Source organism: Mobula hypostoma, chromosome 6, assembly GCF_963921235.1.
Source record: "Mobula hypostoma chromosome 6, sMobHyp1.1, whole genome shotgun sequence".
Lineage (NCBI taxonomy): Eukaryota > Metazoa > Chordata > Chondrichthyes > Myliobatiformes > Myliobatidae > Mobula > Mobula hypostoma.
The window spans coordinates 177,003,903-177,148,081 of record NC_086102.1 but is presented as its reverse complement, the minus strand read 5'-3'; the positions used below and the strand labels follow the sequence as shown (position 1 = coordinate 177,148,081).

The 144,179-nt window shown below is 41.2% G+C and overlaps 1 protein-coding gene across 2 annotated transcripts; it reads right to left on the bottom strand.

The window, feature by feature from the left end:
- Nucleotides 1-30,637: 30,637 nt before the first annotated feature.
- LOC134348632 (TRAF family member-associated NF-kappa-B activator-like) lies at nucleotides 30,638-133,656 on the bottom strand. 2 transcript variants are annotated; one of them, XM_063052323.1, is made up of 9 exons: nucleotides 132,783-133,431; nucleotides 116,842-116,974; nucleotides 115,917-116,001; nucleotides 105,513-105,667; nucleotides 89,587-89,757; nucleotides 79,084-79,160; nucleotides 75,612-75,727; nucleotides 72,167-72,705; nucleotides 30,638-34,059 (listed from the first exon to the last, which is right to left on the bottom strand). In XM_063052323.1, exons 2-9 carry the CDS (start codon nucleotides 116,938-116,940, stop codon nucleotides 33,868-33,870), a joined length of 1,434 nt encoding a protein of 477 aa, XP_062908393.1. In that variant the 5' UTR covers nucleotides 116,941-116,974; nucleotides 132,783-133,431; the 3' UTR covers nucleotides 30,638-33,867. The 2 variants fall into 2 exon arrangements, with proteins under 2 accessions (XP_062908393.1, XP_062908392.1); XM_063052322.1 differs by lacking the exon at nucleotides 132,783-133,431 and adding an exon at nucleotides 133,456-133,656 and having other exon boundaries at nucleotides 30,639-34,059.
- Between the last annotated feature and the right edge of the window lie 10,523 nt (nucleotides 133,657-144,179).

The following is a 144,179-nucleotide window of genomic DNA, read 5'->3' as shown; positions in this document are numbered from 1 at the left end:
TCTCACATGTCTAGCATACTGCTTCCACAGGGAAGGATGATGCAAAGTACTGTACTTAGAGTCTGTCCTCTGTTTCTTTGCTCCCCATTACTACCGCTCAAACATCATTTTCCAGCCGTCCAATATGCACTCTCTCCACTCTTTTATACACTCAGTGGCTACTTTATTAATTACAGGAATGGAACTCAGTGTGGGCTTCTGTTGCTAAAGCCCATCCACTTCAAGGCTCGATGTGTTGTGTGTTTAGAGATGCTCTTCTGCACACCACTGTTGCAACACATGGTTATTTGAGTTACTGTTACCTTCCTGTCAGCTTGAACCAGTCTGTCCATTCTCCTCTGACCTCTCTCATTAACAAGACGTTTTCCCCACAGAATGTCACTTTGCTGGATCTTTTTGTACCATTCACTGTAAACCCTAGAGATTATTGGGCGTGAAAATCCCATCCTGCTTGGCATGAACAATCACTCCATGGTCAAAATCACTTAGACCACATTTCTTCTCCATTCTGATGTTAAGTCTGAACAACAACTGAACTCTTAACTATGGCTGATTAGACATTTGTATTAATGAGCAGGTGTACCTAATAAAATGGCCACTGAGTGGTATATATCTGAAAAACTTTTAGTAATTTTTTTATATTATTGGCTAGCTTACCTTCATATTTCATCTTTTCTCTCCTTATTACTTTTGAGTTGCTTTCTATTGGTTTTTAACATATCCTCTAGCTTTTCACTAATTTTTGCTATATTATATGCCCTCTCTTTTGCTTTTATGCTGTCTTTGACTTCCCTTTTCAGTCACAGTTGCCTCATCTTCCCTTTAAAATGCTTCTTCTTTTTTTGGAATGTATCTATCCTATGCCTTCCAAGTAGCTGCCAGAAACTCCAGCCATTTCTGTTATGCCATCATCCCTGCTACTATCCCTTCCAATCAACTTTGGCCAATTCTTCTCTCATGCCTCTTCAGTTCCCTTTACTCCACTGTAATACTGGTGCATCTGATTTTAGTTTTTCCCTCTCAAACCAGAGGGTGAATTTCATCATATTATGATCACTGTCTCCTAACAGTTCCTTTCTCTTAAGCTCCCTAATTAAATCTGTTTCATTACACAACACCCAATCCAGAATTGCCTTTTCACTTGTGCACTCAATCACATGCTGCTCTAAAGAGCCATCTAATAGGCATTCTACAAATTCCTTCTCTTGAGATCCAGCACCAACCTTATTTTTCCAATTTTCCCACATATTGAAATCCTCCCTGGCTATCATAACATTGTCTTTTTTTACATGCATTTTCTACCTCCCATTGTAATATGTACCTCTCATCCAGGCTTCTGTTTGGACACCTGTATATGATGCCCATCAGGGACTTTTTACCTTTCAGTTTCTTAACTCTACTTCTTACTTCCTTATGAACCACAGAAGTTATAGTTTTGGAATGAAATACATTGAGGTTTCCAGTATGACTCAAATCTATGAACACAATGTATGATTTAAATCTGTATTTTGTTTTTGATATAATAATATTAAAAGTGATCAATAGCCAATTTAGTCATTCCTGATACTATATTTATTCCTGGGTGACATTACAGAATAACAAGGTGCTGGTACTGTATGTGCAGATCCTGAAAACATTGAAAGATAGGAGCCTCTATGGTTGGTTGAGTTCAGAGTCAAGACTTGGCTGAGAGAAGTTCAGAATTAGTAGGTCATTGTTCCAGGATTCAGATACTTCAGATACAACAGAAAGGGGAATTGCTTTACTGATCTGGGAGAATGTCATAGTGGCAGTTGTCCAAAGCCTAGAAGGCTCATTGAATAAGGCTATATGGTTGTTGATCAGGAATAAGAGAGAGGCAGGAACTATGTTGGCATTACACTGTAGGTCTTCCAAAAACCAGCAAGGCATGGATGAACAGCTTATGGAAAGATGTAAAAACAACAGTATAGATGCAGTAGGTGATCTTAATTTCCCCAGAATTGACTAGGACACCCTTAGTGCAAGAGGTTTAGATGGGGCAGAATTTGTTAGCCGCATCCAGGAGGGTTTCTTGCCACAGCATGCAGATAATCCGACCAGGAATGGGCCTTTCTAGATAAGACCTTAAGACCATAAGACATTGGAGCAGAATTAGGCCATTTGGCCATCAACTCTGCTCCACTATTAAATCATAGCTGATTCATTCTCCCTTTTAACCCCATTGTCCTATCTTCTCCCTATAACGTTTGATGCCCTAACTAATAACGAACCAATCAACCTCTGCTTTAAATATACCCAATGACTTAGCTTCCACAGCTATCTGTGACAATGAATCCCGTAGATCACTACATCCTGGTGAAAGAAATTCCTCCCCATCTCAGTTCTAAAGGGATATCTTTCTCTTCTGAGGCTGTGCCCTCTGGTCCTAGACTCTCCCAATAATGAAAACATCCTCTCCACATCCACTTTATTTAGACCTTTCAATATTCAGTAGATTTCAATGAGCTCCCTCCTCATTCCTCTGAAATCCAGTGAGTACAGGTCAAGAACCATTAAACATTCCTCATATGTTAACCTATTTCATTCCCAGAATCATTCTTGTAATCTTCCTCTGGATCCATCTCCAATGCCAACATGTCCCTTCTTACATATGGGGCTCAAAACTGATCACTGTACTCCAGATGTGGTGTGACCAACACCTTATAGAGCCTCAATGTTACACCATTGTTTTTACATTCTAGTCCTTTCGAAATGCATGCACACATTGCATTTGCCTTCCTTACTATCAACTCAACCTGCAAGTTAATCTTTAGGGAATCCTGTACTAGGACTTCCGGGTCCTTTTGTACCTCTGACTTCTGCATTCAAAAATAATCCATGCCTTTATTCCTTCTACCAAAGTGCATGACCATACACCTCTGTACACTGCCTTCCATCTACATTTGCCCATTCTCGTAATTTGTCCAAGTGCTTCTGCAGACTCTCTGTTTCCCCAACACTACCTGGCTCTCCTCCTATCTTTGTATCATTCCCAAACTTGGCCACAAAGCCATTAATTCCATCATCCAGATCTTTAACATATAACGTGAAAAGTAGTCGACTCAACACTGACCTTTGGGGCATACACTGGTCACTGACAGCCAACCAGAAATGATTCCCTTTATTCCCATTCTTTGCCTTCTTCTAGTTAGCCAATCTTCTGTCGATGCTGGTATTTTTCTTGTAATACTGTAGGCTTTTTCTAAGCAGCCACATGTACAGCACCTAGTCAAAGGTCTTTTGAAAATCCACTGATTCTTAAACCTTACATCTGCTTCTTTTTTCTTTTTGACTTCTATTTGCAACATCTCTGACTTCTGACATTTCCACTCTAGGAAACAGACTCTGAGATTCAACCGTCTTGCTACCCCACAAAATGTTATATACTTAAATTACTTCAGCTCTTCAAGGTAGTGGTGGTTGTCCATCATGTTCAGCGATGATAGGAAACCTGTCCAAGAGTGGAAAAACCATTGTACTGGGCCAGTCCTACACTCTCTTAACCTCAGGAGTCTGGGCCCAGAGGTATGAGCAAGCATCACAGACTGGGGTCTTCCTTATTGCAATGAATGACCGTGACGTTTTCTCTGCCCTTCACTCTCCACGGAGTGTTGCAGAACCACCTTTCCGGCCACTAGATCTCACTATAGATCTCATCCATCCAGTCCGCCGGAGCTGACTTCATATGCTAGGACAGGCATGTCCCTATCTCACCAGTTATGAGGCCCGCCAGCTACCCTCACCTGGTTTAGCCCACCTGTCAAAGTGATGTACCAGGGTGTAGCCAATGTCACATGCAAACAGCTACTTGGAGTCACAGGTGAGAGCTGAGCGTCCGGTGGGAGCCAAAGGTGAGTGAACTGCCCTGGAGTGGACATGACAAGCCCCTTCACCAGAGGTGCTACCCTTCCCCAAGAGAGCAAAGGAGAACAAAGAAATAGCAGATGAACTGATAAGTATTTTGCATCAGTCTCCATGGCAGAAGACACCAACAGTCATGCCAGAAATTCAAGGATGTCAGGGGACAGAAGTGAGTGAGTCACTTAGTAAGGAGAAGGTGCTTGGGAAGCTGAAAGAGCTGAAGAGTGATAAATTACCTGGACCAGGTGCACTACTCCCCAGGGTTCTGACAGTGGTGTCTAAAGAGAGATTGAGGTGTAGGACTGATGTCCTGATGAGGTGTCCCAACCCAAACTGTGTCCATTTCCCTCCATAGATGCTGCCTGACCTACTGAGTTCCTCCAGCTTTGTGTGTTGCTTTCTACCACCTCAGCTGATTTGCTCTTGAAAAGGAAGCAGGGCTTCCACCATTTTTGCTCTGTGTAATGAAAATCATCCAGTACAAAAGTCCACAGTATCACTGTCTTCTTCTCCTCAGGTGAAAGCAAATTCCACTGTCTGACATAACATTATTACCCATATTTTCTTTTTCTAATTCGTCACATTTGATAAACATGCTCCTAAAATTTAAAGACTTGAATATTTGGGTTGTACAGATTATTTGATCAGATTTGTTCACAAAGTTATCATCAAAATCTTCAGTTTTATTCTTAACTATGAATTTCTCCAACTCCTTCTGACAGTATTTAATCATTGCTTCCTTGCAGGAATTGATTCTACATCCCATGCCTATGCTGCATGAAGAAGAGGTAGATTTGTTGTTCTGTTGCTAATCCACTTTGGTTATTTGTTTAAATTCTGAGCTGAGGACTCCATTGGTAAGAGTTGACCATGTTTGTCACATCCTAGCAGGCGATATGGAGAGCAAGCATTTGCCCATGTAGCAAGCCTCCCCACACATCTGATGAATCCAAAGGAACTGCAGAGACCGATACATTTTGGTACCAGCCGCAGGACAATGGAGGTTTGAGATCCGAGTTTTCCTTCTTCTAGATGAGCTGCCAACCATAGCTGTCGAGCCCCATCTGCCCGAAGCAACTGGTTTTAAAGCACTAGCAACAGCCTTTGTCCCTTCTGTCAGTAGAAATGGTTCCGTCGGGCTGTAGCTAAGTCACACATGAAGTTCGAGAGCTGGACTTGTTGTCAGAAGTTATTTGAGACACACGCCACTGGGAGCATTTAATAGGAAGTGGGAGCCTGTCCCCATTACCAGCCCTCCCCAGCTATAAACCTTATAGAACCAAAGCAAAATAATCTGATCACTATATGTGCTTATCAAAATGCTGAACTGAGCAATAAAACTTAAGTGTAGCAATCACGTGAACATCACATTAGAAAGAAATGGATCATCATTATTGTTCTTTAAACTTAATGAAAGTCAAGTGGAATATTTATAATTGTAGTATTATTAAGCTAAACGTGATCAAATCATTTGTTTCAATCACAGTATCTTCAGTGTGTATTGAACAAGGTTATCCAAGTTATACACAGTTCATTAACTGGATACTTTCAGTAAATAATGAAAGAAGCATGACTAATTTTGCTTCCTTTATTAGTGTGAACCTTTAACATTAGTCCGTATGAATCTGATGTGGAAATTACAGTGACCCAGGAGTTGTCTGACTGCTAGATGTATAAAGGAAACATGGTAGACTTTCCCCACATAGAGTGAATAGCTAACGTGTGCATACCTTGGTGGCAAGTGAAATGCTGCCACTCAGAAATCATTCTTAAAGGACTCAAAAGACAATCAAAAAACTGCAGCTGCTGGAAATCTGAAATATAAACAAACAAAATGCTGGAAGTACACAGCAGGTGAGCCTATCCCAGCATTTTCTGTTTTTATCCCGATAAGAAAAGTTCTTCTCATTCAGCACCTCAAAGACAACCCGATTACCCCAAACAACAGGAATCATAGATTGTCTGAACTATCCCTTCGAAGGGACTCTAGGCATGACATCTAAGACAGATCTGATGATCTAGTAACTGTGTTATCCATCGAAATATCCATCACCTTCAAGGAGATTCCAGCTCCAAATTCATCTTCCATTCCTCTTTCAGGATTCCATTGGGATCATTCCCTTCATGATTGTCTGACGATATTCCTCTTGTCAAGCCACATTACCATTGAACTGAAGGCAAGGCATCATCTACTCTTTTGCTTCATCCTTTCCAAACGTACAAGGACCAAAACAGTCCTTTAAAGTGCAGCAATGATTCATTTGCTCTCCTTCTGATCCTGTGGTTTTGCATTCAGTACTCATAATACCATCCCTTCTACATTGGGGAAAGCAAATGGATGATTGCCTTGCAGAGCATCTTCGTTCAGCATGCAATTGCTTGAGCTTCCACTTGCCTATCATGTCACTTCGCCACCTATCTCCAATTCTGACCTATCTATTTGTGGGCTCCTACATTATTCCAATGAGACCCAACAGAAGCTTGAGAAACAACACCACATTCGCACCGCTACCTGTAAGGAGCTTGTGCGTTCTCCCTGTGACTGTGTGGGTTTCATCTGGGTGCTCTAGTTTCTTCCCACCATGCAAAAGATGTACCAGTTGGTAGGTTAATTGATTATCGTAAATTGCCCTGTGCTTAGGTTAGGATTAAATTGGGGGATTGCGGGATGGGTGGGGCTTGAAGGACTGGAAGGGCCTATTCTGCACTGCACCTCTAAATAAATAAAAAATCATCTGCCTGGGCACTTTGCATCCTTTGGAACCCTCAACTGTGACTCTATCCTTGACAGGAAAATTACTTAAGTTAACTTCGCAGGCACCATAGATTGATAAAAAGTGGGACAGAGCATATGTTGACCAAGAATAAAATGTCTTTGTAGCAGATTATATTGATCAAGTTCTAAATTAGAAAAAAAAAGATATCAAACACACGTTCATGATCTCATTCCCAACTTCTTCAAAGGGAAGAAAATGTTAGATCACCTCAGAATGCTGCAATTACAGCCATCTTCCAGACAAACTGGATTCTAATTATTGCAGTGCTCCTCCTGCTGTATGTCAGAGAGAAAGTCATTCCAGCAGGAGCCTTCTCAATCATCTCCTCCAACACCCTAAAGAAAAATAAATGGATTGGCATTCATCATCAAACACAGCCATTTTTGGTCCTCAAAATGGCCTTTGTCAAAATAGAGGCACTGTGAATTATCACTGTTTTTAGGCTGCCCTGAGATCTGTCTTACACCTGCTACACAATTAGATTATAAAAACAGAAAAAGAATGAGTAAGTCCAGGCCATTTGGCCCTTTGCATTTGCTCCGCCATAGCTTGTCTTCTATCAGAGCATGACCTTCCTGCACCGCTGCCTAATCCCTTGATTCCCTTAAGATGTGGGACTCTACTGATGTCTATTTTGAACAATCTTATTCGCTGAGCATCCGAAGCCCTTGGGGGTACAGAATTTACTATGGGTGAAGAACTTTATCCTTGTCTCTGTTTTAAATAGCCTATCCCTTATGCTCAGATTGTGACCCTGGTTCTCGACTCCTCATCTAAGGGAAACATTTCCCCTACATACAGCATATTAAGCTGTCAGAACTTTTGCACATTTCATTGTACAGTATATCTATTTTTAGATAAGGACACTACCAATGACCTGCAGAATTGCAGTAAGACAGCTTTATTGTTCTGCTCAAATCAACTCATAGTAAAGACCAATACTACATTTTCCTTTTGAAGTGCCTGCTGCACAGCCAGTTACTTAGTACAAAGATACCTATGTCCCTTTGAACATTAATATTACAATGACTTTTACTTCTTTAGAAGGTGATTTTGAGCATCAAAGTGGACAATTTCACATTTTCCTAACATACCCCATCTGCCATATTTTTGCCACTCATTCAGCTCAACTGTATCTCCTTGAAACCTCTTTTCTTTATCTGCAGGGAAATTCATTGAAAGAAACCCCTTGCATTTCCCACCTAGTTTTGTATCGTCAGCAAATGTCAAAAATAATATTCGATTGCTGCAGTCAAATTGTTGATATGGATCATGAAATACTGGGACCCAAGCACCAATACCCGTAGTAGTCCACTAGTCACACCTTGTCAAACTGAGAAGAACCTGTTTTCTGTCACTTTTCTTTGATTGGCTAGCCTATTCTCAACCCATGTTGGAAAACTACCCCCAAATTTGTATGCCTTAGTCTTTTTCACCAACCAATTGTACGAGAAAGTATGAGGGGTCTCCTGGACTTCAAATACACTCCAGTTACTATTTCTCTCTTTTCTGTTAGACACATCCTCAAGGAATTAATCAAACGTAATTTTTCCTTTCAAAATCTATTCAGACTGCAGAATTCTATTACTCTTTGCAAGATTATTTTATTACATTCTTTAATGCAGTCATTATTACTACTACAAGATCAGTAGTTTAGTTTTCTCTTTCCATTCTTTTTAAAAAATGATTCAATCACATTTGCTGCTCTCCAATCCAAAAGCACAATTTCAGATTCTACAGATGAGCATTCAATATCTCTATGGCTACCTCTTTCAAGAAGCAAGATTCAATAGACGGTTGAATCCCTGGAATTTGTCAGCTTTTGATCTCACCAGTATCTCCATTAGTAATTCTTTATTTCCTTTATGTCCTCATTCTTGCTTGACCTTAGGATCTCTGGTATGTGTGACAGGCATTTTTGTCTCTTCTGTGAAGACAGACACAAAGTAATTTTTTATTGTTTAATTCCTCTTCTATCTCCTTACGTCCCACCACAATTTTTTTCAATCTCTGTCTGTAAAGGAGCCACAGTTGCCCTCACAAATCCTTTAACATATCTATAACAGCTCTTACACTGCATCTCTATGATTCCTGCCAAGTTACTCTCAAATCCTCTCTTGCTTTTCTTTGTCAATTTCTTTGTTCTCAGTGTTGAATTCTAAAATTCTTCAATTTTCAGACTGACTACAATTTCTAGTAACCTCTTCCTTGATTTAATACTATATTTAATTTTTTTTTGTCAGCTATAAATGAATTTATTTTGCCTTTTGGGTGTTTATAACAAAGGGATACCTATTGTTCTGCAGATTTTCCATTACTTGTTTAAATGCTAGCCATGGACCAACCACTTACAAATTATTCACAGCGTACTCACCCCTTTAAGTTTATGTTGGTGTAATGGATGCAAGTTATGATTTTAATGAATGGGTCCTGAACAGTAGTCATCTTCGTGCAACATGGTGTAAAGCTAGGTTGTGTCACCTCAGCTCGAGCAAGCTTGCTGCTGGAGTGGCGCTCATGTCCAAGACAGGTGAGAAGCTTTCCAACCTACATTGCCTCCATTCCAGAACCAATGTCTGAGATTAGAATGACCGAGATCAGCAATGTGCAGACAATGCTTGCTGGTGTACATGTTTGGAGAACAAGCTCCAAGATGCTTTTGACTGCTTCACTGATGACCATTACACAAAATATCCACAAAACAAAGTCACTTGCCAAGCAGTCACTATATCACAAGTCACTATCCAGCTCTGAAAATAAATGCCCACAACTTGATTCCAGATGGACTGTTTCATCTTAGAAGTAATCTCTCAGAGAATGCAGAGAGCAATAATGAGATTCACTGTACCCTCAGGTACACCAGCACAGACTACAGATGTCTGAGGAATATAGTGTTGAAGATCTGGATTTTAACCACAGCACAAAGCCCACTGGTCACAATGATGCCCACCCTCCCGTACATTTCTGAGACTACCAGCACAAGGTATATCAAACCACAGGAAAAGATATCACTTTTGTTGTTCCTGCAAAATCCGCCTAATCCACTGGCAAATCCATGGTTATCCTCATATCCCAAGCCAATACCACTTAACACAGTTGGCCTATAATGGCCACCCGCCAACATTCTCATAACAACATCAAAATCTTGAAAGAGGCATTCTCTAAACTTCTTCAAAGCAAGATAATAGCAGGTGGACAGAAGAACCAACAAGGATATTATCAAATCACCATCTTGTGTGAATGCCTGAACTTTGACTGTTTAAAATGGATACAACCTATTTGGTATTGAAAACATTTGAGTCCCTGTGTTGGGCACACACTGAAGCATAAATGACGGGGGCACGCGACTCTCTCATCACCTGCTCTGTGGTTCCCTCCTTGGGCTCATCAAGCACCTCAGAACCCACAAAATTCTAGTGGAAGCAAGTGATCCTCTGTCCTTAGTTACTGCTGAAGAAATAGAAACCTTGTTTACCAATATGCCAATAAACCTAAGCATTCTATAAGATACTAACTGAGTCATAATACTGTTTCACCAAATATTTTAAGTGATTTCCTAAAACTTGAACAAAATCTTAGAACGATTCACTGCAGTATGACTATAGCCTGTGTACACGCGAATTACCAAATACCTCTGTAGAAATAAAGTTTGATAGCGTAAAAGCTATTGGTTGTCCTGTAGTTCAGACAAATACAACAAATTTTTACTTTTGTCTTTTGAGTTAAAATTTCAATAACATATAATTCTGAGAATGAAAAGGTACCTTAAAAGCTTTTGCACAACAATGTGATATAGTATCCGTTGAAAGCTGGGGATTATTTATATCAAGACTTCCTCTGTTGTTTAAATTAACTGGTGTCCTGTTATTAAAAGAAAATCAATCTGGCCTTTATTTTGGGCATTATTACATACACTTAGATTGTATTTCATCCTTGTAAACTATTTGTGCTGTTTTGCACAAATAAATCCTCACTGTCTAGTGCTGGAGTCTTGCAATTGTTGAATGAATTTTTTTAAAAAAGAAGAATAAATGTGAAAAGCTTATACTGCAATAAAAATCTAAAATATATAAGGAAATATTTTCTAGGGATCCACTGCACAGTTCCTCAATAAGGAACACTCATTTTGTTTATTTTGTTTAAGAAGCATCTTCACAATTGTTACATACTGAACATACAGATAATTGGAACAACACAAATACATCAAAATAGTAACATCCATCAATATAAAAATAAATAATAGACTTTAATGTCCAAATACTAATGGTTAAAGTTCAGTTTCAGCACTTTTTGTACAACCTTTCATGGAATAATACCAGCTTTATATTTGTAAATTGGGCAATATCTTAAGAAAGCCATTTTCCTTCTGCATTTTTTCCCCTACAACGGTTTTAATTAACCTCCCCAAGAATTATAGCAGCAGCTATTGATTACACATGTGAAAATGAATTTGAAAGTGAGGATATAATGTGTTCAATGATGAATTTCAGTCTGAGATTAAAGTATATTATGATCACCAAACATAAAATAAATATAAAGATTTCGAAACAAAATTTGCGCCATGTTAACAAAATTTATTCAGAACCAATAACGGGAAATTACTCCAATGAAACAAATATTTATGATTAAATCCGAACAGAAAGATATTTCAATTTCCCTGCTGAAACAATTGATGATTTGAAAATAGCACGACAATGAAACCGCATGTGGAAGTTCTGTGAGATGTTCCGATTAGGAAAACATGTCCTCGTTCCCATAGCGAAAACGTAAAATGTTCTGGGCGACTTTAAAACAAAATCTTAATACGATTGCAGAGGTAATTTATCTTCGGAGGATTATCATTTTTTAAATGTTCACAATGGCCTGAAAAATAAAACAAATTAACAATATCACCGTGTAAACTGTAGCTGCTTCTTAGAATTGGGAAACATATTTTCTTTTTATATTTATTAGTTCATATGTCTACTTCGTCCCATATGATAGCGCTGCTCAAGCACGGTATGCACTATAATGCACGGTGCTTGGAAAGCAAAGAAAGTTTTTTTTTATCATGTGAAGCACATTAATCCTCAATTTTTCCGAAGTTTTATGAAGTTATAATGTATGGTATTGTTTCATTGCTCTAATGTATTAACGCGTACAAATTCCCAAATAAACTATTGTTATGATAGCATTTTTTTACTAAAAAGAATGAAGCCACGAAGTTCCTGATAGAAAGTATTTTTTGATACTCATAAAGGTATATATTTTTGCAAACAATGTTCGCTGAACCCATGTTATGTTCAAAGATCCCCAGAGTGTAATTAGTGCTCGTCTGTTTAGGCAAGATGCACATTATGTTGGTAAGGTTGCTACTAGGGATCTCAGATTTTTCTATTTTTTTTAAATTTTGGGAGATGCTAATGTATTAATTGGCAATTTACATGCGTTTGCAGATGCTACCTTAGCTCAAACCTGACTCTGGAATGCTTGATGGAGATATCACAGTGCATTTGGCAGTTTTCCCATTTTAAAGAAAGCTTCAGCAACTCGAGAACATCTGACAGACCCGACAGCGTGAATTACAATTACATTACTTTTCACACTAAATGTGGGTGATAGCTACTTGGAAAGAAGTTTTGTCGTTTCGTTCCAAAAAACTGGAAAAAGAATTACATGGTCATGCTGTGCTTTTAAAGGCAGTTTGGCTCACTTAGGTCTATTTAACACCTAATTCAAAATAGTCCATAGGCGTCTGAATATGCTAATGTGATGTAATTAGTTTACTGCAAGCTAGAAAATTTGACAAACGTAAATCAAATTGCATTTAATAACGGGGCGACAACGAAGTGCGATTTTTGTCAGACAATATTTTATTGAATGATCTATGGGTACTTTACGTTTTTTATATTTCTATGGGTATCCCTTGTCAGATAGAAGTCTTAATGCTTTCCGAGCTGTGGTCATGAACTGTAAACGTAAGATGTGATAATCGACTTTAGTAACGACTAAAGTAAGACCACCGATCGTGATTTACACACTTCCACTTACTGGCCTTAAAAGGTTTTACTTTTAAAACTAAAAACAGTGAAATTACACGATTCTGTCTGTATTTCCAGTGTTAGGACGTATTGTATCTATGAACCAAATACGATCAGACTGTCATCAGGCACCTGTCAGCTGATTTCAACACAGTATTTCTCTTTAAATAAATTAATATTTTAATTACGATCTGCCAATAACGACTGGGCTGATTTTTAATCTGTAGTCATATATTGGTGGTACGGAATTTGTTATAGAATGAATGTGTGTCCATTATATTCAGTAATTTGGAATCTAATTTTGAATAGCAATAAATAATTGATACTGTGTGATGACGCTACTGTCAAAGTGATGAAGGTGGACAGTTTTATCCAAATAAACCACAAGATTACGGGAAGGGTTGTTAATAGTGATGAAATGGATTTGCTCCTTAGAGAAAAAAAAATCAAAACGTGATAGCGAATCCATGACGCAGTTATCGTATATGCATCATGTAATCCTTTTGTTAGATAATTTAAACGTTCAATTATTAATTTTATCCTCTATAGTGTCTACACGATGAAATGCCGCTTTCTCTAAGCCATTTTCACTAGGTGATAGTTTCAGTAAACTGTTTTAAATGGACAGTGATAATGCCTCCAAATGTATAGATATATGATGCAGGTTTTATTTCTCATTTAACCAACGCACTATATAAACATTAAACATAACAGATTGTGCGAGAATTACATTATTTACTACATACAGGAAATAAAAATAGATGAAATCAGGCTTCAGTGTTCAGACGTATGAATACATTTCTAGACTGAATTTTGGAAAACGAAACAATTGTAAGAAAACTGAACAATGAAAAATAAGTAAATGTCTTTATCCATCGACATGTTTTATAAATGCATAAGTATGCTAACACAGATTTTGAGCAATTATTGTCAATATTTCATTGTTGTTTGTAACCTGTAATTGCCATTCCTGATCTTGATTTTAAACATTCGCTTTATTTAGTTCTGTCTGAGATTACCATGAAATTATGTTGCCCGCATCACTGAAATGAAATTATATTGAGAGCGAAAAATTAGTTTCAGCTCTTCTTTGGGCTAAAGAGGAGTGTGGTATTTTACATGTTAAATAACTAGACGCCCCTAGAGTTTAATGATGGATCAAAGATGTTTTGCTGTAACAAATAATCAGATCTCAGGTAGGATATATTTTATTTTAGTTTCCACTGATCGTGATAAAAGTTCTCCTGCAATATTTGGCGCCCAGCTGATTGCGCGGGAAGCGCCTGTTGGCGATGCGCCACCTGAGGAACAGGCAATTCTGAATTGCACAGATCCATCTCTTTCTCTCTATCTTGATACATATATCTAGGCTCTCTTACAGACACAGCCCGCACTGATTAGCATGCCGTAATGAAGCCGAGCCGGCCCCATTGTTTTAACACCTCCCGATCCTGCCTCACCAATCTGTCACTATTCCCCAGCTCTGCTGATCGAGTCGATAAATGAGATGTATAATTAGTTGCCCGCACGAATGCCGCAGTCTTCTCACCCCGCTGCAGCTCCTGATTGCTATCACCTTCTTGCTCCTGGCAATTTTGACACCTCGTAATCAGCCTGCTGCTTCTCCCGATTCCATTTTTTGTCTCTACTTCCATCTCTCATTGTACCGCCTCAAAAAAAAGAAAAACCTTGCAAACAAGCTTTGCTTCTATGGTTACCACCAACCGTACCGAGAGGACGCGGGAAAATGAGACTCCTGAGGAAACTTATATTCACCACAACAGATCTCCATCCCTCCATTTCCTGCCACCATGAGATTTAGGAAAACTAGCTTCTGATTGTGTTAAAATTCGCCCCAGTAAATAATAAGGTGTAGAATAATACACAATAGTCGCAATTAAGTTTTCCATTGTACAGCGATACACATGTGACAATAATAAACCAATTTACCAATTTACATATATAACCAGTTTATCTCGAATCACCCGAAGGAAACTGCGAAACTTGTGTAGCATTCTGTCCGAAATGGTAACAGAATAACAAAACTCCAGCCCATTGTTAAAAGATTTGTTTCAAAAATATTTTCAGTCAGAATCAATGCAACTCACACAACATGCACTGGTTATCGGAATATAGATCATATTGCCGTATATTAATCAGCTAACTTCCTAAATACAATATCACCTTCAGCATCAAATGCTGTCACAATTGGAAACGAGCAAGGTAAGTAATTTTAAAAGATGCACATGAAGCAATTGCGTTTTCTTTCACGGCAGATCATTTCTCTGCTGTTCTCATTTATTTGCTTTTGAAATCTTTCATTGAATCAATGTATTTTGTACAAGTCTGTCTGAGAAATCTCAGAAACGGAACCTCAATTCAGCTGATAATTAAACAACTGGATTACTTTAATTATAAAATATTTCACACGATAAAAGACTCAAACGATCTCGATGCACATCAATGCGAATATTAAAACGATTCTGTAACAATAACTGAATTCAGCTTTTACCAGCCGAAGCTATTTGAAAGAGACAAATTTCATCGTTATATATATATATATATTTTTTACCATTGTTTAAAGAAAATCAGTGCTGATGCAACAAATATACGAACGTCCTAGCCATAAATTTAAAGTATAGAGCAGAATTGAACAGATCCATCGTGTTCGGATCAAAGTTTCTGGTCCAGGGATGAAGGAGGAATGAACCCGATCCAATATGTCATGTTTTGCTTTCTGTTGCCGCGATTTAAGTTGGATGTTCATCCCAAGCAAAATAGCTGTCCGTCGTTAAATTAATATTAATAAAATACTGCTATAATAAAAGTAATGCAGAAATAGGATTGGTTACCTGAAGATTAACGCCGGAACAAGCCATACATTTCATTCGGGTCCAGTGATTTTAGTCACCGTCTATACTTTGCAACATTTTTGAAGGATTAACACACAGCATTATTTTGAATAAGCTTTATCCTGAAGTGCGGACCTGTGTTACCATTTATTCGTTAGAGAAAACGAATGATTTAAATTTACAAGATCTCACTGTGCCTTTTACACAAGGCTAAGAATGAATTCCAAATACGATGATCGGTTTTCGATAGGAATCATTTATTGATACAACTAAACAGGGGCAAACAGGTTATAAAATAAGTAAAAAGCTCCACTTTAATGAGCACAATCGCTATCGTCTTTCAAAATTAACTCCGCCACTGCGCCGAGCGGATTCCTTATGACCATTTCATGGTCTTTATGTTAATACAGTTCATGCCTCAAACGATTTAAAGACATCTTAAGAATTTAAAGTTCCGTTTAATGAAAAGCCAACAGCAAAGACTGTTCACGGCTTGTACAACTAAGTCCACTCATTCGCCGAAATGTGCTGGTACTTGTCTCTCTCTCTCTGACATTAATGTTAAGAAATTCCCATTATTGGGGTAATAAATCCTACAATTTCCAAACCTGCAAATTGTGTTACTACAGTGATAGTTCTGCCAACAGTTTTGAGTTCGAAAAGCCAGCAGTTGCCGGCACTCGCTCAGTTTCCACGTGTTACATTAAGGCTGAGCTACAACATCCCTATTGTGACACCATCACACATTGCGTTAGTACTCCATATATTATTGCTAAATTCAGGTTACAAACCAATGCATAATTTTAAGGAAAAAGATTTTCTTGAAGAGGAACCCCAACTAACAAATAAGCACGTCATGATTGCAAAGCGGGCGCAAATTTTTTAAATAATACATATAGAATGTATTATCAGTGGAGCGCAGTAACATAAGTAGGCGATTCAGCCCTTCGAACCTGTTAGTAAATAATTTTTAAAAGGAACAGATTTCCAGGCGAGTTTCGATTACTTTTTCCACATGAAGTGCGACTAATAAATACAGAAATTGCAGCCAACCCTTCCTTAATAAAAAAAATATTTTTTACGAAATATTCAGCCCCATTTTAGACTTTGCATTGGAGATTCATTGTCACCTTTAAAATGCTTGTCTTTGGGCATGTTTTCTCAATCGCAGAGGTGCAACGTGTTGTATATTTTTCGTATTATATTTACTTTTGGCATTTAAAGTATATTTTCCATCCTGCAATTCTATACACATTGGGTACAGCCCGCGAGTTTAGTTCTTTATATTATACAATTCTGTTAATTTCACCTATTTCCTTTTTTAACTTAACTCGCACAGAATTTATTTGTTTCTAATATTTTTACTATTGTACAGTGAAGATAACCCACAATTTAAATTTGCCATAAATAGCGACGTTAAGATTTTTTATAATATATCGAATTACCGGTTGTTATCCAACTTTAACTTTTTAATCGTCACTGTAATTATAATATTACCACAGTTGGTGTCTACTTTCTATTGTGATTCTCAATATCAGAATGCTAATAGAATGTTTATATATTTTTGAGAAATCTCTTCAATTCAACGCATTTTAATATACAAGCTGTTTTATGCAGAACGGTTACACATTTATCTATGTGTTTTTCCTATAATCCTTTGTTTTTTTTAGTAAAAAAGGATTTTAAACTTTAATTTTTTATATTCGTTGCGTCACCACAGTGGCTTGCTTAATTGATGCTGTCTGTCGGAAATAACTGATTTTCTGATTTTATTTTTGTTGTTTTCTAACCAATTTCATTAAAAAATTGAGATAGTATTGTGCCGTTTTGTAAGCAAATATAGCAGGCAAGCTACACCCCTCAAGATCTAACAAACAGACAAAAAAGGTATTGATGCTATTATAAACGGAGAGCTGTCTCTGAATTTTGCAATAGGATCTGAAACATCAATCACAATAAATAAATCTTTATATAAAACTGCGATTACGGGAAAGGAGAGATTACTGGAAATACCCAACGAGTCAGGGGGCTTTTTGCGGGTAGAGAAACAAAGTTAAATCTTCAGGTCAATGACCTTTCATCATAACTGAAGAAGTGAGAAAACAACCCTGGCAAATTTAAATCAAAATATATTTCTTTGATACTACCTCCAAAATATAGCACTTTCCACAAAAGAAAGTACTTCCCCCATAGCTAGAATACACAACAGTGAAGAAGTACAAATTTGTGAGCAGTTATGGGAAGAGGAAATTCTCGCTGGGAATTTTGCAGACACTATAATTGTGATCATTGGCAAGTAAGCAGCCAAACCCAGTTTAGTGAGAATCTGCTTGCCATCTTCCACAAAGAAAATCATTGCAAGATTTGTCCTCAGTCACCTCTGTTCAATACCCAATGTGGTCCTTCCCAACCTGTGAACTAGATTCCATCCTCCAAGAGCACAGATATTGTATACTCATAACACTACAGGAAGAAGGCATTTGGCCACATGGTCCATGTCAGCTCTCCATTGTCCCATTTCCCCCACTATTTAATTCCCTGTAAACCACAATTTATTCTGTCTCACACATATGTCCCTCAAGTCTCCTTTGATTCCATTAATCTGAATGAAGGGATAACTTACAGTGGCCAATAACATTAGCAGCACATCTCTGAGAAGTAAAGGAAATTGAAACATCCAGTGAAAGAATGTGCAATTTCCCCACACACAGCAGCCACGGGTCAGGTTTCCGGAGTTGTGAGGCAGCAGCATTAACTTCTGCATCACCATGTCAACCTTCACCATGTGATAAATTCAGAAATGAAAATCAGGAATCAAGACCAGCCACTAAATTGTCATTGAAAAAGGATTAAGGAAGATATTTCTCACATTTGGCTGACCTCAAATATTTGTAACCATCATGTATTTTCTCCACCAGCATATGCGTGCCATAATCCCCGCTAATGGATCCACCACAAACCCAATCAATGTGCAGATTGGAAGGAAAATGCACTGTACATTTCAGGAAACAAAACTTTTTCTCAGCATTTTAGGTTGATATTGAAGTTGCATAATACACTTATGAGACTTAATTTGGTGTATTGTGTGCAGTTTTGGTCATCTAGCTATTCTTGGTTGGTGCAACTGTAACGAAACCCAATTTCCCTCGGGATCAATAAAGTATGACTATGACTATGACTGTGAAAGATGTAAACAAGGTTGAAAGAGTACAGAGTGAAGAGTCCAGGTCTGGAGTACCTGAGTTATAAGGAAAGATTGAATAGGTTAGGACTGTTTTCCTTAAATTGTAGAAGTCAGAAAGGAGATTTGAAATAGATATACAAAATTATGAGGGGTATAGATAGGATTAATGTAAGCAGGCTTTTTCCGTTGAGGTTGGGTGGGACTACAACCAGAGGTCAGGGTTTAAGGGTGAAAGGTGAAACATTTAAGCGGAACATAAGGAGAAACTTTTTCACTCAGAAGGTTGTGAGATTGTAGAATGAACTGCCAATACAAGTGGTGAATGCAAGCTCGATTTCAACATTTAAAAAAGCTTGAATAGGTAAGGGTATGGAGCGCTATGGTCCCAGTGCAGGTCGATGGGAGCAGTCAGTTTAAATGTTTTCAGCATGGACTAGGTGAGCCAAAGACCCTATTTCTGTACTGTACTTCTCTATAACTCTCAGACTTACTACGTGCTCCCTGCTGGAGTACAGTTAATCAATGAAAAGGGCCAATTCCAATGACAAAATCTATCACTATATCTAATGCATGAATAACGGCATTGGTGCGAAAATAACCATGACATCAAATCTGCCAGAAAACACGTGGTCTATCAAGTGGCAGTGATCACCAACTTACTGTCCTTCATATACTTGAAAATGATAGAACAAGGGAAAATTGGCGAATTGTTTTATTATCATCACATGTACCGAGGTACAAGCGAAAAACTTGATCCACACGGATCAATCTACTGCAACGGTGCACTGAGGTAAAACAATAACAGAGTGCAGAATAAAGTGTAACAGTACAGCGTAAGTGCAGTGCAGGTAGACGGTAAGGTGTAAACTCACAATTTGGTAGATTGTAAAGAAAAGAGTCCATATTATTGTGCTAGGGAACCATACTACAGTCGTAAACAACAGCAGGATAGAGTAGTCTAGACTGGTGGTACGTGCTTTCAGACTTTTACACCTTCTGCCAAGTTGGAATGGGAGAAAAGACAGTGTCTGGGATGGGTGGAATCTTTAATTATGCTGGCTGCCTTACTGAGGCAGCAAGAAGTCTAGACAGAATCCATAGAAGGAAAGTTGTTTTCTGTGAAATGCTGCAGTTTCTTGAAGTAATGGGGAGAACAGCTGCAATACCAAACTACAAAGCACCTGAATGAGATGGTTTCTGTACTGCATTAATAAAAATTGTTGAAGGCCAAAGAGGGGAGAAATGTCAAATTTATTTAGCCTCCTGAGGAAACGGGGGCATTGGTGAGTTTTCTTGTTCATGGCATCGATGTGGTTGGACCATGACAGGCTTCTTGGAAGCCACGGGTCTGACGAACCTTCAGCCTAGGACGGAGAACTCTGGCAAGCTGTTATTGGCTGCCTATTCTTCAGTAGTGGAAATGGGCTCAAGAAGAAGACAAGAGGCTACTGGTGATGTTCACTTCTAGGAACTTGAAGTTCTCAACCTTAGAATTGTTGATGTAAGCAGGAATATGTGCATTATCCCCTTCCTGAAGTCAATGACCTGGTTTTGTTGATGTTGATATGCTATAATGGGCATCAAACCATTAGGCTCTCTATCTCCTTCCAATACGCCATCAGAGTTATCATTATTTGATATATGACCCTTTACAGTGGTATCATTTGCAAACTTGTAGGTGGGATTAGAGCAGAATCTGGCTACACAATCAAGAAATGTATAGGGAGTAGAGCAGGAGGCCGATCACACAGCCTCGTGGTGTGCCATTGCTGAGAATAATCGAGGCTGACGTGCTGCTGTTTATCTTTACTGAATTGCAGTCTGTTGGTCAAGAAGTCCAGGAAGGAGTTTCAACGGGAGGTGTTGAGTCGAAATTTGGTAGTCTTGGAATTCTAGAACTGAAAGCAGAGCTGTAATCAATAAACAATTGTCTAACATTGTTTTCTTTACTGTCCAGATGCTCCAGATACAAGTCCAGGACCAAGGAGATGACATCTGTTGTAGACATGTACCAGCAGTAGGCAAATTGCAGAAGGTTGATGTTATCTGGGAGGTTGGAGTTAATGTGTGCCATGACCAGTCCCTTGTCATGATGGTAAATGTCACAGTCACTGGTTGGAAGTCATTAAGGCATTTTATCTTGTTTTTCTAAAGATGTGGGGATGATATTGGTAATCTTAAAGCAAATGGGAACCTCATACTGAGGTTCAGTTTGGGAGAGGTTGAAAATATCTGCAAATACCCCAAACAGGACCTAAGAAGAGATCCAGGGACACCATCTGGACCAGTTTTCTGCAGGTTCACTCTCCAGAAGACTGATTTTTCATCTGCAACAGTGACTGTGGGTTCAATTGCATTGGAAGCTGTCAAGGCAGACTGTGACATTCCAATCCTCTTATGTTCAAAATATACATAGAATGCACTAAGCTCATCAGAAGAGATGCATCATTGACAGCAATGCTGCCTGGCTTCATTAATAGCCCATTACAGCTTGTAAGCCCTGCCTCGATTTTCAGTTGGCCAGGGACTTGATTTTGAATAGGTATTGTTTCTCAGCATCCCCAAGAGCTTTATGGAGGTTGTAACTTCATTTCTTGTGAAGGTCAGCATCATTTGATTTTAACTATCGAACTAAAACTTCTATATTTGCACCATGGAGAGCATTCTGACAGGCTGCATCGCTGTCTGGTATGGAGGAGCTACTGCACAGGACGGAAAGAAGCTGAAGAGGTTGTAAATCTAGTCAGCTCCATCTTGGCTACTAGCCTACAAAGTATCCAGGACATCTTTAGGAAGCGGTGTCTCAGAAAGGCAGCGTCCATTATTAAAGACCTCTAGCATCCAGGGCATGCACTTTTCTCACTGTTAACATCAGGTAGGAGATACTGAAGCCTGAAGGCACACACTCAGCGATTCAGGAACAGCTTCTTCCCCTCTGCCATCCAATTCCTAAATGGACTTTGAAGCTTTGGACATTACCTCACTTTTTTTTTTACTATACAGTATTTTTGTTTTTGCACATTTAAAAAATAATCTATTCAATATATGCAATTGATTTGCTTATTTATCATCTTTTTTTATGTATTGTTTTTTCTATTTCTCTGCTAGATTACGTATTATATTGAACTGCTGCTGCTAAGTTAGCAAGTTTCACATCACATGCCGGTGATAATAAACCTGATTCTGACTTCAGTAGGGAGTAGATCTCCCAGTTCATCCATTGCTTGCACTTTGGGAACATCCAGATTGTCCTCTTTGGTATACAGTCAACATACTTGCTGATAAAGTCCATGACAGTGATAAGCTACTCATCCATCATGAAGCAGTGTACTGATTCACAGCAGTCACTTAGGAGCTCATCTGTTTCCTTAGACCAGCATGGTACAGCTTTCTGTACTGGATTCTCATGTTTCGGCTTCTGTTTGTATGCAGGATGAAGGATCACAGAGCGGTGGTCCGCTTTACCAAAAGTGGGCAGGGGTCAGCATCTTACGTAGTTGTGTAGAGTTTTTCAGCATATGGTGGGACAGGAGACTGGCTGGTAATAACCCAGTAATGGCTAGGTTGAAGTTGCTGGCAATGATGAAGAGGACCTCAAGGTATCCGTTTTCCAAGGCTGTTGATCAAAGAGTATAGTTAGTTAGCTGTCTACCTGGGATAGGCATGTCAAAGTACCACCATCAATAATATCTCTGCACAATCCCTTAACTCCACTGGTGGGCTGAATTAACTCATGCTAATATTCTCTACTAGGCTAACATTCCCAGCCTCAATGCTCTGCAGATTCCAGACAGAACTCATTAATGATCTCAGAATCCACAGGACTTCAAAGTTAGCAAATCATCCAGCCACTGCATGACAGAAAAGGTTCCTTTATTCAAGTGTTAAGCAGATCTGACAAGAGGCAGTCGTAATATCAGGTGATCTCAGCTCACATTGAAACTTCTCGAATTAAAAGGACTGTCTTCTTATAAAGTATTGATGTATGTGGCATCTTCTGTGAACCCAGAACTTGACAGGAACTAACTACTCAATGGTTATTTCTTAAAAATGGTAGTGTGATCACTTGACTCGAGTATGATGTTCTCCCAAAGGGTTATTCCCTTGATGAAGAATGCCATGTGCATGACTTTGTTTAACATGAGGAGGCTGACTTTACTGCTGAGCCATCCTCTGCCCTCAATGCCTTTGTGATGTTATCATCTTCCAACAGGCCCACCATTGTGGTCTTAGTTGGATTGCTTTTTTTTAAATCTCTCTCTTGATCATGGGTGACCCTACCAGGAGTGAAGCTCCAGACGGCATCACTCTCAGGATCTCAGGAACATATAAAGCCTCTCCAAAGTTCAAAGAAAATTTAATATTAAAGTATATATATATCACCATATACAACCCTGAGATTCATTTTCCTGTGAGTATACCCAATAAACCCATAATCGAATGAATGACAAACCATGACAAAGTGACAATCCTCAGAGATGCTTAAATATAGTAGAACTATAAACATTCGTACAGAACATCATGCATGAATTAAAAGTAGAAACATTACAAGAATAATGTTTGCACTATTCTCACTTCTCTCCAAGAATGTTGCTTAGACATTCTGAAAAGAGTACATTGTCATTAAAATTTTTAACTGTAGTTAAAAGTGCAAGGAAGGAATTTGTATTCGTAATAAAGAACAGAAACTTGTTTTTCCCCAATTATCATAAAAACAGTTGAAATATATTACTATACTTGCTCAATATTTTCAGTACAGGTCGATGAGCACTGAGAAAAGGAAATCAATGAGGCAATTAATCAACATAAGATTGTAAATTTTAATGTTCAGTGCTTATCTGGACATCATTGTATTTACTGTATGTTAACTGTGAACATACTTATACCAGCATTGGCATTGAGAGGTTGGATAAACAGGAACTTGAACAGTTTACCCATCTTTGAACATCATGTTGATAGTGTCTTTAGATATATATCACTGAACAGATGCCTCATTATTTAACCATTCTTATCATTTGTGGAAATAAATTACTCCAACAAGTAGATAAAGCAAATCTACTTTTGTTATTCATTGTTTTCATAATGTAAACACAATAAAACCAGAGCCCACATATCAGAACTCATTCTACAAGAGAGATTGGTTTCACCACTGCATTGAAATATACAAAATATGTGATCTGTGCATTAAAATATAGTGAAACTATTCCATTGACATTTTTATTCTTATGAATAATTAAAATATCTAATAAAATATAGATAATATAAAATTGATGAATTACATCTTAAGATTTCTAGTTTTCAAAAAAATATAGCATTAGAAACCATCCTGTTTAAGACTGTGTGATGCAGCTCATTTGCAAAATGCTGTGCATATTTTACCATATTAGTAAAAATATAATCCTTGTTACCATTGGTTGAAATATTTATATGCTTCAGGATGGAATGAAAAATGTCTTCATCATTGAACAGAAATTTTATCCCCCTTACTCATTAGAGTAAAAAAATACATATTTAATTTTATCACCTAATTCACACTTAATTTTATACTGGCCAAGATTCTGAAGTTGTAATCACCGTGAATGAACACTATCACTCTCTGCCATAAATAGAAAATGAAAGACAAAACTACACAAATAAACTGTATAGTTTAGTGCAGAAATTCAAAGTTTCTCTAATTTAGGTCTGCTTTCCAGGTTTTGCCCTTTGTCTCAAACAAGGGAAATTCGTTGAACTGATAAAAATTTAAGGCATAAATCAATTACCTTTCCTACAAAAGACCCTGAATATGCTGTGATTTATTGTTGTATCTGATTTTGATGCCATAATCACTTCATTGTAAAATATTCTGCATATAAATTGTAACTCCCTTGTAAAGGTTTGATCTTAAAATAGTTTATATTTCATGAAAAATAATTCTCATATATATTCCAATCTTTATTCAGCACACTATAAAATATCAAGAAATTAGTTAAATATTAAACTTTTCCCTCCCTATTTTGTCATGAGGATTATTTATGATCACTTGCTTAGCCTCTTTGAAGCTATCATGGGATCATTTTGATGATACCTAGCTGAAAATGACATCAGAAAAAAATCAAGTTCATGTGATAGAGGTTACTTGGTCTTTGTGGGAACTGTTCTTAGTTGGCGATGACAAAATCCATCCAGCCCTTTATCATTCTGAAGTTCAAGCTGCCAGTGCAAACTCGATTTCAATGAATAAGAAAAGTTCAAATAGGTACAGTTCATGGATGGTAGGGGTATGGAGGGCTATGGTCTGAGTACAGGGAGTAAGCAGTTTAAATGGTTTAGCATGGTCTAGATGGGCTGAAGGGCCTGTTTCTGTGTTGCACTTTTCTATGATTCTTCTAATAATATTTGGGAGAACTCATGACTCAACTGGTTTGCACCAGTACCTTCAACAGAAGAATACAGCAGAGCAACGACGTACATCTCTATTACTTAGGGATTGATAATAAATACTTGCCTTGTCAGCAATGTCCACATCCCAAGTAATAAATATAAAACTGGTATAAGACAGACTGGTATCTACTTGAGGCAATTTAAAAAAAACTTTCTTTATTGAGATAAAGTTTAATAATTGGTACCTAGCTGTCTGCTAATGGCAAGGTGATTATTGAAATTTCTACCAGACATGGCAGGAAACAGCCATATCTCCATCACATGGTTTTGCCTACTTACTGTAGGAAACGCTTAGCCAAGGTATCTTGTGCAGCAAAGTCTATTTTTGCAATGCTGCTTTGTGCAATGATAACTGAGAATGCTGAGCAGGTGAGATGCTACTGACTTACTCAACAGATCCTTGCTAACTGGGATTGGGAGTCATTTAGTCTCATTTGTAATTCTAGAATTCAGAATGAAACCCTGCAAAGCTTTCAAATGATCCAAACACTGCTTCATGCACTCCACATGGGAAATACAGAGCTCCAAGGACTGAGAACAGAAAGGATTTTCGTGCGAAAGGATGTTTATGGGAAGAAGTCACAGAATTACATATGAAATACATGTTTGAGGGGAGTTATTTATGAAATCAACTAAGGAGATGTAGAGTTGTATCTGAATAAAGCTACTTATGAGGCACACTATCCTTGGTTGCAGTTATTCAGTTAGGAAGCTTAGCAAAGATGAGCAGCTGCAGCCCAGTAGACAAGGAACAGATTGTCAGAAGAACCATGTGTGGTACACTGATTGGTCTGAGTAAATGTCAGGGGCATACACATCATGTGGTCTAAGTGTCAAGAACAAGGTTGGAGGGGTACTCGTGGAGATGACATGATGTCCTGGGTAAAGCTGTAAACTATCTTGCATTAAAGCTCTGTTGGCTTCTGCCCAAGCCATGACATGTTATTTGGCTTGGATAAAAATACATTTGCTTTCACCAATCTGGTTCAAAGTTGAATCATTTGCATCGGTTATTTAAGGTTAATTGGTGAAAAAAAAATCCAACAGGATGCTTACCCTTCCAGTGTCATTTCCTGTGGTTCAGTGCCCAAATGGGAATTCAGTAGTTCATCTGAGTCTACAAGGTTCAGTTAACAATCCTTCTACCCCACCTTGATTTTCTTATCACCTATCACTCAATCACCTTATGAAACAAGACACGTCCAATTTCATGTATTCCCATTTTTGAGCATATTTTGTGAAAAATCTTTATCAAATTCCTCTTGGAAATCCATATATACCATTCTAATATATTCATTAATATCACTTAGTCTGAGGTGACCAATATTCACATTTATTCCGGTGTTTATCTGAGTTCTGGTACACTATGACTATGAGTAATCATTATTTTATTTGACTACAATTGATTAATTAATTGGCTGCTGAAAAGGCAAAGAGAATCAAAAGACATTTGATGGATGTGTGAGAGAGAATGTGTTGCTTACAGGAGAATAAAAAAGGGAGAGGGAAACAAACGGGGTTGTTCTTCTGGAAGCTGGCATAGACACAATGGGCTGAATAGTCTTATTTATAATAAATAAAATACTTAACTGTTAGGGCTGAAGTGATCATCTTCCCTTACTTAAATAACACAATGACGTTAAGCCTTTTCCCGTATTCAAAGGCTTCATTCCTGTATTAGGAGCAATTTGAAAAAAAATGTTTTTCCAATTTCAGCACTTTTTTTAAATAAAGGGGGAAGAAGTCTTTAGCAACATTTAATGTGAATTAAATCATTATGTTGAAATTTTTATGTTCTATATGTTTCTTGCTGTTTTTAACTTTCAGAGATTCAACTTTGAACTAACCAGTGCAGAGGGTACAGTGATCTTAAAAATATGCATTAAAACATATCAATTTAAAAGTAACAACTGCATTGCATATGTTTTATAAAATTAATTACTTTTCTTAAGATAGAGGTTGGAGCTTGGATTTGAGTACAATAATGGATCAAATTACTTTGAGGCCTTGAAATTTGCTGATGGATCCAATAAACCATCAACACCACTCTTGGGAGCAGAGATCCATTAACTGTTGGTGCATTCTGAATGAAATTAATCACAAGAAGTTCTCAGAAGCAGATACAGACCACTGCTTTAAACTGTTTGCGAGTAGATCCTGCAGCCTCCATATCCTGTTGTGATGCCTGGTGCCATAGTCTGTTAATAAATACATTTAACAGCATAAAATTTTGCTGGCTGCACATCAAGGGTAGACACTGGCAAACATAATAACAATGGAGTTTTGATAAATTAACTGCTTTAAGTCTCAATATCAACTCCATAATTAGTTAACAATTACATAAATAATAATTATACCATTCATTGATAAATGCTCCAACAGCTGACTGAGTACAAGGGAAGCAACACACACAAAATGCTGGAGGAACTTAGCAGGCCAGGCAGCATCTATGGAAAAGAATAAATAGTTGACATTTCAGGCTGAGACACTTCATTAGGACTGGAAAGAAAGAGTCAGAGTAAGAAGATTCTCTGACTTCTTTTCTTTCTTTCCAGTCCTGATGAAGGGTCTTGGCCTGAAATATTGACTGTTTACTCTTTTCCATGGATGCTGCCTGCCCTGATGATTTTCTCCAGCATTTGTGTGTGTTGCAAACATGAGGAAATCTGCAGATGCTGGAAGTTCAAGCAACACACATCAAAGTTGCTGGTGGAACGCAGCAGGCCAGGCAGCATCTCTAGGAAGAGGTACAGTCGACGTTTCAGGCTGAGACCCTTCGTCAGGACTAGGGTCTCGGCCCAACACATCGACTGTACCTCTTCCTAGAGATACTGCCTGGCCTGCTGCGTTCACCAGCAACTTCGATGTGTGTTATTTGTGTGTGTTGCATTGGATTTCCAGCACTTGCAGATTTTCTTGTGTTTGAGTACAAGGGAAGCATTTTTTTTGTCTGGAGATGCCGATCAAATCCTTCTGAAACAGGTATTTTCTATCTAAGCATTCATACAGCAAACAGCATCCTCAACATGGCAGCCCAATGCTTGATAATCTTATTCCAAAATATTTAAGTCTCATCATGGATAGAAGGCTAAACAGCAACATTAAACAGACCCGTGAAAAGAATCAAATCAGGAGTTCACCTGAATCAGAAACTTGTAGGAATGAATCTGAACATCACTGTGAACTTCAGCCCCCTTCCTGGTCTATCCAGTGAAAAATACAGCATTCCAAGCCTGACTGGGAGCTCATACATAAAAGTTTAAGGTGCAGAATTAAATTGAACAAAGTGCACTGTAACTATGACACTGAAACTAACATCAAATGCCTCTTTTCTTGATCTGGTAAATATTCTGCTACAAAAACACCTTACAGACATGAAAACTATAGTTTACACATTATTTGACAATGACAACCTCCCTATCAGAATCTCAGCTGTGCTTTTGCTTTATTTAATTGAAGATACATCACAGGCCAATTACACCTGTGTAACAAATTAACCTACTAATCCATGTTTTTGGACTGTGGGAGGAAACCGGAGCACATGGAGGAAACCCATGGGGAGAACGTACAAACTCTGTAAAGACAGTGGTGGGAATTGAACACAGGTTGCTGGCTATAGTAGTGTTAAACTGTTGTGCTACTGTGCTGCACCAACAGTCAAACTGAGTCCCGATCCCTATTCTGGTGGAAATGTACGAAAATCTAGAGTGGTGAAAACATGTCTATTTATTCATTTTTTTTTTAGGGATACAGCGTGGAGTTGCCTCCTCTGGCCCTTCAAGCCGCACCACCCCAGAAAACCCCAATTCAACCCTAGCCTAATCATGGGACATTTTACAATGACCAATTAACCTACCGACTGGTACATCTTTGAACTGTGGGAGCTCCCAGAAAAAAAAAACATACATTCCAGGGGAAGGACATATAGATGACATCAGGAATGAATTCTGAACTCCATTGCTAAGAGCTGTAATACCACTGCGCTAACTGCTACGCTGCAGTGGTGCCATCTGGAGTTGTATGGATGAACTGAATGGAATAAACTAAGCATTTCAAATAAACACTTGATTCAAGTCTCCATCACTGAGGAATGTCAAAGCCAGGATGTTAAAAACACATTGGTGCATCATTAAACATATCCGGTAACCATCAGATAAAACGAGAATATGGATTTGCTTCCTTGGGTAAGGGAGGCCAGACCTGCACACAATATTCCAGATAAAATCTTTGTTGAATCCTTTAAAATTTCAGAATAGTTTTTGAATGATATTTACCCAACACCTCATCATGAAACATTATTTGCATTTCAATAATTTTTAACATAAATCCTTCATAAATCTGCACGAGCCAACCAAAAGCAGTCCTGCAACACAGAAAAACGTGGCTGTGGCCAGAGCTTTGCTCACTTTTTCCAATGTGCATTACAGCAAAGACAAAGAACTAAATACATTATTTGTAATTAAAATGCACCACGAGAAGCATGATAGATAGGAAAAAAAAACATACTAGAGATCAGTAATTACAGTGAGCATCGATACATTAACTGTAAAATTCACTAAACAAGCTTTTCCTATTTTGAGTGTCACTGCTGAAATCAAGTTGATTTGCCCATAAAGAGAACCTAATTTGACCAGAACCTAATTACATTTGAGACAGAGTACACAAAGTTCAACAAGATTGGACATAGTACATTAATGTTAGGTCAATTTCATAATAATGATTTAAAAGTGGTCACTTAAAAAAAATAGACTTAACCGGAGCAGTGGGGGGGGGGGGGGTTGGTTTGATGCTTCTGCTGCTGCTTGTGCAGAGGGTGGGGGGAGGGAGGCTTCGATGTTTCTATCATTCATTCTATGGGGTCTCTTTTCTCGTGGGTGTCTGTGAAGAGTACGGATTTCAGCTTGTATACTGCATACATTCTCTGATATTAAATGAACCTTTGAACTCATTGCATAATTATTGCTTTCTGCACACTCTTAAGTTCATATTTGAGCACTAAAATAATGCAAAAGAGATCAGATAGGTCTCTTTCGATTTGGCAAGACATACTTAATGGGCCGAACAGCCTAATTCTGCTTCTATGTTTTTTGATAGGATGAGTGTCACACAATCATTGCTGGAATATTAACTTCTTTTACTATTTAGTATCTAAATAACTTGATGAAAACACCAAATGAAATGGTTGAAGTTGCTGATGACACAAAGGTAAAACTGGGGAAAAAGCCGACAGAACTATCTAATGTTAAGTGAGTGGGCAAAGATGTGGAAATGTGGGGAAAATATGAGATGGTTCATATTTGTGGGAAAATAAAATTTTAAAATATGATTGAAATGGCACAAGATTGAACAGCTAAGATGCAGTGGGATTTGGTGAGTGTCTGCATGATCTGCAAAAAGCTAATAGATAAATAATCAAGAAGGTAAAATGTTATTACAAACGTTTGTATTTACTGGCAGGTTATTGAATACAAATATAGAGAGACGAATCTTTAGTTACACAAGGTATCAGTGAGACCACATCTGGTATATTATGGACAGTACTCATCACTTTACTAAGGGAAGGATATTAATGCATTGGAAAGCTGTTAACTCACAAGGAACAGTTCGGAGAAGTTTTCCAAGACCAATACCTGGAATGGGCAAGGGCATGTTGGACAGGTCAGGCTTGTATCATGTGAAATTTGGAACAGAGAGGTTTCCACTGAAACAAAGGATCTTGAGGGTTCTTGGCATTAGATGTGGAGATGTTTCCTCTCTAGCTGCAGAATCTACATTTGGATGTTACTTTTTAAAAATAAGGGGCATCCATTTAAAACAGAGAGGTGGCAACAATTCTTCAGTGTGGAGGTTAAAAGTCTTCAGAATTCTCTTCCTCGAAAGAGCAGTGGAAGTAAATTCATGGAATATTTTAAGACAGAGGAAGACAGCTCTCTAATGAACAAGTTGTAAATGCTAGGCAGAAATGCACGGTTGACGATACTATCATGTCAGTCATGATTTTAATAAAAGTCAGTGCAGGCCTGAGGGACTGTATTTTTGCTCTGAATTCATACATTTATATAGAACCATATAAACAGACAAGACATAATTTAGACACTGAGAAACTAGAACTGTATACCTGTTTTGACTTGCATCATTTATGAAACAAGAAAATGGTTTCTTTACCAGAATAACATACTGATGAGGGGTTCATCCGTATTGATCATTGTGATTCAATAATACATCCCTGAATTGTGATAAACTTAAATATTTAATTTCATACTTTGTCTGTACACTTGATAATTGAAATAAAAATTTTCAAAGCCCGCTTGTAGAAAAATATCCTTAGAATTCTACTCCCCAACAGTGAATGTTAGCCTCAGCTACTGTGTTTCTGGATTCTATTTCATCTTTGATGACAAAAGGTGATAAACAATTCCACTTTGATCAACTCTGTTCTGAGAGCATTAGTATTTTAAGTGACTACGGTAACTACTGAGACAACTTAAGCTGGGTCAGATGGGCTCATCTAAAAAGGCAAGTGAACCCTAAAAAAAAAGGCTAAATTATCACTATTTTGCCATTGGATGGTAGAAATGAGAAACATTTTCATATAATATGGAGTACATTTTGTAATTTCAGACAATTTTGGGCAACTCATGATTCATCTTAACCGACAGCCTTGAACAATACAAAAAAAAGCATTTTTAATAGTTTATTTTAAAGACTCTCAATGATATAAAATGTCAGCAAGCATACACATTCACAACTGTTCACAAATTCGTAACTTCAAATGCTGGAATTTAAATTGGCATTTAAATGAACTGGCATTAAAGTGGCAACTTCAAGCAAATGCTGGAATTGTCATGATTGAAAAACAACACAGATTCATTTTTGGAGGTTATAGTAAGGCGTTTTGTTGAAGAATGGTAAATGTTTGATGTTGACATGAGGTGAAAAATTATGAAATTGGTCAAATTTGAACAGCAAGTTTCATTCTTGAAGCTTTCCTAAAGCTCTTCACAGAATTTTTCAAAAACACTTCACAGAAGCAATATTAAACATTATTGATGTTGAGCTACAGAGAGATATTATAGGGGCTAACCAGAACTTGTATAAGGAGACCGGTTTTAAGGAGTACAGTATACAAAAAGGGGAGAGATGGAAGATGTAGGCAATTGACAGCTAGTTTGAGGAAATTCCAGAACCAATATTGAAGATGGGGTACTTGGGGTGTGATTAAAAGGTTAGATATCCGGTGCTTTCAATATCCCTGAGAGTGGATGAAGTTACAGAGATGGACAAATTAAGGCCTAAATCAAAGAGGGTAATATTGAAATTAAGGCATGGCATAACTGCACTCCAATCTATCTCAACAAGCATCGGCTTAAGAGGAACACAAAGTTTTAGATCAATTAAAACCTACTATATATTGAAACAGTTCAGTCTTGAGGTAACAGAGGATACACGCCTCAATGCCTCAGAAGTACTCAAGTAGCAGAGGTCAGGAAATTATATTTTTGAAACTACACAGTCTCAGCGATACCACAGACATTAGTAGATAGCTCAAAAACGTGGGGCAAAGGTGTAAGACTTTGGACAAAAGGTGCAAGGAATATTTTTTGTAAAACTGAGTAGTTAGAATAAAGTACTGTTTGTAAGGATGGTGGAAACAAAATTAATGAGTGTTTTAAAAAGGGAATTGGAGAGACAACAAGAAAATAATATAAAGGGGAAAGAGGGAACTGGAACTTGCAGAATTGCTGCTCAGACCAAGCAAAGAATCAATGCTCTGAATGATCTCCTCTGTACAATAATTCAAAGTTCAAAGTACATACATTATCAAAGTATGTACACATTATACAACCGTGAGATTTGTCTCCTTGCAGGCAGCCACAAAACAAAGAAACCCAAAAGAATACATTTAACAAAAAAGAAAACTGTCTAAAGGTTTAGACAGGATCAAGGATGGTGTCACCATCCGGTTGTGGTAGGATGAGCATGGATCTGGAAGGTTGCAAAACATTGAAGGAATTGAGCGGAGGTGGACTTTTTAGGAGAAGTATATAAACATCAGTTTTGAATGAAATGAATCAGTAGCCAAGGAGGAAGAGCTATGAGCAATATAAGTTAATATGGAGTCCAAGAAGGTAGGCTGGTTGGTAACACTTTGGTGGGAATATATTCAAGGGATATGATGATAAACAGGATGAGTCAAGAGAGACTGGAGAAATAAAAAGATGAAGACTTATGTCGAGGGCTGGACAAATTTTGAAGTTTATTTTGGTCAGCTGGTCACACTGAAAGTAAAAATAAAATGAGAGAAAGACAATCCAATAGCTTTTATTTTTAAAAGATAAAGATCTACAAAACTAGTAATTAATTTTATTTATGCCACCAGCTTTTTTCTCCCTCATTTTGTACGAGTCATTTTTTAAAATGCTGATTTGGATAATTTACAACTAGTGTACTCCAATTACGTGACACTTGTCAAAACAGCAACGGCCCTGAAGGACAATTGAATTCAGATGAACTTGTCAGAATGTTCTGTTATAAATAATCAGACATTGTTCCAAAGTAAAAAGTTCCTTCAAGGACAAAAATTCCAAAATATGTTACTGTACCAACCTTAAAAGATGTTCTTTGGAAATTTATAATTCTACACTAGCAAGAGTTATTTTATACATCATGTAAACATGTTAGGTTCACAGGACGGTTTCTTCATCTCAAACTGTAGAAATGTATAAGCATTAAAATCCATTTTTAGCGGCAAGATCAAAGTGTGAATTAAGATGCCTGAGGAAGTTTTCCCTCGATCTGGTGCCTGCTGGGAAGACTGCCTGACAGAATTCACAGATTTTGGAGTGTAGGTCCAGGTCAGAGTCATTGGATGCTTGATGTAGCAACTCACCCTCTTTATTGTGGTAAGGGCTCCACACAGGCTGCAGGAGAGAGGAAACATTTTTCATTACTAAGCATGCTGTGTAAATGAAAAACACACCATATGTCTATAAAAGTCAGATTATAATGCAACAGCTTTAGTGGAATAATCAGCCCTTATGGCAGTCTAGAAAAATACATTCTGATCAACCCTTTATCTACTTCAATGCTGCATAAAGACATCAGCTCAAAATGCCCATTTCACAAAATAGATTTTTCCACAATCACTCAACAACAATAAATGCACATGTGCCAATGATTGCTTTAAATTGATGAAAATTAATCACTTGTTAAGTTACACTGGAAAATATATTCAATAAAAGGATCAATATGCACAGTCATACTCAATCATGACCCCAGTTCCACCTTCCCCACCCCCAAGTCCAAAGATCTCTACAGTAAGTCTTTCAAACCTCTTTCACAGACGTACAGTTTCAATGGACACAATGATATATTGGAAATATAGAACTAGAAGGTTGCTAACAATTTTGTACGTGGCATGATTCACTTGCCATCTCATACCATAGATGTTCTGGGGCGAAGCAGTAATGTTTATTAACCATATGATAACTAGAGCGTTCTGATCGGAACTACGGATTTTCCATGTAGCCAAGTGCATTAATTCTAACTGCAGAGCTGGGTCAGCATCAATGCATATTAATATCCTAATTTTAAGTGTAATAGCACCACTTCCTGTTGTTAATAAACATTTTGCTTGATGTATGTAACTAGCAGTTGGTGCAAATTACACATTAAGTCTGCTTAGGTGTAGACAGAACATTTATCTAGAGCTACTGAAACATATGTATTTGCTAAATACTGTAAATTACGGAATATAAAACGCAGATCGTAACAAGTCCCAGGAGGGTACAATTTATAAGGGGATCTTACATTGTAAACTAATAAATGATAACTGATTTAAGCAGTTTCCCTACTTTATTTTGGCACTGGTACTACACCATTATCTCTACACAGAGACTACAAAAGTGGTTGAGCTACTGAACAAAAAGCCTGCACTTTAGTTTTGTACAAGACATAGATAATAATGCAGTGTTATGCCTGTGTTTTATTTTAAAGAATATGCTTACTTTGAAACAATTTTTTTGCTGATAGATCATACAATAACTTTTACATATTCATAACAACTGAATGTCAGGAACAAGCTATTCTAAAATGGACCTCCAGCCCTCCAAATCAAATGGCCATTATTAGTTTCCTATTCATGTCAGTTTCTAGTCACTGAAAGGAGTCTTCATAGACACAAACTGATTAAAGACAATCCGCAGCAAGAACAAGTATTTTCCATGATGACCACTTGTCAACAATCCAAGGAAAACAATGCAGAAACTAGATCTATAGTTAAATCAAGAACAGTCCTCCTAATGATGCAATAAACTTGCCCAAGGAGGCCAAAATTGGCCAAGGCTCCTCTAATCCAGTGCCTCCTGCTGGAAATGCACATGTGTGGATGTAAGGCAGGGACTTAATTGGGCTCAGCTGCAACAGCCCCGGTAGCTGAACAGCATCCTGACACACATTGTAAAGCTTAACACATATATAATAGCCACTTGGTGATGCACCAGAGGCCACCTGGGACATGTGTAACTGTGTCCCAGCAAGGATTCAAATATCTCCAGGAAAGCAGAGAGAAAATTGGCAAAATAATGTTTCATTTTCATGGTAAAACAGGAAAACTTCATTTTTCTATTTTGCAATGAAAACTGGATGCGCAGAAAAAATTTTGAACACTATAATTAAAATGGTACAAAGAATGTATACCAATATACTTTAGTTAAATTTATTATTTTTTTTGGTAATTCCAGTTAACAAATGTTGACTAACAATTAACTTGAGCAGCCCAAACTCCATTGCTATGATTAAATTAGTGCAATATGATAATCATTTTCCTCTATACTGCATAATATATAGTAGAAAAATAACACAAATTACTTGTCTTTTCCATTATATGGATGGAAGGAACTTAAAGAATAGAGAAAATATATGTTTTAATTCCAAAGTGAAGATAAATCATTAGTTGAAAGTAAATTTGGTCTTCCTTACAATCGCCTTGAAACAAAGTTCCCTAAATTAACAAAGTTCTCTAAATTGACTAAGTATGGAAAACTGCTATGACTCTATATTTATTGTCTTTGATTTCAGAAATATTGACACAACTCTTATGCTCTGCAAAACATTAATCCAAGAGTATATAGCTCCATTCAACTCAACCCAGTAGTAATTTTTATTCGGAATCTTTAAAATTATATATTATGAAGATCCATGTCATTATATACCAGCTGCTTCATTTGCTTCTGTACAGTTCTGCTCTGTACAAAGCAGGGTGCCATCTACTGAAAATAGATACTCAGATAACTAGTAAAAGAACAATCCAATGAGATAATAGAAAAAGGCATTAGTAACAAGTAATGTGATAGAGTGTGTGTGTTTCACAGCTCCACAGGGCTTCTAAGCAATAGAGGAAATAGTGTAATTTGTTTTTGCTAAATCTCTTACAACAGCATTGGTGATAAACATGATGCAAAAGAATTAATAAACTGTACTGTTTATACAGCAGGCAACGAACCTTGGGCCTAGAGCATCAAGGAATTCTACGGACAACACATTTTCCCTTCAACAATAAAATTGCATGAATTTGTTTAAAGTTCTAGCAGTTCCGATGTTGAATTTTTAAATCCACTTCTATGATAATTTAGCATTAATGTCCTAAATTGAAATGTCAAATTTATTGATCTCCTCCCCCAAACACAATTAGCTTAAAAAATTAAAATAACTGCAGCGGCAAAATGGCAGATTGGCACTTGAACATCCATGTATAATAAGTAATATTCTTAGATCAAAAAGTGGATAAAATAAATGCTTAAAGGTTGAACTGATAGGCAAAAACTAGAGCAAGCAGTTGTTGTTGCTTTCCTAATGAAGTTGTAGAAACTGCAAGTTCACTATAAAGTAATTGAAACATTTCTCTCTCCATAGATGCTACCTAGCTTGCTTAACATTTCCAGATCACTGTAAAAATCATTGGAACCTTTCTCTCTCCATAGAAACCACTTGGCCTGCTGAACATTTCCAGTTCACTATAAAGTCCCTGGAACCTTTCTCTCTCCTTAGATACTACCCACCTGCTGAACATTTCTAGACACTTTCCATTTTATTTTGCAAGTGGAGCATCATATAACATATAACCATATAACAATTACAGCACGGAAACAGGCCATCTCGGCCCTTCTAGTCCGTGCCAAACTCTTACTCTCACCTAGTCCCACCGATCTACACTCAGCCCATAACCCTCCATTCCTTTCCTGTCCATATATCTATCCAATTTAACTTTAAACGACAACATCAAACCTGCCTCAACCACTTCTGCTGGAAGCTCGTTCCACACAGCTACTACTCTCTGAGTAAAGAAGTTCCCTCTCATGTTACCCCTAAACTTTTGCCCTTCAACTCTCAACTCATGTCCTCTTGTTTGAACCTCCCCCATTCTCAATGGAAAAAGCCTATCCACGTCAACTCTATCAATCCCCCTCAAAATTTTAAACACCTCTATCAAGTCCCCCCTCAACCTTCTACGCTCCAAAGAATAAAGACCTAACTTGTTCAACCTTTCTCTGTAACTTAGGAGATGAAACCCAGGCAACATTTTAGTAAATCTCCTCTGTACTCTCTCAATTTTATTGACATCTTTCCTATAATTCGGTGACCAGAACTGTACACAATACTCGAAATTTGGCCTTACGAATGCCTTATACAATTTCAACATTACATCCCAACTCCTATACTCAATGCTCTGATTAATAAAGGCCAGCATACCAAAAGCTTTCTTCACCACCCTATCTACATGAGATTCCACCTTCAGGGAACTATGCACCATTATTCCTAGATCCCTCTGTTCTACTGCATTCTTCAATGCCCTACCATTTACCATGTATGTCCTATTTTGATTATTCCTACCAAAATGTAGCACCTCACAGTTTTCAGCATTAAGCTCCATCTGCTACCTTTCAGCCCACTTTTCTAACTGGCCTAAATCTCTCTGCATGCTTTGAAAGCCTACTTCATTATCCACAACACCACCTATCTTAGTATTATCTGCATACTTACTAATCCAATTTACCACCCCATCATCCAGATCATTTATATGACAAACAACATTGGACCCAGTACAGATCCCTGAGGCACACCACTAGTCACCGGCCTCCAATCTGACACACAATTATCCATCACTACTCTCTGGTGTCTCCCATCCAGCCACTGCTGAATCCATTTTACTACTTCAATATTAATGCCTAACGATTGAACCTTCCGTGTGGAACCTTGTCAAAGGTTCATCATCAGTACTTTGCTTTTGGATTCCAGTAGAAATTGGACAAAAATTGCCTCCCATTTATCATTGGGGAGCATGAAGTGAACGTTTTTGGTCCTCATTGTAAACTAGCTTACAAGATGGCAGAAGTGCATGTTTTACAGTTGTTGTCAAAGAAACCTCGGCAAGTTGTTGTTGTTGCAAAGTTTCTTGAGTGAAGAGAGTTTCGGGGGTGGGGAGTGGTTTGAAGAATGTGACTAGTGGGGAAGATATCGGAAACCTGCGGATGTAGTACATTTGGATGTATATTGGGAAACAGTGAGTAGGATAGCTTACAAAAAGTTGCTTCATATTTAAATAAAGAGCAACCGGGTTGCAGGTATAATAAAACTGTGGACAAATGACTGGTTAGACAGAAAAAAAGTGAGAATAAATGGGATTCTTTCAGACTACTGTTGATGGGGTGTCTTAGTGGTCAGTGTGGGATCTAAAGATGTAAGAACTTAATAGAAGCAGGCCTAGTGGAACCTTGAGTCTGATTTGCCATTCAATACTATCACAGGTGACCACTCTTAATCTCAGCATATCTTCCCTCCTTTCTCCTCATACCTTCCACAACCAATTTAAATATATTTGATGACTCCTCTTTCATAACTGCCTAGATTTGCTATTTTCAAATTTTCACCATCTACAAAAAATTCCTCTTGATCTTCATTTTAAACAGGCAACCTTTTAACTTTGAAACTATGCCCCCTTTTTCCAATAACTACAATAGAGACAAGATCTGCTCAGCATCCATCCTGACAATCACATAAGACACTACAGCAGAGAAACAGGCCCTTTGGCCCATCTAGTCCATGTGGAACTATTATTCTGCTTAGTCCTATTCAACCTGCACCTGGACCATTGCCCTCCATACCCCTCCCATCTATGTACCCACCCAAACTTCTCTTAAATGTTCAAATCAAGCCCCAGTTCCCTCTTTCAGAATCTCATGCATAATCTTTTTCATAAGATCACTCTCAATTCTTCCATACTCCTGTGAGTGAAGGCCTAACCTACTCAATGTTCCTTCATATACTGAATTCATCATCCCAGAAACAACCTGGTGAAGCTCACCTCCAATGTCTTCCACACAAGGAGATCCCTCCTTAAAACATCAACAACCATCTCCCCAGATCCCCAAGAAGCTGTATCAAAACTGTCTTTTTATACTCCAAAACACTTGCAATAGAGACCAACACAGCATTAGTCTTCCTTATTACTTGCAAGCTGATCTTATTGTTCCATGAACAAGGAACCCTTCTGATTTATAAGATTTTATAGTTTCACTCCATTTCAATAACCTACTTCTTTGAAATTCATTGTTCAAGGTGGATAACCTCACGTTATACTCCATCTGCCACTCTTTTGGCCTTTGCAGGTTCTTGGTCTGCCTGATCTTTGGGATATTGAGAAATACACTATTTATATTAATGACTTGGATGCAAGGAAAAAGGATATATAATACAAAGCCGGTTAAGAAAGTGAGCAGTGAGGATGACACAATGAGACTGCAAAGGAAAAGATAGTTTGAGTAAATAGCCAAGAGAGTGACAGATGGGACTATGATGTGAGAAAAGCTGACGATATTCAATTTCTTTGAAAGGGGTGAAGAAGATTTTAAACAGTAAGAAACTAGTAAATGTCGGTACTTGTTGGGATTTGTGGATTCGCCAAGCAATGAAAGCACATAAGGAGCTACAGTAAACAAAACAAAGGCATATTTAATAACTTTTATTGTGAAGCTATTTAAGTTAGGTAGTCTTGCTGCACACTTATGAAAGAAGGGCTTGGACGAGTCCACACTGACAGTACACAGCATTGTCTGGCTTCTGCACTGAAGGAAGCGTACTGTGGTCTTGAAAGTTGGTGCTGCAGAGATTTAACAGGTTGAATTCTGGGATGAAGAGATTGATTGAAAAAAGAAGAGAATTTTCCAAAGGTTGTTCTGTACAGACTTAAAAGATCCCCTCAGGCAGAAGAATCCAGCAATAGGAGGAACTTTTCAGGATAACAGGTTACAAATATACTCACAAATGTGATGAAGATAGAGGGATACATGTTTGGAATTCCCTATTTCACTGCTGTGGATACTTATTTGTTACATATACTCAGGTCTGAGATCAACAAATCTGGGACATAATCAAGGAAGTACGAGATTAAGAAAAGCTGATGGACGTACAGTACTGTGTAAAAGTCTTAAGGACTTATAGATTGCCTATAAAAAGTATTCACCCCTCCCCCTGGGAGTTTTCATGTTTTACTGTTTTACAGCATTGAATCACAGTGGATTTAATTTTGCTTTTTTGAAACTGATCAACAGAGAAAGATTTGTTCATGTCAAAGTGATCAGATCTCTACAAAGTGATCTAAATTAATTACAAATATAATACACAAATATAATTCACCCCTTTTAATATGACACTCCAAATTATCACTCGTGCATCCGATTGGTTTCAGAGTCACATGATTAGTTAAATGGAGATCTGTTTTTGGAGACCTGTGTGCAGTCAAGGTGTTTCAATTGATTGTAGTAAAAATATACCTGTTTCTAGAAGGTCTAGCTGCTGGTGAGTCAGTTTCCTGGCAAAAACTACACCACAAAGACAAAAGAACACTCCAAGTAACTCTGCAAAAACTTTATTGAAAAACACAAGTCAGGAGATGGATATCAGAAGATATCGAAGTCACTGAACATCCCTTGGAGTACAGTTAAGTCAATCATCCAGAAATGGAAATAATATGGCACAGCTGTAAATCTGCCAAGAGCAGGCTGTCCTCAACAACTGAGTGACTGTGCAAGAGGACTAGTGAGGGAGGCCACCAAGAGACTAATGGCAACTCTGGAGGAGTTACAAGCTTCAGTGGCTGAGATGTGAGAGACTGTGAATACAACAACTGATGCCCAGGTGCTTCACCAGTTGCAGCTTTATCACTGTTGAAAAAGAAACTCACATGATATCTCAGCTAGAATTTGCCAGAAGGCACGTGGGAGGCTCTGAAGTCAGCTGGAAGAATGTTCTATGGTCTGATGAAATCAAAAGTGAGCTTTTGACCATCAGACTAAACGCTATGTTTGGTGTAAGCACATCAAAAACACACCATCCCTACTGTGAAGCATGGTGGTGGTTGCATCAGGCTGTGAGGATGATTCACTGGAACAGGCCATGAAAGGCTCCTTTTTTATTGGGCGTCTCTGGCCCCTCGCTAACAGCCACTGGAGTCCGCGGTGAGAAACCCACCTTACTCAGGCTACATACAGCCAGGGTGTATGTGACTTTGATCCCACCCAAGTATGTGAGGTTGGGATGTCTCACCCACCCAAATCTCAGTTTGTGTAAATGCTGTGTGATTTACCGTCCCTGGCAATTGCCCGTCAACAAGAAATAACACATTGTACGCTACATACAATTATAAAGACAGTATATTTAAGAATGTTAACTTAAGCAAAGTTATTAAGGGAAAGAATGAAAAAAACAAAAAGGGCCCATTATTCTTAAACAGTTTAATGTGCACTTAAGTTGCTCACCTTCAACTTGTCTGTACCTCACACAGTGGACCCTCAGTCTGCGTGAAAGCACACACCACCTTCCGAATGTTGCTCAAAATCCATCTCATACAAACACAGTCTCCCACAGGAGTATTGGTCCTTCCTCCTTGATGCTATTCATCAGCACAAAGCACATTGGTGCAACAGGGACTGCATCCTCAGCCACCTTTCCTCCCAGCTCCCGCCACAAAAAAACCTCGACCTACATCAGTGTCCCTGACAAAACCTTCTCCTAATTCCACCATCCTGATTGGCTGACACCGCACTCCTAAGTTGAACAACAAAGCCTCTTGCCTCATCTCAAAGGCAAACAGGCTGAAAGCAGAACAAACTGCTCTTATAGAACTATTGACATGAAATACCTACAGCATAGCAGTAAAAATATTAACCACGGCATTACACAGAGATAAAGGGTAAAATGAATGCAGCAAAGTACAGGGAAATTCTGGAGGAAAACCTGAAACAGTCTGCAAGAGAGCTGCGACTTGGGAGATTTGTTTTCGAGCAAGACAATAACCCCAACCATAAAGGCAAAGCTACACAGGAATGGCTTAAAAACAACAAAGTTAATCTCCTGGAGTGGCCAAGTCAGAGTCCAGACCTCAATCCAATTGAGAATTTGTGGCTGGACTTGAAAAGGGCTGTTCACTCACAATCCCCATGCATTCTGATAGAGCTTGAGCAGTATGGTAAAGAAGAACAGGGAAAAATCGAAGTGTCCAGATCTGCAAAGCTGATAGAAACCTATCCACAGAGACTCAAAGCTGTAATTGCTGCCAAAGGTGCATCTACTAGATACTGACAGGAAGGGGGTGAATACTTATGCAATCAATTACTTTGTTTTATATTTGTAATTAATTTAGATCACTCTGTAGAGATCTGTTTTCACTTTCACACCAGAGTCTTTCTGTTGACCAGTGTCAAAAAATCCTGATTAAATCCACTGTGATTCAATATTGTAAACAATAAAACATGGGGGGGGGGCAAGGTGAATATTTTTTATAGACACTGTATATAGCTAGGGCGACTGAGACTTTTGCACAGTACTGCAGTAATTTTATGTATTCCACTGTAGTGCGCCACAAAAAAAACTAATTTCCTGACATACAGTGGCATGCAAAAGTTTGGGCACCCCGGTCAAAATTTCTGTTACTGTGAATAGCTAAGCGAGTAAAAGATGACCTAATTTCCAAAAGGCATAAAGTTAAGGATGACACATTTCTTCAATCTTTTCAGCAAAATTACTTTTTATTTCCACCTTTAGCAGTTTCAAAATAACAAAAAAGGAAAAGGGCCCAAAGCAAAAGTTTGGGCACCCTGCATGGCAATACTTAGTAACACCCTCTTTGGCAAGTATCACAGTTTGTAAACGCTTTCTTTCTAAGAGTCTTTTAATTCTTGTTTGGGTGATTTTCACCCATTCTTCCTTGCAAAAGGAAGAATCTGAGAGATTTTTGGGCTGTCTTGCATGCACTGCTCTTTTGAGGTCAATCCACAGATTTTCGATGATGTTTAGGTCAGGGGACTGTGAGGGCCATGGCAAAACCTTCAGCTTGCGCCTCTTGAGGTAGTCCATTGTGGATTTTGAGGAGTGTTTAGGATCACTATTCTGTTGTAGAAGCCATCCTCTTTTCATCTTCAGCTTTTTTACAGACGGTGTGATGTTTGCTTCCAGAATTTGCTGGTATTTAATTGAATTCATTCTTCCCTCTACCAGTGAAATGTTCCCCGTGCCACTCGCTGCAACACAAGCCCAAAGCATGATTGATCCACCCCCGTACTTAACAGTTGGAGAGGTGCTCTTTTCATGAAATTCTGCACCCTTTTTTCTCCAAACATACCTTTGCTCATTGTGGCTAAAAAGTTCGATTTTAACTTCATCAGTCCACAGGACTTGTTTCCAAAATGCATCAAGCTTGTTTAGATGTTCCTTTGCAAACTTCTGATGCTGAATTTTGTGGTGAGGTCGCAGGAAAGGTTTTCTTCTGATGACTCTTCCATGAAGGTCATATTTGTGCAGGAGTCGTTGCACAGTAGAACAGTGCACCACCACTCCAGGGTATGCTAAACCTTCCTGAAGGTCTTTTGCAGTCAAACGGGGGTTTTGATTTGCCTTTCTAGCAATCCTACGAGCAGTTCTCTCTGTAAGTTTTCATGGTCTTCCAGACCTCAACTTGACCTCCACCGTTCCTGTTAACTGCCATTTCTTAATTACATTACGAACTGAGGCAACAGCTACCTGAAAACGCTTTGCTATCTTCTTATAGCCTTCTCCTACTTTGTGGGCATTATTTATTTTAATTTTCAGAGTGCTAGGCAGTTGCTTAGAGGAGCCCATGGCTGCTGATTGTTGGGACAAGGTTTGAGGAGTCAGGGTATTTATAAAGCTTTGAAATTTGCATCACCTGGCCTTTCCTAATGATGACTGTGAACAAGACATAACCCTAACAAGCTAATTAAGGTCTGAGACCTTGGTAAAAGTTTTTTGAGAGCTCAAATCTCTTGGGGTGCCCAAACTTTTGCATCGTGCTCCTTTCCTTTTTTCCCCACTCTAAAATTGTACAAAACAAAAATAATACACTAATCTTGCTTAAAATGTTGAAAAGAATGTTTCATCTTTAACTTTATGACTTTTGGAGATCAGTTCATCTTCTACTCACTTAACTATTCACATTAACAGAAATTTTGACCAGGGTGCCCAAACTTCTGCATGCCACTGTATGTGAGTGATGATGAACCTGATTCTGATATGGGTCTCTATTGTGGACTGAGAGTGGGAAGGGGGTGCAGGGAGAGGGGAATCATGGTTGGGGAAAAGAGGAAGGGAGAGGAGAGGGAGCGAGAAGCACCAGAGAGACATTCTGTAATGATCAACAAACCAATTGCTTGGAATCAAATGACCTGGCCTTGGGTTCTCAGGGCAGGATGTGTCTCTACCCATGCCAACCCCCTGCCCTGGCACTCTTTCTCTGCCACCCCTCCCGTGGTGCTCCACCCTCACCATTCCAAACATCCTTTGTTCCCACTAGATTTACAAACTCATTCTCTGCTCCATGTTGATAAATATAGCACTGTGCAATTCTCAGCAAACAGCTGACCCTGATCTTATGACCAAGGGGAAGAAGCTGCAGATATTTTAGCCTTTGATACTTCAGTTTTACTGGGGCTGTATTAATTATATTTGATTCAATGGCAGGCACTCAGCTCTGTTGTAATTCTTTATGGAACCCATCACAAAGCATAAAAAGTATCACCGTCTTCAAACCACAAAAGAACCTCCACCTTGAAGGAGAATAATCACTAAATGACTAAGTGAAATGAGCAAGATGAGTGTATGCTCCTGAGATACTATGTGTTGGCAAAATTGACAAATTCAATATTTAAAATATTTATAATGACTCATAGGTAAAACATTCATCCTTCAACTTTGTTTCTATAAACAAGCCTGGAAAAAAGCATAAACGCGAGGAATTCTGCAGATGCTGGAACTTCAAGCAACACACATCAAAGTTGCTGGTGAACGCAGCAGGCCAGGCAGCATCTCTAGGAAGAGGTACAGTCGACGTTTTGGGTCTCTCCTTCACTCTCTGCACACCCATAACTGTGTTACCACTCAAAGCTCCAATCTAATTAAATTTGCTGACGACACTACATTGACTGGCCTTATCTCAAATAACAACAAGGCAGCCTACAGAGAAGAAGTCATCACCCTGACACAGTGGTTTCAAGAAAACAACCTCTCCCTCAATATCGCAAAAACAAAGGAGCTGGTTGTGGACTACAGGAGGAATGGAGACAGGCTAACCCCTATTGACATCAATGGATCTGAGGTTGAGAGGGTGAACAGCTTTAAGTTCCTCGGTATACATATCACTGAGGCCCTCGCTTGGTCTACACATACCAGCTGTGTGGTGAAAAAAGCACAACAGCACCTCTTTCACCTCAGACAATTGAAGAAGTTTGGCAGGAGTCCCCAAATCCTTAGGACTTTTTACAGGGGTACAATTGAGAGCATCCTGACTGGCTGTATCATCGCCTGGTATGGGAACTTTATAACTGAACTTCCCTCAATCGCAGGACTCTGCAGAGAGTGGTGCGGACAGCCCAGCACATCTGTGGATGTGAACTTCCCACTATTCAGGACGTTTACAGAGACAGGTGCGTAAAAAGGGCCCAAAGGATCATTGGGGACCTGAGTCACCCCAACTAGATGCTACCATCCAGGAAATGCTACTGCAGCATTAAACCCAGGAACAACAGGCTCTGGGACAGCTTTTCCCACCAGGCCATCAGATTAATTAATTCACGCTGACACAATTGTATTTCTAAGCTACATTGGCTGTTCCGTTGTACATCTTACTGTACATACTATTTATTACAAATTACTATAATTTGCATATTGCACATTCAGACAGAGACGAAACATTAAGATTTTTACTCATGTTTGTGAAGGATGTAAGAAATAAAGTCAATTCAATTCTTGAGTTTTAAAATAAGCTGAAACTATTGTTTAGCAAACTCTCTAGCTCCTCCAAAATATTGATCTCACAACAGTAGACAGTTTTGGATTTAAAAATAGAGGAATTTAAAGTCATGGTAATTATGTATCAATTTCAACCCTTATTCTAACTTCTTTGAATTAAATATATATAAAAATATAACGCCTGTTTCTTGCTCCCTAGTTTCTATCTCTGAGAGTCCTTCAAAGTGATTGGCAGGACATCCAATGTGATGAAATCATTCTAGCTGAGCCCCAAGTATTCCACTGGACTGATGTCTGTCCACAAATGATGTCAGAAAGGCACCATCAAAGTCATTCATTTTGCTGGGTCTTTGTGGGTACATTCCTGTGAGGTCAGTGACAGGCACATTCCTTTCACAGTCAGAACAGGGCTCTTTAGTCTTCCACCGTTTCCAGCTGATGCTTCTCTAAGAAATAAGTCCTTTGAAAAGCAATTAGGTTTGTGTTGCCATAGTTTGTGTAAACTGGTATCAATGACTAATGATTCAAGTTCACAGACAGCTAAATCTTGTGCAAGACAAGATAGGTGACGTCTTGGTTGAGGTTCAGTCTGAAAGATAAAGAGGCAATATCCAAAGACCTATTGAAATCAGGAGGATATCAGGCAGGATAATGGGGTTAAGAGTGGTAATCAATCAGCCATGATCAAATGGTAGAGCACTCGACGGGCTGAGTGGCCTAATTCTGCACCTATGTCCTATGGTCTGTATTTTGGTTCAGCATTAATTCACTGTACTTTTCAGTGACGTACAAAAACAAAAGTCGAACCATGTATGCAATTCACTTGGCAGGAACAAGCTGACAGAAGAGACTAATACTCAGCAGCGATACCTTGGGGTTTCAGGGCATTCTGTGCAATAAATGGCTTGGAGAGATAGACCACAAGATCTGCCCAGTCAATGTCCTAAAATGACAACTGCTTAAGCCCCAAGTCCTCATCTTTGCCCACTATCAAAAACAAATACTTAAATCAATGACTACAAAATTTTAAAATATTGTTAAAACATGTGTCTTCTGTGGAGACTTTGAGGTGATTCCTGATACTAATTAGCGGGGAAATTTCCACAAATTCATGCCCTGCAAGGATAGCTGAAAAAACACCAACCAACACTCAGCAAGCTCAGAATTTCAACATTCAAGCACGCATGAAAGAGAACTTAATTGTAATTGGCACTAACTTGGAGAAATATCAACAATTAACCAGAGAACTTACATTGATTTGGTCTTTCACTGATTCTATTATAGTTTTATTGAGTACGTCTGCAAGGAAAACAATCTCAGGGTTGGATATCGTGACATACTTGTATTTTGATAATAAATTTATTTTGAACTTTAGAACTGTAGGAAATTTCCACAAAAATTCATGCCATTAAATTGTAAGAGTTAACGGTACATGATTTCTGCAAAATTTCATCTAACACAAACAAATTAGGCAATAACCCTAGCTATGCAAGTATGTACTCATGTGGTCAGTCTATAGGTAATGTTTTTGTTATTTTGCAATATCCAGCCTGAAGAATTCTGTCTATTACAATTTTAATATCTCCTTCAAAAGTTTAGAAGAAACTAAACAGGAGAGTTGCTGTGAAACTCTCCAATCTATGTCCATCAATAGGTAACCAGATGACCATTGAGATCAGGTTGTTATGTAAGAGTCTTCATGAAATAGAAGTGCTTAGCAGGACACTAACTTCATATATAGATTATGCACCAGCGTGGTAGTGTAATGGTCAACAGTGATTTACAGTATCCATAAACCAGGTTCAATTCCCACTGCTGTCTCTAAGGAGTTTGTACGTTCGCTCCGTGAATGTGTGGGTTTTCCTCCGGGTCCTCTAGTTTCCTTCTTCCCACAGTCCAAAGATGTACCAGTTGGTAGGTTAATTGGTCATTGTAAATTGTCCCGTGATCAGGCTAGGGTTAAATCAGAGGATTGCTGGGTGGCACAACTCGAAGGGCCTTCTCCACACTGTATTCCAATAAATAAATACATACAATAGATTACTGAGAAACAGACTAAAGCAATTTCCTTGGAGGAAAAAACAGATCATGTGATACATACATAAATTCATAAATTCAGTGGCTGATTGGTAGGAGGCAAAGAGTGAGAATAAAGGGAGCCGTTTCTGGCTGGCTGACGGTGACTAGTGGTGTTCCACAGGTGTCTGTGTCGGGACTGATTCTTTTTATATTATATGTCAATAATTTGGATAATGGAATTGATGGCATGGTTGCAAAGTTTGCAGACAATATGAAGATAGTTGCAGGGGGTGGTAGTTTTGTGGAAGTGGTGAGGCTATAGAAGGACAAACAGATTCGGAGAATGGGCAAAGAAATGGCAGATGTAATACAGTGTCAGGAAGTGTATGGTCGTGCACTTTGGCAGAAGAAATGAAAGAGTTGACTATTTTCTAGATGGAGAGAAAATACAAAAAACTGAGGCACAAAGGAAATTGGGAGCCCTTGAGCAGGATTCCTTAAAGGTTGATTAATTAGAGGTTAATGAGTCTGAGATAAGGAAGGCAAATGCAATGTCAGCACTGATTTCAAGAGGACTAGAATACAAAGGATGTAATGCTGACAGAGTCTCAGAATAGAAGACCATCTTTTTTAGAATGGAGAGAGGAGGAATTCCTTTATCTAGAGAGTGGAGAATCTATGGAATTTTTTCCCCACAAGCAGCAATGGAGGCTCAGTCATTATGTACACTTAAGGCTGAGGATGATAGATTCTTGACTCATCGGGGCATGAACGGACATGAGGAGAAGGGGCCGTACCACCCAGTTTTCTTCCCTAATTATTTTTAAATATATAAAAAAAAAGGCAATGGACTGTCTATACTTCAGAATTCCCACAAAGAGTATAATAGAATCCCAAATCATTATTGTTTTGGACCATCGAATTTCCTTCCTCCCTACCCTGGTATTTAGTTTAATTCAGTTTTTCTTGTCTATCTCACATTTTTTTTTATTTATAGAGCATTTGACAACTTGAAAATGCACCTTTGGTACTCCAAGTTGAGCTTTTCTGGATCTCTTTCCCATGGTCAAATCACTTATAAATCTATGATCATACTGCAGCAAGTCTCGTTCCCCCTAAATTCAGTATTCATCCGATAAACTTCAAGAATTCAACATTTCAAAACCTTGGGTTGCCCACCTTCCTACTGCCAAATCTCAGAACCTCTACACTGGTTCTAATGAACTACAAAGAGATCCTCTACATGTTACCACACTTCAAAATTCTCCAGTGGATAATACTGAGCTAATTTCTCTATTATTCTGTCTACTTCCACATCAATGGCATCATTAATTATAGGGTTGATAAAGCATGATATGTTACACAGTATAACCACCCTGTTATTACACAGAACGCAGGATCATAATTACCCAGTTCAATGTATGCAATACTTTCACAGGTACTTATTATAGGATATTTCAGGCAACTACTCATACAGCAAATGATTTAAACAAATTTAAAAAAAAACATTATTGATAAACATAAGAGATTTTGCAGATGCTGGAAATCCAGAGCAACATGCACTCAACGCAGCAGGAACTCAGCAGGTCAGGCAGCATCTAAGGAAATTAATAAACAGTTGATGTTTCATCTGAGATCCTTCAAAGGACTGAAAAGGAAAGGGAAAGATGCCAGATTAAGGAAGTGGGGGGCGGGGGGGGAGTGAAAGGAGCTCAAGCTAGGTGATAGGTGGAGCCAGGTGGGAGGGAGAGGGAGAGGATGATGTAAGAAACAGGGAGGTGATAGGTGGCAAAGGGAAAAGGTTGGAAGCCGGAATGCGATAGGATAGGAGAGTGGACCATGGAAGAAAGGGAAGGAGAAGGGACAGCTGGGTGAGGTAATAGGCAGGTGAGAAGTCGTGAGAGGCCAGAGCTGAGAATTAAAGAGGGAAGAGGGAGGGGAAAATTACCAGAAGTTGGTGAAATCAATGTTCATGCCATCAGGTTCTGAGGTGTAGATTCTCCAACCTGTGAGTGGCCCCATTATGGCAGAAGAGGAGGCCAAGGATTTGACATGTTGGAGTGGGAAAGGGGATAGGACTTAAAATGAGTGACCTCCAGAAATTCTGCTTTTTGCTGAGGGAGTGGAGGTGCTTGACAGAGCAGTATCCCAATCCACACTGGGTATCACAAATGTAGAGGAGGCTGCATCGGGAATGTCTCATGCAGTAGACAACCTCAACAGATTCGCAATTGAAATGTTGCCTCACTTGGAAGGACTGTTTGGGGTGAGGGAGGAGGTGATCGGTTAAAAAATGAGGCAATTGGGGCCAGGGAAATGACAGTTGTTGAGAAGATTGAGAGCTTATGAACTGTTGGTGGATGTAGGTGGGAAGGGACTGAACCAAGGGGGATAAAATGGAGTTGAGGTATGCAGACAACAGTTCAGTGGGGCAGGAACAGGCAGAAACAATGGGTCTATTTGGACAGTCAGATTTCTGGATCTTGGCTAGGAGACAGAAACAAGCAGTGTGGGGTAAGGGAACTATGAGGTTGGTGGCCATGGAGCTCTTCAGAGTTGATGAGATCAGTGACAGTGTGGAAGATAATGGCCTGTTGGTCCCGTGTGGGGTCCAGCCATTACTTATGGCATGTTTATTATTCAATGGTTCAATTTAACATCGGAGAACCTGTACAATCAACCTGAAATCTTTACTCTTTGCAGACATCCACGAAACAGAGAAAAAAAACCCAAGAATGAATGACAGAAAACCAAGATAAAACTGTTTTAAGAGCACTATGTACTTGACAAAGTTCAGAGTGTTTCAGCAAATTAAATATAAATCATTAAATGTTAAAATATAGTTTAATCAAAATGTCATTTACATAATCTTGTGATATTAATTAATGTACCATTTTCTAATCATGATGCAAGGCATAATCCAAGTTTTTTTTGTTAAAAATTAAACTAAAATGATAAAGGTCTCACTGCTGTTCATTAATTACTGGGTGGGGTTGGAGATTTTCTTGGCACATTCAGGGTAGTCAGGTGGTGTGTATGCTTTACCAACCGTAGTTGGGCAGGTGGCCCAATTGATTTGTCTGATCAGCCCCTATTTAAATGCAGAAAGTGAGCTGCCAGTACTAATCCTGCTGTTTACAGACAGTTCACTGTTTGAGGCAGCAGGAAATTTGGTAGTCAAGTGATTCCATTAAGCCTGTAGCAATACCTGGAAAAAAAGGGATGACTAAAGCAATGTTCAGCAGCGGGGGGACTTGAGAGAACAGATTGAGGTGGCAGAGAGAGAAAGGGAAAAAAAACAAATGCAAAGCAGCAGCAAAGAGATGCACATCTAAGATTTAAATGTTGCATACGTAACAAAAGGTAGTATCCAAAAGACTTGCTTCCAAATATATTTGAATGTCACTTACGTTCCCTTTAATCTTGGTGCAAACATCAAGGCTACAACATGCTAACTTCCAAGCACAATATCTCGCTAAAGAAAACTATTGGGGCTCAATAGTGTGTAACAGTTGCATCCTTTTAAGTTTCAGGTAAGCATAAGCAGGCAAAATCATGGCCTATACAATGATGAGCATTTGGCACAAGTCAATAAAATGTTATCAGCTGCAATTTTCTTCCCAAAAATCACTCAATGGTGAGAATCTGGGTTGTAGGAAAACTGAAATCTCTCTTCGCTAATTCAGAATTTAATGGATCAAATTTTGCAGTAGTAATGACTGTGAAACTAGCAGAGTTCTTTGTCACACACATAAAAGTTGCTGGCGGACGCAGCAGGCCAGGCAGCATCTGTAGGAAGAGGTACAGTCGACGTTTCAGGCCGAGACCCTTCGTCAGAACTAACTGAAAGAAGAGTGAGTAAGTCTGCTGTCAACTGACAGCAGCTCCAAAAGGATTTCACATGCATTCAACTTCACAAAGTTGTTCAATTTCTATCAGCTATTCAGCACAAGTTATAGGCTGCTTTGTTGGCTGCCTTCTCCAGCACAATTTACTGAGTTATTGGAAATGATGCAAATTTATGCTCATTACAAATAACTCCCACTGTAATATAGCTTTGATACACAAGTTTTAAGTTTTTAAACAGCAAACAAAGCCTTGATGATTAAAGACACTAACTTCATACATATATTGCAAATCCTCTAACCATTTCAATTAAAAAATATATAGCTTGTAAATGCCTAGTCATGGTATTTCAGCAACTAATCAAATGTGTGCTCCAAAATATTTAACTCTATATTAAAAGAATTAAAGAATGCTTCCTCGTTTTCTGTCAGTGAGAATTCATTAATGGTTGATGAAATCACAGCTGCTGGTTATCAGGATCTAAATGAATTGATGACTGACAGATGCATATGTCAGAGAAAAAGAAAAGAACATCATTCCACACAGAAAGCTGATTCTTTTTGTAGGGGAATATATTGCCAGTGAGTAGGAGGCACCATCATTTTACCACTGAACACCAATGCTGGTTTATGTCTCAAGTCTTAAGGTGCCTGCAATAGATTTTTTAAAGGTGAAAAGTCAGAAATTTGAAACAACAAAAACCAAATTAACATCATCTTTACTTAAGTGTGGCAATAAAATTTAACTTTGATAATTAAAACATAGTATTGAAAAGATGGCATAGATCTCCAGGAATTTCCCTAGTTCACTCCATATTGTTCTTCTCATTTATCTCCTTCATGTCAACTTAATTTCTCTTCCCTCCGTTCTTTCAAAGATAGGGTGGAATGCGATGCTTAAGAGAAGATGCCTATAGCCAAAGGCTAGATTGTCCAGTGGTTTGCAGAGAAGACAGGTGGTGAATAAGAAATCATTGTGGTTTTACTGGGAAGTATGTATTGGTGGCAGCGATTGTTCTTCTTCATGGTTCAACTCCAATTTGCACGATTAAAATTATTGCATTCACAGAGACAAGATTATTATGGTGGCAAGAGTCAGGATTTATGTCAAGCAATGACATGGAAGCTGGCAGAGTTTGGAATTAACTAGGAGATCAGATTAAGACTGAAAAACAATAGAGTCAGGGACTTTAACATTAACAGCATCAGCAGTCAAGACTACTGGGGAGAAATTATCTACCGACTCTTAACAGACAGTATCTCTATTTTACTGACAGCATCAGTATTAATTAATCAGCCATCAATATTCCAGGGTTCATGATTAATCAGAAACTATAATATACAAGACACATAAACAATGGAACTACATGTGAATGCCCAAGATTGGATATCTTGGAGTGAGCAACTCAGTTCTTGACTCCCTACAATCATTTTAGCACCTCACGTGGTAAAAGTTGGGAATGCTGTTCAATACTTGCCATTTCTCCATTTATGCCCATAAAAGCATGATGCTATCCAGCATAATGTTGTCTGATCAACTGTAACTCCAGCCACTACCTTACATGTTCATTCCCCCAACCACAGCTGCAGTGTACACTGTCCACAAACTATATGCCAGTTATCTTTTAAAGCTGCCTTGACACCAGCACCCTCCTCCACTATAATGGACAAGGGCAGCAGGCACTTGCAAACACAACCATGAACATTCTATTTGTTACCCACTATCTTTACTTGAAAACACATTCCTTTAGACACTCAGTACTGGAGGGACTCAGCAGATCAGGCAGCATCTATGGAAAAGAGTAAACAAGTCAATGTTTTCGGCTGGTGAGGGAGGGGAAGGGCGACTAGCTAGAGGGTGGTAGGTGAAGCCAAGTGGGTGGGAAAGGTAAAGGGCTGGAGAAGAAGGAATCTGATAGGAAAGGAGCGTGGACTATGGGGGAAAGGGAAGGAGGGACACCAGAGAGAGGTAAGAGACCAGAGTGGGAAACAGAAGAGGGAAGGGAGAGAAAACAGATCAGAAGGAAAAACAGATGTTCATGCCATCATGTTGGTGGCTACCTAAACAGAATATAAGGTGTTTCTCCTCCATCCTGACAATGGCCTCATCATGGCAAAAGAGGCAGCCACGGACTTGGAGATAGGAATTAAAAAGTTAATTTTAATTTTAAAATGATGGTAGGAATTAAAATGGTAATGTTAATTTTCTGGTAATATTTCCCCCAACTTCTCTCTTCTTCTATTCTCCACTCTGGCCTCTTACCTCTTCTCCTCGCCTGCCTATCACCTCCACCTGGTGCCCCTCCTTCTTCCCTGGTCCACCAGTTAATCCTCTTTCCCCTCCCCCACCCATTTATTCTTGCGACTTTCCCCTTCCTTTCCAGTCCTAAAAAAGTGTCTTGGCCCGAAATGTCAACTGTTTATTCATTTCCATTGATGCTGCCTGACCTGCTGAGTTCCTCCAGCATTTTGTTTATGTTATTGTGGATTTCCAGCATCTGCAGAATCTCCTGTGTTCACCATTCCTTCAGCTTTACTGGTGCAGGCCCAGGACTGCTGCGACCAATAAGTGACCAATGAGAGCCAGTAACAACAGCACCAAGTTGGCAGCTCAACAAAGGCAAGGTCTCAAGGTCAATTACAGATGGAGTAGTAAATGCTGACCAACAATTGCTTCCCAAAAGTAATCAAATTAAATGAATGAATTAAAATGAATTACAGGAACGTCTTGCTGTACTTCAACTATTTCCACAATAAGTACATATATACACTTAAGTTCAGTCATGATGTGGAAATGTCACACATAAAAATTTTACATTTATATATTTGTAATTTCTATAAGGCTGAGGTGATCAGTGCCAAAACAAGCTGTTATTATGAAATTTTTCTAAATAATTTTGCATCTTGCCAAAAGGAACATGGCAGAATTAGAAGGGCAAACTGTATTTAATAATGAGAAATGCACAGTATTCGGAGTAAAACAACAAATTTGGTTGAATAATAGATTGATAAAACACTGTACAAAATCAAACAAATCTATAATATACAACACTGAACTTGAAGGCTTGCATTTATAAGGAGAGGCTGGAGCCTTTGAAACCAGAGGTTGAAACTTAAGCCTCTCTGTCACACCTTGATTCTAGCCCTTTCTTAGGGATTCTTTTACCCGAGGGGAAAATGATCAAAAAGCAAAGCATCAGCTGCGGAGCCCAGGAAAATATTGCAGTATACAGACTGGCATGGAAATATCTAGAATACCCAGCAGTAATTAAAATAACAGAAAAATGGTGACATAAACTGGGATAATGGAGATCTTGAATCTCAAAATTATAAACATAAGCCAAGACATATTTGGATTTATACTAACTAACTGGTGGAGGATTACAAATACCTGGGGATACGAATTGACAATAAACTGGACTGGTCAAAGAACACTGAGGCTGTCTACAAGAAGGGTCAGAGCCGTCTCTATTTCCTGAGGAGACTGAGGTCCTTTAACATCTGCTGGACGATGCTGAGGATGTTCTACGAGTCTGTGGTGGCCAGTGCTATCATGTTTGCTGTTGTGTGCTGGGGCAGCAGGCTGAGGGTAGCAGGCACCAACAGAACCAACAAACTCATTCGTAAGGCCAGTGATGTTGTGGGGTTGGAACTGGACTCTCTCACGGTGGTGTCTGAAAAGAGGATGCTGTCTAAGTTGCATGCCATCTTGGACAATGTCTCCCATCCACTACATAATGTACTGGGTGGGCACAGGAGTACATTCAGCCAGAGACTCATTCCACCGAGATGCAACACTGAGCATCATAGGAAGTCATTCCTGCCTGTGGCCATTAAACTTTACAACTCCACCCCTTGGAGGGTCAGACACCCTGAGCCAATAGGCTGGTCCTGGACTTATTTCATAATTTACTGGCATAATTTACATATTACTATTTAACTATTTATGGTTCTATTACTAATTATTTATGGAGCAACTGTAACAAAAACCAATTTTCCCCGGGATTAATAAAGTATGACTATGACTACGTTAACATGTTATTTTGTCCTTAAAATAAGTAACTCAATGCTAGAGTGTACTGAAGAGTTTAAGGGGAATGAAAAGAAATGTGAAGAAACAGTGTAAGCATTAAAGAGCACTGTTTTCAATCTTAAAGACTCCAGTTTATAAAATTAACTTACTAATGAAGAACATACTGAATTAGTTGAAATATAGCAAAGAAATTGAACTGGTTCCCAATTGTTAATAACAGAAGCACGAGGAAATCTGCAGATGCTGGAAATTCAAACACAACACACACAATGTTGGTGGAACGCAGCAGGCCAGGCAGCATCTCTAGGAAGAGGTACAGTCGACGTTTCGGGCCGAGACCCTTCGTCAGGACTAACTGAAAGAAGAGATAGTAAGAGATTTGAAAGTGGGAGGGGAAGGGGGAGATCCAAAATGATAGGAGAAGACAGGAGGGGGAGGGATGAAGCTAAGAGTTGGAAAGTTGATTGGCAAAATTTATACAGAGCTGGAGAAGGGAGAGGATCATGGGACGGGAGGTCTGGGGAGAAAGAAAGGGAGAGGGGAGCACCAGAGGAAGATGGAGAGCAGGCAAGGAGTTATTGTGAGAGGGACAGAGAGAGAGAAAAAAAAGGGAAAAAATAATAAATAAATAAGGGATGGGGTAAGAAGGGGAGGAGGGGCATTAACGGAAGTTAGAGAAATCAATGTTCATGCCATCAGGCTGGAGGCTACCCAGATGGAATATAAGGTGTTGTTCCTCCAACCTGAGTGATCCATGGCCTCCTCCACTGAACAACACCGTATATTCTGTCTGGGTAGCCTCCAACCTGATGGCATGAATATTGATTTCTCTAACTTCCGTTAATGCCTCTCCTCCCTTCTTACCCCATCCATTATTTATTATTTTTTTCTTTATTTTCTGTCCCTCACAATAACTTCTTGCTTTCTCTCCATCTTCCTCTGGTGCTCCCCTCCCCCCTTTCTTTCTCCCTAGGCCTCCCGTCCCATGATCCTCTCCCTTCTCCAGCTCTGTATCCCTTTTGCCAGTCAACTTTCCAGCTCTTGGCTCCATCCCTCCCCCTCCTGTCTTCTCCTATCATTTCAGATCTCCCCCTCCCCCTCCCACTTTCAAATCTCTTACTATCTCTTCTTTCAGTTAGTCCTGACGAAGAGTCTCGGCCTGAAACTTCGACTGTACTTCTTCCTAGAGATGCTGCCTGGCCTGCTGCGTTCCACCAGCATTTTGTGTGCTGTTTACAACAGAATACGATTTGCCACAGGAATACATCAAGAATAGTTCCAAGTGCTTCATTGTCATGCTATTACCAGAAAAGGAATATACAACTTCTGTGTACAAAAAAAGAGCTGATTTCCACATAATAAAAATCTAAACTTAGCATAAAAACAACTTAGTTTATAGGAACCTGATCTTTGTGAAGAGATGCTTTTAGTACATATCATTCAATACTACCTGGCTACATGCAACATCATTGGAAACCATGTGGCTACAGGTACCATCATTAGATACTACCTGGTTACAGGCAACACACATTTCGTCATAATATCAAAAAATAGATGGCGTCATTATTCAAACAACAGGAATTCTGCAGATGCTGGAAATTCAAGCAACACACATCAAAGTTGCTGGTGAACGCAGCAGGCCAGGCAGCATCTCTAGGAAGAGGTACAGTCGACATTTCAGGCTGAGACCCTTCGTCAGGACTAACTGAAGGAAGAGTGAGTAAGGGATTTGAAAGTTGGAGGGGGAGGGGGAGATCCAAAATGATAGGAGAAGACAGGAGGGGGAGGGATAGAGCCAAGAGCTGGACAGGTGATAGGCAAAAGGGATACGAGAGGATCATGGGACAGGAGGTCCGGGAAGAAAGACGGGGGGGGGGGACGGACCCAGAGGATGGGCAAGGGGTATATTCAGAGGGACAGAGGGAGAAAAAAGAGAGTGACAGAAAGAATGTGTGTATAGAAATAAGTAACAGATGGGGTACAAGGGGGAGGTCGGGCATTAGCGGAAGTTAGAGAAGTCGATGTTCATGCCATCAGGTTGGAGGCTACCCATACGGTGTTGTTCCTCCAACCTGAGTGTGGCTTCATTTTTACAGTAGAGGAGGCCATGGATAGACATGTCAGAATGGGAATGGGACGTGGAATTAAAATGTGTGGCCACTGGGAGATCCTGCTTTCTCTGGTGGACAGAGCGTAGGTGTTCAGCAAAGCGGTCTCCCAGTCTGCGTCGGGTCTTGCCAATATATAAAAGGCCACATCCGGAGCACCGGACTCATTATATCACCCCAGCCGACTCACAGGTGAAGTGTTGCCTCACCTGGAAGGACTGTTTGGGGCCCTGAATGGTGGTAAGGGAGGAAGTGTAAGGGCATGTGTAGCACTTGTTCCGCTTACACGGATAAGTGCCAGGAGGGAGATCAGTGGGGAGGGATGGGGGCGACAAATGGACAAGGGAGTTGCGTAGGGAGCGATCCCCGCGGAATGCGGGGGGGGGAGGGAAAGATGTGCTTAGTGGTGGGATCCCATTGGAGGTGTCATTATTCCTTATTCCAGCATTCTATTAAACTCTGGGATTATTTTTTTAAATAGCAAGTTCTTTTTATACGAAAGATAATCACAAATTGCAAACCATATATTTTGTTAAAAGATATTTGTGAAGAAAGAAAACAGAGAATGAAAAATCCAAATGGAAACTGATTTTGCAACATTCCACATCCTCTATATGCTCGATAACAAAACATTAAATAGAGGAAAATAATACAAAACTTAAATGTGTGGGAAATATTCTCTGATCCAATCATCAGATGTGTAATAGGCCACAACTGCTCTGAAATACTCATATCAGCACTTGCCACCTTGTACTTCCTACTCCTCTCCCCCACCTTCATATTCTGACTTCTCTCCTTCCTTTCCAGTCCTGATGAAATGTCTCAGCCAGAAATCTCGACCATTTATTCTCTTCCATAGATGCTGCCTGACCTGCTGAGTTCCTCCAGCATTTTGTGTGTGTTGCTTTGGATTTCCAGCATCTGCAGATTTTCTCATGTTTGTAACATGTTCCCAGCATCTGCAGATTTTCTCATGTTTCTATTCTATTCTATTTACTATTTATTATTTATGGTGCAACTGTAACGAAAACCAATTTCCCTCGGGATCAATAAAGTATGACTATGACTATAACATTTGGGAACGCTAGAATCGAATAATGCACAGGCGGAGTATATAATGCATACCAAAGTCCTTTAGTGAGAACTCTGAGGTCCTTACTGAAAGATGACAATATTCCAGAATAGGTTTTTATTCAAGTAGCTGACTAATACACTTTAAATTGATTTTTTAAAATAATGGCAAATAAATAATTGCTCAAGCATTTGATAAAAAAAATGCTGTGATTAATGGGCAGTGAAATCAACCTCCCTGACATGTGGCACTAAATAAAGGTGAGAGAACTAACATAGCTTGAAGTCTACAGCCTACAAGTATTAGGCAAAATATACTCTGTTATCTATGTATATTTAATGAGTTTAAGGAGAGCATTTGGCCTTAACCAGCTGGAAGAGAGTTTAGTTTGCTCAGCACGTGCACAATTGCCAGGGTACACAACTGTCCTGATGTATGTAGAGCTTCAACAAAAACCTTCATTATTCCACTCAATAACCTTCCGAAACTCATTAAGCTTAATTTGGCGGCTAGCATCTTTTTACTGTAATTTGAAATCATATTCTCAAAATAAATGTCAAGTGATTGTCTTGAATGGCAAAATTTATTCTAAAAGAGCTCCAAAAGTACGTTGTGCAAAAAGACATATTAAAAGGCAAATGCGATTTAAATTGCTTTTGATATCAAGAGCTAACGCACAGCATTGCCCGCGAAACTGATTCTATCCTAATTTTTCAAGTGGAAATTATTAATTCAAATTGCTATGAATTAATTAGCTTGCTTATTAAATAATCCCTCATCAAAAATAAAAGTATTGGGGAAAGGACACATCAGGAAGTTTGTGTCAACATTAAATACAGCAGGCAAACTGCAAAGTGAATACTACTCAATCCCATCTCCAAGTACCTCAGCAATTTATTCACCAGTCCCCCCCCACCCCCAACCCAACCACATACACCCCTACTCTACTTTTCACATCAATTCTTAAATTGATCTGTTACACTAATAAATAGAGCCAAATTGGACCCAGTTACATACAAGAAATTAAATGGAGATTATCCAAATTCATTTGACATTAGATTCTTCCAGCCAGAGGGGACTTTCCTTCCACCATCCAAATTATTTTCGACACAAGTCAGAGATAAAATGTGATTCTAGTTAGTCAATACAATGTGGTTCTGCTACTTTTTAGGAAGAGATTCAAGACTGTGGATCTCCATGAGATGTGTAAAATACTGAGTTAAGTTATGCCCAGACTGTCATCACTGTATTCAATGAGAAGAGATGGAGAGGCTCAATCTCATCAGGTGCCAGCTGAGAGAAACCAGGTCTCAGTTATTGCTAACCAGCTCCCCCTCAACTACCTAGAAGTACAACTTTTCAGTTTTGAAATTTCTCTCACATCAAACTCTTTAAAAATTATGAAGTTCAAAGAATATAAAACCAAGAACAAAAAACTTGGACACAATTAATATTGAAGTATTACTTAATAAGAAACATTCAGCCAGAGACTCATTCCACCGAGATGCAACACAGAGCGTCATAGGAAGTCATTCCTGCCTGTGGCCATCAAACTTTACAACTCCTCCCTTGGAGGGTCAGACACCCTGAGCCAATAGGCTGGTCCTGGACTTATTTCCTGGCATAACTTACTTTTTACTATTTAACTATTTATGGTTTATTACTATTTATTATTTATGGTGCAACTGTAACAAAAACCAATTTCCCCCGGGATCAATAAAGTATGACTATGACTATGACTAAGTATAGTTTATAAAGAAGCTTGACTTCTTCTTGGACATGAAATCTGAAGACCAAGACTCCCAGAAGAAATCAATAGGGTCTCTATTCTAGAAAGTAGTTCCCCACTGCAGAACTGACAGTGCAGCATTATGCTAAGTAGGAGCTGTATGTCAACGTAAGTAGATAAGTTTGAGATTTAAGGTTTCGGCATCTGAAAGCAGTTGGTTCACATTTAACACAAAAGGTACTACAGATGTTGGAAATGTTGAGCAATGTACGTAATGTGCTGGAAGAGCTCAGTGGGTCCAGCAGCATCTATGGATGGGAATAAACACTCAACGTTTTGGGCTGAGACCCTTCATCAGGACTGGAAAGGAAGGGGAAGAGGTCAGAATAAGGTGGGGGAAAGGAAGGAGAAGTACAAAGTAGCAAGTGATAGGAAACCAGGAGATGTGGAGATGCTGCCTGACCTGTTGAGCTCCTCCAGCACATTGTATGTACGGTTCACATTTGAAGTGTGAGCTCCAGCTCTGCAAGATCTCCCAACTGTAGATGAGGGCTCATGGTTAGTCCCAATACACGTACAAATCATGGAATTATAGACTGCTAATAATCACAGACAACAGTTAAATTCAAAAATCTAAGGTGCAAAGGGACTCGGAAGTCCTCGCGCAGGATTCCCTAAAGGTTAACTTGCAGGTTGAGTCGGTAGCGCGGAATGCAAATAGAATGCTGGCATTCTTTTCGAGAGGAATCAAATATAAAAGCAAGGATGTAATGCTGAGGCTTTATAAGGTATCAGTGAGGCCTCACTTAGAGTATTGTGAGCAGTTTTGGGCCCATGATCTCAAAGGATGTGCTGACTTTGGAGAGGGCTCAGAGGAGGTTCATGAGTGTAGGAATGATTAGGGAATGACAAGGTTATCACATGAGGAAAGTTTGACGGCTCTGGGCTGGTATTGGTGGAATTTAGAAAAATGAGGGGGAAATCTCATTGAAACCTATCTAGGCTTTTTATCATTTAATAGAGTGGATGTGAAGAGGATGTTTCCTATAGTGGGGGAGTCTAGGACCAGCGGGCACAGCCTCAGAATAGAAGGATGCCCATTTTGAACGGAGATGAGCAGCTTTAGCCAGAGGGTGGTGAATCCGTGTAATTTGTTGCAACAGGCAGCTGTGGAGGTCAGGTTATTGAATGTAATTAAGGTGGAACTTGATAGATTCTTGATGAGTCAGGGAGGAGGCAGCGGACTGGGGTTGAGAAGAAAAATGGATCAGTCATGATGAGATGGCAGAGCAGACTCAACTGGCCAAAAGGCTTGGCTCAGCTCCTATATCATAAGGTCTTATTGTCAAAAAAGTAAACAGCTCGCTGTCCTTGTGATGAAACCTCAATGGTGGCAGGGTATTTATGAGTTTCACAGCCTGAGAGAAAAAGCTGTTACCCAGTCTGGCAGTCCTAATCCTGATGCTTCTGTACCTCCTTCCTTATGGTGGTGGGTCAAAGAGAATGTGGGTTGGGTAACAAAGAATCCCTCGGGTCCTTTGTCTGCAACGCCCCCATTGAATGTCACAAACCCGGCGGGGGGGGGGGGGGAAGACCCCGATGATCATCTCAGCCTTTTTACTGTGGTATGATTCCTTCCAGCTTCCATACCCCATAATGATGCAGCTAGACAGGCCGCTCTCAAGACGCTCCTGTGCAAAGCTGTCGAAACGGGAGTGGGGGGCCTTGCATGTCTGAACTTCCTCAAAGTATAGACACTGCTGTGCCTTCTTGACTAGTGAGGAGGTGTTGTGGCTTCAGGTTAGATTGTCTGTTATGTGCACAGCAAGGAACTTTGTGCTCTACAGCAGAACCATTGATGTGGAATGGAGAGTGGTTGACTTGTGTCTACCTGAAGTCCACCTTTCGTCTTGTACACATTGAGACTCAGGTTGTTGTTCTCACACCATTTGACAAGCCTCTCTACCGCCTCTCTGTATGCCAACTCATCTTTGCTGCTATCAGGTCAATCACTGTGGTCTTCTCAGCAAACTTGATGCAGTTTTGAGCTGAATCTGGAAGTGCAGTCGTGAGTCAGCAGTGGACTGAGCACACAGTCCTGAGAGACATCAGTGCTCGGCGTGATGGAGCTTGAGATATTGCTGCCTAATTGGACTGACTGGGGTCTTTCTGTCAAGAACTCCAAGATCCAGTTAAATAGAGGGGTGTTGAGTTCCAGTGAGGACAGTTTACCCACCAGCCTCTGAAGGATGATTGTGTGAAATAACAAGCTGAAGTTGATGAACAACCAGCAGGTGAGTGAGGTATCATCATAGAGGAACAAAGTAACTTTGGTTCATATCCTTGTGGGTAGGTTCGCTTGAGCATTTGGAGAGGGTTTGAACTAGGGTAGCAGGGGGTTAGGAACCAGAAGGTTGCCATAGGTTATAACAGGTTATTGATAGTATGCAGAGCTGGGCTGAAAGGTGGCTGATGGAATTCAATCCGGAAACATGCGAAGTGATTTATTTTGGAAGGCCAAACTTGAAAGCAGAGTACAGTGTTAATAGCAGGATTCTAAACAGTGTGGAAGAACAGAGGGATCTTAGAGTCCATGTTCAGAGATCCCTTAAAGTTGCCACAAAAGCTGAGAGGGTGCTTAAGGCGGCGTATGGTGTTTTTAACCTCCATTAGATGGGGGATTGATTTCAAGAGCGGCAAAGTAATGTTGCAGATCCATAAAACTTGGGTTAAACCATACGGAGTATTCTGTTCAGTTCTGGTTGCCTCATGATAGGAAGGATGAAGAAGCTGTACAGGGGTTGGAGAGGAGATTTGCATAGCATGTCTTATGAGAAAAGATTGAGCAAAAGATTGAGGTTTTTCTTTTTGGCACAAAGAAGGACGAGAGGTGACTTGACAGAGGTGTACAAGAGGCATCAACATAGTGGAGAGCCAACGACTTTTTCCCAGGGCGGAAGTGACTCATACAAGAGAACATAATTTTAAAGTGATTCGAGGAAAGTATGGGGGCGGGGTGGGGGAGAAATGTCAGAGGCAAGATTTAAAAAAAATCATAGTGGTGGGTGCATGGAACACGCTGCCAGGGGTGGTGTTAGAGTCAGACACATTAAGGACATTTAAGAGATTTTTAGATAGGCACATGGATGAAAGAAAAATGGAGGGCTTTGTGGGAGGGAAGGGTTAAACTGATCTTGGAGCAGGTTAAAATGTCAGTCTAAAATTGTAGGCTTGTATTGTTGTCTACTGTTCTATGTTCTATACCCATAAATCCACAAAGGAGGCAACTCAAGATGATAAGGTGATGAAGAAGGATTAAAGGCATAAAGTATGTCGCGACTTCAGTGACCAGCTCATAGAACATAAGAGCAAGGTGGTTATGGAACAGCTGTATTAAAACACTGGTTCGGCAAAAGCTCTGAAAAAATTCCTCCCCCTCCCCTCTATTCCCCACTCTCGTCTCTGACCTCTTCTCACCTGCCCATTACCTCCCCCTGGGTCCCCTCCTCCTTCCCATTCTCCGCTGGTCCACTCTCCTCTATCAGATCCATTCCTCTCCAGCCCTTTATCTTTCCTACCCACCTGACTTCACCTATCACCTTCTTGTTATCCTCCTTGCTCTCCCCTCACCTTTTCACTCTGGTGTCTTCCCCCTTCCTTTCCAGTCCTGAAGAAGGGTTTCAGCCCAAAACACTGACTGTCTATTCATTTCTGTGCATGCTTCCTGACCCGCTGAGTTCTTCCGGTATTTTGTGTGGGCTGCTTGCGCTACAATGTGTAGCTCTGGTTTCCACATGATCGGAAGGATGTGAATGTACTGTAGAAGGTGCAGATGAGATTTACTGGGAAGCTGCTGGGTTTATTTTTATTAAAACAGAGACATTTGGGAGACATTTGCCACATTATGAGACATAAATAGGGTAGATAGTGGGAGACAGTGACTTCTTAGGGTGTAGGTTTAAAATGAAGATTAATAAGGTTAGAAGGAAATCTCCCATCCCCTTACTCCCTTGCAGGTGATTGCAACCTGAAATGCACCACCTGAGAAGGTGGAGGGGTCAGGTTTTTCTTATATTTTGAAAGTACCAGGAAAAGCACATCAATTGAAAAGATATAGAAGAGTAGTGATTAGGTGCTGATAAATGGAATTACTATAAGTGGGTATTTGATGGTTGGCATAGAATTAGAGAGCCAAATGGCCTACTTCTGTGCTGTGCAAGTCTGATGAATCATATCACAGATTCTAAATCTTCACTGATGTCTTCAAGTATTCCACTACAGCCACCAGGATTCGCAGTGATGAAACTGATTTCCTGCATTGCAGCATTCCTATCTGGAGCCTTTGAGAAAGATCAGAGTATCTAAGGGGAATTTCATTTTTCTAGCTTTCCTCCGAATGACAAAATACAATTGCATCACGTTGATGAAGGGATAGACAATTGCAATTGATTCAATGTCAAGTTAAGCAAGTGATTGTTTTCGTCACCATAGAAATCTCTAGATACCCAGCTGCAAATCTTTCTCAAAATAAACTGTCAAATTGAAATCTCACATTAACAACCAGTAAAGTAGGTATCAGCACTGTGCTTTACTGCTAGGTTACATAAGAAAGGAAGATCTATTTCTCTAAAGGAAGTTCAGTGAATGATTAGAAAGTGATTATAAGGCAAAATGGTTTCCACCTACAGCTCCTGATTGATAATTAGGTGCAGAAAGTTGAATCACACAGTCATTCACGAGAAAAAGCTATCATACCAACAATGAAAATAATAATTTACAGAATGCTTACTCCACCCAGGAAGTCCTCTGCAGATCCTTACCTGGAATCAATGTACTTAATCAATTGTTTCCTATCAAAAAGGTAAACTTTACAGAAAATGTTAGCTTCATGGAGTGCATACTCCACCTAGCAAGTCTTCTGCAAATCCTTACCTGTAACCAATGCACTTACTCAATTCTTTCATATCAAAAAGTTAAACCCTATTGGTTTGAATCCAAATCATTAACTGTACAATAGTTTAGAGTTCAGTGGAATTAATCTAAGTCTAGTAGAATAAAGTGCAAGGTATTAACATTGCAATATACCTATTTGTGAGAAGAATGCTTTCTGATCATGAGTATTAACGAAAGGACATTGCTCATAAGCTAGCAAAACATCTAATGGGTGAACACAGCTAAATAAACACAGCAAGGCATTAAAAAAATGTTCATCATTAGCTAGACTTGGCCAAGTACTCTTCTGCTACATTTCTGAACATCCAAATGAGAATAATGTAGTGAGATTAACAGGGCAATTGGAACCTGAGCAAGTAGGACAAAATAAAGTACATTTATTTAACTTCAAATGAAAGACATAGCATGGAAATAGATCCTTAGGCCCAACTGGCCCATGGCGACTGTTGTGTTGCAAACTAGTCCCATCTGCCCCAAATTTGGCCCATAACCTTCTAAGGTCTCACCATGTACTTATAGAGATGGCTTGTAAGTGTTGCTAATGTGTCCTCATCAACAACCACTTCTGGCAGCTCATTCCAAATGTGCACCACCTTTTGCATGGAGAAACTGTCCCAGATGTCCTTTTATTCCACTCTAATCTTAAATCTACGCTCTCTTGTTCTCAATACCCACCTTCCTGAGAAAAAGACTACTGTATATGCCCTCACCTTGTCTATGATTCTCATTATCTGATCTCCTAACAGATCACCCCTCAATCTACTATGTTCCATGGAATAAAGTCATAGACCTCACAATCTCTCATTGTAAGTCAGGCCCACAAGTCCAGGCAACATCCTGGTAAACCTTTACTGTATTCTTTCCAATACAACTCACACAAAACACTGGAGGAACTCAGCAGGTCCAGCAGCATCTATGAAAATTAATAAAAACCTTCTTTAGGACTGGAAAGGATGTGGGAAGATGCCAGAATAAATGTTTGGGGGGGGGGGTGCGAAAAGGAGAAGGACTAACTAGCAGGTGATAGGTGAACCCAGGTGGGTGGGAAAGGTAAAGGGCTGAAGAATGAGTCTGATGGAGAGGAGAGTGGACCATAGGAAAAAGGGAAGAAGAATGGGCACAGGTGATAGGCAAGTGTAGAGAACAGTAAGAGGCCAGAGTGGGGAATGGAAGGAGGAGGAATTGGGAGAGGAAAAAAAAATTACCGGAAAGAGAAATCGATGTTGATGTCATCAGGTTGGAGGCTACCTAGACAGAATACGAGGTGTTGCTCCTCCACCTTGAGAATGGCCTCTTCATGGCAAAAGAGGCGGCCATGGACTGACATGTCAGAATGAAAGTGGAGATAGGATTTAAAATAGTCAATTCTCTTTTGATGGTTGGAAATTCTCTTTTGATGGATTGAGCAGAAGTGCTCGAACAAAATGTTCCCCAATTTACCTCAGGTTTCGCCAATGTAGAGAAGGCCACATCAGAAGCACCAGATACAATAGATGACCCCAACAGATGTGCAGGTAAAGTGTTGCTTCACCTGGAATGGTTGTTTGGAGATCTGAATAGAGGTAAGAGAGGAGGTGAATGGGCATGTGTAGCATTTCTGTCACTTGCAGGAATACGTGCCAGAAGGGAGTTTAGAGGGGAGAGATGAATGGAAAAGGGAATTACAGGGGGAGTGATCTCTGCGAAAAGCAGAGAATTGGGGGTGGGGGCTCAGGCGAAAATGTGTTTGGTGGTAAGATCCCATTGAAGGTAGTGGAAGTCGCGGAGAATGATGTGTTGGATGTGGACCCTCATGGGTGGTAGGTAAGGAAAAGAGGAAATCTATCACTAAGCTGGTGGGAAGATGTGGTAAGCGAAGATATCTGGGAAATGGAGGAGATGTGGGTGAGGGCAGCATCAATGGTGGAGGAAGAGAAGCTCTGTTCTTTGAAGGAGGACATCAGGTCCTGGAAAGGAAAGATTCATCCTGGGAACAGATGCCTCAGAGTCCAAGGAATTGAGAAAAGGGAAGAATGTTTTTATAGGAGACAGGTTGGGAAGAGGTGTAGTCAAGATAGCCATGGGATTCGGTCGGTGTACAAAAGATGTTGGTAGACAGTCTGTCTACAGAGATGGAGACAGAAAGATTAAGAAAGGGGTGAGAAGCGTCAGAAATGGACCAAGTGAATTCAAGGGCAGGGTGGAAATTGGGAGGCAATGCTGATGAAACTGACGAGATCAGCACAAGTGTATGAAGCACCACTAACGCAGTCCTCAATGTAGCGCTGGAAGAGTTGGGGAGCATTACTGGGGAAGGGTTGGAACATGGACTGTTCTACATAGCTAACAAAAAGGTAAGTGCAGCTGGTGTCCATGGCTACCCCAAGAATTTGAAGAAAGTGGGAGGAGCCGAAGAAGAAATTGTTGAGGATGAGGACCAGTTCTGCCAGACAGAAGATGGTGGTAATGAAGGGGAACTGGTTCATTCTTTTATTGAGAAAAAGGGGAACTATGAGTTTGGTGGTAGTGGATGGAAGTTCTCCGGGGTTGACGAGGTCAGCAATGTCAGAAACAATTTTCACATGGTCTGGAGTGGGGTTCTCTTCAAGGGGTAGGCAAGAAGTAGTGTTTTGAGAGTTGTGACCTGGCCTCAGCAAGGTAGAGGTCAGTCTGCCACACTAAAACAGTACCACCTTTGTCTGTGGGTTTGGTGGTGAGGTTGGGATTGATGCGGAGAGAGTGGAAGATAGTGCATCATAAGGGGTAAGGTTTGAGGAGGAGAGAGGAATGCTGAAGTCAAGCTGGTTGATGTCTTGTTGGCAATTAAAGATGAAAAATCCAGAGCAGGCAGAGAACCAGAGTGGGGGTCCAAGAAGAAAAGGGCTGGAGATGGGAGAAGGAATCATTGGTGTGTGGTGGGGAGTTCTTGCCTAAGATGTGGCTCAGAAATGGAGGTAACAGAAGAGCTCAGCATCATGGCAGGTGCGGAACTCACTGAGGTGCATGTGAAGGGATACAAAGATAAGGTCCTTGCTGAGGACAGAATGTTCCCAGGGAGGGGAAGTTTGGAAACAATGCTGAAGACACAGCAGGGATTAGAGCTGGGATCAGCGGGGGGAGGAAAGTTGGTGGCATCAGAGGAGGGGAGAGGTTAATTGTGACCAAAAGTGTACATAATACTCCAAATGCAGCCTCATCCACGTGATATAACTGCAACATATCTTTCCAACTCCAATACTCTCTTTCCCTGACTGATTAAGGTCGCTCAACCTACATGTGATGGAGCTTTTGGAGGAATCCGCACTGGCACTCCTAGGTCCTTCTGTTTCACAACATTCCCCAAAGCCCTACCATTCATTGTACAAGTCCTACCCTGGCTTGATCTCCCAAAATGTAATATCCTACTTTTATCTGGATGGAAAACCATATGCTAATCCTTAACCTGAAAACGTAGCTGATCAAGATCTGTTATTTTTCATAACCTTCTACACTATCTACAACACCACTTATTTTAGTATCATCCACACACTTACTAACATGCCTTGTATATTCACATCCACATCATTTATATAAATCACAAAGGTCTCAGCACTGACTCTTGTGGCAGACCACTAGACACCGACCTCCAAATATTGGTAGATCCCTCAGGATACCCATCCATCAATTTACCCAACACACTTGTTACTCAAGGGGTAGGGTGGGGGTTGCCTACAATACAATCCTAGACTGACTATCCCTCTCTTGTTTCCAAGTCCTAACTACCCCCCCCAAGAATATCTTTTCTGATTACCATTATTAAATTCCCTTTCATCAAAAGAGTCACTCCCTCTCCTCTCTTACCTGTACCTCCGTCATATCTGTAGGATCTGCGCTCTGGAATAAATCAACTCAGAAGCAGATACTAGATGGAAGCCTTTAGTAGTTAAATTCAATATGAAATCAGAAAGAATAAGGAAATAAAAAGACAGACTACTTGAAAGAGGAGTCGTCAAAGGTTTTGTGTGTGATGTTAAAACCTCCAGTTGTGGAAAAACAAGACCCCGCATACTCTATGGTCATATTCATATTTGAATGATTGGCAATAATAACTCGTACATCACAAGTTAAACATTATTAAATTTGATCAATGTAATGAAACTGAAATTTGTACCATCTTTCAAATTTAGTAAAGATGTTCAAATGAAATCAAAAGAAAGTACATTAAAGCTTTGTGAAGTTAAACCAGATACGATTGAGAAAAATAAGAAACAGTGGATTCCGGTTAATTAGGTTACTGGTTAATCAGGCAGCCACTTACTTGGGACAATACTTAAAGAGCAAAAAATTAATCGAGGAAATAGCTGGGATTCCCTTTGCTTATTTGGGATACTATGCCGCTTAATTGGGACAGGAGATTGTTTCTGTACAGTTTCTTACTAGGATCAGTCGTGTGCACTTTGTGTGGACATCAGACACTGCACCGTGCTTAGGGCAAATAGTTTTTAAATAGCGTCAGATGCGTGTGCTTGAGTTAGTCATAGTCATACTTTATTGATCCCGGGGGAAATTGGTTTTCGTTACAGTTGCACCATAAGTAATTAAATAGTAATAAAACCATAAATAGTTAAATAGTAATACGTAAATTATGCCAGTAAATTATGAAATAAGTCCAGGACCAGCCTATTGGCTCAGGGTGTCTGACCCTCCAAGGAAGGAGTTGTAAAGTTTGATGGCCACAGGCAGGAATGACTTCCTATGACACTCTGTGTTGCATCTCAGTGGAATGAGTCTCTGGCTGAATGTACTCCCGTGTCCAACCAGTACATTATGTAGTGGATGGGAGACATTGTCCAAGATGGCATGTAACTTAGACAGTATCCTCTTTTCAGACACCACCGTCAGAGAGTCCGGTACCATCCCCACAACGTCACTGGCCTTACAAATGAGTTTGTTGATTCTGCTGGTGTCTGCTACCCTCAGCCTGCTGCCCCAGCACACAACAGCAAACATGATCGCACTGGCCACCACAAGATGTCATCCTCAGCGTCGTCCGGCAGATGTTAAAGGACCTCAGTCTCCTCAGGAAATAGAGACGGCTCTGACCCTTCTTGTAGACAGCCTCAGTGTTCTTTGACCAGTCCAGTTTATTGTCAATTCGTATCTCCAGGTATTTGTAATCCTCCACCATGTCCACACTGACCCCCTGGATGGAAACAGGGGTCACCGGTGCCTTAGCTCTCCTCAGGTCTACCACCAGCTCCTTAAATCTTTTTCACATTAAGCTGCAGATAATTCTGCTCACACCATGTGACAAAGTTTCCTACCGTAGCCCTGAACTCAGCCTCATCTCCGCCACAGTCATTTTGTTCATTTGTGCCGATGGACACCGATGTAAAAAGCAGTGATTTTGGTCATTTTGTTTTTTGACTTTAAAAAATTTCTGACCCTTGCCAAGATGCCACGAAAAGATTTGACCCTAGCCAAAAGAATCATTCTGGATGTCAGCATTGATTTTGTTCATTTGCAGTCAAAAGAACATGGCAGTGTACACTGGATAAATTCCTATGTTGATAACTATTATGAACTACGACACAGTTTTATAGTACTGTCGTATGATTGGTACTGTTCCAATTTGTTCTGTATTTCACTTAAATACATAGTTTGTGACTCAGTTAAATGGTAGTTTGTCTTTTTATACCTTTTTTAAAAACAACTGTTTTCATGAAACTTTGGCCTTTTGGGGCAGCTGCTTAATTGGGCCAAAATTTACTGGTCCTGATGCATTTGGATTAATTAGAATCTACTGTATATTAACATTTAATCAACAATCTGCTATTTGCCTGTGGTTGTCATAAATTTAAGCATTTATAAACACCAGCCTCCATTATTTTGACATTAAAATGACCCAATTGTAAATGTAAACTCAAAATACTGAGTAAACAAGACTGCAACAGAAATTACTTATAACGATGATTTTTGATTTTTTGACTTACCTGCTGAGGTCCTCTTATCTCTGTTGTTGGAAGCTTAATGGTAGATTCTTCAACATTTAGGAAAGGATTTGAAGGTTTATGAACAGTAGGGCTTGAAGGATTTCTAAACGGGGTTCTTTCAATATTAATGTTTGCACACTTCCCTTGTTCACCACAGAAGAGGTTGTTGGACTCTTCATTAATTGGTCCCGCATTGCAAATTTCAAATGAAGTCCATTCTTCTTTATTGCATTTCTTACTCAAGTCCTGGATATCATCTTTCAACAGCACCTCTTCAACATCGCAAGTAGGGATTTCAACAGGAAGCTTTAGTTTTGATTTTTCTGGTGCACTGTTTAGGAATTCGTAATTACCTGAAGGTGGGAATTTGATATCTAACTCAGATAATGACTCAACAACTGGAAGCTGCCCCTGTTGAACTCTGTAGCCTTGTGATGCAACAAAGTCCTTTGATATGCTTCCCTCCTTCACATTGGTTTTAACTATATGTTCTTGCTCTCCTTCATCTGTGCATTGTATAGGCATTGAGAAAGGCATATCTAAAATTGGAAAACCAAGCAAAAACAAGCATTTCATTATTAGAAATCAGATCACCAATAAGAACAGAATACACAGAAGCAGAACCAGGTCACTTGGTCCCTTGTGTCTACTTTGGCACTCACTACGTTCATAGCTGATCTTTTACCTCAACACCACTAATACAACATCCCCTGATATTTAGAGTGTTTAGAAATCGATAAGGAAACATTTATAAGAATGTGACTCTTACTATTTTTGTTGTTACCCTGAAATTTTCACAACTCCCACTCATAACATATAGGCAATATATGTGATCCCATCATTTTCACCACTAATACAAAGAATACTTGCACTCAGATCCTTCAGCTACATTACAGGTTGTGGCAGTGGCAAATGTACTTGTATAAATGCTGAGACATTAAGTCTGTTCCTAAAGAGTTCCAATGTCCAAATATTTGAGACTAAAATAGCTTTCATCTACTAAACTGTTTTGCAGTTCCAACACACCAACAGTTGGAAGGTACAGCAGTTGGAAGGTACAGCAGTTGATACCTTACTGCGATAGCTGATAACTAGCAAACACGAACATCTGGATTGAGCAATAGACCATTCTTGTCCTCAAGCCTACTCTGATATTCAGAATCAGGTTTATTATCACCGCATGGGTCATGAAATTTGTTATCTTCAATAAGATATTGGCTGATTTCTGTGTTCTTTTTTTATTTCTGTTTTTTACACTATTTTTAATTTAACTATTTAAAATACATGTATATACTTCCTGTAATTGATTTATTATTTTCTATATTTATCACGTATTGCATTGTAATGCAGCTGCAAAGTTAACAAATGTCACGACATGTACTGGTGATATTAAACCTGATTTTGATTTTGATGCCACATTCCACCTACCCACAAGTAACCAAAACGCCTATTTATCAAGAATTATCAGCTATTTTTGTCTTTAAAATATTGAAAAGACTCTGCTTCAATCAAGTCCACTCAATTTTCTGAAAATTGATGGAGATAATATTCGTTCCTGAGATAACCTGTTTATCCTGAGCATCAGTCCAGTAAATTTCTTAGACTCCTTCCCTTTGGTCTTATCTAGCAATACTGCAGACACAGCTCTGGATTTCATCCCACCCATGTCATATATAACACGAGTAAACTCTGTACTTTGTATTCAATTCCCCAGAGCAACAAACAACAACATTCTGTTAGCTTCCCTAATTACTTACTATACTTGCACAGTAATCATTTTTACATTATACATGAACAAACACAAATCACTCTGCATTTCAGAGCTCTGTAAACTCATTTCTATATTGTGCTTTTACATTTCTTTTTTACCAAAATGCAGAATTTCATTTTCTTTGCCCACCCACTTAGCTATAATTCTTTGTAACCCCCTTAACATGCTTTCCAACATATTTTGTCTCATCAGAAAATTTAGCAATCGTGCATTTATCCAATTCTTTTACACAAATTGTAAAATGTTAAGTCTGCAGCACAGCACTATCTATATCTTGCTGTAAAAACACAATGATGCCTACCCTGTTTCTAATTAACCAGTCAATTTTCTACTATGCTACATCCTACACTATGACCTTTTATTTTGTGCAATGATTTTCATCATGGCACTTAATCAGGTTCCTTGTGGAAAATTAAGTAGTGTCCAACCACAGGTTCTCTTCATTCACAGCATGTTCCTTCTTTTAAAAACAGGATCTCCCTTTAAACAAAATTATGTTAAATTTGGCCCAACGACTTTGAAATTTTCTTGGGGTCTTATTCTAAGGTCTTTAATCATAGGACTTTGCAATTTCCCTATTACAAATGTTATACCAACTGGCTGGAGTAGTTACAAAACTAATGGAATTTTACCAATCTAATGGAATTTTACTTAAATCTAGGGAGTGTTAAACCAATGTGATAGCCACTGCTTTTAAGCCACCAGTTTGAAATTCTTCAGGGTCAAAAGACATTTCAGCCCCAAGCTCCGTCAATTTCCTCAGTGATTTAGTTGAGTTCCTTCCTCCCTTCCAATTCTAAATTCACAATTTTTCTGGAGATCTTAAGGGAAAACTGATGTAAATGTCTGTTTAATTCGGCTTTCATCTCGTTGCTTTCTATTATTAATACAGCACGCTCAATTTCTATACATATTTGGGGAGTACTGCAAATTTTCTCATAAATATCGATAGAAACTCCTAAAGTTTGGAAATCCTTACTAAGCTTTACCATATGCTATTTACTCCTTTCTTTGACAGTTCAGACTTACTTTGTTGCAGGATAAAATGAAAAATGTGGATTGGTAGGACATAGCTACGCATTAAGCTTAACGTTTTCAAATTTTAAAAATTATTTCTCAAATAAACTCTTTCTGACATTCTTTAATTATTATTGGGATAGAGAAAGATCTTGATTTGGCTGATGAATTTAGAATGGTATGATTACCACTGTGGAATTGAGCAGACAGTTTAAATCCATAAGGAAATTTCTAGTAAAACTTCGACATCATGAAATTTTCATTGGATTAATTTTAACTTGTATTTTCCTACCTTAGGATTTAATGTGCTGGAAGTTCAAACTGAGAATATTAAACCTTTAAATCATTACATGGAAGAAGCATCACACTGTAATGGCTGATATAAATTAGATTGGTGAAAAGTATGACATCATAGCAAAATCAATAAACAATCTCGACTGAATTTTCAACACTACCCAGAAAATATTAAAATTGCCCTTTGGAATTAAATTGTTGTCCATTGGTTCTAATAAAAATCATCACTCTGGTTGTAGAAATAGTGAAAAATTAGGGTGTCAGATAGCAAAAAGGTTTTCAGGTTAGGAAATATTTCAGGTCTTCAGATTCACAGAAATGCCCTAAACAATTGATGTACAATAAAATGTGTACAGTACTCACTTATTACTTCTTTGTTGTAGTTATATTTACTGAGAAGTTCTGTTTGTTTTTTTGTCAAGGCAGACAGGTGCTTAAATTCTTGATAAATTTCCTGAAAAGCAAACTCCATCCTCTCTCTGCAATGCAAGAATTTGTACATCAAGATAGGGACTCAATGTAAATTTTTGTTCATATATCACTCAGAACCACACAACCTTCAATGGTAGAAATGAGGGAGAGTTTAGGCCTTAGATTGGCCATGACTGTCATCAATGCTGGTACATGATCATCTGACAGAAGGTGTGCTTATAACAGTAGAAAACAGCCAATTTTTCTGCATTTCTTGAACCTGTGATCATCTGGTTGGGAGACAGGCCACCAGGTGGTGATAATAATCACATTTTGAATGAATGTCTTCTTACTTTGTGCAGGTATGAATTCTAACACCCTACAGTATTGTTTTCAGTTGCAAATAAAATGACATTTATTGCAGTGTAACCTTTAATATTTTGGAACTATGTATTAGTTTCATAGGAGAATATCACATTTTGGAACTAATTCCTCAACACAGAAGTCGAATGTTTTATAACCAGTTTATACTGCCAAGTTTGTGTCCAATTTAATCTGGCATTTACAAAGATCCAGCACTAGATTGGCACTATAAATCCTGCTGAATTACTGCTCCAAACTTATACCAGCATGGCAAGATAATCACCCCTTCAGGGGTTGGTAACATGCCAGTAGGAATGCAGAGGTACTTCACTGAAGACCCTGGCACGAATGCAAGCTGGCTTTGCTGATCTGGCATACTACGCACTTATCTATAACATAACTATTCTGTAGTCAGTGAAGGTATATTGTTGCTGGTTAATATCTCATAAAATGACCTACTCAAAATGTACAAAAGGAGAAATTTTATGTTTTTTTATTGAATCTTCTCTCCTTTCAGTTTGAAGTACAGTTGATAACTAGTCAAAAGATGATTTTTTTAAACCTCTCTGCATATGAATAGGTTTCTCAGAAGTGGGCAACTCGTAAGGCAAATCCTATTCTCACTTTATGCTTTCATGTGTAAACTAGTCATGGACAAAGATATGGGGCAAGAATTTAAGATGACTTCTCCCCACTTGAGCCAAAAGTATAGAAGTCTACCATATTACAATAATTCTGCAACTCGAATTGATCTGCTCTGAACAAGGCACAAGCAACTGCAGATGTTGGAATCTGAAGCAACAGTTATTCTGGAATAATTCTGTGGGTCAAGTAATGTTTTGAAGACAGATGATCAATGTTTCAGGTCAAGGCCCTATACCAGGATTGAACTGTTGATTACCCCTTTGTCTCCACAGAAGCTGCTCATCCTGCTGAGTTATTCTGGCAGTTTATATTTTGCTAAGAACCTGAGATCTCCTGTTCTGTAAATAAGGTGAGACCTTATGCACTTTTAGCAGTTTAACATTAAAGGTTATTGTTGTGAAGGATATTCATTTCAAATATATTGTTCATACTATTTTGCCTAATTGTTGAAGAAACAATCAGATAGAAAAAATTATTTCTTGAGATTATGGGGATTTGCAAATATTGGAACAGTGGTGTGGAGTGGACAAGGGGAATATATTTACTGCTCCTAAGCAGAGTGAGTACTTATCCTGAGTTCTGCGGCTGCCTACAAAGGAACAAAATAGATTATACATAGGCTAAGGATTAAAAATAAATAAATATTGAGAAAGACAGAAAGAAACTTCCAAGTCTCAAAATACTAGCGGGCTCTTGAAACAGCTTCGGAAATAAAATGCTATAGTAAGAAACAAAAGTCATGCATAACTGGTGTCATTATGGGAATTTAAAAAATCCTATCATAAATAAACCAGTTTATCTTCGGCTGACAGAGTGAAAATACAAACCAGAAAAGTTTTCAAGGAACAAATGTGGTCCAGCATTAATTGAAATTGCAACCTTTCAAGTAGTTCCTCATCTCGGAGATCTTTTCTGATGCAAATTTGAGCTAATTAACATGCACACCTTATTTACTTTCAAAGACTGATTCTTCCAACTAGATTTAATATACCACTTACAAAAACATGATATGCAGAATAGAAGGTTTTTCATTATACATATTTTAAGTTAATACAGTGAAATCAAGAGGCTATGGTTGATGGTGATGCCCCTATCTATAATTAAGCGTGTCTTTTATTACAAATATTACAATCACAGGATACTTAATTTGTAACAGAGGGACTTTACATTTTCAAAATAAATGATATGGAAAGCAGAATGGATATGCAATCTTCACAAAAACATTATTAAAAAAATACTAAAATTATACACAAATTAGCAAAGAATCAATCCAGAATATGGAAAGTACATAGATGGCTCTTTGCAAAATAGGTCACGCAGGGACTGAAAAAAATTGATAACGATCCCAGAGAAGCAGCTTACTGCATGGTTCATATTCTACAACTTTCAGGTCCAAGCTATTTTTAAGAAGTAGTTTTAAAAAATTATATTTTTGAACCCCACTATGAAGCTAAAGAATTGATGCTTTGTGCAGTGAGTGAATTCAACAAAATTTCAGTTGTTGAATATTGCCAGTCTGAATCACCCCGCTTAGGGCACATGAAAACAAGGGAATCTTCAGCAGCTACAGCTTTGAGACACTAACAAATATTGAAAGGAGAATTAATTTTGTTAACTGTAAAGGCATCACAGTCAGAAACTGAGCACTGCTGGACCACAATGGCACAGAACATCAATGAAACAGATGTGCAGCTCCAACAAAATGCTATTACTCTATTTGGCTTTGCAGAGTACTCTTACCGCACAAGGAACAAAATCTCCAAACCTGTCTAGCTCATTTGGCTCGATCATCGTAATGGCTATTGATCACCTGCAGCATCATTACCTTACGTAAGTTTTTAAAAAAAATATTGAGATACAGTGTGGAATAGGCCCCTCTAGCCCTTCGAGCCACGCTGCCCAGCAATCCCCCGATTTAATCCTAGTTTAATCACGGGACAATTTACAATGACCAATTAACCTACCAACCGGTACGTCTTTAGATTGTGGGAGGAAACCCACGCAATTACGGGGAGAACGTAGAAACCCCTTACAGGCAGTGGCAGGAATTGAACTCGGATTGCTTGAACTGTAAAGCGTTGTGCTAACCACTACGCTACTGTGCTGCCCTAAATAAGTTCTAAGATATTGTTGAAAGGCTTGGTTTAGAAAAAAAAAGGGATAGGTATGCAATTTAAGAACATACCATTTGTTTAAGAAAAATTGAATCTGCATAGAACCTAGCTACTCACTGAATTATGCTATGTTTTATTGTAAAGTATTTCTATTGGCGCTATGAGAAAGTGCCTGGTTTTCTAAATGCTATAATCCATTATTTTCACTACCACACAACCGTCTCCCCAACACTCTCACCCCCCCCCCGAGTTACTTGCGTTACTTGTAGAAAACAGCAGTGTAAAGAGGGACGAAAACATACTTGCACAATGCATGATGATCTGTCCCTGTCAAAGGAATATCCTTCTTTAATGGTGATTCAGTCAACTCCCAGTTCACCTTCAAATATAAAGTTTTCTTATGGTTAACTAGATTTTACTTTGGAGTATTTATATTTTCAAAGAAGCAAACTACTTTGCTACTAAGATACAGAAGCAAAAGGATAAACATTAAAAAAAATTGCATATATTTTTAAGCTTATGTCAAAAATAACAGCAATGTGGCTGCCAATTCCAACTGACTGAGCATGTACATGATCGGTGAGCACCATCTGCTGAAACTGCGATAGACTACAAGTATTAATCAAACAGAATCAAGCCTTTATCTTAGTGGGACACCGAAACATTTACAGGACAACATAGATGGGACAAGAGAAGCTCAAAACCATATTCTAAATCATTTGAATTGCAGGTTATTGGCAAAAATAGATCTTGCAGTTTTAATGTACAATTTATTCAGCAATATGACAACACAACCAAGATCAGCTCCTTCCAAAAAATCCAGGCCCAAAATGATCAGACAGGAAAAACCCATAAATAAGAAAGACAAGTGCCCATCAAGCTAAGTTCCACTGACTACAGATGGGATTGCTGGTGTGAAATCCAGATTCTAGTTTTGATTCACTGAATTAACATTCAGAAATAACAGCTGGCAACTCTGCATTTTTATTTCATAAATATCTAAATTAAGCCACATTCCCTGTAGGTTATTTATATGTTTAAAGTCTGATTGGTCAGAGAATATCACCTATTTGCTGAAGCCATTCATATATAATCCACTTAGATAACCAAGGATTTAATATTTCTTTGCCACTAGCCGGTTCACATTCCCGATCTTCTTCATGCTCACTATCCTTTAGCCAGACAATTGTTTACAGTGCCCTGCAAAACTATGCAGCCCCCACAACTATTTTCACATTTTACTACCTCATTTTCTAAATATAAGATACAGTGAAGCAGGATTTTTTTTGAGCTAATCTACAAAACATTGTGCGTCATGTCAAATCCAAAATACATTCTAAAACCTGTTAACAATTTACTAAAGATTAAAAACCAAAATTGAGAGGTTGAATAAGTATTCATCCCCTTCATACACTAACTTTCCTCAAATGTAATACTGTACATGACCTTACCAACTTAACCAATTTATTGATGTAGAAAATTGGAGGATTACCTGAATAAATACCCCCTTCCTTTTTGGAAGGTCTAAGAGTATGGTAGATTTTCAACAGACCAAACAAAAATGAAGACAAAAGAGCATTCAAGACAAGTCAGGGAAATGATAATAGAGAAGCACAAATCTGCGGAAGGGTGCAAGACCATCTCGAAGGCACTGAACATATCTCGGAGCTCAGTGCCATTCATCATGAAAAGGTGGAATATAAAACCACAGCCCCACTGCCTAGGTCAGGCAGCCTCTCTAAACCTAGTCGCTGGAAAAGAACGATACTTGTAAGAGAGGCTACTTTGCTGCCAACAGTCACTTTAAATGAGCTGCAGAAGTTAGTGGCTGCAACTGAAAGATGAGGTTCATGGCTCCACAGTCTCCAAGGCTTTGCAAAAACAGGATATCTATGGAAGAGTGGAAGAGTGGCAGGGAAGAAGGCACGGCTAAAAAAAATCATATCCTTACCTGTAAAGACTTTGCAAAGTGTCACTTAGAAGATACTGTAAAGATGTGGAAGAGACTAAAGTGGAACGCTTTGGTCTCAATACCAGGCAGTACGTGTGGTGGAAATCTAATACTGCACATCAGTTAGGTAACACCTTCCCTACTGTGAAGTATGGTGGAGGCAGCATCATGCTATGAGGATGCTGTTCCGCAACGGGAACAGGAAATCCAGTCAGGATTGATGGAAAGATGAATGCTGCTAAACACAGAGAAATCCTGGATTAAAAACCCATTAGCCTCTGTCAGAAAGCTTAAACTGGGGAGTTAGTTCATCTTTCAGCACAGCAATGACACAGAGCACACTACCTCAGCAACCACGGAGTCATAGAAAAGTACAGGACAGAAACAGCCCATTTGGCCCATCTAGTTCATGCCAAACTGCCTACTCCTATCACCCTGCACTGTGACCATAACCCTTCGTACCCCTACCATCGTTGAAATCGAGCTTGCATGCACCATTTGCACTGGCAGCTTGTTCTACACTCTCGTGACCCTCTGAGTGAAGAAGATTCCCCTCATATTCCCTTTAAACTTCTCACCTTTCACCCTTAACCCATGGCCTCTTGTTATAGTCCCACCCAACCTCAGTGGAAAAAGCCTGCTTGCATTTACCCTGTCAGTATCAATCTTCTACGTCCCAAGGAATAATGTACTAACCTATTTAAACTTTTCTTATAACTCAAGTCCTCCAGACCTGGCAACATCCTTGTAAATTTTCTCCGTACTCTTTCGACCTTATTTACATCTTTCCTACAAGTAGGTGACCAAAACTGAATACAATACTCAAAATTAGGCCTTACCAATGTCTTATACAACTTCAACATAACATCCCACCTCTTGTACACCATACTTTGATTTCTGAAAACCACGTGCCAAGTTTTCTTTATTACTCTATCTACCTGTGACGCCACTTTCAAAGAATTATGGGATAGTATTCCCAGCTTTCCTTGTTCTACCGCACACCTCAGTGCCCTACTGTTCACAGTGCAAGACCTACCCTGGCTGGTCCTACTGAAGTGCAACACTTCGCACTTGTCTGCATTAAATTCTAACTGCCACTTTCAGCTCATTTTTCCAGCTGGTCCATTTCCTGCCGCAAGCCATGATAGCCTTCCTCTCTATCCACTACACCTCCAGTCTAGGTGTCATCAAATTAAGAAAACTGATGTCCTTGAGTGGCCCAGTCAGAGACCTGACCTTGAGGTCAAACTTGAGGTCTTACCCGATCAAACGTCTCTGGTAAGACCTCAAGTTTGTTGTCCACTGCTGCTCCGCAATTAACCTGGCACAGTTTGAGCAATTTTGCAAGGAGGAATGGGCAAACCTTGCTCAATCACATTTTGCAAAGCTAAAGGAGACTTATCCAAAGAGGTTTCTGGCTGTAATAGCTGTGAGAGGTGGTTCAACCAAGTACTCAGCAAGGGGGTTAAATACTTTTGAAGTGCTGACATTTCAGCTTTGAAATTTTTAGTTTTTCATGCTTTACTATTTTTCCTGCTTTTAAAGTTCTTCTGTGAAGAAAAGAAGCACGTGATAAACAAATAAAAAATCTCAGTAAAATAGATCAAAATCCCTGCTTGTAATACTCATTTATGTAAACAAAGAGTTGGAGGCTGAATACTTTAGCAAGGCACTGTATGTCAAGAAGCCAGAACAATTAACACCTACTGTAACTATCTTCTGGTATCCTTCTCATTTGAGCAAAACCTCCTGTCTCCAATTTCTATCTTTGCATTCCGAACCCAACAAAACGATTCTTGACTCCATGCCCAGATTTTTGAGACACTTCCTCCAACGTCCCAGCTCTCTTCTTAGCCTTAATGATTCTTCCCAACTCCCCACTGGCCTTTATTTTGGCCCCATCTCACAAGACCAAGGATCAAGTTGCATTAATCCAGTTTTGTTCTGATCTGCAGATGGTGACGAGTTGTGCAGCCGAACTACAAGCTTCAGTGAAGCACTGAGTTTTAGGAATGGACAATGAATAACACCTTAGGAACTAATCTCCCAATTACTTCATAAAAAACAAGCTTCCTGAGATGAAGATGATATATATGAAATAGATTAAAGTATTCCTTGTTGTGATTTGGAAGCTTGCGTGCCTCAAAGACCAGGAGAGCTATGTTGGCTGGAGTCAGGGCTTTATGCTTTGGCTCTTGGTAGGGTCACCAATGCTAAACAAATCAAAAGGTAGAGGCCAGATTAAGAGTAGTCTAGCGGTCCTCCAAATTCAAGGGTTCAGCTCAGGGCCAACAAGCCTGACTGGTAAAACAAAATTGTTACAGTAACAGTAATAAGGAATCCTTCTACATCTGAGTGCGACGGTATTCCTGAGTCTCCACCCGGGACTTGCATGACTGACAGCAGTGAAAACCGAGAAGCTGTTGACACAACGAAGGAAGCCCTGAACACCGCCGGAGTGGAGGACCTTCACTGCTGCCCTAAACACCAGCAGTGTAACAAGCAGAAAGTAAGTAGATTAAAGTATTCCTGGGGTAATTTGACATACATTTTAACCTTTGTTACATTGCATTACTAGAAGGAAGCAGCATATTTTTATGTAGTAATAGGTTTGTATCCAACTAGATAAAGTAACTAATGTGCCCAGAGGGTTTGACCATCAAATGCTTCTCAATGGAATAGGAAAGTGCAAGGCAAACATAAAAAGAATAACAGAAATAAGCAGAAATTACTACTACTACGTCAACTCAGGACTAGGGGGCCAGTGTCGGGCACGATGATGGCCTCTCCACTTCTCCCTCTCCCTCATCAGTGTGTTCAATTCATCTACATTAGCCGCACCGCTATCTTCTAGGAGCGTGTTGACCATAGTCTTGGGAGGGTGCCCAGGGTTCATCCTCCCGTGCTTGGGCTCCCATATGACGACTAGGCTGGCAGGTAGCTCAGGGTGGCGTAGACAGTGCCCGCTACTTGCAGTCTTCTCGCCTCGATTTTAGTGGTGAGCATCGTTAGGTCATCATAGAGCTCGACGTTCATCATGTGCTGTTGCCAACTCACGTCAAGAGCCATCCGGAGCATTCGTGTATAGCAACCATCGAGAGACTTTCGCATAGTCTTGGTGAGTGTCCAGGACTCGCATCCATACGTGAGAATGGACTCTATGACTGCTATGAGAATCCTCTTTTTAAGCCCTCTGGTCAGGTTCAACTTCCAGATTTCCTTCATGTCATTCATAGCACTCCATTGCACTGCCTTTCGTATCTTTATGTCCTCCTCTGAACTCATCATTCTTGATCCGAGGTACTTGTAGTCAAAGACTTTCTCAATGGTATCATTCTTTACGGTCTTGAGAGTACCTTAAACACAGGTAAACACCATGTAGTCTGACTTTTTAGCGTTTAGGTGAAGTCCAACTTTATTGCATTCAATTTCCACTTTTGTCAGTAACTGCTGTGCTTCCTCCATCTGGTCAGAGAGCAGGACTATGTCATCTGTAAAATCGAGATCTGTGAGCGTAACTGGTCTGACCCTTTTGGTTTGTCCAGGTTTTATGATAAAACCAAGCTTGTCATGATCTTTAATCACCTGTCCAGCTCTTGGCTCCATCCCTCCCCCTCCTGTCTTCTCCTATCATTTTGGATCTCCCCCTCCCCCTCCCACTTTCAAATCTCTTACTAGCTCTTCCTTCAGTTAGTCCTGACGAAGGGTCTCGGCCTGAAACGTCGACTGTACCTCTTCCTAGAGATGCTGCCTGGCCTGCTGCATTCACCAGCAACTTTGATGTGGGTTGCTTGAATTTCCAGCATCTGCAGAATTCCTGTTGTTTTTGTCATGATCTTTGGTAGCTTGTCGCAGAGCGTAATCAAGGACGATTATAAAGATGTAAGGTGCCAGAGTGTCTCCTTGCAGCACACCGGCTAGGAGCTCGAACACTGCTGTTTCTCCACCTGGTGATACAACTTTTGCCATGGTTTTGGTATAGCTGGACTCTATTGCTCTCAGTAGATGGTCTGGCACTCCGTAAGCTTTCAGGATCTTCAGCATTTTACCTCGGTGAATGGAGTCAAAAGCTTTGCGAAAATCGATGTAAGTAAGTATGGCTGGTAGGTTGTTCTTCTCAACTTCCTTGATGATTCTACGGAGAGCAAGTATTTGCATTACTGTTGTGCGCGTCTGCCGAAACCCACTCTGATTGAATCTTAGCTTAGGGTCAATGGCGGTGCAAATCTTGTTCAAGATCATCCAATTGTATAGCTTTGCTAGATGCAGGTCAAGCTGATACCACGGTAGTTATCTGTCTTCGTGAGGGATCCAGACTTGGGGACTAGGATAATGTTTGAGAGTGACCACTGTTCTGGTTTGTTGCCTTTCATGAGTGCCGTATTACATGTGTCCAGCAAGATGTTGTCCAGGTCACAGTTCTTCAGGACACCTGGTGATATCCCATCTGGTCCAGCACTTCTGCCCTGTTTGAGTGCATATTTGGCCTTCTTCAGTTCCTCAATAGTGAATGGGCCGCCATGGATGTCAACTTGCGTTAGTATCGTGGGTATGTTCTCTTCTTCTTCTGTGATCGTTGGAGGGCTTCCCAGCAGGTTCTTAAAGTGGGTAAACCATGTCTGGACATGGTCCTCTGTTGTTTTACCACTTATTTGACCTGATGGGGACTTCTTCCGTCTGCTGATCTCGTTGACTAGGCGCCATGCTTCTCCATGCTGCTTGTCTTCATTAGCAGCCTCTACCTCCCTAATCCTCTCAGCTAGTTCCTTTTCCTTCAGGGTCAGGTCAGGGCCTTGCCTTGCTACTGGTACCACGTAACCCAGTACTACCTGTCTCGGGTCCGGTTGTCAGCGACTCAACCAGCACAACCCCTGGTGCACTTCGGTTAACCAGGGAGGAGGGTGTGTAGGCACCCAGCAGGACTAAAAACAAACCTGTCAAAGGGCGGATGAACTCTTTGTGAGTCAACAGCCACCTACTGTCTGTGTGAGGAGTGGCGCGCCACACAGTCTTTCGTTTTGCGCCTTGTAAGAGTGCTTAAGGAAGTAGCCAAAGAAATAGTGGATGCATTAGTGATAATCTTTCAAAACTCTTTAGATTCTGGACTAGTTCCTGAGGATTGGAGGGTGGCTAATGTAACCCCACTTTTTAAAAAAGGAGGGAGAGAGAAACCAGGGAATTATAGACCAGTTAGCCTAACATCGGTGGTGGGGAAACTGCTACAGTCAGTTATCAAAGATGTGATAACTGCACATTTGGAAAGCGGTGAAATCATCGGACAAAGTCAGCATGGATTTGTGAAAGGAAAATCATGTCTGACAAATCTCATAGAATTTTTTGAGGATGTAACTAGTAGAGTGGATAGGGGAGAACCAGTGGATGTGGTATATTTGGATTTTCAAAAGGCTTTTGACAAGGTCCCACACAGGAGATTAGTGTGTAAACTTAAAGCACACGGTATTGGGGGTAAGGTATTGATGTGGATAGAGAATTGGTTGGCAGACAGGCAGCAAAGAGTGGGAATAAACGGGACCTTTTCAGAATGGCAGGCAGTGACTAGTGGGGTACCGCATGGCTCAGTGCTGCGACCCCAGTTGTTTACAATATATATTAATGACTTGGATGAGGGAATTAAATGCAGCATCTCCAAGTTTGCGGATGACACAAAGCTGGGCGGCAGTGTTAGCTGTGAGGAGGATGCTAAGAGAATGCAGAGTGACTTGGATTGGTTAGGTGAGTGGGCAAATTCATGGCAGATGAAATTTAATGTGGATAAATGTGAAGTTATCCACTTTGGTGGCAAAAACAGGAAAACAGATTATTATCTGAATGGTGGCCGATTAGGAAAAGAGGAGGTGCAACGAGACCTGGGTGTCATTATACGCCAGTCATTGAAAGTGGGCATGCAGGTACAGCAGGCAGTGAAAAAGGCGAATGGTATGCTGGCATTTATAGCAAGAGGATTCGAGTACAGGAGCAGGGAGGTACTACTGCAGTTGTACAAGGCCTTGGTGAGACCACACCTGGAGTATTGTGTGCAGTTTTGGTCCCCTAATCTGAGGAAAGACATCCTTGCCATAGAGGGAGTACAAGGAAGGTTCACCAGATTGATTCCTGGGATGGCAGGACTTTCATACGATGAAAGACTGGATGAACTAGGCTTATACTCGTTGGAATTTAGAAGATTGAGGGGGGATCTGATTGAAACGTATAAAATTCTAAAGGGATTGGACGGGCTAGATGCAGGAAGATTGTTCCCGATGTTGGGGAAGTCCAGAATGAGGGGGTCACAGTTTGAGGATAAAGGGGAAGCCTTTTAGGACCAAGATTAGGAAAAACTTCTTCACACAGGGAGTGGTGAATCTGTGGAATTCTCTGCCACAGGAAACAGTTGAGGCCAGTTCATTGGCTATATTTAAGAGGGAGTTAGATATGGCCCTTGTGACTAAAGGGATCAGGGGGTATGCAGGGAAGGATGGTGCAGGGTTCTGAGTTGGATGATCAGCCATGATCATACTGAATGGCGGTGCAGGCTCGAAGGGCCGACTCCTGCACCTATTTTCTATGTTTCTATGTTTCTAATGATGACAGACAACCCAACAAGCCGGGAGTGCTCAGGAACTCTGTGGAACACCCAGACCCTGGCCTAGACAGGCAGTATGAAGATGCAACCTCAAACCCCACGGGGAGGGTTGAGTTCGACAAGGGGGCTGAGTGAACTGCGCCTCTTTTGCGTTGTGAGGAAAAACGATCATCTCAATCTTCAACGCAAACACCATCCGCCTCTTGCCTCGATGCACAAAGTTGGCATCGCAGGCAAGCAGCTACGAGATCTCCATCCTGGGGATCCAAGAACACCATCATGTACACCCTGATGAAGAGATAAGGTTCACAGAGGTAGAGGGGATGCACCTCATCACCTCGTCCGCATGGAGACAGCCGACGATGATGTCAGCACAAGGTGGAGTAGGGCTGATGTTGAACTGCAAGGCGAAGAAGGCACTGAGGGGGTCAGTGACAGAATCCTTACTGCGGAATTGGACGGAAACCCGGCGACCTCTGTCATCAGCTGTTACTCCCCGCACAACCGCAGCGAGGAGAAGGTGGTGGAGGCCTCCTACAGTAAACTTCACGAAGCTGTCACTTCAATACCGGCACATAACTTCCTGGCTGTGCTTGGCGATTTTAATGCCCAGGTCGGATGGGAAGATAGTCCATACTGATACCAAGACTTTACTAACAGAAGTGGACAATATCTGGTTGATTTCATCCAGGAACACAGTCTTATTGCCGCCAACACACAATTCAAGAAGCGAGCTGGTAAACTGGGCATACGAAAACAGAGCTTCCATCTACAGGAAACAGCTCGATTACATCCTCGTAAGAACAAAATGGCATTATTGTGTGATCAACACAGAAGCCTACAGCACCTTCAACTCGGTCAGATCTGATCACAAAGTAGTGTCAATGCAAGTGAGACTGAGCCTGCGGCAACCCAAAGCCACAGGTCCCAAGGAGAAGGTAGACTAGAAGACATTCTCCTCACAACCTATTCTTCAAGCCCAGTACACAGTGGGGGTGAGAAATCGCTTCTGCCCACTGGAAAGGGAGGAGGAAGAGACGGCCACCGACCGCAATCAACGTCTCATAGACATACACACAGATGCAACAAGGGGTTTGCCTACTGTGAAGCGAATCAAGAAGAGTCGGATCTCGAGACATCCTGACGTCGTCGCAGCAAGAAGTGTGGTCAAGGCTTGTCATGCCGAACTTAGAAGGAGCGAAACAGAACAGCAAAGAGACAAGTTCAAGACAGCAAAGACGAATCTCTTTGCCACCTACGACCGACTGAAGGAAGAGGAACTAGCTGAGAGGATTAGGGAGGTAGAGGTAGAGGCTGCGAATACAGAAATTGAAGTCAACGAAAGGCATAAGGCGAAAGGGGAAAACAAAGCAAAACTATTTGAAGTGTGTTTCAAGCTGAGAGGAGATATTAAAAAGAGATGATAGATTTTATTGGACACGATGTTGCCCGAAGCTTATATTCATTTCAATTTTAATATTATAAATTACTAATACAATTGCCGGCATCAAAACTTAATGTTTCAAAGCACTGGAAACAGTGAAATGTACTGTTTCCTGAGAAAATAGTACAAGTTTCCTTCGGAGAATTAACCTGACGTTGTACTCGACTTAAAAAATGACCAAAACTGAGATTAGTGCATTCAGGAAGAAAACGCCATTATGTCATTTCTTGTTCTTACTACATTATGAAACTAAAACAGAAAGCATCTGAAATGAAAAACAGAACAACTAACAAAAAGTGTGGTGCAAAACCCCATTTTATTTCATTAAGTAAAATGTTTCATTAAGGGAGCATTTTCAAAATAAAACATAGAACATAGCAATTTTCAGCATATTAAAGGTCCTTCAACCCACAATGTTGAGCCGACCATGTAACCTACTCCAGACACTGCTGAGAATTTCCCTAGCGCAAAGCCCTCTATTTCTCTAAGCCCCATGTACCTATCTAAGAGGGTCTTAAAGGACCCTATTGTATCCGCTTCCACGACTGCGGCCCACTGTGTATTCCACGCACCCACCACTCTCTGTGTGAAAAACAAACCCCTGACATCCCCTCGGTACCCAATTTCAAGCACCTTAAAACTATGCTCCCTTGGGTTAGTCATTTCAGCCCTGGGAAAAAGCCTCTGGCTATCCACACGATCAATGCCCCTCATCATCTTATAACACAGTTATTAAAAAAAAACTTCCAATTTCTTTATGGACAGTCCATACCTAGCTTAAAAGGTCTTTATTGAAACTTTTCAGTGGCTAATTTCTAGGATCCTACCTCCAAGACTGGCCTGCAGTGGGGTTGTAAGTCGGTGTATTCCTTTAATTCTTTCCTGAGCTGCCACAGTTGACGGTCTTTTTCTTCAATGTCATTCTTAAGTTCTGTCTGTTTTTGCTGATAATCCTTAATCTGTTCCATTAACCTGTTCTTCACGGTTAAAAAGTTTTCCTGAAAATATAAAGGAATGAAAAGCAACAAACATCAGTATATTAAATGAGACAGCCACCTACAGCATGGGCTCCCAACCTTTTTTTTTTAATGCCATGGACCAATACCATTAAGCAAGGGGTCTGCAGAACCCAGGTTTGGAACCCCTGCTCTCAAGATAAAGGCCGCCTTGCACTCATTGGAAATCTCCTTGATGTTGAAACTCTTGGTCTGCTGTACCTATCACAAGCAACAGAGTCAACCTTTCAATTACCAGCCACACTTCTTGTCTGTTTCTCAAATTCCCTTGCTGAGTCCGTTATTCTTTGTCATCTACAGTATATTGATGGGTTGGATGATAGTGAATGCGATTAACTGGGTCAGCAAATTTGCGTGTGACAAAAGATTGGGGGCGTAATGAACGACAATCACAGCAAACATAATTCTTTGTCAAAGATGCAAGAGATCACCCTCTCATTGATGTCATTATGCGTGGAATGAATCATCTTTTGTAGTTTCTTCTGCTGCAGAACTAGTTAAACATTTGATCAATATTCAGTCTGGCTGCAATGTCACTTCTGCACGGGTATAATACATATTATTGGATGCTATGGGAAGCCAGTGCAAAAATTGAAGGGGGCCCTGTCAGAGATATTAAAAATGTCTGTAGCCGCAGGTGAGGTGCCGGAGGATTGGACAAAAGGCAATGTAGTTCTGTAGTTCAAGAAAAAGCTCTACGAATAAGCCAGAAAATTATAGATTGATGAGCCTAACATCAGTCATGGGTAAATTATTGGAAGGCACGGTAAGAAACAAGATATACAAGTCATTGGTTAGACAGGACTTGATAAAGGCTTAGTCAACATGGCTTCTATGTGATAGATCGTGTCTCACCAAACCTATAGAATTTTTTGAGGGGGTTACCAAGAAGGAAATGAAGGAAAGATGGTAGATGTTGTCTAAATGGATTTTAGCAAGGCATTTGACAAAGTTCCACATGGGAGGCTGGCCTAGAAGGTTCAGTCGCTTGGCATTCAGGATGAAGTAGTGAAATTGGATCCAACGTGACCTTATGGGGAAAATTTCAGAGAGTAGTAGCAGATGGTCATCGTTTTGACTGGAGGCCTGTGATTAGTCATGAGTTGCAAGGATCTTTGCAAGGTACGTTGTTGCTTATCATTCGTATTAATGACTTAGGTGATAATGTGGTAAACGGGATCAGAAAATTTGCGGATGGCACCAAAACTGGGAGTGTAGTGGATAGCAAGGAAGAGCATCAAAGCTTGCAGTGGGATCGGGACCAGCTGGAAAAATGGCAGATGGAATTTAATGCAGACAAGTGTGAGGTGTTGCACTTTCAGAGAATAAGCACATACATACATAGGACATACAGAGTGAACTGTGGAGCACTGAAGAGTGTGGAAGAACAGGAATCTGGGAATACAGATCCATAAGTTCTTCAAAGTGGCATCACATGTAGATAGGGTTATAAAGAGACCTTTTGGCACACTGGCCTCCATAAATCACTGTATTGAGTAAAGGAGTTGGGATGTTATATTGAATACGAATGGAAATTCAAGAGCCTGCAGATGCTGGAATCAGAAGCAAGAAACAATCTGCTGGAAGAACTCAGCAGATTAAGGAGCATCTGTGGAAAGGAGCTTTCGACATTTCAGGTTGAAAGCCTGCACCAGCACTCTTGAGTGCAAGCTTTCATTCGGAGTTACACATTCATTCAGAGTCTAATGTAAAGAATGAATGTACCTGAACTTTGTGACAAGAAATTTTTTCTACTTCACATTTTGCACACTGTGTTAGATGAGAAGATTTGGTCACTTTAAGAGACTATAATTTATAAATAAAAAAAAAGGTTCAAACATCAGATAAGATCGGTGGTGACTGAAACAGGAAATGTTTCAACCCAAGAGCCCTTCAACTGGACTGAGAAAGTGAAAAACAAACCAGATTAAAATGGAGGAGTCATAATGCTGAAGAGAAGAACAGGATGTCTGTTACAGGGTGCAGATTAAGTAGCTGGGTGAGAATTATTTTAAAAATTACCAGTTGGAGAGAAAATAAAGAGAACACATTGAAAAAAGAACAGTATCACTACATCAGTAGAATGAGGCAGAAAAAGTTTGGAATAGTTACTTGAAATTGTTCAATGCAAACTAAGTTCCAACAGCTTCAACATACACAGATGTAGCATGGGCGTGGGGTGGGGGGTTATTCCCAAACTTGCAATGGATGTCTTTGCCAGAGATAGAGACGGCAGAATGAAAGTGGGACTCGATCATGTATTGCTCACTGCGTGGTATCATCTACACTGGTGAATTTGGTACAATGTGAGCAGCAAACACAACACACTGAATTGGAAGTGCAAGTGAATTGTTGCTTTATCTGCAAGGGCCCTTGGGACCACTGGATGAAAAAAAAGATAGAAGAAAAATGGCAGATATTGCTTCTCCTGCATTTGCATAGGGAAGTACTGTGAGAAGGGAAGTAGCTGGATGGGTGGACAAGAAAATCATGGAGGGAATGTTCTTTCTGGTGTGTTAAAAGGGGGATAGGAGGGAACTAGATGTCAGGTGATCAAATATGTTGGATATGACAGAAGTTAAGATCTGTTAAACATAAAGACTGGGAGTTGAAAACAAAGATAAGGGTAACACAATGCTCTGGCTGGGAGAGAGAAGGTGAGGGCATTAAGTGTAGAAAAAAAGGGGGTAGATTTATTTGAAAGTCCTTTCAACTATGCCATCGTTAAGAAAAATAGATATCCTAAAATCTGGAAATTCTCATAGCAGAATAGAAATGGAGATGGAGAAACTCTAAAAAAGGGTGCATAGGAAGCAGTGTTGTCAAAATAGTGTGGGAGACAGAGGGCTTCTGTTGGATACAGAAACTAACCAGCCTCTGCATCTCCTCCCACAAGCTGCAGATAGGGCAGTCAAGAAATGAAAGGAAAGAAAAGATAAGATACAAACCATGTGAAAGTGAAAAGATAATTCTGAACTTTCAGTCTCTTGTTATTTTATTTCTCCATCACATTCACAGTTTGATGTCGTATGTTACTCAAATGAAGCACAACATAAACTCAGTAAGTGGCATCTCATTTTATGTCTGGGTACATTGAGGCACTTGGGATCTCACTGAATTTAACTATTTCACGCAACCAATCCCTTATTCATTGCCCCTCTCTCTCCACAAATGTTGATTTGCAAGCAGATAGGCCTTGGCAATAGGGAAAGCTCTCACAAACAGAGAATGAAGGAAAATGCAAAATTCTCTACCTTGGCATGAAAAATTTGAAACATATTATCCAAATTGAGAATTCAGATGTGGGTATATCTAGATGTCCTTGTGCAAGATTTGCAAAGACTCGCATACAGATTGTGTACATAAAGCAATTAGTTTAAAATTAAGGGGATCTCCATTTAAAACAGAGATGAGGGGAATTTTTATTTACTGCCCATGGTCAGGAATCTTTGAAACTCTCTTTCTCAAAAGACTGGTAAGGAGCAGTCTTCAATAGTTTTCAGATAGATGAAGACAGATTCTTGTTAAGCAAGGAGTTAAAAGGTTATCTGGACAGACTCAAACGAAGAATTGAGGTTGCAATCAGAATATGGACAACCTCATCTTCCCATCGGCTTTTCCATTTTTTTGCCCACTCACTCTGCCTTGCTCATAACCTTTTGCAGACACTATGTAGCCTCCTCACCATTTGCTTTCCTGCTTACCTTTGCATCTGTTCAAGTCATCAAAAACCCAACAGTGAAGCAAGGCTGAGCTCCTTTGCTCTGTCTGCCACGAGGATGATTTCCATGTGGCCAAACATTTCAATTCCTATTCCCATTCTCATTCTGACAGGACAGTCCATGACCTCTTCTGCTGCCACAATAGTATTACTCACAGGTTGGAGAAGCAACACCTCACGTCCTATCTGATCAGCCTCCAACTTGACAGCATGAACATCGATTTCTCTAACTTCTAGTAATTTCTCCCTTTCGCCCCTTCTCCTTTCTTCCATTCTCCATTCTGGTTCCCCTCACCTGCCTCAGATGCCTCCTTCCCTTTCTCCCTTGGTCCACCATCTTCTATCAGATGCTTTTTCTCCAGCCCTTTTACTTCTCACACTTATCACCTTCCAGCTTCACACTTCAATACCCTTCCTCCACTCATCTACCTTCACCCTCAGCTGGCTTCACCTGTCACCTTCCAGCTTGTACCCCCCACCCCCACCTTCTTATTCCGCCCTTTTCAGTCCTCTTGGAGGGTCTCAGCCTGAAACGTCGACCCTTAGACGCTGCCTGACCTGATGAGTTCTTCCAGCACTTTGGGGACCAAACAAGGGTGTTTTTGTCAATCTGAGACATTTTTTTTATGATCACAGATAATGCTGGACATTAAGAACTTCAAGTTCTGCAGGTCTACCCCATCAGCAAGCTGCTTATCCCTTGTTCATTGGCGAGACAGATGGCAGGGGAAGTGTGTGAGCCCGCTTGTAGCGAGGACTAGGCCTCAAGCCAGGGGCTTGCCTGCTGCAGATGTCCAGGACAGGAGACACCAGAGGCGGTATGGTGTGACATCCATGCTGGGTTGCAGATAGGGTTGCCAACTGTCCCGTATTAGGGGCATCCTGTATATTGGGCTAAATTGGTTTGTCCCATACGAGACCGCCCTTGTCCCATATTTCTCCCGCTAAGGTACAGCGTACCTATGAAACCATTCGTAAGCCGAAATGGCGTAAAGCGAAGAAGCAATTGGTGGTTGGTGGCATCCGTTAGTCTTGCAAGACCATGGATCTGCGCCTGGAAAGTCTTGCTTCAGTCTGTGTTACAGCAGCGCCTGTTGTGGTTGTGGAGGCCCACACGGGAGTGACAGTCTCAGCTGCATCGACTGCACTTGAAGGCGCCGTCCTTGGCTTGGTGCTGTTTTTCCAACGAGTGTGCTTTTCTTCAGCAGCAAGCCTCAGCTTCTCTTCTCCTCTTTTTAGACCTCTGCGTAGTTCCAGCCTCCAGTGAGAGCGATCGCTTGCGATGTCCTCCCACCTCTCGACGTTCGTTTTCAGTGACTTCATGTCTCTCTTGCAAATGTCTTTAAAACGAAGATGGGGATGGGGCCGCCCTTGTGCTCTCTTGCCGGAGGCCAGTTCCCTGTTACAGCAGGTCTTTTGGGATCCTCCCGTCTGACATACTGTGTACATGGCCCAGCCAGCGGAGACGGCGTTGTTGGAGCAGGGTGAAGAGGCTGGGTATCTGGTCGCGGGCCAGGACCTCATTGTTGGTGACTCGGTCAGTCCACGTGATGTCCAGGATGCGTCTCAGGCTGCGAAGGTGGAAGGCGTTGAGACGCCGCTATTGTCTGTAGTAGAGGTTCCAGGTCTCGCTGCCGTAAAGCAGTGTGCTGAGGACGCAGGCCCTGTAGACCGCAACTTTGGTGTGCGTTGTCAGCTTTCTGTTCTCCCAGACTCTCTTCGTCAGCCTGGCGAATGTTGAGGCTGCTCGTCCGATCTGTCCGTTGATCTCGGGGTCTAGGGAGAGGCTGTCCGTGATTGTGGAGCCAAGGTATGTAAATTACCATTAACTTAAATGGGAAAAATTCTTGAGCGTTCCCAGACCCAAAAAATAACCTACCAAATCATACCAAATAACACATAAAACCTAAAATAACACTAACGTATAGTAAAAGCAAAATCAGGAAGATTAAGCCAAAACCAATTTGTAGAAAAAAAATCAGCACGTACACGCATGCGCACGTCACGAATGTGCACACAGGTACCTGCGCAAGGCTTCACGGTCATGGTAGTCTTTCTCAGGGTAAACACAAGTGTCCCGTATTTGAGTGCTACCTTTGTCCCTTATTTGGGAGTGAGAAAGTTGCCAACCCTGGTTGCGGACTGCCCCTCCTGTTGGTGCTGCCATCCAGTGGTCACTCAGTGGAAGACAAGCTGGAATACGTGTGCGCAACACACATCAAAGTTGCTGGTGAACACAGCAGGTCAGGCAGCATCTCTATGAAGAGGTACAGTCGACGTTTCAGGCCGAGACCCTTCGTCAGAACTAACTGAAGGAAGAGTTAGTAAGAGGGCGAAGGGGGACAAAGGTGAGGCCCTTACTGAGGACAGAGTGTTCTGCCTCCGACAGTTGAAGGTCGGAGGGGATGGTAAAGACCGGCACGGATGAGAGCTGGGATCAGAGGGGGGAGGGGGGAGGCTGGGGGTGGCAGTGGAGAGGGGAGGGTTGAGGTGAGAGGAAGATGGAGCCTCTGAGGACCCGGGAGCTGACAATGGGATCTGAGGGAGACGAGATTGCAGAGTATTGGTGGGGGAAGGGGAGACGCGAGTCACAATAGCAGCACATAAAGATCCGGCCTGGAGTTCAAGGCTGCTCGTACTAACTCTTCCTTCAGTTAGTCCTGATGAAGGGTCTTGGCCTGAAACGTCGACTGTACCTCTTCCTAGAGATGCTGCCTGGCCTGCTGCGTTCACCAGCAACTTTGATGTGTGTTGCTTGAATTTCTAGCATCTGCAGTATTCCTGTGGAATACGTGTGCGTGTGGGTTTGTCTGCAGACCGCTGAGAGCTGCTTGTTCTTGCTGATAACACCCATGCATTATCTGTTTACAGGACATGTCACTCAGGGACTTGGGCTATATATTTTTTGTCTGACTCTATGTTTACTTGTTATTTTATATGTGCTATTCATGCTCGGTACTCAGTGCGACTGCGGGTACCGTGATTTACACCTTGGCCCCGGAGGAATGCAGTTTTGCTTGGCTGTATTCATCGGTATTCTCGTATTGTTGAATGGCAATTAAACTGGAATTTGAAGTTTCCTCTTGGAAGCTACAAACTGCCTCACATTCCACCTGTTGTAGATATCTTCTCAGAATCATAGAAATCTACAGCACATTACAGGCTCTTTGGCCCACAATGCTGTGCCGACCACGTAACCTACTCCCGAAACTGCCTCGCGTTACCCTACTGCATAGCCTTCTATTTTTCTAATCTTTTTGCTGTTAATGCTCTTTCACTTTATTGTATTTCTGTATCACAATGGGAACAGCCCCCATAATCCACTCTGTCAAGACACCTCATCACTTTATATTCTTCCATCAAATTTCCTCTTTACCGTCTTCTGCAAAGTAAACCGTACTAACCTCTATTCTTATAATTAAGTCCCCAAACTCAGGAACCATTTTGATTTTTCCCCCCTGGATCCCCTCCAATGCCTTCACATCTTTCAACAAAATGACAACCAAAATTAAACACAATATTTCAATTTAGGCCTGACCAGTGTTTCAGCAGGGTTCAGCCTACCCTCCCTACTTTAATACCTTCTGCCCATACTGAAAAAGCCCAGATTTTCATACACCTTCCAAACTGCTTCCTCAACTTGTCCTGATTCTTTCTACCATTCATGCACACATACCTACAGATCCTTCTGCTCCTGTACCCCTTTCAGAACAGTATCTTTTACTCTAGTTGCCTCTACACATTCTTAAAACCAAAATGTATCACCTTGCGTTTCACAGCATTAAACGTCTGTTGATTTCACTAGCCTGTTTACCTAACTGCAATGTATGACCATTTCACCGAATACTCTTTTGTGTCATCTATAAATTTAGAAACTGTAAAAAGCACCCTGCACCCGCTCCGCCCGATGTCTAGGCAATTAATATAGATAAAAAGAAAATGATTGCCCCAACTCTGATCCAGGGAGAATTATCTTCTGCCAGTCCAACATAAACATTCATTCACCAAGGTCCTCTGATCTCTACTTAGTCAATTTCTCCTCCACGCTCTCTATCCTTTCATGCCACATGCTGGTAAACCTGTTATATGGCACAAAATCAAAAGCCTCTCAAAATTCATTTTCATGACATCAAATGCATTCTCCTTATCAACTCTCGACTTGCCTATCAAACTATCCTCTCAATTTGTTTAAACACATTTTTAACTTAAAATTCTAAATTCTCCATGTCATCCAGTTTTAAATATCCTACATCTCAACTATCTCCTCCTTCACCATTACTGTGGAAATAATGTCTTCTTGCAAAAGGACATAGGAACTGCCATAGTGCCAAGGCATTGGATGGGGTAGAATTTGTTAAGTGAGTCTGGGGAAGGTTTCTCAAAAATATGTTGATGTCCAACTAGAGTAGGTTCAAAGGTTCAGAAGGTCAAATTTAATATCAGAGAAATGTATACAATATACATCCTCAAATGCTTTTTCTTTGCAAACATCCACGAAAACAGAGTGCCCCAAAGAATGAATGACAGTTAAGCATGAGAACCCCAAAGTCATCCCCCCCAGCTCCCCTCTCCCGCACATAAGCGGCAGCGAGCAACGATCCCCCCTCCCCCACATCGGTACCATCACCGCGCCCAAGCGCGTGCTAAGCAATAGCAAAGACACAGACCAAAGTTACCCCAAAAGCTTCGCATTTCATCTGACAATCGACAAACCAAAGGTTCTCTCCCTCCCTGGTAAGGGAGCGGGAGGTGTCACCCATTTGCACAGCGACGGGAGACATAACAACAACCCGCTGGTTTATGATGTTAAGAGTAGGGGCAACATTTGACTTTTTAATGGTCAAAAACACGTGGTTAAGTGACTGAAGTGTAAGTGGGGAAGCACTTTAGGACCAGAATCAGAATCAGGTTTATTATCACCGGCATGTGTTGTGAAATTTATTAACTGAGCAGCAGCAGTTCAATGCAATACATAATATAGAAGAGGGAAAAAACAATAATAAATAAATAAATCACTTACAGAGTACGCATATTGAATAGATTAAAAATCGTGCAAAAAACAGGAATAATATATATTAAAAAAGTGAGGTAGTGTTCACAGGTTCAATGTCCATTTAGGAATCAGATGGCAGAGGGGAAGAAGCTGTTCCTGAAATGCTGAGTGTGTGCCTTCAGGCTTCTGTATCTCCTACCTGATGGTAACAGTGAGAAAAGGGCATGGCCTGGGTGCTGGAGGTCCTTGATAATGGACACTGCCTTTCTGAGACACTGCTCCTTGAAGATGTCCTGGGTACTATGTAGGCTAGTACCCAGGATGGAGTCGACTAAATTTACAACCCTCTGCAGCTTCTTTCAGTCCTGTGCAGTAGCCCACACCACCTCCCGACCATATCAGACAGTGATGCAGCCTGTCAGAACATCTATAGAAGTTTTTGAATGTATCTGTTGACATACCAAATCTCTTCAAACTCCTAATGAAGTATATTCGCTGTCTTGCCTTCTTTATAACTGCATCAACATGTTGGAACCAGGTTAGATCCTCATTTTGACACCCAGGAACTTGAAACTGCTTACTTTCTCCACTTCTGATCCCTCTATGAGGATTGGTATGTGTTCCTTTGTCTTACCTTTCCTGAAGTCCACAATCAAAAACCCGAGATCCATTAATTTTAAAATAGTTATTGGAAAAGATACACTGCTCCACAAATTAAAGCACAAGATTGGGGGCAAGGTAAATTTTGATGGTATTAGACAGTAACTTTCTGAAGTGGATTCAGTAAACTTGTTTGCAGGTAAAAGGGATGTGTAGCAAATAGGAGGGCCAGTTAGAGTAAAGGGCAAGTTTGACATGATTAGAGAGCCCTGATAGATGAGAGATATTGAGGCTTTAGTCAAGAAAAATTACTAAGAATGTGGCAGGTATAGGCAGCTGGAATCAAGGGAACTGCTTGAGTAGAAGGAATGCAGGAGTACACTTAAGAGGGAAATCAGAAAGGCAAAAAGAGAACATGATATAGCTTTGGCAAACTAGAATCTCAAGCAATTTTATAAGCATACAGAAAGCAAAAGGTTGACTAGTGAGTGAATAAGATCCCTGAAGGATCAAAGTGGCAGTTTATGTGTGAATAAAGAAGAGAACAGTGATGTTTTGAAACATATCCACATTATGAAAAGAACGTGCCAGCAATCTTAAAGCATATATTGGTGGCTAAATCCCCAGGGCCTCATCAATTGTACCGTAGGGGTTTGTGGGAAACTAGGGAAAAGAATTGCTGGTGCCCTGGCAGAGATATAGGTAAAAACATTAACCATGGATGAAATACCATAAGAAGAGGTGTAACAACAAGCCAGGACTCTGTAAGCTTATCAGTGGTGCAAAAGTTACCGGATGGGATTGGAGAAGCAGGATCTACCTGCCTTTGGAAAGGCAAGAACTGATTAGTACAATCAGCATGGCTTTGTGCGTGGGAAATCAACTCATGAATTTGATCGAGTTATTTTGAAGAAGTGACCAAAAGGATTGAATTGACAAGATCATGCACGCTAGGCTGGTCTGGAAGGTTAAATCACATGGGATCCAGGATGAGGTCATCTACTGGAGACAAGATTGCTTCATGAAATAAGCCTGACGGTGGTTGTGGAGAGATTTATTCCACATTGGAGGCCTATGACTTACTGTATTGGGCATATACTGTACATTAACAGTTTGAATAGAATATAGGCGGCACAGTTAGTAAGCTTGCAGATGACACCAAAATTGATGGTAACTGGACAGTGAATAAGGTTATTTAAGATGAAAACAGGATCAAGATGAACCGGGAAAGTGCCCCAAGGAATGGCAACTCAGACAGATGCAAAGTCCAACATTTTAATTAGTTAAACCAGGGCAGGAATGGCAGGGCATTGGAGAGTATTGTACAACAGAGAGGCTTAGAAGGGACATGAGTAGATATAGAAGTCTGCAAGTGTACATATACTAACTGTAACTCACACTTTTTTCCCATATCATCATGTATTGCATTGTACTGCTGCTGCAAAGTTAACAAATTTCACTACATATGCCAGTGATATTAAACCTGATTCTGAAAAGAGATGGAGTGCCCAAGACGTTTGCACAGTACTGGTGTAATTTTATCTATTGCACTACACTGCTGTCAGAGCGACTGGACAGGCTGAGACTTTCATCCCTGGAGCAATGGAGGCTGGAGGTTGACTTTATAGAGGTAGGCAGAACCACAAAGGAAACAGATAAGATGCATGATCAGAATCCATTTCTCAAGGTAGGTGAATCTAAAGAGAGGGCATAGGTTTAATGTGAGTGGGGAAAGCTTCAAAGGGGATCTGGGGCAAGTTTTTCCATACTAAGTTCAGGGGCTAAATGGAGCGAGCTGCCAGAGGGAGTGGGAGTGGCAGACGTGGATACAATTACAATGCTCAGACAGATGCATGGATAAAAATGTTTTAGAAGGATAAAGACCAAATGCAGGCAAATAGGACTAGCATGGGCAGAAGATATTAAAGGCTGCAAGCATTAACCAGTAGGCTGAAGGCTAGCTTCTACCTCACTGTTATAAGATACGGTTTCCCTAGTACGGTCAGATGGACTTTTGATTTCTCAATCTACCTTGTTGTGACCTTTCACCCTTCTGTCTACCTGCACAGCACCCTATTCTGCATTCTTACTTTTTACCTTGTACAACTTCAATGCGCTGTTGTAAAAAACAGATCTATTTGGACGGTACTCAAAACAAATTTTTCATTGTACCATGGTAAACGTAACAATAATTAATCAATTGACTAATTTAGCTCTGGAAGGCAATTTGGTCAAAATGGACAGGCCAAAGAGCCAGATTCCCTGTAGAACTGTAAGTAAGTCTCCATTATAACTACCATATACTTTGAGCTTCTGTAATTTTATTGCATTCTTACTCCACCTTATTTCCTCCTTTGCTTAGCCTATAGAATAAGAAATTTCACAACACATACCAGTGTTATTAAACCTGATTCTGATTTACTCAACAGTACATTGCTCCCTCTACTGTTTGTTAGATCTAATTAAATAGATTATTTTTGATCTTACTTTCCTTCTCTGACCTTCTGGGAACACTTTGTACTTGAAACACATTTCAGTTACTGCCACATCATCATCTCACATAGCTACCTGTGCCTTAACTTCACTGATTTACCAAAATATACAACTCATATACAGTACATACACAAAATAACCTTGATTATTTCCATTTTCAATTACTCCAGTAAAACTCTTACATTGATTTTATCCAGTGTGAACTGTTCTTCTTTCGCCTTTTTCCCCCTTTATCTTGGTACTTCCCCTCCCTCTAATTCCAGTTGCTGATCTCTCTTATACTTGACTGCTTTGCTCGTTCCATGGTCAAGTTACGTTTCCATCTTTGCTTTCCTAAACAATCACTTGCTCAAACCACCCCTATCCTTCATTTCCAACTTAGTTTTTCTCCCTTTTTAAACCCTCCCCATTAGAAATAGCAAGACCTTTTGTGATGATATTGGTCCCATTCACGGTGAACCTGTTCGCCATTTGCAACAGAAACAGTCTGAATTCCGCAGAAATCTAAAGCATTCCCTCCTTCACCATCCTTCCAGCAACACAATCATCTTTTGTATTTTCCTATTCTGGACACATAACACTGTTACTACCTTAAACACAGTAATCTAGAGGTTACTACCTTTAAGGCTTCTGTCCTTTAACAATTTCCTACCTCTCTAATCTCATTCTATAGTAGTTACACACTTGGTACTGATTTAGGCCATAACTTCACTCTGTTTACCATTCCCTTTCAAACTCTTTTACAGCTGTTGACTATTCACATCCTTGACCCTAGCAAAATGTCCTCAAGTCACATCTACAACCACTGAAATGCTTATCGGTTTCACCACAACCACTGTTGTTCTGTCAGTTTTCTTCTTTCCTTTCTGTTCAGCTGAGCCACTGGTGGCGTCACACCCTGTCCCAGCGTACTCCACTGAGGAATCGACACCCCCACCAATATCAAAAGTGGAACATCTATTTGGGGGAAGATATGATCTCAGGGACTCATTATTGATAGTCTATCTATCAGCCGCTCCTCCCGCCCCGGCGCTCACTCACTCTTAAAACTACAGCATTATGACTTCTCTAAACATGACACCCACTAAGTTCTCAGCCTTGTTGATATGTAACAGTGTTACCTACTGATTCCTCAACTCTGAGACCCAGAATTAAAGCGGTTGCAGGTGGAGACATTTCCCGTGAAGTCTAGGACTCTGGGGAAAACTTGTCTTGCGTTTCATCTGTATGGATCAATTATTACAACAGTACACCAAGGTAGTACAAGGTAAAACAATGAGAGTCCAGTATTAAGTGTTGCAAGAGTGGACAGAAAATACAAAAAGTATGAGGCGTAAAGGGACTTGGGATTCCTTGTGCAGGATTCCCTGAAGGTTAATTTTCAACATTCATTTCAAGAGGACTAGAATATAAAAGCAAGGATGTAATGTTGAGACTTTATAAAGCAGTGATGAGGCCTCGGAGTATTGTGAGCAGTTTTGGATCCCTTATCTTAAGGACATGCTGAAATTGGACAGGGCTCAAAGAAGGTTCACGAAAATGATTCTGGGATTAAACGGCTAGTCATAAGAAAAGTGTTTGATGGCTCTGGGCCTGTAGTCACTGGAATTCAGAAGAATGAGGGGTGGCTTCGTTGAAACCTTGATAGAGTGGATGTGGAAAGGATGTTTCCTATGGTGGGAGAGTCGAGGACCAGAGGACACAGCCTCAAAATAGAAGGGCATCCTTTTAGAACAGAGATGAGGAGAAACTTCTTTAGCCAGAGAATGGTGAATCTGTGGAATTCTTTGCCACAGGCAGCTGTGGAGGCCAAGTCTTTATGTATATTTAAGACAGAAGTTGATAGATTCTTGATTAGTCAGGTCATGAAGAGATATGGGGAGAAGGCAGGAGACTGGGGTAGAGAGGAAAGTTGGATCAGCCATGATGAAATGGTGAAGCAGACTCAATGGGCCAAATGGCCTAATTCTGCTCCTATGTCTTATGGTGTAATACAGATAAAATGCAGTGCAGGAGATCAGGCGCAAAGCCACAAGGAGATAAGATTGTGAGGTCAAGAGTTCACCTTATCACACCAGGGAACCATTCAATAGTCTTAATAATAAGACAAAAGCCGTCATTGAGTCTGGCGCTTTCAGACTTTGTATCTTCTGCCCAAAGGGAGCAGGGAGAAGAGGGAATGTTTGGGGGCGGGTGGAATCTTTGATTTACCAAAGCAGTGCAAATTCTACATTTGTCATAAACATTGGAGAAACCACGAGAAGAAAGTCTGTTTGTGGAGCGCCTCTTCCGTTCGGTCCACAGATGCTGATATTCAAAGGGTTGAGATCTTTAAGTTCCTAGAAGTGAACATCACCTGTCTTGGTCTACACAGAGCACGGTCACAGGAAGGAAGCATCCATCAAGAATTCCCACCATGTGGGCCATGCTCTCTTCTTGCTGCTGCCATCAGGAAGGTACCAGAGCCTCAGGACTCACATCACCAGGTTCAAGAGTAGTTATTACCCCTTAGCCATTAGGCTCTTGAACCAGAGGGAATAACTTCACTTGCCCCATCTCTGAAATGTTACCACTACCCACGGACTCACTTTCAAGGACCCTTCATCTCATGTTCTCAATATTTATTGATCATTTATTTTTTTTTTCCTTTTAAAATTTGCACAATTTGTTGTCTTGTGCACCTTGATTGTTTGTCCATCCTGCTGGGGGCCGGTTTTTTTAAAAATATATTGAGATACAGTGCAGAATAGGCCCTTCTGGCCCTTTGAGCTGTGCTGCCCAGCAACCCCGGAGTTAATCCTATCCTGACCACAGGACAGTTTACAATGATCAATTAACCTACCAAGCAGTACATCTTTGGACTGTGCGGAAGAAACTGGAGCACCTGGTGAAAACCCACACGGTCATGGAAAGAACGTACAAACTCAGTACAGGTAGCGGGTTAGGAATTGAACCCGGATCACTGGTACTCCAAAGCACTGTGTTAACCACTATGCTATTTTCATTGATTCTACTGTGTCTGTTGTATTTACTGTTAATGCCTGCAATAAAATTAATCAGGGCTGTACTGTATATGGTGATACTTTGATAATAAATTTATCTTGAACTTTGGTTCTACCTTTGCGAAGAAAGCTCACCAACACTTCTACATCCTCCGGAGGCTTAAGAAATCTGGCACATTCTCTTTGTCCCTTAGCAATTTTTATCCAACCACCATAGAAAGCACCCTAGCTGGATGCATCATGGATTGGTATGGCAGCTGTTCTACCCATTACTGCAAGAATGTCTGCCTGTCGCCAACACACTCCTCCCGTTGGCTCCCCTTCCCCCATTGTTTTTAAATCGCCCAACCTACTTTTTATTTGATGCCTTTTCTTTCCAAATTCCATCATCTCATGCCTTTTGCAGCCTTCATCTATCACCTCCAGCTTCAGCCACTAGTTCTCCTTCCCTCCTCCACCTGACTCCATCCTCCAATCAAGGCCTCCTACTTAAAGCTTGCCAGCCCTTGCTCCTCACCCCTTTATATTGACTATTTCCACACTGTTCTCAGTCCATGTGAAGGGTCTCAATCTGAAATGTTGACTGTCCGTTTCCCTCTATGAATGCTGCCTAATCAACCCAGTAAATGGAATAAGGGACAAGTTGGTGGTTGGAGAGTCTTAGGTTTGACTCCTCATCTAGGCTAGTCAACCTCAGCTGCGCCTGCAGTGCACCACTATACCTCTGGCATAAGGAATAATGCAAGTGAGTAGGCAGCACCTACTGATCATTTTCCAATGATACCTGCTGGAAGTACACATTTTGTTAATAAATCAGAGTTGGTTGTAATCCCTCCAAGATTGAAGAGCCACATATACAAACACAATTTAAATGTTAAGATTACACATTCATTCCAAGCAGTTGTAATTTTACATGAATTAAGTTTACCTTGCAAACTCTTTCCCGTTCTAATGCTACTTTCAAATCCTCCAGCGATTCAGATGCAGCAGGATGCTGTGCCTCATTTCTTCTGCCTTTCAGCAAGTCACCCTCAGTTACTTGTGGCAAAGTGTTCAGAGCCTGAACTTGACCAGGAATATTACCTGCAAAGAGTTCAGTACCAAAAAAGATCAATGTGAAAGTAACCATTACCTGCTAGTGGTAAATCATTGTTCACTGATGTATCTATTTCTCTTTCTCTTATTTAGTCAATTAAAATGTTTAGTTCAAGCAATTAAATTGCTCTCTTTTTATGTACATCTTATCCCTCTATTTTTCCAGAAGAGCTTTGGATTTGCAAAACTCACTCACTCCAAAGAGTGAAACCTTCATTTAGGACATCCCTGATCAAAGGCTGAGATCAGATACAAGGGCAAGCTCGACCATCCATTCATAGCCATAGAGAAATGCAGCACAGAAGCAGGCACTTCATTCCAACTAGTCTGTGCTGAACCTTTTAAACTGCCTACTCCCATCGACCTGCATCGGGACAATAACCCTCCATACCCTTATCATCCATGTAGCTATCCAAACTTCTCTCAAACATTGAAATCGAGCTCGTATACATCTCTTGCACTGGCAGCTCATTTCCCCACTCTCACGACCATCTGAGTGAAGCTTCCCCTCATGTTCCCCTTAAACATTTCATGGTTCACTCTTAATGCATGACCTCTGGTTGTTGTCCTACCCAACCTCAGTGGAAAAATGCTCTGGTATAAAAGGCAATCCTTGAATTTTGTTACATGATGTTATTGAGTCAAATCATCTACTTTGGCAAAAATCTGCCGTTCTCAAAAATATCAAACAGAATCTAAAATCAGACATAAAAATACAAATTTATAATGGTCGTCCACAAGAATGGGCCAAATGAACATTAATGTCAAAACAGTATTAAAGAAAGAAAGGCGTGGAAGAGTGTTTCCTCAGTTAAATCAGAGGATATTCTTACAGGTGGAACTAGGACTTAATTGGCCTTTATTAATCAAAGTGTTGAGTATAAGAGCTGGAATGTTATGATGAGATTGTATAAGGCATTGGTGAGGCCGAATCTGGAGCACCGTGTTCAGTTTTAGTCACCAAATTACAGGAAAGATATAAATAAGGTTGAAAGAGTACAGAGAAGGTTTACAAGGATGTTGCCGGAACTTGAGAAACTCAGTTACAGAGAAAGGTTGAATAGGTTAGGACTTTATTCCCTGGAGTGTAGAAGAATGAGGGGAGATTTGATAGAGGTATATAAAATTATGATGGGTATAGATAGAGTGAATGCAAGCACGCTTTTTCCACTGAGGCAAGGGGAGAAAAGAACCAGAGGATATGGGTTAAGGGTGAGGGGGGGAAAAGTTTAAAGGGAACATTAGGGGGGGCTTCTTCACACAGAGAGTGGTGGGAGTATGGAATGAGCTGCCAGACGAGGTGGTAAATGCGGGTTCTTTTTTAACATTTAAGAATAAATTGGACAGATACATGGATGGGAGGTGTATGGAGGGATATGGTCCATGTGCAGGTCAGAGAGACTAGGCAGAAAATGGTTCGGCACAGCCAAGAAGGGCCAAAAGGCCTGTTTCTGTGCTGTAGTTTTTCTATGGTTTCTATGGTAATGAAAGTGAGTGTGGGGTGTATGGGGTGTCCAGGGAGGGGAAGCACCTCTGGTGAAGGAGCGTGTCTTGACCATTCTGGGGCAGCTCACTCAACTGTGGCTCCAAGTAGCTGTTTGCATCAACAGTGACCACACCCCAGTACACCGCTTCGACAGGCAGGCTAAACCAGGTGAGGATAGTTGGCGGTCCTCACACCCCGGTGAGACCTCTCCAACTGAGACCCTTCTTCAGGACTGGAAAGGATGAGGGAAGACACCAGAATAAAAAGGTGGAGGAAGGGGAAGGAGGAGAGCTAGAAGATGATAGGTGAAGCCAGGTGGGTAGAAAAGATAAAGGGCTGGAGAAGAAGGAACCTGATAGGAGAGGAGAATGGTTTGTTTGATTAACATTCACCAGAGGGAAATATTTCCTATGCCAATAACTACAAGTAGCAGTTGTTTAAATAGAAAATTGCAGTACAAACAACCTTAAAAAGATTTTTAGTGTTCTTCCTGACCTCAATGCATCCATTTAATAACCATGCCTGCAAGCCAGTAACCTTGGCTACTGTAGTAACTGTGCAGAGACCTAAGCCAAGTTTAAAAAAAATCTATGATATAGGTCTGATTTTATGAGGAAGAAACGGGGAAAAGTTTCAACATTCCAGGAACTTAAAATAACAATTACTTGAGATCCTGTCTTATTAATAGGGGTTTGATTGTGAAGGGAAGGGTCAGTTCATCACCTAGTTCAAGGTTGGTAGAGATTACTCATCGAGAAAGATTTGCTTGAAAGACCAAATGGAAACATTTATTCTCTAACTGTCCCACAAGGAGGACCACAAGAAGACCAACAAGGATATTCACTGTATGGACCACACTGTTCCTGCACTTCAACAGTTATTTGGAGCAGGAGAAGGTGGCGGTGCGACGCAGCGCGCGCGGCCTCTCCGGTGATGAATATCTGTAATCTGTCAAGTAGGAGGCCATGCACAATTCTGATGTGGGCGAATATGATCTTTCCATGACAATGATTGTTCTCGGCAAATGTTTCTACAGAATTGCTCTGCCATTGCCTTCAGGGCAGTGTATTTACAAGACGGGTGACCCCAGCCACTATCAATACTCTTCAGAGATTGCCTGGTGGCAGTGATCGCATAACCAGGACTTGTGATCTGCACCAGCTGCTCATATGACCATGGCTTCACGTGACCCTGATCAGGGGCTAAGCAAGTGCCACACCTTGCCCAAGGGTGACCTGCAGTCAAGATATCCATGGGAATCAGTAGGTTTATAAAAGATGTTGCTCAACAGTTTGTCTCCAGAGATGAAGACAGAGAGATCGAGAAAGAGGAGCGAGGTGTCAGAAATGGACCGAGTGAACTTAAGGGCAGGGTGAAAGTTGGAGGCAAAGTTGATGAAACTGATGAGCTCAGCACGGGTGCATGAAGCAGCACCAATGCAGTCGTCGATGTAGTGGAAGCATTACCGGGGAAGGCTTAGAACATGGACTGTTTTATGTTTAACAGCTCTGTTATCTGTTTAGATTTGAGAATTCAGTTTAATATTACTGATGCTCAAATGTTATACAATTTGTTGCAGTAATGGTTAAAGTGGGATGTTACACGGCACATAATGAACGAAAATCTGTGCCCCTCACAATTTCGTACACATCCTTTCAGCCTTCTCCACTTCAAAGCAAACAGATCCAACCTATTCTCATAAAACATGCACTTTTATTCCGGGCAACATCAGTGGTGAGAAGAAAGACATTGACTTAGGCTGTGCTCTGGTGAATAATTAAACAGAGCTGAAACCTGTCATCACTGAAATGCAGATTTCTCCACTCTGGAGTTAGCTGCCATGGCGAAGTGCTTAGGCTGTCCGTGAGAGTGGATCATGAATGAATGGCACAGAAGCTCTGCCCTGAGATGTGGGGCCCAAGCATGGCTGACACCGTGATGACAGTGGTGATCGTTGTGGACTGGCAGCAGGCTACTCCCATCTGTTGAGAAAACCACAGATCCTATTGTAACTCTCAGTCTGAGGCCAACATGAGAGGAACCTTCTGGAGGGCAAATCCACGGAAAACGTTCAGCCCAGATGGGGTACCTGGTCGAGCACCAAAGACCTGCGCTGATCAACTGGCCAGAGTGTTCACTGAGATTTCTAATCCTCTCACTTCGGCAGTCTGCGGTACTCAGCTGCTTTAAGCAGGCTTCAGTTATACCAGTGCCCAATAATGTGGTAATCTGACTATTGTGCAGAAGCACTTATATCTACTGTGAAGTGCTTTGACAGGTTGGTGATGAAACATATCAACTCTGCCTGAGAAGCAACTTGGATCCGCTCCATTTTGACTACCATCATAACAGGTCCACAGCAGATGCCATTACACTCAACCCCAGAACATCTGGACAGCAAAGGTGCATACATCAGGATGCTCTTCATTGACTACAGCTCAGCAATCAATACTATCATCCCCTCAAGACTAATCAACAATCTTCAAGACCTCGGCCTCAATACCTCCTTGAGCAACTGGATGCTTGATTCCCTCACTTGCAGGCCCCTGTCAGTTTGGATCAGCACAACATCTGCTCTACAATCTCTATCAGCACATATGCACCACAAAGCTGTGTGCATAACCCCCCTACTTGCTTTATACCTATGACTGTGAGGCTAAACACAACTCCAATGCCATATTTAAGTTTGCCTGACGACAACACCATCATTGGCTGAATCAAAGGCCGTGATGAATCAGCATAAAGGAGGGAAATTGAAAATCTGGTTGAGTGCTACCTCTCACTCAATGTCAGTAAGACCAAGGAACTGATTATTGATGACAGGAGGAGGAAACTGGAGGTCTAGGAGCCAGTCCTCATAAAGAAATCATTATCATTTCAGAGTATCTATCCTGGGTCTAGCATGCAAGTCGCAGTACAAAGAAAGCAGTCAAGGCTTGATGACTGAAGCCCTGGGTGTATGAGTCTTCGAACCCACAGGGGAAGTCGGAGGCCCAGTGGAGACTGGAAGCCCGGAGGCAGCCCAGAAGACTGTGTCCCTGCTCTGGTTCTTTGCCTTCTCGAATTGCCAATGAGTTATCAACTGGCTCAACTGCTGTACTCCTCTCTCCTCCTCGAACCTTACCCTCTCTAAGCACACTGCCCTCCTCTCTCTCTCCACACCAATCCTAACCTTAGCATCAAACTCAGAAACAAAATGGGTGCTGCTGTAGCGTACTGGACTGATCTTTACATTGCTGAGGCCAGTAACTCTCAGACACCCCTGTATACCTACCCTTTGAAGGGGTCTCCACTCTCAACCGTCAGTAAACGGTGTCTGGTATCATCACTGCCTTCATCACCTCTGGAGAACTCCCATCAACTATGTGATGGAGACCACTCAGTAAGTGCAATCCTTACACACGCGCACTCACACAGATACAAACATCACCCTGTCATTCTGCTGTCGTTGTGCTGAGTGTGCACACTTCAATGTCTTCCCCGGTATATTCTCATAATAGTCATAAATCGAGCTGATGCACTCAGGTTGACTTTATGCTGCCTTTCCCGCCAAATATTCCATTTCTTTAGTAATGAGGATGTGTAAATGTGCATGTTGTTTCCATACTGTATTCAATGTAGCTACTTTGGCTTATTTTGTAATGTGATTATAACTACATTGTGGGATGCACCATATTCTAACTCGTGTAGTTTTTGGTTAACCTTGAGGGTAATTAAGGGTGGTATGTCCTTGAGCCGAAAAAAAAAAGGCGCTCTTCATCCTCAGCGGGGAGAGGTCGAGAATCAGGAATTCACACTGAACCATAAGTTCAGAGCCAATATTGTGTTTTCTGGGAAATATCTTTTTGCAAATACTGGCAGTTTTCCTTTCAATATTTTCGCTAATTTTTGCAAGTTTCATTTTTGATGCACCTAATAAACACCCTCGCACCAAATTGAAAGTGACTCCTATGGTCATAACTCATGTATCTAACACACTGCCACCAAACTCATAGTTCCCTTACCCTGCACTACTTGTGGATCCTACCCAAGATCCACAAACCTGACTATCCAGGTAGGTCTATTGCCTCTGCCTGCTCCTGACCCATTGAACTAATGTCCTCATACCTATCATTCTTTCCCCGTTGGTTCAGTACCTTTCCACCTACATATACACTTCACATGCTTTGATCTCCTCACTAACTTTCAATTACCTGGTCCTGACTGCCTCACTTTTACCATGGATGTCCATGGGTACACTTCTATCCCTCATCAGGGAGACCTTAAAGATCTCCACTTTTTCCTCAATAAAAGAACAAACCAGTTCCTCTCCACCACCACCCTCCTCCATCTGGCAGGACTGGTCCTCACCCACAACAGGTTTTCCGTTTGGTTCCCCCCCCTTTCTCCAGGTTTGGGGAATAGCCATGAGCACCCACATGGGCCCTGGCTATGCCTGCCTTTTCGCTGGCAACATAAAACAGTCCATGTTCCAAGCCTTCCCCGGTAATGCTTCCACTACATCGACGACTGCATTGGTACTGCTTCATGCATCCATGCTGAGCTCAACAGTTTCATCAACTTTGCCTCCAACTTTCACCCTGCCCTTAAATTCACTCGGTCCATTTCTGACACCTCTCTCCACTTTCTCGATCTCTCTGTCTCCATCTCTGGAGACAAACTGTTGAGCAACATCTTTTATAAACCTACCGATTCCCATGGATATCTTGACTATAGCTCTTCACACACTGTCTCCTGTAAAAAATGCTATTCCCTTTTCTCAGTTCCTTCATCTCTATCACGTCTGCTCCCAGGATGAGACTTTCCAGGACATCAGAGATGTCCTCCTTCAAAGAATGGGCTATCCCTTTCTCCATCATTGATACTGTGTTCACCTGCATCTCCTTCATTTCCTGAACATCGGCGCTCACCCCATCTTCCCACCAACTTAAGAGTGATAGCGCTTGTACCACCCCATGAGCCTCCGCATCCAACACATCATTCTCCATAATGTCCACCAACTCCCAAGGAGATCCTATCACCAAGCATATATATATCTTCCCCGCCCCTCCATTTTCTGCAGCGATCACTCCCCTCTGTGATCCCTTGTCCACTTGTTCCTCACCCACTAATGTCCTTCCCAGCACTTATCCCTGCAAGTGGCCAAAATGCTGCACTTGCTCATTTATCTCCTCCCTCACCTCCACTCAGGGCCTCATAAACACCTTCCAGGCGAAACAACATTTCACCTGTGAATCTGCTGGAGTTGTCTATTGTGTCTGGTGCTCCCAATGCAGCCTCCTCTACCTTGGTAAGACCCATCGTACATTGGGAGATGGTTTGTTGAACACCTCCACCCATCCACCAAAAGCGGGACTTCCCAGTGGCCAAACTTTTAATTTTGATTGTCATTCCAACATGTCGGTCTTCTGTTACAATGAGGCCACCTTCAGAGTGGAGAAGAAACACCTTAAATTCCACCTTGGTAGCCTCTAACCTGATGGTACATATATCAATTTAAATGTTCCTTTCTCTTCCCCTCTTCTTCTGTTCCCCATTATGGATCATTACCTCTTCTCACCTGCCTATCACCTCCCCCGGGTCCCTTCCTCCTCCCCTCCCTCCTATGGCCCACTCTCCTCTCCTATCAGATTCCTTTCTCTCCAAGCAAACCTTTTCTACCCACCTGGCTTCAACTATCACCTTCTCACTATCCTCCTTTCCCTCTCCCCACTTTTTTATTTTGACTTCTTCCCCCTTCCTTACCTGAAGAAGGGTCTTGGCCTGAAATGACGACTGTTTATTCACGTTCATAGATGCTGCCTGACTTGCTGAGTACCTCCAGCATTTTGCGTGTGTTGCTTTGTTTTGCTGTTGTTGTTTTATTGCTTATGTTCTACTGAACACGGTGGGCATACTATGTTAGCACCAGAATGTGTGGTGACCCTTTCAAAATGCCCCCAGTACATCCTTAGTTTGTGTTGGTTGTTAACACAAATGAGATATTTCACTCTATGGTTTGAGATACATGTGATAAATAAGTGAATCTTAATCCGAGCTGCACCTTGAGCCAAGTGCATTTCAGGATATTTAAAACACAAGCATTACCTAAAAATTTGAATAGTGCCAGAATAAGTTCTATTCCCAAAATGAAGAATATATCAAACCAACTAATGACGACACAATGTCTTCTCTTATTGATCAGGAAAATGATGGAAGCTGTCAACAGTACAGTAGCTGCCACTTTGGGCCTCATCACAGCCTTGTCCAAATATGGATAAAACAGCAAAAGAGACATGATGTAACAGATGTCAGAAAGTTCAGTGGTTCAACTAGTATCACAGAATGTATACAGTATACAACCTGAAATTCTTAGTCTTTGCAGACATCCACCAAACAAAACAAAGATCCCCATAGAATGACAGAAATGTCAGAACCTCAAGGACCAAACTGAACAGAAATCTGACTCCTCCTATAATGGAAATAACAACATACTCCTCACATATGTTAAACTAAAAGGGAATCTTCTGCCTACTGTCATACAAAACATTTAAATAAATGACCTGCTTCAAGAGAACAAATATGACCTCAAATCATCTCAATTAAAACTGCAATTCAGTGCTTTAATGCCAGATTTCCAGTCTTTGAAGTCTTAACCTCAGTCACCCCCAAATCATTCTGAAGGAGATTTAAAATTCACAATGAGAAGAATGGGTGAAATCTGGTGAAACATTAAAAACTAAATTATTATAAAAAGTATAAAAATCAAGAGTATGTGATACTGTTCCAGTCTTAGTAAATTCTAATGCAGTAAAAAAAAAAGGCAATATACAAAGTAAAAGCAATTCATCTAAGCATTTATAAAGCTGGCAGATGGCATCACAGTTAAGCAATTTATGTTACGCACAAAATTGGAAATACAATGATTAGTAGTAGGGTTTCATTCCATCTGTTTTCCAATTATGGAAGTAAAAGTTAAAATCAGAAACGAGTGCCAAGAGAATGAACAAGGCCTTATTCACAAAGTTTTTTTTTGGGGGGAGGGATGTTGCAGGATAGTGACAGAAAAACGAGAACAAAGGAGGAAAAGGAAACATGCAGCCATCATTGATGAATTGAAGACAGCCCAAGGAAAGTACAGTTGAGGAATACAACGCAAAAGGATAAGGAACTGAGAACAGTGGATTTGGTTAATACACATCGGGACAGTACATTTTGGCCCAATTAAGTGGCTACCCCAATTAGCAGAAGTTTCATGGAAATAGTCATAATGAGGCCTCCGTTGATTGGTACTGGCCACAGATATTGTGTCCTGTCTGCGTACAGTTGACACCCAAGCCAGGGCAGTACACTATGGCGAGAAAGCTGTAAGCATGAGAGAGTCTGCAGATGCTGGGAATCCAAACCAACACACACAAAATCTCCCAGTGGCCACACATTTTAATTCCACATCCCATTCCCATTCTGACATGTCTATCCACGGCGTCCTCTACTGTAAAGATGAAGCCACACTCAGGTTGGAGGAACAACACCTTATATTCCGTCTGGGTAGCCTCCAACCTGAGGGCGTGAATGTTGACTTCTCAAACTTCCGCTAATATCCCACCTCCCCCTCATACCCCATCCGTTATTTATTTATTTATATACACACATTCTTGTTCTCTCTCTCCTTTTTCTCCCTCTGTCCCTCTCACTATACCCCTTGCCCATCCTCTAGGCTTCCCCCCCCCCTTTCTTTCTCCCTAGGCCTCCTATCCCATATCCCTTTTGCCAATCAACTGTCCAGCTCTTGGCTCCATCCCTCCCCCTCCTGTCTTCTCCTATCATTTTGGATCTCCCCCTCCTCCTCCCACTTTCAAATCTCTTACTAGCTCTTCTTTCAGTTAGTCCTGACGAAGGGTGTCGGCCTGAAACGTCGACTGTACCTCTCCCTAGAGATGCTGCCTGGCCTGCTGTGTTCACCAGCAACTTTGATGTGTGTTGCTTGAATTTCCAGTATCTGCGGAATTCCTCGTGTTTACACACAAAATGCTGGAGGAACTCAGATCAGGCGGCATCTATGGAAAGGGTCTCAGCCCGAAACATCAACTGTTTATTCATTGCGCAGCTATGCACAAGTGCTTTCAACAATAGCATCCTCCAAATCTTCAGTTTCATTGTAACATTCAGGGTGATTGTGGATATCTTCAAATTCTTCATAGATCCTAACTTGTCGAAGTAGTGAAATTGTTTCATTTTCGCTCTTGGAGGTTTCTGGCTTTCTCAAGCCACAATGCTTGAAAACACACCAAATCAGTCCTGAATTGTCTTACGGCCCATTTCCCACCAACTATCAGTGACAAAAATCTCAGCTTTTTGAACACAAATACACGCAACAGACACTATTTAAAAACTGTTTGCTCTAAGCATGGTGTATGTAGTGTCTAACGGCCACACCATTGCATGCAACTGATGCTAGTTAGAAACTGTTTGGCAACAGGCTCCTATCTGAATTAAGTGGCATAGTGTCCCAAATAAATGAAGGGAATCCCTGATATGTTCTTGATTTAGTTTTTGCTTTTTAAGAGTTGTCACAAATAAGCAGTTGCCTTGATTAACTGATAGCCCAATTAACAAGAATCTGCTGTATTTCAAAATAACCTCATTCTTACATTGCAAAGAATAAACCCTGAGTGGCTACATATTAAAAAAACATGCAGGCCTGATGAATTTAAGTATTAGTGGTGATTGGAATAAAAAAAAATTCTGTATTGCTTGATAGCTACCACTTACCTCTGGGGGTGGTAGAGGCAACCTGTGACTGTAATTTTGTAATGATAGTTTGTTTCTTTTCCAGACTTTGTTCTAAGGCAGAAATCTGAATAAAAAGTAGAATTTGTACAAATAATTCTTTTAACTTTGTCTAAAATAGTTGATTCTATAATATAATGTAAATACAGATGTTTTACAAAAGTACACATCTATGGTGCCCAAGACTTTTGCACAGTATTGTATTTGGCAACATGCAGCAAAGAGCGAGTTTGTAAATCTGGCAGAAGCAAAGGATGTTGGGAATGGCGAGAGGAGAGTGTCGTGGGAGAGATATGGGACAGGTGGCAGAGGAGGAGTGCCGGAGCAGGGAGTGGCATGAGTGCAGAGAAACCCAGCCCCGTGACACTAGGCAATGTCCTTTGATTCCAAACAATTGGTTCATTGATCCTTACAGAATGTCTCTCTGGTGCCTCCTGCTCTCTCCCCTCTCCCCTCCTCTTTTTCCAATCTTGATTCCCCTCTCCTTGCTCCCTTCCCACTCTCAGCCCACATTAGAGACCCAGATCAGAATCAGGTTTATTATCACTTACATATGTTATGATTTTTTTTTGCAGCAGTAGAGTACCGTAAATAAAATTACTACAGTACTGTGCAAACGTCTTAAGCACCCCAGCCATATGTATGGGCTTAAGATTTTCGCACAGGACTGCAAAGTCAAAATCCAAACATTTTTATCATGTTGTGATATCCAATAGTGATTAAAAGATACAGAAGGAATTTAGTAAGTAAGTCTGTTGTTAAATTTGTTAAGCTGCAAGAAAATGTAAGTCACTGTAATTAATTCAGATTCTCATCTGGATACTTGAGACAATTCATTAATTTTCATTGAAATTCACATCCGCGATATTCTACTAAGTACTCAATAATCTATGAACAGATTACATACCTGTTGTTCTAATGTTTTCTTGATGGTGTCTCTCTCCACACATACCTGACGATATGCATCAAAAGCCTTGTTGAGCTGCTCTCCAATATTTTTATCCATATTTACCAAAGGGATATTACATAGTTAAAAATACCTGCAACACAAAAAAAATTGCTTGTTATAAACACTTGCATATCAACTTCAGAATATCATATAAAAAGCAGTAAAATCATAAATGCCAAATCTGTCCATTTTTATTGAGATACAGTATGGAACAGAGCTTTCCAGCTCCTTCAGCCAATCCCCCAATTTAATTTTAGCCTAATCAAGGGACATTTAACAAAGACCAATTAAATTACTAACTGGTATGTCTATGGATTGTGGGAGGAAACTCACGTAGTCATGGGGAAAATGTACAAGCTCTTTAGAGGCAGTGGCAGGAATTGAACTCAGGTTGCTTATACTGTAAAGTGGTGTGCTAACCACTACACTACTGTCCTCTGGCTGTTAGACAGAAACAAACAGACCCTAGAATGTGAAGTCCATCTTCCACTCAGCATTACAGACCCTTTTGTGATTACAATCAAATCAGTATCTAAACTCAGTGGCCACTTTTTTATGTACACCTGCTCATTAATGAAAATATTGAATCAGCCAATTGTGTGGCAGCAAATCAATGCATAAAAGCACACGGACCTGGTCAACAGGTTCAGCTCTTGTTCATTTCAAACTTCAAAAAGGGGAAGAAATATGAACTAAGCAACTTTGGTTATGGAGTAATTACTGGTGCCAGACAGGATGCTTTGAATATCTCAGAAAATGCTGATGTTCTGGCATTTCCAAGCACAACCATCAATAGAGCAGGACTTCCCAACCTGGGGTCCAAGAACCCCTTGCTTAATGGTATTGGTCTATGGCATAAAAAGAGCTAGGAATCCCTGCTCTAGAGTTTATAGAGAATGTGAGAAACCAAAAAAAACAACAATCTAGTAAGCGGCTGTTCTGTGGGCAAAAATGCCTTGTTAATGAGAGAGATCAGAAGAGAATAGCCAGACTGTTTCAGCTGACAGTAACTCGCATTACAACAGTGGTGTGCAGAAGAGCATCTCTCAATGTGCAACACGTTGAACCTGGAAGTGGATAGGTTACAGCAGCAGAAAACCACACTGGGTTCCACTCCTGTACCTAATAAAGTGGCCACTGAGCGCAAATTTATCAAAGGATGGCAAACAGACTTCTGTTCCTGCTACTCTTGAGGGCAGAACACTACATGAGCGAGTTTTACAGCTGTGCTACAACTCAGCTATCTATGCAAATGTGACATGACACGCCAGGTTAACAGGTTATCAGACTTGGCATGTTTCACAAAATAAAGCAAAGTGATGCACCTAAAATTCTTGAGGCCCCTCCCCAAAGATTGTGAGGTTTTATAAATATTATATGACATGAATATCTGAAATGTAAAAAAAACAATTTATAAACAAAGGACAAGGAAGACAAATATTACTTAGCAATACAATCACCTCTGGAATTCAAGCGGTTGATCTTCATTCCCCCCCCCCCCAGTATTTTGTGAAAACTATAAAGAATTTGAACATTTTAAAATACTTTCAATTTCATTGAATACACACTCAGAAAGTGTGACTACTTTTAGAAATGCTTCCATTTGCCCAGATAGCAAAGTAAATTAGCAATGAAGAGATCTTCATTTAACAATTTTGTCCAATGTTCTTTTAGTCATCATCATCATGTACCATGTTGTATCATGTAGGCGATCATGGTCCATGACATTGATCATTCTTGGCAAATGTTTCTACAGAAGTGGTTTGCCATTGCCTTCTTCCGGACCGTGTCTTTACAAGATGGATGACTCTAGCCAATGTCTGCCTGGCATTAGCGATCGCATAACCAGGACTTGTGATAAGGACCAGCTGCTCATATGACCATCCATCATCTGCTCCCGTGGCTTCACATGACCCTGATCGGGGGGGGGGGGGTTGGTAAGTAGGTGCTACACCTTGCCCAGTGTGACCTGCAGGCTACCGGAGGGAAGAAGCACCTTATACATCCTTTGCTGAGATGTATCTCCACCCCGCCACCCAATCCTTTTTTTACAGTAAAGACTTGTTACAGTAAAAAGCAGTAAACAAAAATGTAAGTCATAATGGAATAGGTATGGTAGCAATTAAGTTGAACAATTTTACCTGGTAAATAGAGAGTAACAGTCAATATCTCTGGTCTTAGGGTCTTATCTTTGCTTAACTGGGCAAGTAATTAACCCAATTGGTAATAGCGAACAAGAATGGAAGTTCTAAATGATCATGCTTCACAATTGAGTTGCTCATCAGAGGAAATACAAATTTCCACAAGTCCTCAGCACTAAGATCAAGTCCAACAGAGAAACAGTCAGATTTGTCAGCTTCTAACCATCAACACATCTAAAACTACTGTTTTTGACCATGCAGGCACAGATGCCCAAGATCATCTGAGGTGCAAACAGCTGATCATATTTTTCTGCAGGGATTGCTCTCTTCGTGATTCCCTTTCCCATTCGTCCCTCCCCACTGATCTCCCTCCTGGCATTTACCCCCGCATGTGGAAGAAGTGCTGCACCTGCCCATTCACCAGGGTCCCAAACAGCCCTTCTAGGTGAGACAACACTTCACTTGCAAGTCCGTCAATGTCATCTACTGTATCCAGTGCAGCCTCAAACACCTTCATAGGATTTCCTGGCTGCCAACCATTTTAATTCCAATCCCCATTCCCATTCCAACGTGTCAGTTAGGCTACTCTTAGGAGGAGTAACACCTCATATTCCATCTGGGTGGCCTCCAACCTGACGGTACAAACATTGATTTCTCTTACTTCCGGTAATTTCTTCCCCTTCTATTTATTCTCTGCTTCCATTCTGGCACCGCTATTATCCCTTCTCTTCAACTACCTATCACCCCTCTGAGATGGACAATTTCAAATAACCACAGCTGTTTGAAGTACAATTTCAGCAAATGTAGGGTTTCCTCTTCGTTTCTATTTAATTGAGGCCATATTTGATCAAATCCTTCCTTGATGTCTTTGGTAGTCATTTTTGACCCATCTGTGGAACTCAAGGCTGTAATGAGACCTGCAGCTGAACTGTCCTTGGGCAAGTAGGTCAGCGGGAATGTCTAAGTGATGTCCAATAAAACTATCAAAAACCTTCCATCACTTTGAAGTGTTTGAGTAGACTGATACTGCAGTAATCAGCTTGACTGATTTTTTTTTAATTTTGTGGACAGAAAATGACCTGCAATTATTCCAAACAACTTTTGAGAAGAGGATTAGATCAGGACACAAGCATAGCAACTCGGACACTGTTTGGTTGCAGGATTTTGCTTCATCCAGTGCCATGATTTGATTCACTCTTGATATTGTAGAGTGAATCAAATTGGCTAGATATTGTGCAGCTGTGGGGAAATCAGGAGACGGAGATGGATATCCACTTGGGCCTTTCTGGCTGAAGATGACTGCAAATTCTTTGGAATTTGTGCTGGCCTCGGTCATCTCAAAAAAATAGAGATCATTCTTGACGTCTCTTCCTCTCAAGACTATGAGTTGTCCACTGCCAATCATGATCTGATTTTGAAAAATACCTCCAATCTGATCAACTGTTAGTAGGAATTATTGTGGGAAGCACAAATCTGTGTGCTTAGTCTGTATATGTCACCGTAAACAACCCTGAGATTCATTTTCTTGTGGGCGTACTCAATAAATCTATAGAATAAGAACCATAACAGAATCAATGAAAGACCACAAATACAAAAAGGAAGAAATAATAATAAAAAAAAGCAATAATTATCTAGAATATGAGATCAAGAGTCCTTGAAAGTGAGTCCACTCATTATGGGAACATTTCAATGTTGTTTATACTTTACACTTAAGACTGTGGGGCTAACTACAGCTCCGACGCCGTAGTTAAGTTTGCTGATGACACTACTGTTGTGGGCCAAATCGAAGGTGGTGACAAATCAGTATATAGGAGGGAGATTGAGAATCTGGCTGAGTGGTGCCACAACAACCTCCAACTCCATGTCAGCAAAACGGAAGAGCTGATTGTTGATGACAGGAGGAGGAAACCAAAGGTCCACAAGCCAGTCCTCATCAGGGGATCAGAGGCTGTGAAGGTCGGCAACTTTAAATTGCTCAGCGTTATCATTTCAGAGGATCTGTCCTGGGTCCAGCATGCAACTGCCATTACAAAGGCAGCATGGCAGCACCTCCACTTTCTTAGAGGTTTGTGCAACTTCAGCATGTCACCTAAAACGTGGACAAACTTCTACAAATTCTAGATGCAGAGTATACTGACTGGTTGCATCACATTGTGGTATGGGAACACCAATACCCCGGAATGGAAAAACCTACAAAAAGTCATGGATACAACGCATTCCTTCACAAGTAAAGCTCTTCTCACCACTGAGCACGTCTACAAGGAGCACTATCGCAGGAAAGCAGCACCCGTCATCTGGAACCCCAACAGTCAAGTCTACATTCTCTTCCCACTGCTGCCATCAGGAAGGAGGTACACAAGCTTCAAATTCCACATCACAAGTTCAGGAACGACCATCAGACACCTGAACCAGAGGGAATAACTTCACTCACCCCAACACTGAACTGATTCCACAACTTATGAACTTACTTTAAAGGACACTACAACTCGTGTTCTCAATATTTATTGCTTATATATTTTATTATTTTAATTTCCTTTTTGTATTTGCTCAGTTTGTTGTCTTTTGCACATTGGCTGTTTGTTGTTGTTCGTCCATCATCGTCAATGAAGACTTCGACACCATTAGTCACTTTGAGACTGGATGCGGTGTGTCTGAAGATGACTGGTCAGGCCAATTCTGGCACGGAATGTCCTGGCACACGTTGGGCAGACCTGTGTAGGCACTGCAGTTGTTGCGCTGGTGGATCTGGACTTGTGCAGCTCGCGCTTATGTTGTGCTTCAGCAACGCGCCTTGCTTCGCAAGCTTGACAGCCCTTGTGGATGAGACCGCACCAGGTAGAACGGTTTTGTGCCAGCGTTTCCCAAGAGGTCGTGTCTATATCAAGCGACTTCAGGGAGGCCTTTAGTGTGTCTTTGTAACGTTTCTTCTGCCCTCCATGCGAGCGTCATCCAGCAGAGAGATCCCCAAAAAGGAGCTGGTTGGGTATGATGAAGTTTTAAGGGAATTGGGGGACATAAGAAATGACTCTCGGATTCTTGTAAATAACAGTTTAAAATTAAGTGCCAGCTTGTGTGTGCTCTGTTCTGGATAGTGTGCAGAGTTTGTCCTTCGCTGAGAAATCTGCCTTCAGCTTGTTTAGATTAACGACTCCTTTGGGAAGGATGTGAAGGCTGAGTTCACACAGGTCCACAAACCATGTCTCACGGTTTCGCACCACTGAACTAAGCTCCCTCCTTGTTTCTAACGAAAGGGAGTAACTCATAAAGACTGGACAGAACATTCCTTTTTTTAATTAAAGCTCTGATTTAGTGGACTCTCTTATCTAAGTAATTAAGTTTTGCCCCAACAGACCTGGTGAAGAATACCAGTTTCTCTAAGGGCTCTTTGTTTCCTAGTTCTATAAATTGTAACATTTTTGCATGTTAGTCACAAGCTCGTCACGGAGAGAGACAGAGAGACAGAGAGACAGAGAGACAGAGAGATATTCTGTCTTCCTGATGCCTGGCTCCGAGCTTCTCGCTGACTGAGTTTGAACAAATAAACAGTGAAAGGATAAAGTAAAGAACTGTGTATGTGGTGTGGTTATTGGTCTGGCAAATTTAAGTTTACAGGTATGTGCTCGTCTGGCATGCGGATGACATGACCTGCCCACTGGGTCTGTGCTCTCATTAGCAGTGTGTGGACTGATGGTAGACTTGCTCTGGAGAGAACTTCAGTGTCTGGCACTTTGTCTTGCCATCTGACGCCTAATATTCTGCGAAGACAAGTCATGTGGAAATGGTTGAGCTGTCTTGCATGCCTTCGATACACTGTCCACGTTTCACAGACACACGGGAGGGTAGTGTAAACCACGGCTCTGTAGACCTTCAGTTTTGTTGCTGGACTGATTACTCGATGTTCCCATACAGTAGAGTGCAGTCTACCGAAAGCAGAACTTGCCTTTGCTATTCTGCAGTTAACTTCTGTATCAATAGTCACTGCTCGGGAGAGGGTGCTGCCAAGGTAAGTAAACTGGTCAACTGCCTGTAGTTTCTGTCCTTTGATTGTGATTTTCGGTTCTGTGTATGGTGCATGAAGAGCAGGCTGGTGCATGACTTCGGTCTTTTTGATGTCAATGGTGAGTCCAAAGTTGTCACAAGCCTTGGAGAATTTGTCCATATTGACTTGCATCTCTGCCTCCGAGCCAGCATACAGGGTGCAGTCATCGGCAAAGAGGAAGTCTCTCAGAACAGTCTCCTTCACTTTGGTCTCCTCAGGTTGAAGAGCTTCCCATCCACTCTGTACTTCAGGCCGATTCCAGCATCACTGTCCTGGAAGGCATCATTCAGCATGGCAGAAAACATCATGCTGAACAGTGTGGGTGCGAGCACACAGCCCTGTTTGACGCCATTGGTGACTGGGAACGCCTCAGAGGATTCTCCACCGTCCAGCACTCTGGCCATCATGCCATCATGGAACTGGCGTACCAGCTGAATGAATTTGGTGGGGCAGCCGAACTTTGACATGATCCTCCACAGGCAGTGAGATTCCTCGGTAGTGTCGAAGGCTTTCGTGAGGTCAACAAAAGTTGTGTAGAGTTCGCGATTCTGCTCCTGACACTTCTCCTGAAGTTGGCGCGCGGCAAAAATCATGTCAATAGCCCTGCGGCCTTTGCGACAGCCACACTGTGACTCTGGCAGCGGGCCCAGCTCCAGATGATTTAGCAGGACTCTTGCAAGGGTTTTTCCTGCAATGGAGAGCAGTGAGATTCCTCGGTAGTTGTCGCATATTTGTCGATTGCCCTTCCTCTTGTAGAGGTGTACGATGGATACATCTTTAAGTTCCTGAGGAATGGATCCTTCCTTCCAAAAAGACTGGAACAACTCGGTGAGCTTCTCTATAAGTACATCTGTGTGCAGATTTTCAATGACTATTGTGTTTCTTTCTATTTACTGCAAATGCCCACAAGAAAATGAATCTCAGTGTGGTATATAGTGACGTGTGTACTTTGATAATAAAATTACTTTAACTTCAGTCTGTTATAAGTTGCTTTTGTCTGTTGTATTTTTGAAGTCCGATGTTACAATTTCGCTAGGGCAGGGCAGCACCTCCTTGTTCTATTTGCCTAAACCTGATTGTGACAGAACAGGTTGGTAATGCTAATTCTCCCGCTAACCTTGCCCCTTTGCCCAGTTTGTCACTCCTTCTCGTTCTGTCCCTGGTCGAGTTTTCCCACGAGTTCACATATTTTCCCCTCCCAGTCTACAGTTCTTGGAAGTTATCCATTTACACTCCCCAACAGAAAAAACAATCAATCACAACAGTCCCTTCAGTTAACGTGCTCTGCTGGTTTATAGCTCATAAAAATAAGGATTCTAGACATAGGCATTCCAAGCGATTTAATTTATTTTCACTCACACTAGTACATCAGTTTGTAGACAGCAGGATGGCCCCAAAAGACCAGAGGGTCAGTTTGGGACATCCTAAAATGATGCCTGGGTTAGTGGGAGTAGATAGATGCATGACACCCTACACAGGCAGATTTAAACTTGCAGTCTGGCTTTGCTGGGAGGTGTTGGAGGTTGGATTTGATGGTTGGTGAATAGTTATATTGGAAAGTTAATGACAAAATGTGTTGTGGGGAAAGCATCTGTATATTTGTAATTATTTTGTACATACATGTTTGCGTTCATTTTTCTATTTGTAAATACTTCTTTTCTTCACAACTTTCGGGCAGCTTTTGCAGTTTTTTTTCCACCTGGCACTAATGCACTGTTGCAGCTGACCATCTGTTTTTTCTTCCCCCAATTGGCGACCCTCATTGGGCACACTTACCCACAACTGATAGGAGGTTCGACACTGATCCTTTCATGAGACGCTGAGACCTACGTCAGAGTACAGAGTGATGATGACAATGAATGCTGTTCCTGGAATTGTATTCACTTTTGAGTTTGTCTCATGGTGAAACAATAGGGTGAAACATTCCTCCAGTTAATCCCCATAATTATGGTTTCACTTGCAACATAAGTAATATTGACTATATTGTCAAAATAATATAAATCAAAGCAGAGACAAGTGGTACATCACCATAGAGATTGCTGTGGTGAGGTGAAGGTTAGGTTTTAAAAGTCCTTTTTCCTATTCGGTTGTGATATAAACAGAAGTTGATTAGGAAAAGTCTTCATTGTTGTGCTAGGCCAATAATACGTTTATGGACAGCTCAATCTTGACTGGGTCAAAGTACCATGAGCAAATGGGAGAAAATATTTTCTTACAGAAGTACAACATAACGATGCAACATCAGCGCTTTGTCATTACCGGAATTTTAAACTGCATTTCACAACTCGCAGAACATTAAATTAGTAGGTACAAGAGAAAGAAAATCACTGGACACCATGGTCCTGGTTTCTCCTTCCTGTTTATGTGCTCAAAGGCAGAGAAGCTGCTCTTTAATTAAAATGTGGCCTAATTTTCAAAACATAATCATAAATACAAGTTCTTGTTTCAAATGAAATCCAAAAAAATGATATTGAAATTATTACACATCGAGACTGCCAAACACCTTCAAAATGGGTGCCCATCAATGGATATTGCTTACTTTCCTTCACAAAAATTAGATTCACTCTGGAATACTATTTCCTTTCTCAATAACTAACTTTTTAAATGTAATTAATGGACTGACAGGCTTGTTCACTCATATTATTGAGTAGCACATATCCTTCCCTTGGTCCAGCATTGACCAACATAACTGTTGTCAAAATGGACTTAATTTTATCTGGAATAGTCCTTGCACAGATTGAAAATCCATCACCTAAATTAGAATCAGATTTAATATCACTGGTATATGTTGTGAAATTTCCTCTTTTTATGGCAGCAGTACAATGCAATACATAATAAAAACCAAATTACAGTACGTGTGCGTATACACACACACACCTTTTTTTGCACTGCTTAACTTAAATACTTAAATTAAATTAGTGAGGTAGTGTTCATGGGTCCACTGCCACCAACCTCAAAGTTCCCTGAATTGTACCTCCCATTTCTACTTCCTACCCAAGATCCACAAAGCTGCCTGTCCAGGTAGACCCACTTAAGTCAGAGATAGATAGGTTCTTGATTAACGAAGGCATCAAAAGGTATGGGAAGAAGGCAGGGGAGTGGGGATGACTGGAAGAATTGGATCAGCCCATCATTGATTGGCGGAGCAGACTCAATGGGCCGAATGGCCTACTTCTGCTCCTATATCTTATGGTCTTATTGCTTCTGCTTGTTTCTACCCCACCAAACCTGTATCTTCATAACCTTTATCCGCGCCCCCCCCGCCCCCATTCAGCCTCTTCTTACCTACATCAATGACACTTCACATGCCCTTGAACTTTTCGCTGAGTTCAAATTCCCCAGCCCTGGTCATCTCATAGGAGAAGAGGGAGGAGAAGACAGTGGCACGACACAGCGTGCATGGCCTCTCCAATGAAATGATATCGTATTTGTTAAATAGGGGCCGTGCACAATTCTGATTTGATGGAGACAGACGCGAGAAGCACGGAGGAACATCTGGAGAAACTTCTGAAATGCCTGGCTCGCTGCCGCTGCTACTGTGCGATCGAGAATCTACGGAGGGAAGGCCCCAAATCCTCGGCTTTTCCTGTTGCTGGCGGCCAGGGCCGGGGCTGAAGCACTCGGCAGAGGTGGTGCTCGGTATCAGAGGGCTGGTCGGGGGCTCGAAGTTTTCAGACGACTCAGAGTCGGACTGTGGTCGGGTGCTTCCAGGATGTAGCATCGGCAAGTTTGCAGCGCTGGTAGCTCATGGCAGGGAGAGTTTTCTTCCTTCTACCGTCTGCGTGAGATGATAGGACTTTCGAGAGACTTTGAGACTTTTTTTTTACAGTGCCCATGGTCTGTTCTTCATCAAGTTACGGTATTGCTTGCACTGTTGTAACTATACGTTATAATTAAGTGGTTTTTGTCAGATTTTCAGTCTTGGTCTGTCTTGTGTTTCTGTGATATCATACTGGAGGAACATTGTATCATTTCTTAATGCATGCATTACTAAATGACAATAAAAGAGGACTGCATGTCCTCATAATCTAATCTAATCATTTTCACTATGGATGCCCAGTCCCTATACACCTCCATCCCCATTAGGAAGGCCTCAAAGCCTTCTGCTACTTTCTGGACACCAGACCCAACCAGTTCCCCTCCAGTATCACTCTTCTCCATCTGGCAGAACTGATCTTCACTCTCAGTAATTTCTCCTTTGGCCCCTCCCACTTCCTTCAAACTAAAGGGGTAACAATGCGCACTCACGTGGGTCCAAGGTATGCCTGCCTTTTTGTCGGCTTTGTGGAACAGTCCATGTTCCAAGCCTACACTGGTATCACTCCCCAACTTTCCCTACACTATATCAATGGCTGCATTGGTGCTGCTTCCTACACCCATGCTAAGCTTGTTGACTTCATCAATTTTGTTTCCAACTTCCACCCTGCCTTCAAATTTACCTGGTCCATTTTCCCTTTCTCAATCTCTCTGGAGACACTGATAGCTTTTATAAACCCACAGATTCTCACAGCTACCTGGACTATTCTTCTTCCCATCCTGTTACTTGTAAAAAATGCCAACCCCTTCTCTCAATTCCTCTGCCTCCACTGCATCAGCTTTCAGGATAAGGCTTTTCATTCCAGAACTAATGAGATGTCCTCCTTCTTCAAAGAAAGAGGCTTTTCTTCGTCCATCATCAATGCTGCCCTCCCCCACATTTCACACGTCTGCCTTCACCCCATCCATCCACCACCCCACAAGCCTCCATATCCAGCAGCTAGTCCTCCGTAACATCCGCCATCTCCTACGGGATTCCAGCACCAGGCACATCTTACCCTCCCCCCACTTTCTGCTTTCCAAAGGGATCGCTCCCTACATTGCTGACAGCCAGAAAAAGCAGGATGTCCCAGTGGCCACCCATTTCAATTCTACTTCTGACATGTCACTCCGTCACCTCCACTACTGTCGCAATAAGGACACACTCAGGTTGGAGGAACACCTTCTATTCTGTCTGGGTAGCCTCCAACCTGATGGCATGAACAACAATTTCTTGAATTTCCAGTAATTGTCCCCGCCCCCCCCCTCTATTCCCCATTCCCTTACCTGCCCATCACCTCCCTCTAGAACTCCTCCACCTTCCCTTTCTTCCATGGCCTTCTGTCCTCTCCTATCAAACTCCCTCTTCTCCAACCCTTTACCTCTTTCACCAATCGACTGCCCCGTTCTTCACACCTCCCCTTCTCTCGACTTCCCCTATCACCTACTACCCTGTACTTCTTCCTCCACTCCTGATGAAGAGTTTGCGCCCAAAAAGTCAACTGTTTACTCTCTTCCACAGACGCTGCTCGTTTCCTGCTGAGGCTACTCCTTCATTTTGTGTCCATTACTTTGACTTCCAGCATCTGCAGATCTTCTCTTGTTCGTGAGTTTAATGTCCATTCAGAAATCAGATGGCATAGGGGAAGGAGCTGTCCTTGAATCACTGAATAGTGGATTTGGCCCAATACATCACGTGTAAAACCCTCCCAACCATTAAGCACATCTTATGTAAAATGTTGCCGTAGAGAAGCAGCATCCATCATCAGAGATCCTCACCACCCAGACCATGCTTTTTCCTTGCTGCTGGATGATAGAGGTCCCTAATGCTGCCTCTCTGAGGCATCACTCCTCGCAGATGCCCTGGATACTACGGAGGCTAGTCCCATGATGGAGCTGACTGAATTCACAACTTCCTGCAGCTTATTGATATCCTGTGCAGTCGCCCCCCCCCCCACCTTACCAGAGGGTGATGCAGCCAGTTAGAATGCTCTCCATGGTACATATGTAAAAAATTTACAAGTGTCTTTGCTGATGTATCAAATCTCAAACTCCTAATCAAAGAGCCACCTTTGAGCCTTCTTTGTAACTGCATCGATATGCCCTGAAGCAAGATGTTTACTAATAAGCAGAAATCACTTTCCTACATCCAGCATTAGTATACATAGATCTTGACTGAAATTCTACTTCTTTCTACTCAAAGTATTATCTTTAACAATCGTGTATTGGGACAAACGGATGGGCAGCTAATCACAAATACAGCTAATTCTGCACCAGGGACATTCAGAATGTGCTTTGGTTCCATCATCTTGCTGTAATCAGCGCTCGCAGCCACTTCTGGTTCATCAGAGGAAGAAAGATGTACAGAGAATCAGAAGTGATTAAAACAACCAGTAAGATGGTGAAGTATTTGAAAGAGAGAGACCTGAAATTCATGTGTCAAGTTTATTGTCACCTAACTATATACATGTATACTATTTTATAATGTATACAGAAATGAAACATTTCTTTGAACAGGGTGTAAAGAACAGTAGTGCACATAACACATGATAACTTGCGAAGGTGAGGATAACATCTACAGAGGAATCACACACAAGCGAAGTGCATTAATATTAAATATTGTAAGGTACGGAGCAGATTAACCAGTAACACTTCAAATATGAAGAGTTCAGGCCTAATGGCCTGGGGGAAGAAACTGTTTCTCATTCCAACCGTTCTTGTTTTATGCATTCTTGTGTAAACAAGAATACTACAAAACTCATTTCTTCTTCTCAACTCTTTTCTTGCTCTCATGTCCAACCACTTCCCAGCTATTTATAAGCTTTTTCTGATTAAAAACTCCTCCCCACCACACAGTTACGTTAACACTGTAATTCACCTTCCCAATGGCCCAGTTTCACTATACGTCTATCCAATCACAACATGCCAGAAGAATTCTGTCGGTCAGGCAGCATCTATGGAAATGACCAAACAGTCGACATTTTGAGGCGGAGACCCTTTATCAGGTCCACTGTTTATTCCCCTCCACAGATGCTGTCTGATTTGCTGAGTTCCTCCAACTTTTACTTTTGTATGACACAAGTTTGTTAGGAATCAGATTGACTCTTCAGGGACTGAATAGAAAGGGGAAGACATCAGAATAAAAAAAGTTGGGGGGGGAGGGGAAGGAGGATAGCAAGAAGGTCATAGGTGGAGCCAGGTGGGTGGGAATGGTAATGGCCAGAGGGGAAGAAATCTTATAGGAAGGGAGAGTGGACCATAGGAGAAAGGGAAGGAGGGGATATCTACGGAGGGGTGATAGGAGAGAAGTGGTAAGGGGCCAGAGCGGAAAACAGAAGAAGAGGGGAGGGGGAGGGAATGTTTTTTCCCCAATCTCCTGCTGGAACACAGAAGTCTCTTTGCTTCTTCCTTGAACAAATTCAGTCTGAATCCACTAGCATTCTTCACTGCCTGGGTGAACTCTTAACACTGAACAATCCTACCGCTCTATCTGCTTCCTCCAAAAAGAAAAGAGGTAGCTGTGGGAACCTGTAGGAGTACAAGCTATGACCATCTCTGAGACAGGCAAAGATTCTCTGTTTTATTGATCTTTGCAGTCACATGTTTCCACCCCTCCCCCACCTCATTTCTCTTCCTGGTGCATGAATGATTGTGTTAAAACTATTCCCCGACCTCCTTGCTGAGTTAGAAAGCACGATAACTTCACTGAGTCAGTTCCTGCCCTATTCATACCTTCTTCCCTTTTTTGACACCTTGGTTTTTCAATTCAGGGCAAAATCTCAGTCCAGCATCTTTTGCAAACCTACAGATTCCCACTACTACCAGAACTACACTTCTTCCCTTAATATCCCCATTCTATTTAAGACCACCATATCTGATTTGATAGAAAACCATAGAAAAACTATAGCACAGAAAAAGGCCTTTTGGCCCTTCTTGGCTGTGCCGAACCATTTTCTGCCTAGTACCACTGACCTGCACAAGGACCATATCCCTCCATTCAACCTTCCAAATACCTCCATTAGTTCTTCCTCCCTCCACCCCAATGATGGATTCTCCTCTACCTCAATAAGGCCCTCAGCCATGCATATTCTATTTCTCACATTCCTGCTCTCTTCCCTTTTCTTCACTTTCAGAGCAAGGAAAATATTTTCCCATCTTTGTCTTTGCTGATTCATGGCATTGTTGTTTCAGACTTCCAACAGCTCCAACACAATCTATCTATTGCACCTACCCTTAGTTAAGCATTCCAAGGAGGCTGTTCCCTCTGGAGTGCTTTGGTCCACTCTTCCACTTCCGTCAATACTACCTCCCATGGCACCCTCCTACGTGACTGCAAGAACAACAGCTGCCCTTCCCAAAAGCACTCTCCAGGTGAAACAGCAATTTACTTGTACATTTTTTTCTGTTTGGCATACTGTATTCAATGCTCAGTGTGGATTCCTCTGCATTGTAGAAAACAAATGGGTAACAGCTTAGCAGAATGATTTTATCCATGCCATTCATGCTGTATGAGTTGCCTGGAATTTTAGTTCCAATCTATTTTGACTTGCACCTCAATTTTCATTCTCCAGGACTTGATTAACAATGCCTAAATGAAGCTTGAACAACAGCACCTCACCTTCCAAAAGTTTTCTGGGATTAATTTTTGGCAATTGTCATCTTTCTATTTCCTAACTCCAGTACTCAACGTATTTTTAATCCTTCTTCAACACAAGTATTTTTACTTTTCTTGCACTCATTTTGTAATTTATAGTGATTTTATTCTCTTTACAGTTTACCACCTTTGCAAAAGAACACATTCCACATCATACAAGATGGTAGTAATAGACACAAATCTTTCTCCAACTTCTGGTAATTCCCTCTTCTTTCCTTTTCTATACCTTCTTCCATTTTTCCTCTTAATCCTCCTCTTCTTCTCACTTGCCCATCACCTCCCTCTGGTGCTCCTCCTTCTCCCCTTTCTCCCATGGTCCACTCTCCTCCCCCATCAAATTCCCCCTTCTTCAGCTTATAACCCTTTCCACCAATCACCTTACAGCTTCTCACTTCATTACCCCTCCCCCAGCAACCAACCATCCCCCTCACCTATAACCTACCAGTTTGTACTCCTTCCCTTCCCTCTACCTTCTTATTCTGGTTTCTGCACCCCATCCATTGCATTCAAGTCCTAATGAAGTGTCTCAGCCTGAAACATCAACTCTTTTATTCTCTCCGTACATGCTGTCTGGCCCACTGGGTTCCTCCAGAATTTCACTCGATTTCCAGCACCAGCAGAACCTCTCATGTTTATGATTCTTTCTATTTACACTTCCTCCCGATAAGACCGTAAAATATAAGAGCAGAATTAGTCCATTTCCCCCATTGAATCTGCTCTGCCATTTCATCATGGCTGACCCATTTCCCTCTCAGACCCAGTCTCCTGCCTTCTCCCTGTATCCCTTCATGCCCTGACTAATCAAGGATCTATCAACCTCTATCTTAAATATACCCAAAGACATGGCCTCCACAGCCGCCTGTGGCAACAAATTCCACCGATTCACCACCCTCTGTCTAAAGAAACTCCTCCTCACCTCCATTCTAAATGGACGTCCCTCTATTCTGAAGCAATGGCCTCTAGTCTTCCCTCACCATAGGAAACATCCTCTCCACATCCACTCTGTCAAGGCCTTTCGACATTAGATAGGTTAATCCCCCTTATTCTTCTGAATTCCAGGGAGTACAGACCCAGAGCCATCAAACACTCCTCATATAATAAGCCTTTCATGAACCTCCTTTGAACCCTCTTCAATGTCCGCACATCCATTCTTAGATAAGGGACCTAAATCTGCTCATAATACTCCAAGTGAGGCCTCACCAGCGTCTTATAAAGCCTTAACATACATCCTCGCTCAGGTTAACCTTTTGTCATGCACCATTGCCTTTACCGTTCTCTTTGACTTGGCCCCGTCACCTCGATTGACCTCTTCCGCCTTTGGACTTGTCCTTTAGTTCGACTCCTCTTCTGCTAACATTTCTGAAATTCGATGAAGGATCATCGACCTGATGTGTGTCTCATGGATGTTGCTTAACTTGAACATTTAACAGTATTTGTTTTACTGCAGACATTCAACATCTGCAGTACTGTTCCACTCATGACTTCCCTCGGCGAAAAACTTTTTAGATTTTCACAACATATTAAATGGGAGCGGAAGGGGCCATTCCGTCACTCGGCCAAGTGGCAAAATATTAACGCTGGTAAATTTTCCAGCTGCACTTTAAAGAAATACAAACCGCAAAAACTCCCGAGAGCAGTTTGCAGTTATGATCTAAGGCATAAGTTGCTCGCCGTGTTTCCGATCACATGAAAGGGGAGGGGACAGAACCAAACAGGTAGGAGCTGCCCCCAACACTGGGCGAAGCAGCGCCCTTCACTAGGCCTCGGCAAGTTTACCCGGGACCCGACAGCAGTTAAAGGGCAGCGCAGCTCGCAAGCAGCTGGTCTCCCCGCCCCGAGAGTGAGTGAGGCCAGCCCCAGACACGGGAGCGCGGCTGCCCTCTCCCTTGGAGCGCACGGTCCGACCTTCACCGGCTTACGGTGGTCGCCGCCGCCACACTTACCGACGTCAGAGGCGGCCAGGAGCCCGAACCCCCCGGCGGAGCTGCAATCTCGGTCCCGCTGGCGCTGCTGCTTTTCCTACCGGCGCCGCCTCATTGGCTGCGCACTGACGGCCGAGAAGAGCTCGGAAGTCCCCAGTGGGAAATCCCCAGCTTCTGAGCTCTCTGACTTCCGCCTTGCTGCTTTCAGGCACCCGAGAGAAGGAAACCGGGCCCCACCCTCCGTCCCACCGCTTAATCGGTGCATTCTCCGACACCGGCTGCGTGAGCGGAGAGGCAGGTGCCCGACCTGGGTCTTCTCTGACCGGAACATTGAAGTGGAAGGGTTCATTGTTTCGGGGAAAAAGATCTAAAATTCAACACGCTTTAGGACATCCATTAATAGAGTCATAGGGCAGCTAGTTCTGTACTTTTTAAAACTATGAGACCATAAGAGATAGGAACAGAACCAGACCATTTGGCCCATCGAGTATGTTCTACCATTTCATCATGGCTGATCCATTTTCTCTGTCAAACCCATTCTTCTGCCTCCTCCATATCCTTTCAAGACGGAGAAGTACAGAACAGAAACTAGTCCTCAACCCTCTAGTCCATGTCAAGCCATTTAAATTGCTACTCCTATCAACCTGCACCCAGACCATAGCCCTCCATACCCCTACCATCCATGTACTTATCCATACTTCTCTTAAACATTGAAATGGAGCGTGGCATGCACTACTTGTGCCAGCAGCTCATTCCGCACACTCACAGCCCTCTGAGTAAAGAAGTTTCCACTCGTTCCTTTTAAACTGTTCACCTTTCATCCTTAACCCATGACCTCTGGTTGTAGTCTCATCCTATGTCAGTAAAAATAGCCTTTCATTTACTCTATCTATACCCCTCATAATTTTGTACAACTCTATCAAATCTCCCCTTGATCACTGATGTTCCAAGGAATAAAGCTGAAACCGATTCAATATTTCCTGATAACTTAGGTCATCCCAGCAACATCTTTGAAAATTTTCTCTTTACTCTTTCAACCTTATTTAATACAAAATGATCCAGTCAATGAGAAAGATACCAACCGTTCCTCCAAAGCAAAGGTAACACAATCACTAACTAGATCATTGGCATTGGTTCAATAAGAACCACTGAAAAGCTTTTGTTTTGTGTGTCATCCAGACAGGTCGTGTCACAGATAATGATCCAAGGTTGTAAACACAAACAGAATGCAGAATATAGTGTTAGAGTTACAGAGGAAGTGCTGTAGAGATAGACAATTAAAATATAAGGGTCATGATGATATAGATTTGGAAATGGAGAGTTTATCTTTTAGTGTATGAGAGGTCTGTTTGAGATTCTGATAACTGGCATCCTTGAATCTCGTAGTTCTTGGTCTTAGGCTTTTGTCGTCGTGGCTATCTCTCGGGGTCGAGGATGATGGTCTTCGTTCAGAAGAAGTGGCCCACAGAGTGAAGATGCCTGTGCGTGTATTTGTTTAACGTGTACTTGATGTTGCACTCCAAGAAGCACACGATACTTCACAAATCAACCAACTGATTCCAATGGCATGGAAACCACGACGATTGGAGCCGATGGATTTGTTGCAGCCTTCATTCGCCTTCACAGCCGTTGAGTTCGAAGTAACTTCGTCCGCCTGTTCCACCGTTGAGGTCTTGGTTGGATTGTTCTTTGTCAGGGACCTCACCCTCGACCTTACCGCCATACCAGTAGCATAGCTCCAGACGGCATTGCTCTCGGGATCACAGGACCACACAAGCTTCTCCACCACAACAAGGTGACAATCCACGGAGAAGAGGCTTGTGTGTCTTCTGCTCAATAGGAGAGGAGAGAAGAGGGAATGACTAGGTGGGGAGTGCGAGGACTTCTTGATCCTGTTAGTTGTTTACTTGAGACTGGAAAAGTTCATTTATGCGACAGAGTGACCTGCATTCACAAGTCTCTGCTACTGCTTGCTGTCTTGGGCAGGAAATTTGGTGTCCATTGGTGACAGAAACAAGCAGACAAGAAGTTGGCATCCATCACTAAGGAACCTTACCGTCAGGGGGCATGCCCTCTTCTTGTTATTATCATCTGGGAGGAGGGACAGGAGCCTGAAGACCCATACTCAACGATTTAGGAACAGCTTCTTCCTGTCTGACATCAGATTTCTAATATGGTCCATGAACACTACCTTCTTATTCCTTTTTTATTTACCCTATGTTTGTAATTGATAGTAATCTTATGGCTTTTCATGGTACTGCTGCCGGATAACAACATACATCTAAGTCAATGATAATAAATATAATTCTAACTGCACCTCTAAAAATAATATTAAAAAACAAACAAAACTTCAATACAAATAATCTGATAAAACCACAGGAAATGCTGTAAATAGCAGTAGAGACTGCATCTGTGGGAAAAGAAATAGATCTAGTGTCTCGAATCAGTGATCCAAGGAACTGCTCCCCTCATTCCTCACTTATGGCCAAAATAGCAGAAAAAGAGAATCAGACTCTGTTGCTTCAACACAAGCTTAACTGTGAACTTTATATTGAGAGCATGACCATGTTCAGAAGAATACAGAGAAAAAAACACCGGAAGAGAGAACATGCGTCCACTGCAGCAGGCAATGCAAATAAGTCTCAAGGTGGAGAAGGAACGCTTGGGATTGCACTGAAAAACTCGTCCAGTGGCAAGCTCTGAGAAAATAAAAGTACAGACTTATGAAAGTTAAATCATTTTTGACAACACAGTTGGTGTTTTTTATAGTTGTAATCCATGGGATAAGGGTGAACCAATTGGTGTGGTGTATTTAGACTTCCAGAAGGATTTTTATAAAGTGCCACACAGGAAATAATTCAATAACATTAGAGCACATGGTGATGTAGAGGATATGCAGTACTGAGGATTGCGTATTACTAGGAAACAGTCAGCAGTACTGAATAAGTAATTTTCAGGTTAGAATGCTGGGACAAATAGGACGGGTGCTATAAGGATTGGTTGGCATGTGGCCAAGTGGTTAAGGCATTGGACTAGCGATCTGAAGGTTGTGAGTTTGATCCCCAGCCGAGGCAGCGTGTTGTGACCTTGAGCAAGGCACTTAACCACACAGTGCTCTGCAACGACACTGGTGCCAAGCTGTATCGGTCCTTGCCCTTCCCTTGGACAACATCGGTGTCGTGGAGAGGGGAGACTTGCAGCATGGGCAACTGCTGGTCTTCCATACAACCTTGCCCAGGCCTGCACCCTGGAGAGTGAAGACTTTCCAGGTGCAGATCCATGGCCTCGCAAGACTAACGGGTGCCTTATTATAAGGATTGGTGCTGAATCAAATGGTATATCCAAGTGGCTGTGTGGAGCAAGAAGAGGGAGTACATAGGCAGGTTAAGTGAATGGGTAACAACCTGGCAGACGGTCCATGATATGAAAAAAACTTGTTTTTTTAATTAAAAGGAGCAGCAAAAAACTGACATAGACTGCTCCAGATCATGGTCTCTTTCGTAGCTTTGCTGTTGCTTGCATGGTTGGTGGTGGGGGAATAATGCTTTTGCTGAGGCGGGTGGGGGGAGAGAAGGTTGATGCTTTGCTGCTGCATGTGCATGGGAGAAGGAGGAAGGCTTTCAGATTCTAACATCTTTTTCTGTCATTCATTCTTTGGAATTTTTCTGTTTTGTGAATGTCTGCAAAGAGTAAGAATTTCAGGTTGTATACTGTATACATTTTCTGCTATCAAATGGAGCAGTTGAACCATTGAACCATTTGCATTTCAGGTACTTCAATTTTATCTAATGGCCTCTTCCAAAAAATGTTATCAAATATTTTTATGTAATTTAATATGTACATCTATGGACAACTTGTCTACGACACTGCTTGGTTCTTATGAAAAATCTTTAATGTTTATCATAATCTATTCAATTGAAAGCAGTGGTAATACAACACAAAGCATTATTTTCAGCCAAAATGTGAACTACATGGTTAAGCTATGTCATTTCAACTTAATTTCACTTTTTTACTAAAGATAAGGATTCTTTTGCAGAATAGAAACCTCTTACATTCTCTAGCCACTAACTCCTAATCAGAGGACCATGAAGCAGTTGCAAATTAATGATTTTGAAAATTAATAATATCTCAAGAAGAAAGCAGACACTCTTCCTTCAGTCTTTCAAATCCCTTACTCACTCTTCCTTCAGTCTTTCAAATCCCTTACTCACTCTTCCTTCAGTCCCCACCTCCCCCTCGTACCCCATCTGTTACTTATTTTTATACATACATTCTTTCTCTCACTCTCCTTTTTCTCCCTCTGTCCCTCTGAATATACCCCTTGCCCATCCTCTGGGCCCCCCCCCCATCTTGTCTTTCTTCCCAGACCTCCTGTCCCATGATCCTCTCGTATCCCTTTTGCCTATCACCTGTCCAGCTCTTGGCTCCATCCCTCCCCCTCCTGTCTTCTCCTATCATTTTGGATCTCCCCCTCCCCCTCCAACTTTCAAATCCCTTACTCACTCTTCCTTCAGTTAGTCCTGACGAAGGGTCTCGGCCTGAAACGTCGACTGTACCTCTTCCTAGAGATGCTGCCTGGCCTGCTGCGTTCACCAGCAACTTTGATGTGTAGTGCTTTCATTGGATGGAGAGCATTTGTACAAACATGTTTTATTATGTTTTGTATTAAAATAAGCTCAGTATAAATGTGGCTTGCATTTCTGTTTCCATTTATATAGCTAACATGTCAAGATAATCTTTTTACTAACTCTTAGTTTTACCACAATCAACAACAATTTCATAGCTTCAACTTTATCTCTGATGGCAAACTTTGTTAAGAGAAGTAGTGGATATGGCCCAGTCCATCATGGGTAAAGCACTCCCCACCAAGGATCACATTGACATGAAGCATTGTCACAGGAAATCAGCATCCATCATCAAGGACTCTCACCACCCAGGACATACTCTCTTCTTGCTGCTGCCATCAGGGAGGTGCAGGAGCCTGAAGACTGACACCACCAGGTTCACGAAGATTTATTTCCCCTCAACCATCAGGTTCTTGAACCAAAGGGGACAACTTCACTCAACTTTCCTTACTTCATCACTGAAATGTTCCTACAACCTACGGACTCACTTTCAAGGACTCTTCATCTCATGTTCTCAATATTTATTGCTTATTATTTGTTATTATTATTATTTTTTTTGGGCTTGTACAGTTTGTTGTCTTTTGCACTCCGGTCTAAGTTGGTGCGGTCTTTCATTGATTCTATTATGGTTATTATTCTATTATGGACTTATTGAATATGCCTGCAAGAAAATGAATCTCAGAGTTGTATATGGTGACATATATGTACTTTGATAATAAATTTACTTTGAACTTTGGTACTTTCAAATACTGCATCAAAGTACATTGTGGTGTTAACTATGCTCTCAGTCAGTGATAAATTACCGAAGAATGAGCTCTCTTCCATGCAAAAGCAGAACAGACATAAAACATTAAGAGTGAGTGGGCCAGTGAAGGAGTGGAGCTTTGAGGCTTTGACTCGAGAGGCTTCGATGAGAAGAGGCGGAGGACAAGCTTGCTCGCAGTTAGTTTTTACAATGTCTCCTGAGACGGTGATGTGCCTCTCATGTGAGATGTGGCAGTCTTGGGGGAACGCCCCTCTCCCGCAGAGTCACATCTGCAAGAAGTGCATGTGGCTGGGCGATCTGGAAGACCATGTAAGGAATCTGGAGCAGCAGCTGGATGACCTTCGACTCATAAGGGAGAATGAGGCAGTCATAGATGAGAGCTACAGGGAGGTAGTCACACCTAGGCTACCGGAAGCAGGTTGTTGGGTGACAGTCAGAGGGGGGAAAGCGAAGGTGAGCAGACAGGTAGTGCAGAGCACCCCTGTAGCCATTCCCCTGAATAATAAGTTTACCGTCCTGGATACTGTTAGCAGGGACGACCGACCAGGTGTGAGCCACGGTGGCAGAGCCTCCGGCACTGAGTCTCACCCTGTGGTGCAGAAGGGTGGGACGGAGAAGAGGAGAGCTGTCGTCATTGGAGACTGTATAGTCAGGGGAGCAGACAGGAGATTTTGTGGACGTGAGAAGGGACACCCGCATGGTTTGTTGCCTCCCGGGTGCCAGGGTCTGGGATGTCTCTGACCAGGTGCACGACATCCTGGTACGAGAGGGAAAGCAGCCGGAAGTGGTGATACATGTTGGTACCAACGACATAGGCAGGAAGAGGGATGAGGTCCTGAAGTGTGAGTTTCGGGAACTAGGCAGAAGGCTGAAGAACAAGACCTCAAGGGTGGCGTTCTCAGGATTGCTGCCAGTGCTACGTGATAGTGATGGTAAGAATTGGAGAAGATGGCAGTTGAATGCATGGCTGAGGAGTTGGTACAGGGAGCAGGGTTTTAGATTTTTGAATCATTGGGATCTCTTCTGGGGAAGGTGGGACCAGTACAGATTGGATGGGTTGCACCTGAACTCAAGGGGGAGCAATATCCTTGCAGGTAGGTTTGTTAGCATGGTTTGGGAAGGTTTAAACTAACTTGCAAGGGGGGTGGGACCCAGAGCGATAGAGCAGTGAAGGAAGAGCATGGAGTAAAGCCAGATCTAACATATAGAGAGGCTTTGAGGAAAGAGAAGCAGAATAAATGGTGTAAAGACAGTAAGGTAGAAGGGCTGAGATGTGTGTACCTCAATGCAAGAAGCATCAGGAACAAAGGTGATGAACAGAGAGCTTGGATACATATATGGAATTATGATGTAGTGGCTATTACAGAGATTTGGCTGGTACCAGGGCAGGAATGGATTCTCGATATTCCTGGATTTCAGTGCTTTAAAAGGGATGGGGGGCGGGGGAAGGGGAGGAGGGGTGGCATTACAGGTCCGGGATACTATTACAGCTACAGAAAGGGTGGGTAATGTAGCAGGATCCTCTTTTGAGTCAATATGGGTGGAAGTCAGGAACAGGAAGGGAGCAGTTACTCTATTGGGGGTATTCTATAGGCCCCCTGGTAGCAGCAGAGATACAGAGGAGCAGATTGGGAGGCAGATTTTGGAAAGGTGCAAAAATAACAGGGTTGTTATCATGGGTGACTTTAACTTCCCTAATATTGATTGGCACCTGATTAGTTCCAAGGGTTTAGATGGGGCAGAGTTTGTAAAGTGTGTCCAGGACGGATTCCTGTCACACTATGTGGACAGGCCAACTAGGGGGATTGCCATACTAGATCTAGTACTAGGTAATGAACCGGGTCAGGTCACAGATCTCTCAGTGGGTGAGCAACTGGGGGACAGTGACCACCGCTCCCTGGCCTTTAGCATTTTCATGGAAAAGGATAGAATCAGAGAGGACAGGAAAATTTTTAATTGGAGAAGGGCAAATTATGAGGCTATAAGGCTAGAACTTGCGGGTGTGAATTGGGATGACGTTTTTGCAGGGAAATATACTATGGAGATGTAGACAATAGACAATAGGTGCAGAAGTAGACCATTCGGCCCTTCGAGCCTACGCCGCCATTCTGAGATCATGGCTGATCATCTACTATCAATACCCGGTTCCTGCCTTGTCCCCATAACCTTTGATTCCCCTATCCATAACATACCTATCTAGCTCCTTCTTGAAAGCATCCAGAGAATTGGCCTCCACTGCCTTCTGAGGCAGCGCGTTCCACACCTCCACAACTCTCTGGGAGAAGAAGTTCCTCCTCAACTCTGTCCTAAATGACCTACCCCTTATTCTTAAACCATGCCCTCTGGTACTGGACGCTCCCAGCATTTGGAACATATTTCCTGCCTCTATCTTGTCCAATCCCTTAATAATCTTATATGTCTCAATCAGATCCCCCCTCAATCTCCTTAATTCCAGTGTGTACAAGCCCAGTCTCTCTAACCTCTCTGCGTAAGACAGTCCGGACGTCCCAGGAATTAACCTAGTGAACCTACGCTGCACCTCCTCCACAGCCAGGATGTCCTTCCTTAACTCTGGAGACCAAAACTGCACACAATACTCCAGGTGTGGTCTCACCAGGGCCCTGTACAAATGCAAAAAGATTTCCTTGCTCTTGTACTCAATTCCCTTTGTAATAAAGGCCAACATTCCATTAGCCTTCTTCACTGCCTGCTGCACTTGCTCATTCACCTTCAGAGACTGATGAACAAGTACTCCTAGATCTCTTTGTATTTCTCCCTTACCTAACTCCACACCATTCAGATAATAATCTGCCTTCTTGTTCTTGCTCCCAAAGTGAATAACCTCACACTTATTCACATTAAACGCCATCTGCCAAGTTTCTGCCCACTCACCTAGCCTATCCAAGTCACCTTGAATTCTCCTAACATCCTCATCACATGTCACACTGCCACCCAGCTTAGTATCATCAGCAAACTTGCTGATGTTATTCACAATACCTTCCTCTAGATCACTGACGTAAATCATAAACAGCTGTGGTCCCAATACCGAGCCCTGTGGCACCCCACTAGTCATCACCTGCCATTCCGAGAAACACCCATTCACTGCTACCCTTTGCTTTCTATCTGCCAACCAGTTTTCTATCCATGTCAATATCCTCCCCCCAATGTCATGAGCTCTGATTTTACCCACCAATCTCCTATGCGATACCTTATCAAATGCCTTCTGAAAGTCAAGGTACACCACATCCACTGGATCTCCCGCGTCTATCTTCCTGGTTACCTCCTCGAAAAACTCCAATAGATTAGTCAAGCATGATTTGCCCTTGGTAAATCCATGTTGGCTTGGCCCAATCTTATCACTGCTATCAAGATATGCCGCTATTTCATCTTTAATAATGGACTCTAGCATCTTCCCCACTACTGATGTTAGGCTAACAGGGCGATAATTCTCTGTTTTCTCCCTCCCTCCTTTCTTAAAAAGTGGGATAACATTAGCCATTCGCCAATTCTCAGGAACTGATCCTGAATCTAAGGAACATTGGAAAATGATCACCAATGCATCCGCAATTTCCAGAGCTACCTCCTTTAGTACCCTAGGATGCAGACCATCTGGACCTGGGGATTTGTTAGCCTTCAGTCCCATCAGTCTACTCATCACCGTTTCCTTCCTAATGTCAATCTGTTTCAGTTCCTCTTTTACCCTATGTCCTTGGCCCATCCATACATCTGGGAGATTGCTTGTGGCTTCCCTAGTGAAGACAGATCCAAAGTACTTATTAAATTCGTCTGCCATTTCTCTGTTTCCCATAACAATTTCTCCGAATTCATTCTTCAAGGGCCCAACATTGTTCTTAACTATCTTCCTTCTCTTCACATACCTAAAAAAACTTTTGCTATCCTCCTTTATATTCCTAGCTAGCTTGCGTTCATACCTCATTTTTTCTCCCCATATTGCCTTTTTAGTTAAGTTCTGTTGTTTCCCAATCATCCCTCTTCCCACTCACCTTAGCTCTGTTATACTTCTTTTTTAATGCTATGCGATCTCTGACTTCCTTTGTCAACCACTGTGGCCACTTTCCCCCCTTTGAATCCTTTCTTCTCCAGGGGATGAACTGATTTTGCACCTGTGGTTGATGTTTAGGGATCTCTTGCAGGATGTTAGGGATAAACTTGTCCAGGTGAGGAAGATAAAGAATGGTAGGGTGAAGGAACCATGGGTGACAAGTGAGGTGGAAAACCTAGTCAGGTGGAAGAAGGCAGCATACATGAGGTTTGGGAAGCAAGGATCAGATGGGTCTATTGAGGAATATAGGGAAGCAAGAAAGGAGTTTAAGAAGGAGCTGAGAAGAGCAAGAAGGGGGCATGAGAAGGCCTTGGTGAGTAGGGTAAAGGAAAACCCTAAGGCATTCTTCAATTATGTGAAGAAAAAAAGGATGACAGGAGTGAAGGTAGGACTGATTAGAGGTAAAGGTGGGAAGATGTTCTTGGAGGCTGTGGAAGTGAGCGAGGTCCTCAATGAATACTTCTCTTCGGTATTCATCAATGAGAGGGAACTTGATGATAGTGAGGACAATATGAGTGAGATTGATGTTCTGGAGCATGTTGATGTTAAGGGAGAGGAGGTGTTGGAGTTGTTAAAATACATTAGGACGGATAAGTCCCCAGGGCATGATGGAATATTCCCCAGGCTGCTCCATGAGGTGAGGGAAGAGAATGTTGAGCCTTCAGCTAGGATCCTTATGTCCTCGTTGTCCACGGGAGTGGTACCAGAGTATTGGAGGGAGGTGAATGTTGTCCCCTTGTTCAAAAAAGGTAGTAGGGATAGTCCGGGTAATTATAGACCAGTGAGCCTTATGTCTGTGGTGGGAAAGCTGTTGGAAAAGATTCTTAGAGGTAGGATCTATGGGCATTTAGAGAATCATGGTCTGATCAGGGACAGTCAGCATGGCTTTGTGAAGGGAAGATCGTGTCTAACAAGCCTGATAGAGTTCTTTCAGGAGGTGACCAGGCATATAGATGATGGTAGTGTAGTGGATGTGATCTACATGGATTTTAGTAAGGTATTTGACAAGGTTCCACACGGTAGGCTTATTCAGAAAGTCAGAAGGCATGGGATCCAGGGAAGTTTGGCCAGGTGGATTCAGAATTGGCTTGCCTGCAGAAGTCAGAGGGTCGTGGTGGAGGGAGTACATTCAGATTGGAGGATTGTGACTAGTGGTGTCCCACAAGGATCTGTTCTGAGACCTCTACTTTTCGTGATTTTTATTAATGACCTGGATGTGGGGGTTGGCAAGTTTGCAGATGACACAAAGGTTGGTGGTGTTGTAGATAGTGTAGACGATTGTCGAAGATTG

What these genes read in the sequence shown, in the direction of transcription:
- LOC134348632 (XM_063052322.1), bottom strand. Translation starts at nt 116,940, where the DNA reads ATGGATAAAAATATTGGAGAGCAGCTCAACAAGGCTTTTGATGCATAT. An exon ending in TGCCTCTACCACCCCCAGAG is followed by an intron (nt 105,668 to 115,916) that starts GTAAGTGGTAGC and finishes AACTCTTTGCAG; the next exon opens with GTAATATTCCTGGTCAAGTT. An exon ending in CTACAACAAAGAAGTAATAA is followed by an intron (nt 72,706 to 75,611) that starts GTGAGTACTGTA and finishes TTCCAATTTTAG; the next exon opens with ATATGCCTTTCTCAATGCCT.